The following is a 139,440-nucleotide window of genomic DNA, read 5'->3' as shown; positions in this document are numbered from 1 at the left end:
TCTGGAAATGTAATAAGGTTTTTTTCAAATGGTGACATAATGAGGTACAAATAATTTATTCTTGTATCTTATATTGTATGAGCGGATCAGTTGTTACATTATTTTCATATAAAGAATGACAATTTAAAAATATACATGGATGCAGCAGTAAGAATCTTAAGATGAAGCTTGAATAATGGGATTTAAAAAGACATATCTCATTTGACTAGAAAACTGTCTTTGTTACATAATTTAAACATCCATACCATACCCCATTCTGGTAAGACAGTGAATCCCAGAACATAAATGAATAACTAAACACTTAACCTCTCTCCTCTCCTTATCTTTTATTTCATCTCCCTCATTTAGATATCTTGTATACAAACATGGGAGCCATGATCGAAAACAATATGAAGATGAAGATATTCAGTGTCTTTCTAGAAGCGAGTCAGACTAGTACTTCATTATTGGGACTGCAAATTTTACAGGATATTGCATATCCTGTAAAGCAGTTGAAATGCTTAAGTGCATATCAGGATCTCTTATTCCTAAGCAGAGGTGGAATTAAAGCAAGAGATGGCTGCTTTCTCTCGGAATTAAAGTGGATTTAATTCAAAATAATGAACTTACTGTAGAATAAATAAATTTTTAAATACTTCAAATGCCAAATTTTCTACATGTCAATTCCACTTTAAGTTATCCATGGATATTTATAAGTCCATGGAATTTAGTATTATCTCCATCTCTTAAAATTTATTTCATTTAATTAAAATATAATGATATATATTATTTCTTTTATTGGATCAGAAATTTATAAATGTACTCTTTTGAAGGCAAATATATGAGCATTAACTCTCATGAGATCGATCAATTCCGGTTTTATGAAATATTGTGCAATATTATTTACTGAGCTGGTCATCTACATATCACTTTCTAACCGGCTGGACAAAGGATTACTATCTATTGATGCAATATTATTGGCATGCAACATTATTTCCCCATCTGATGTTTCTTTACAATAAAATATTTTTAAATAATGAACACAATTGATCCCATGATGGACTGTTGCGGAATAAAGAGTAAAACATCTGTAACACTTGAGCATATAATTATTTCTAGCCAAATTTTGTTTATTACTTCAATGCATATGACTTAAATATAATCTTCATGTTCTGCTATATAACTATTGATCGAAAAGAAGCAATCACTATGGATTCTTAACTTGTATAAGTAATTCAAAAGTGTATGTTTATAAAGAAGATAAAATGTATAGTTAACGATTCCTCTGTGTGAAGAGGAGGTATAATCTTCTGTATAGTATTTGCTACAGACATTTTAACTAAACTGTTTTGTCTAAATTTAAGCTAAAGGAATTTGATCTTTTTATATCTTCCAAAATGAAACTGAATGAGTACAAATAATTTTTTCTTAAATTTTAGAGAAATATAAAATTGTATCAGTACGTAATTTTCTGCCAAAAGATGATTAGCTATTTTAAAAAGCAGAATTATTTTAGAAATTCTGAAGTGTTAAGATGTAACAACCTCAGAAATAAAATTTAGATGTGAGGTCTCATATATGCAATATAAAACTATTGACTCTGTGTTTACTGGTATATAAATATATATATATATATATATATATATATATTAGAATGAATGTCATTATTTTATTATGACCAGTTAAATTTGAGACCATCTTAATCTGAAGATCTTCCCTTGCAGTATTTTTAGACATTTCACCTACTGTTAAGATTAAATTCTTATAAATACTAAATGAACAACAATTATTTTTCAGGAAGTGAAGTAAAAACAATAATAATAAGGAAAACACCTTTCTCCATTGGTTTGACACATGATACTACCAAACTGATCTCTAAGAATTAACAGTTGATTGACTACCTCAGATGATACAACAATTTTAGTAATCAGGACCTTACTGTAATCCAGAAAGAATAATAATAATAAGCATATTATATTGAATAAAATATTCAATAAATAAATATATATATATTTATATATATTTATATATATTTATATAAACAATGAATAGGTTATCGTGAAGTATTATAATACTATACACATACACAATACTAATTAATATTGGTTACATTTCTATAAAAATAATACATAATTTTATATATATATATATATATATATATATATATATATATATATATATATCTGGAATTAGATTATAATCATGTTTAGAATATAGAGATAACATGTTAAATAAATAAACAATCACAATTATTAAATTACAGTAATTTGGTGCTTATAATAAAAATATATATAATTTATTTTGATTTCTTGTATTATTTTTAATTACTAGCAAACACATACATACATATTTATATATTATATTAATATAATTAGGGCAGGAATAATATAGTGTTCTTTAATTTTTTTCTTAGGAGGAGGTTGATTAAGATTGCTTGTTTTTGTAATTTAAATTACAAATTTAATTATAATAAATGTACAGATATATAAACCAATATATTGTATTATTATTATTATTATTATTACTACTATGATAATACTTTATATATGATTAAATCTAAATTTTATTAATTAATTTATTCTGTATTTAATAGTAGTTTTTTATTTAAACGATAAATAGCTATATGTTAAAACAATGAACAGATAAAATTAAATTACAAAAAAATAATAGTTCTTAACATAAAATAATGACTGATTTTATTGTCAACCATTCTATAAGTAACAGAAGTGAAGAAATATCCAAGTTTTCTAAGAGATTGAAAAAATAACGCTTTGCAATCTTTGCAATTAAGAATATAAAATAATCAACTGCAGATATGCAGTGGAGATCATTCATTAGTAAATCATAAATTTGTTAATTTTTTCATCAATAACAGCCTTACACCTAATTACAATAATTTTTATTTTAGTAATTTTTTTTTTATGATATGGTCGTCAAACATTTTATAATTAAAAAAAAATTCTAACCTGACTGGGATTCAAATCTAAAACCATTTGGATGAAAAGTATAAGTACTACAATCCTTCTGCTGAGAGCGGATACATTTTTAATAAATATCAATCATCACAGGAAGACAATAAAAATCTCTGACCACATTCAAACCCTCTGTAGGTTATCATCTCTACTCAACCTTTTCCCTCTCATTACCTTTTCTTCCTCATTGAGACACCTTATGTATCTAAACGAAGAAGAAAAGGCTCCAATTGGCAATCATGGCTCCATATTCATTGCCTTTCTAGTAGCGAGTCAGACTAATACTTTGTTATCGGGGCTTATAACGGGTAGTAAATTTGCATGTACATCTATCCAGCAAATAAAATGCTTAAATGCATATCAGGATCTCTTATTCCTAAAAAATTAAATTAAATTTTTTTTTTTTGATACTTGTACCATCTCTTGTTGACTTGGTATTTAATCGTTAAGTCAATCTATATCTGCAATCACCTAATTTACTTTTGATTGGAGAGGAAAAGGAATTCTTCAGAGGAGAAAAAAAATTTCAATTAAAAACCGGTTTAAATTTTTGTAAAACATTTTATATCACAAGTATTGGTGTCATACGGTAAGTATGACGTATCATAAGTAATCGTCAACATTTAAATTTTATTTAAATTCTATTTGTCTACAATCATTGATAGGTTGATAAGTAAATAATGAAAGAACAACAGTCATTAATTTTAGATCTATAAAGACCGGTTAGTTTATGATCTAAAAACAAATTTTAAATTTTTTTTAGCTAATGTATCCCAAAAGGAAGTAGAGAATCATATACAATTTATTGTTGCTCTGTAATAAATTTGTCTATCAATTTATTATCATTAAAACTATAATATTAGTTACAGCAAAATATTTGAAATTTATTTTTGTAAACCAGGGCCGTACTGACGGCAGTGGGGGGCTCTCACCCGCTAATAAACCTCCCCTTCTACCATGCAGGGGCCGGATCTAAGCCATATGGTATGTACAGGCCCTGCATGACCACCCAGGCACTCCACTATCCGAATCCGTGTGACCGGAAGGCGTCCCCAGGGGGCGATCGACGAGCGACGACTCCGAGGAGGCCCCGCCGCCCACCGCCAGAACCTGGCCTCCCTTGATCACCCGTCATCGAACTCCAAGCCTCCATAGATTCGCATCAACTCAGTCTGCCGTCGCCTCTCTTCAATGGCCTTCTCTCGTATCATTGATGCGATCGTAGTCGAGACACACTCCCACTTGTTGCCATTGCTGAGCATTACCTCGATTATATTGTTGGCCCCCTCCACACCCTGACCCTCGAGCACTACACGGAAGTTGCGCCATCTAGGGCAAAAAAATACTACATGCTCTGCTGTATCCAGTCCGCCGCAATCGTGACAGCGACTTTTATGGCATCTGTCCATCCTGTACAGGTAGTCTCGAAAACATCCATGTCCAGACAGGAACTGGGTGAATTTGTAGCCTATATTGCTTTCGCTCCACCCAGTTCCTGACGTCTCGTATGAGCCCATACGAGACCTTCCTTTGTCTGAATTTCGCCATCTGTCACGCCAAGCCATGTAGATACCGTCAATCGCCTCCTTTCTGTCCCCTCCATTCACTATTGCAGCTCTCATTTGCGCTTGTAAGTCTACGGGCGGTACTCCAGCTATAACCGAAGCCGCCTCGGCGCTGATCGTTTGATACCCTGCGATGTCACGTATGTTCAGCCTACGTTGTTGCATAACCAAACGCCTCACGTTCCTTGCCCTCGACAACGCACCTAGCCATACAGGAACAATATATAACACCACAGAAGAGTACACACTGGCCAACAGTTTCCTCTTACCCGTCTGAGGACCGCCCTTATTTCTCATCATATTGCTCAGCGCCTTCACCACATTTTTGTCCTTTCTCGCCACCTCCTCAACATGTATAGTAAAGGATCGGTTCTTGTCCAGCTACACGCCTAAATACTTCGCGGCTGGACTAGGATGGACTATCGTGTGTCCCACTCTAAAACGCAATGGATGCAGTCTGCGTCTTCCAGCCATAACAACCACTTTCACTTTGTCTTCAGCGAGCCGTAGACCATAAGCTATTAGGCACCTCTTAACCACATCAGCCGCTTCTTCACCGGCCACCATCAGTTCTTCTTCCGTTTTGCGCACAATTACAAGTGCCAAATCATCAGCAAACGCCACCGGGGTGACGCCTGCCGGATAGCGCTGCCTTATAACATTATCGAAAGCAATGGTCTACAAGGCCGGACCCAACACCGAACCCTGAGGGACGCCCCTCTCCACTGGAAATTTCGCTTCACCACCTTCCGACCTGCCCACCACGAATCTGTCCTTAAAATATTCGTACAACACCCTTCGCAGGTATGCCGGAATTCGTCTTACTTCTAGTTCACGAAATATAACTTCCCATGGCAGCTCATTAAACGCATTGCGTATATCTAACAGCATGACCGCTCCTATCTCTCTCGACCTCCGTGTGCCCTCTGTAGCTGATCGAATAACATTCATCACTCGACCGATTCCATGAATCGCTGAGCGTCCAGGCCGGAAACAAAATTGGTCCTCATGAAGTCCCCCTGCCACCTCTACGCCGTCGTTGAGTCTTCGAAGAACAAGTCTTTCAAACAACTTCGCAAAGCAATTCAATAAACAAAGTGGTCGAAACGAAACCTGTGCCCCCGTAGGACCAGTAGTCTTCCTTAGCATCACTAACCTTGCACCTCTCCACCGTTTAGGTATCCATTCCATCTCCAATATCATATTCATTGCACGCAATACCACACCAGCCACCGTCTCAGCCACAATTTTTACGACCTCCGGGGGGATTCCATCCGGCCCAGGACTCTTGCCGCCTTTAATCAACTGAGTTGCCTCACTCAGGTCTTGCAGCGAGAATGGAACCATTGATTCCACCACAGTTTCCTCCCGTTGAAAGTCCACTCCTTTCGGAAACAGTTCATCAACGCCTTTCGTCAGCTCATCGTCGGTGAGGTGTGGCAGCCGTCTTCCAAACTTTTTTGTGACGATACGATAAGCATCACCCCACGGATCAATTTCCACAGCATCACACAACTGCTGCTACTTACATTTTTTGGACGCAGCAATTGCTCCACGAAAGTTCCGTCTAGCAAGCCGTAACCTTCCGAGCTCCTCTTCGATGTTCTCACCCCGCCTCTGCGTTCACTTGAGGCAGCATCTTTAAGCTATTACAATGGTATTAATACAGTTTTTTAATATACTTTTTTGCTTTCCTTGCTATAGCAATATATGATCTATAGCTATAATGGGAAAGTATACAGATCGGTACAAAAAAAAATTTTTAAATTGGTATTTTTTCAATTAGACCACAACGTTATCAAATTATATTTCATCAAACTGGATAAATTTATCACTTCTAAGTATGGAATAAAAATTTAGGACTTACTAGTTATCATGATCAAATGTAGTTTGAAATTAGAAACAACTTATTTAAACAATTCATAGAGAATGTAATATTTTAATGCACTAAAACAAAGACAAAAGAAAAGTCAAAAAGGAAAAGAATATTGAAAGATATGATAGGATAAAAACAGTTCACAAAGATGAAGTTTTAAAATTAGTTGGAAAAGAGAATCTTGTTAAAATAGCTGGTTTGGGAAGCTAGATCGTAAAAATATTTGGGATCAGCAAATTTACTGCTACAAGCAACTATGAGGGTAAAAATTTTAATTGAACAGTAAGACTGCAATAAATATTTCTAATCAAAATAATGATGTAATGATTGATGATTTATTTTTACAAAATAATAATAATAATCATTTTAGATGTAAGCAAGTCGTAATAGATGTAGACAAAAAAAATAATTTCAGATATTTGCTGGTCACAATAGATGTAAACAAAAAAAAAATTAATATAACAATCACTTTTCCCTAAAAACATTTTATAAACAGTACAAAAAATGTAAGAAATTTCACTAATAGGATATTTCTAATTATATTTAAGAATTACACCATAATATTAGGTAATATTGTACCAGTAAAGAGAGAGACACTGATGTGACTTGTTGTTTACTCTAAAGTAACTGAAAGTCATCACAATATGAAACGATAACCAAAAACAACCAGAATCTGTACAAGGCTAATAATCTAGGTATAGTAGTGAATTTTGTTGCTAGGTGTAGCATGTTTACAGAATAATCTGGCAGTCTGCTAAGTTGCATTGCTCTGTATTGTTTGTAAATTGTTCCACGTCAGCCTTTTTTGTGCTTAAATGTGTTCTGTGATTTTTATGATAGGTGATCATAAAGAGCACAGATTCTGTATTAAATTTGTGATTTTTATGATAGGTGATCATAGATCAAGAGCACAGATTCTGTGTTAAGTTTTGTTTCCTCTTAGAAAAAATGCCTGTTAAAACAGTATTAATGCTTTAAAATGAGGGGAAATGTCACTTGAAGACCGACCAAGAACTGACTGACTTTCTGCAGTTAGAAATGAAAATTCTTCAAAATGTTTGCAATCCGATTTACAATGATCAATATCAGAATATGGAAGGGAATTGTGATTTTATTTGTAAATCTTGAAGATTTTTCCAACAAATTTTTACAGATGATTTGAACATGAAATGTGTTAGTGCAAAATGTATGCCTCAGTTGCTCACAGATTAAAAAGCCAGTTATGTTATTGTTTGCGATTATTTGAAGGACCGACTTTGAAGTGATCCACAGTTTCTTTCTAAAGTTGTAGCAGGTGATGAGTATTGGTGCTAAGTTATGACTCCTGTTAATGAAACAACCAAGCTGGTAAAAATCACAGAGTTCACTGTGACCAAAAAAAAGCATAACAAATTCAGTCATATGTGAAGCAAATCTTGATTTGCTTTTATGATGTGAATGTGATTATTCAGAAAATTTGTTTCCCCTAGACAGAGAGTGATCACCATTCCTAACTTCATGTGCTTCTACGAAGATTGTACGAGTGTGCAGTGAAAACGTCTGCGATATGGAAGAGTAGTTATTGGTTTTTACAATCAACCATGCAACAACACCCTCATTTGCACTGTCAAACAGTTTTTATCAAAAAACAAGATAACAAACCCTGCTTGCACCTTTCCTGCTTGTTCGATGCAAATTTTTCTTGTTCCTGCATATGAAAAAAGAACTCAAAGGAAAGAGGTTTTGTACTGTGAAAGAAATCAAAGATAAATCACAGCAGGCCGTGAACAACGTTCCTCTGAGAAATTCTAGAAATGTTTCCAACAGCAGGAATCGGGACACTGAGCATTCAGTTACAAAGAGAGTACTTTAAAGGGGATTAAAGTTTCAGTGGAAAAAAGTTATTAAAACAATTTCCTATAAAATGTTATCAACAAAGTTTTTAATAAAATTAGAAGCAACAACTATACTTATCGTGTGTGTTGTACCATTAGACATGACACTTCACTTCAATCCTATGTCATGATGGTGTATCCCATGACTATAATAAATAAATTTAGTTAATCTATTTTCAGCACTTACCTGAAATCAAGTATCCATTCGCTGACAACAATCAATTGTGAAAAATAACCAGTTAAGAACGTACAACAAATATCACTGATTTTCTAATAATAAAATACTTCAGTTAATTACTAAATAATATTGAAGCGTTTAACATTTAAAAAATAAATAAATTTTTTAATACAAATAATCATAGTTATATAACTGACTAAATTTTTCTGATTTAAGTTATATTAATAAATCTTTATTTCTAAACATGTTAATAAAAAAAAAACTTCTGTTAATTTTTTACAGACTTGAAATAAGGAAAAGGAATACAGTAAAGTCATATAAAGACTAATACTTATTAACTCCTGTCTAGATTACAGGAACTTATTACTTCTTAATGTTTAACTATATTCTTTGCCTGGTACAATCCTATAAAATGGGTATCGATATACATAATTGAAAATGAACGAATTAATGAGGCGCTTCTAAGCATCTTAGAAAATGAAGCTGCTTGCCGGACTAGATAATATTGTGAAAAACTATTAAATGATTGAAAATTCCCAAAATTCCCAGCGAAGGGGGTGTTCAAATTAGAGGGTCAGAAAAAAAGGTAAGATCTGCCACTGGACAGTCCTAATCCACAATATTTACTAATCTGATTGTCCAATTGCAGTGAAATAAAATCTGCACACTTCTCTCATTTAATTTGCCTACACTATACTAATATGAATTGTCTTGATGCTGAAATTTTAGAGGAGGCAAACTGATTGATGTTCAGTTTAAAATTATAATAAAAATAAAACATCCGACTAAATTTCTAACTAATGGATACTGAATCCAAGAATTTTAATTAAAAATAATGCTTAATTTAGATGATATACACCAGAGACATGGCCAGAATAGCTAATGAACTAATTACCAATTAGCATAACATAACAACAGATAGGTTGTAATGGCTGACAACATTATGCTTATGCAATCAACAAAAGAAAACCATAATATAAAAAATAAAAAAAATAAAAATTATCAATGAATTATTAGAAAATAAAATTTAATAAAATAAATAGAGCTTTTGAAATATTTGACTTATTCCATTTATTTATAAAATTTAAGTTAAATTATTCAACTTATGTTATTTGTAATTCAAATAAAACATAATTTGATGCTCGTAACTTTTATGTAATAAAAGAATGATTTTATTTTTGCACCGTAAATTTTACATATACCTACATAACATTATACCGTAATGATGATATTTATACTAAAAATAATTCTGTCTTAAAGAAACTTACCATCACTGCAAATTCTTCTCAAAATAAAAAAAAATAATCATCAAAACTAGAACAAGAGTTCATACTACCATGCAAGATTCATTTCTTGTCTAGTGCATTTAAGAATGAACAATCATAAGAAAAAGAGTTAATTGAATTAAGAACTTCCTTTTTCTCTCAAGAATTAAAAATATACATGAAAATGCAAATATACATGAAATTATATGCAATATTTCAAACGATAATCTACAGTTAATACTGTATAGCAATACTTTCTATGATGTCCTGCAGTGTTGAATAGGTAAAAAAAATCTATGTTCTATGGTCCCATTAATAGGTACATACAATATACTGCAGTTTATAATAATTTTACACAATTCAAGTGTAAAAGACTTATGAATATTAATAATACAAAACATATATTGCGTAAGAAATGTATTATGTATTACAGTTTACGATTTAGTAACATAATTATTATTTAATGATTATTTTACTCACATTTATGACAAATATAATATTGTATATAACATAAAATAAATTTTGTGATTAATTTATAAGAATAATGTGAAAGACAACATTTTTTCACTTATTAATAAATATATGTTATACTAAATGTAACTTAAAGATAGTATTTATATTATCCATATAGAAAATATGTATCATATACACACACACACAAACATATAATGGTCTCACTCTATATATACTAACGATACAAGTTCTATACAAAAAAGTTTAAAAAAGTCTAACTCAAATTTTTTTAAAATTTTTAAAAAATAGTTTAATAACAAGAGTAAAGGACGTGAAGAATAGAGGAAGTAGAAAAATAGAGAGAGAAAGAGAAGAAAGCTGTGAAATTTAGGCAAATTAGTGAATGCAAGGAAACCTTTTAAATATCTGTACTTTCTTCAAAAAAAAATATATACATTAGAGAGTTGATTAGTTATCGATCAATTATTCTATGAACAATTAAAACAGTTTGGCCATAAAACGTTTTTAACATTTATTAATTAATTGCACAAATGTCAAGAATTAATTTTTTCTGGATCAACAAAAATTAAGATCGGTAAAAATTACCATAACAGAAAAGAGTAACTTGAAACTACAAATTAAAGTTAAAAATATAAATGTTAAAGAAGCAATTAGTACACAGATTTCAGAATTTCTTAAAATGGAACTAGTCGTTCCACGATTAAATCTTAGGTCTTATTTAATTAACTTGTTTAGATCGACGAATCAAGGTGTAGTTTAGTAAAGAGTACTGTAACTGCAGATGATTAATCATCTACTTCAAAAAATGTTTACATCATCTCACTATAAATTACTGGGTTGGTTAAGCAGAAAAATTTAATAATTAATCATTTTAAAAAATAAATAATTATTACTGGCAAACACTTAACACGGGATAAATATGTTGATGGCTTACAAGGTCAAATTGGATTTGACTTATACGCATACTATAAAGGATAACAGTTACTACAAAAGGAAATTTTAATGATACTCAAATCCATTCTATTAATTATAATATTTATACATTTGTAAACAAAGTAATTACATAATTAACAATCAAGCCATCAGGTATTTTGTACTCGATTACCAGTATTTTATTATACAAGATAAAATAAACTAGCCGATGTTTGCCGAGTGCTAGATCTTAATTATTACTCAGAAAGAACTCTTAAACAAACTTTAAAAAAAATATTACGTGAAAAAATTATTTTAAATTTTATTTACTTTAATTCATCACCTCAGAAATTTTCTACTGATGAAAATTAATCCATAGCCTATAAATCACAAAGAATTATCCCAATATGACAGAGGCAGAAACCTCTATTTGAAATTTCAAAAAAGATTCTATGAAACTTAACAATTTTAATCGCTTTAAGTTTCATTACTGTTAAAATACTTCCTGAGCATGTAAAGTAAAAGAAGTTCAACTAAAGGGTAAGGCAAACTAAGTATTTTGTTATTCCATTTTTTTTTTATAGTGCATTCTGAATGAGTAAATGTTGAGAATGAATAAATATTTGTAAAGAGAAGGTGTGATCCACTGGCAATCATTTAAATTAAGAAGTTTCTGTAATTTCAATCAAGTAAATTGTTATTTTCTAGTTAAAATAGGTTAATTTTTAAATTATATCTTTCATATATAATACTGTTGCTCAAATTGTAGAACAGACAAGTTGATATGAATACAGACAAAGCTATTAAAGTAAAAAAACGTTTACATTAATTTTTATATAGAATATAAAGATAAATGAAAATAGAATTGCAACTTACCAAATATTTATAGCTGTAACTTTAAAATACAATTATTACTTGCTGTAAAAAATTACTATAATCGTCTACCCAAAAATATTGTGGAAAAATAAAATTTTCTGTTTAGTAGCTGAAATCTCAAGAAAAATTCACTCAATTTAAAAAAATAAAGCTCTCCAACCTATACTTCTAATTCGATCTATTTGGAATTATCCAAATAGATGTACTACTAAATTTGCTGAAATTAAAAAAAAACATTGGTGAAAGAATCATCTAGTTCCACCAAAGCAGTTCTCAAGTTATAATCGAATGTAAAATACAAATGAGCATTTGTAAGACATTCTGAGTTAAAGAGTACTTATATTCTTAATTTTCTCATGTCTACATATTATCAAGTTTGGCTAGTTACTTGAAAAAAAAAAATTCAATAAACATTACTATACTGAAAAAAAAAAAATTTTTTAACAATCAACTCCCTTGTGTAATAAATCTATGTAATAAAAATAGTTTTACAACTACAAATATGAATATCAATAAATTGCTTTTTCATTTCATAACATAGTTATTTTATTACATATAATATAATTATAGATATATATATATATATATCATGACCACAAAATTAATATAAAATGTATAAATTGATAACTGTAACACTAGTTTTCAGCTACTATTACTAATATAAAACAATAAATAGTATAGTTGTAATAATAATGAATCTTTGGTGTTTTTCTTTTTAAAATGTTATTTATTTAACCCTTTCAGCTGATCTCTCCTGTAAAATGGGCCATCAGTTTTATCATATATTTAATTACACCATTATACAGTTTCTATTAGTATTTTTGTCTTTTATCAGGGTCGTATTTAAAAATACTGATAAATGTATTTTATTCTGCTTGTAGGAAAAGAACTGCTTTACTTTCAAAGTAATACATTTGTTTAAATTCATTAAATATAAAAAAGTGTTTTTTATTTTTATTTTTACTTCCTTGTAAGAAGTACAAGGAAGCATTGTAATTGTGAAAAATTACAGTTTTCAGACTTCAATGCAAATATCCATTTTGACCATCCCTAAATCCATTTTGACTAGTTTCAGCATGATGTCTGTACATATGTACATTTCTCGCATAACTCTAAAATGATTAACCGGTAGAATGTTGAAATATCGGATTAGGACTGTTTTAACACCTAGTTGTGGACTGTCCTTTTGATTGTAATCGACTGCACCAACAGTGTCTAAAAAGCCCAAAATCCAAACAATTTGAATTTTGGACTTTTTCTTAACTGCAGTAAGTAATAAGCCCTTGAGAGCTTTTCAATGATATATCATAAGTGGTACTTATTTTCATTCGTTCCAGAGTTTTAGCCAAATAAAAATTTAATTAATGAAATATTTGGATCTTCAACGGGAAGGAAGGCACATCGGTTTGAATCCGACTTCATTTCCATTTTTTAACTTTTTTAATTTAGATATATTGATTTATTAATAATTATTAACCTCCTATTGTAAAAAAAAATTACAATAATTAATAATTCAATAACAATAAAGAAAAAGAAAAAGTAAAAATCAGAAGTTATTAGTGAAATAAAATTTTATGTACTTTTAAAAATGTGTATATGTAAATTTAATAGGCGTAAAAGGAAGTCATGTAGTGTTCACATCAGATTTTTTTTTAATATGATCATTGAAAAAATAATTTAGAAAATTGCTATTCACAGTAAACTGTGTAATGAATCTAATATAATATTCATATTTATACTTAATTATAAAAAAATAATTCTGTATTTAAAAATTTGAAATTTATAGAATACATAATTTTGTTAAAAGTTTTTATAGCTGGTTTAGAACTCTGAAGGAGTGAAGGCAAAGTACTGTTAGTGTTTATCACAACTAAAAATTGATTTGTTTTTACAATAAAAAATTTTAATTTTTTGAAAATATATGAAAACTTCATATTTTACATTATCGTCATATTAAAAGCTTAAAATTTCAGTTTAAAATAATCAAATGAGTAAAAAATTCTTGAAAAGATAAATTTTAATCCATTGATATTTAATAGATCTCGAAACTAACTCATACATTACATGAATTGTATTTTAGGAGAGATAAGAAAACTGACTGTACTTGATAAGCAGTTAAAAGATTGTATTTATTTATATAGTCGCAAAAACAGTGTATTTGGACAGACTTCTCCCATCAGATTGTAATAATGGTATGCTGTAATAATGCTGCAAGTTCTTCATCGGCATGAACCTTGCAGAGCTGAAGAAATTTCAAGGCCTTCCTCTAGATTCCGCATGCTACCCTTCAGGATATTAAGGCATTATTAAACAAAATAGGGTCAGTACATTACAGATTATTCACAGACAGGCTTGTTAAGAATTAGAATAAGAGTAAGAATTTAAAATCTTGTTAAGATGATGGCAGTTAAAAGTGTTAGTTTTCTTACTGACCACTAGTGTGTTCTGTCTCTATGGTCAGTGGCTTTGTCCACTGATTATGGCAAAATGTCACATTGATTTATTAGTACATAGCAATTCATTAACATGTTCAATTATTACAACTGTACTGAGTTTTATATTCAAATCAAATTCAATCTCGTCTGTAAGTGTACATTTGTAATTTATCTAAATGCTTTCAACAGCTATCATCAAACATTATAATGCATTCATTCAAGTTAATAAACAAGCTTACAGTTTGCTTACAATTCAACAATTATTTACTACATCAAACACCATTAACAACTGCAATACTTAATGATTCAAGGAAGGTTGTTATCAGGAAATTGATTATGTTTCAAAGCTTAACACAATCACTGCAGCGCTTACAATTCTGCTGGTAATTTGGATCCTTCTTGCTTGCTATTCCCACAATTCTGTGGATCTGAATATATTTCATTTTTTGATGGTGGAATGTTCTTACATTCCACCATCAATAAGTTACTGTTGTGCCTTTTTTAAAATTAAAATATAACATTTAGTAGAGTTCAACATTTATTAGAGTGCAATTCATTAATGGTTTATGCGCATGGTTCTTTCATATACCAATCTTTGAATTATAGTGATGAAGATATTTCTACCAACTTCTAACAACTTATGATGTGATATCACTTAATAAAGTTTATCATACAATTTTATGTACTGTGTGGGTGCTAGAACCTACTGCAACGGGCAATATACACCCACTGATTGTGGGCATGCATGTTTCAGTAATATCAAGTTTAAAAAAAAAAGTATAGTTTATATAAATACACACACACACACACACACACACACACACACACACACACCTGTGTTGTCTTATTATCTGAATTATTGTGTTGTCTTATTATCTTGTGTTTATCTGAATTAGAAACTACTAAAATATATCACCACATTACTAAAATAAAAATATACATGTACTAAAATTGTTATAGCAGTGAACATGTTACAGAGTAACCTGAAAATGAATTTGTTTTCCCACAGTTTTCCTACACCGAATATGTTTTTTCCTACATCAATCTCTGGAATTGTGTACTACATTAAAACACCCAAACCCAGAACTATAAACTGCCCAGCCACATTTTTTGCCAGATATTTAATTTCTTAACTAGGATATAGTACATTATAGAAATTTTAAAGATAACAATAAATTAATATAGATTTTAAATAAAATAGTTTTTATTTTAAAAATGATTGAAAAAATTAATCACTGAAAGGGTTAAGTAATTTATAATTAATTATTTAAGGATTAATACATATGTTTAAACATCTATCTTATTCTGTATGATACACAATACTTTTTAATCAGTCAATCAATCAATGAGTCGATCAATCGAAGTAAATTAAATCCTATCTGTAAATACAAAAATAAATAAATAAATAAATCACCCACAAATAACAGTATAAAATATACAGTGAAATCTCAGTAACTTGTTCATAATTATTAATTATTAAATAATGTAATTAAAGATTTTCTGCTAATTAAAACACTGTTTATTCCCATTATTTTAATAGATCAAATTGTGCCTTTAGTCTAATTGATAATTAAAAATTGATTAATTAAAATATTACAAAATACTTCTAATAATTTTAAATACTATCTTCTTTTTATAAAACCTGCTTACAGTCAGTCAGTTTTATATTTATGTAATTTTCACTTGAATATTATAAATTTTAGAATTTGTTTTCTACGCTAATAAATGTAAATAGATATGCATTAAATTATGTTGTTTTTTAAACTACTATTCCCCTTGGTGAGATTCCATCAGATTATTGAAGATATATTCTCTAGCGGTTCTTATAACACACTTAATTTTAAGAAATAAAACATAAGGAGCAAAGAAATATTGAAAAACTAATTGAATAATTTAAATCTATAATAAATAGTTTTTATTTAAATGAATCCTACTGTTATTTCAATAAATAAATAATACAACACGAAAGAATTAATTTTATTTTTAATTTTCCTATTAATAAAATATATACATGCTTTAAACATTTCATTAAATATAAAAGTATATATTAGAAACAAACAAAACTCCAGCTATATAGAATCAATGTATTTTACATTTTTAAACAATTAAATTAGAAAATCCTTAAATATCAGAGAAAATTTGTGACATAAATATGTATAGATCTTTCTATTTTTTTTTTTTATTGTAAAAATTTAAATGTACCAAATCTGGTGTTTATTTAACACATTAAACATTTATATAAGACGTTGTATATTTTTTGTTAAGAAAAGATATCAAACGAAATATTTTTTAAAAATTATAAAATTTTGAAATAAATGACTGAACCAAATCTTGTAAATCAAACATTTTTAATATCTCAAAACACTTTCATTTGGTCTAGTGACTGTCTTATGTGATCACTCAAAACAGAAGTTATTAGGCACAAATTAACTTTAACCTGATGCCCGGTTCGGGATAACGTAGTACTCTCTTTTTAATAATAAATATGGATATACTAACATGTAATCAGAATTTTATTCAGAGATATTTATAAATCGTGATAAGTAACAATAAAAAGAAAAAAGAAAACAGTAATTAAAATTAACAATTATGTATGTATAATTTACCATTTAATAGTCACAATAATTTAAATCCCTAAGTTTATAAGTTTAAGATTTAAAAAATTGTGATTGCAACATTTAAAGTTTCTCATGCTTTATAAATAAACAATTGCTAACTAAACATAAACTAATATGTTTTTATGATATAAACCCAGTTATGTAACAATAACATTGTCATCTTTACCCCGCTTTTCTTTCCATAAACTGTCTATTTTTTCTTTCTGTGTATATATACACATTATATATTATAATATATATGTATATATATAGAATCATAATATATATATATTATAATCATTATTCTGGATAACAACTGTGACTATATAGTTGTGTGTATGTATGCTTATATCTAGATTATTAACGTTTCAAAGTAACAATGCCTGTTTGAAAGGGAACAGAATAAAAGAGCACTTCAATATTTCTCAGAATTTTTTTTATTCCATATTAAATGTACTTTTTACACCAGTATAAGACGTTTGTAAGAATCTAATTTTATCTGATACTGCTATTTTATTTAATTTTTAAAATCGTGCATATTTTTTAAGCATAAAATAGTATAAATCATTCATTATTACCTGCATCAAAATAAAAATCTCATAAACCTACTATAATTTTTTTCAGATTTGTTGGGTAAAAACTAGATGCTAAATATGCGTGTTCTGAATTTTTTATAACTACGTCTTTCATCGATACAGAGATTTCAGAAGATAATTATATCTTAAAGTAATTAATTAATTATATTTCTAATTAAGATTTTAATTTCAAATAAAAAAGTTTTTTTTATTGCTTTCTTCCAGATTGTGTAATTTAGTACACAGCAAATTGAAAGTAATCGATCTAACCCGATTTGAAGGCAAGATGAAACATTTCTAAATAAATAATAATTAAATTGCAATTCCATAATAAATTTAATATTTTTATAAATTATATTATTACAGATTGAAAGATACTTTGAGAAAATTTAAGCTCACATACAACTAAAATTTCATAATTTGAATTTCTTGTATTCAGTTATTTTAGAATTCAATTATGTTTAAAATTAATGAGATTTCACTCTATATAATTATTCTTAAATTTATTGATTAATATTAAAAGAAAGAAAAGAAAATTAGAAGATGGAAACAAAATTGATTAATAAATAAAATAAATAAGAAATGCCATCACAGACTACGATCTCCTTGGCTCTAACTTTTGTGACAGAGCTGTCAAAGTTCGCTGATTGTCAATTGTTCGAAGGCATGTTACATATGATCTTATCTCTGCTTCATTTTTTGGTGATGGTGGTTCTAAAACTGTTAATAAAAGAAAAATATTAAACATTAAAAAATATATATATATGTAATATATGTAATATAATTAAATATATTATCAAAATCAGCAGATACAGTCAATAAATGGTAAGGACGCTTACTCAACTGAAGCGGTTTTAAAGTTAAATTTCTTCATCTTCAACAGTTAAAAATTACAAGATTGCAGATAAAATATCAGCATATAATGCTTTGTCATTGATGTCCTCCTTCATACACCATGGTATAAAAATGAGTGATAATACTTCTTAAACTATTGGTTATGATAACAGTACTACCAGTTTAAATTAAAAAAACCATCGTAATCGTTTGTTTATGCATTAATTTATAATTACTTTTAAATTTTTAAATATAATATTTTTATAGTATATCTATTTAATTTATAGTAATTGTAAATCGATGAATAAACAAACTGAATAAGACGGTACTTTACTAAAATTTTTAGTTCTTTTATCATAACCAATAGTTTAAGAAGTTTTTATACCATGTTACATGAAGGAATATTTATTTTAATGACAAAACATGATATGCTAATATTTTAAGTGCAATCTTGTATTTTTAACTGCTGAAGTAATTTAATTTCAAAAGTGCTCTAGTTGGGTAAGTGTTTTTACGATTTATTGATTATATGTGGTGGTTTTGATACATTATTTGATGCAGTGAATGGTAACATGTTTAAAAAAAATGTACATACATATATTCAAAACACAACTCTTCCACCAAACACAGAAACAGTAGAACCTAAAAAAAACTAATACCATTGCATTTATTGACTTTTGTGGGATCCTGCATCATCATCAGTTCATAATTTTATAATTACATCAACAAATAACAAAAAAAAAATAAAAACTTAAAAATTTAGAAAACTTAAACACTCTGTCAACCACAGAATTTGTAATACAACTCCACTGCCATTACTAGAATGATGTAAATTAAAAATTTTTAAATTATATGTTTTTAATGCATCAAAGGTTTCATTTAAAAGAAAATGGTAGGACTGAATCAGGCAAACACTTTTGGGCTGATTTATCTCTTTAATAAAAAAACATGGTGTGTTGGTTTGTTTTTTTTGCTGTATGTGCACATATTTTTATTTTAGCTGCTATTAGCACAGAGTGGACCATGTGATGTGCCGTGTGTGCAGTCGACTCTCTCTCACTCCTTGTACTCTGTATTTTGAATAAAGCGCTTCATGTGTTAAAAAATCACAACTCAAGAAACAGCTACATTTTACAGGCTGGAAGCAGTCCATTGTCAATTAAAGTTTATTTAATTTAATCTAACTGTAGATTATTTTTATTTATATTTTATATTAGTATTTTTATTTACTTATTATTATTTAATTTGTTAGGTAATTATTATTTATTTATTTATAATTTATTATTAAATTTAAATCAAAGATTAAAAAAATTCTTATTAATATTTAAATTAATTATTTATATGATTATTATTGAAACTGATTAATAAAAGAAAGGAATTATTAGTTAATATATAGCAGTAAAAAAAAGGATTCTTTATTTAACAAACTATTTAAAAGTACATTACAATTGACTGTGATAAAGAAAGAATAAAAGAGCACAGGGAGTGGGAGAGAGTCGGCTGTGTGCAGCCGCCCATGCAGTCTACTCTCCACCAATAGCAACAGAATTAGGAGCAGCAGCTGGTCTAGTAACTAACACAACCTCACATGAACACTCACAGACTAAACGAAGAATATGGCGTCCCCAAGTCAACTCCCTGTTATCAATACTTCGTTATACAAGTTTTTGTTGTTGTTAGTAGGCTAAATTCATGAATGTTATTTAGTAACAACTGGCAAAAACATTTAATAAAATCATATGTAATGAAATATAAACCATGTGTCACTTCCGGGTGCCACGACTGTAATGGTTGTATCTGATGCAAGCCAAAGTCATTCTCAAAAATGATATACCTGTTGCCAAGAATAGCAAGGATCCTGTGCACTACTTACAAAGGAGAGTGAGGAATGAAACAGTTTTCCATTGCCTTCAAATATTAACTTGAGTAATCTCACTGAAGTGTAACCCTACATGTGATTTTTACTCTGCTTACCACAGTGACTTATGTGTAATGAACCCTCATTAATCTCGTAGAAAAAGCTTACTGGTGCCTCTTTATTTCAGGTGGTTTTCATGCATCATATCCATCAGAAAGAGTGGATGTTTAACATAAAATAACCAGTAATAAAACCCTTTCCATTGTGAAAAAATGGAAACTTAGCCGGATAAATACAATGATAAAAATCTTAAGAATGTATTAAAAGAACTACCTTAATTTATACAGAGGTAAATTAAGTAAAAAAATTATGTATCATGACAGCTAAATATGAAATATGAGGTTAGCTTATGAGTAGTAAAAGTAAAAATATTCTTGGAATGTATTTCATTATTATTGTTTAATTCAAAATAGGAATTGTTTCTAATGATTTTTAAGAAGGTAATTAATTGAAATAAAACTGTTTAAATTATAACTTGATTTTTTCACTGTGTTAAAAATCAGAGAACTCTTAAAAATTACTGTTTCACAAAAAAATGTTGTTAGTTATTTTGTAAAAATATGTTCTTCCATTTTTGTGTGGTGTCAAAGCAATGTTCCATTTTCCTTCAAATTTTCAACTTTAATCACTTTTCATTTTTCACTTGAAATTATTTTAATGATTCCTCAACTGCTGAGAGAAATTGATCAAACTTTTAAAAATAATTATTTAGTTAGATGATACCATTTCTTTCATTAATTCCATGTTCATCATGACATTCTCCTTCTGTAAATTCTGGCACGCTTCACTGAAAACTTTACATTTAAAACTTTTTTTAAATTTTCTCTGCTTGTTGTACAGCATCAGTTGTGTCACATTACTGACATTACCATTAACATTTTCCTTGAAGCAGTACAATAAAAAAGAGTTAGATTAAGTTATAATAAACTTCACTGTGATCAGTTTTTTAAAAGAGAATAATGGACCTATTACACAGTTATGGAGATTAAAAAAACATATATGGGCAAGCACTCACTTGCTCAAAAAGAACATTTTTCCTTTCATTTCCTTAAGATCTTCTATGGTTAACAGCAGCAGTAGTCATGATTTTTGTGGTCTGAGTTCTTTCCACCTCCTAGTCTAACAAAATTTGCATATCACACTTGGTACTGTTTATTTTTTATTTGGAAATGTAGATAAGTAAATTTCAAAATATTTAAAAGATTTATGTATAAAATAGTTTTAACAATAAATATGCAGTCAATCCTATCAAATAACATGGTTGACAAAAAAAAAAAAAAAATTGGTACTGAATGAGACCAGTTATTTCAGCTGATATTATTAACATTATTGGGTATTATAAATAGAATAACATAAAATTTACCTGAGTGTAAATTAGACTAGACACTTTCATTATTAGATTTCCAGGTTTTTAAAACACTGGTTACTGCCTAAAAAAAATTCTAATCCTATTTGTTAGCCAGTCCTTGTTCTGAGATTCATTTTGTCTATTTCCTAATCGGAAAGTTTTATTAATAGTAAACATTTAATTTCAGATATTCTTTGAATAAGAGGGTTTTAAGCATATCTGATAAAAAATAATCTGGAGTACAAACATGTTGAGAGTTGAGACGGTGGTAGTATAGCTTGTGTTCAGTAAGCAAAAATATCATATGATTATTATTGCAAAAGTTAGATGATGAGAGGTCTGAATTATGGTTACCATAATTTCAACTCCTAATGCCATGATTTTAACTTTTTGACTGCTCCACATTTTGTTTGCACCAAAGAAGAGTATTAATTCAGTTCTAAGGTCAGAAAGAATATCAAATATTAGAATTCATTGAAGAAACGTTTAGTTCATTATGGAAACAGTATTTTGTTGTGTCTGCGAAAAATTAAAAATTGGTTTCACTAATATTATGGATGAAAAAGACTGACACTGATAATTATAAATCATGGTTATGTTAGAGATATAGGTTGCAGAACTATAATGATTAATGTTTGGTTTGCCTAAAAATTCATCCACAACAGCCTTGGCTTTAATAAAGCTTGTGCAAGATTGGCTACAAAACTTTGTACAAACAATTTTGATATATGCAGAAAGCATTTTATCACTAAACTTAGAGAGGTTAAAGGCTTTTATTCACTTCAGACCAACTGAAGAATGGAATGTACATATGGATTTGTGTTCACTGAAAAATATAATATTTTTTTAATCCCTAAAGGACCATGCAACGATGGAATAAGTTAAAAAGCAATGTTGAAAAATAATAGTACTATAAACACTAGTTTCATTTATCTGAAGATTATAACTACATTATGAATAATTTCTGAGTTATACTTGCAAAAGTTTTTTTTTTACAGAAGGTCGACTTAATTAATTTTTTGCTAAAAATACCAGTTTATTATATTCATAGTACATTCAGATAAATCTCTAAGTCTTACGGTACAAATTGATTTGATCTTACAAATAAGAGTATTAATAAAGTGATAAAATTATAGATAATTGTATCATCTTACCCATGTGTCTACTACGGCAGTATCTAAGCGAGCGCATAGTTTGTGCAATCATATGCATTTTTTCAAAATTTATAAGTCCGTCTGTTGTAGTTTTGTTACCTTCATGTGTGAAAGTCATATCTGCAATCAAATATTACATTAATAGAATAATAATAACAATTTTATTAAATGCCAATCTGTTCTTATTATGTGGAAGCATCTAAATTGAAACTCTTATCATACTCATCAGTTTTTTGCGCTATATAAATTCATATATCATCACATCTAAAAAAAATGGGCATCAGCCTTCAGTAAATTAAATAGATAAACTAAATAAAGTGTACAATATATACACTTATTATTATTATTATTATTACTATATAAACTACTGAAATGAAGATTGCAGTGATATATCTCAGCTGCTTTATGACTGTACAGTTACTCCTTCATGGAAATAAAATTACAAAATATTTGTGTGGGGTAGCACATTGCTGTGGCCCTTAGCCACTAATTAATGTCAGCAGCATGTAGTGAAACTATAATTAGCATTATTTAGCTTTAATGATGTACAGAAAGTATTCTATTAATCATGGCTTTGGTTAGCGGTATTTTGTACTAACTTCACACGTTTCAATTTCAAATATAGAATACTAAAGAATTTTTGTGAGTATTATGAATAAACTACAAGTTTTTGATTTATTAATCTAATTTAAAAAAATTCTCTGTGGGTTATTAGATGATTTTATTTTGTATTTTTAGAGGGTTAGAAAACCTTGTTTCTGGCAATAGTCAGCACTCACTAAGGAACAATATTGTGTAGCCAAAGAATAGCACATGGTATAGAGTGCTGTTCCACAAGCCCTCTACAAAATTCGAAACAGAGAAGGAAAGATAAAGAATAAGGAAAAGATATGGGTAGATAGAAAGTACAATCTAATATGAGCAAGTGAAAGTATTCAACTGAACTCTAAACCATTTGACTAGATCCCCCCCCCCCCCCCATTAACCTCACCAATGATGGTTTTATTAATTATTGGTATAAAGTATATTATAGAAGTTTTCTGTAGAAAACTATTCTGAATAGGTGTTTCTTGTTTGCTGTCCTGAAAAATAAAATTAAAAACTCTTTCACAAAGTAATAAGTTTGAATATTCAAGATCTATCATCGCATGGATACAAACATTACATTTATACATAACATGTATAGTGGTAACTTTTAAGAAAAATTTTTTTTTTTCAGTTGATATTTCAAAAGGAAATCTGACTAAAGATAAACCTAAGTATTTTAAATAAATAATATGTAAACTTTCATGTAATATGCAGCTGGCCATTAACCCACCAGGGATCTCACCTGGAGATTTCCTCTGTGATTTATTTTAATGTCTATACAAATAGAAAAAAAAACTGCCCTTATCCGTAGACTTAGTATCTTTTCCTCTATCTTTAATTTAAAAATTTGTTATATAGTGCTTTTTCTGGTGTGCGAGTTATCATTAGTGCATTTATTCATCATTTGATGATTATATATTCTGTTTTTCCAATCTAACATGAGAATCTCTCTTGACACAAAATTAGTTCCTTTTTCTTATATAAAAGTCCTTTATGTTTTGCTTTAAAAAAACAATAGTTCATGATTTTTGTGTTATTATCTGAACTTAAATCTCGTAGCTTATACTAATAATTAATTTTTACATCTGATTGAATACAAATAATATTTTGTTGTATTTTAATAACTGCATAAATAAAAAACATAAAATTACTATTTTTACTATCCATTTTGAATGCATTTATTTTTATTTCCTTGTATGAAGTAAAGGAAGTATTGTGATTGCAAAAAATTTCGGTTTTCAACAGAAATATTCATTTTGACCATTCCTGAATCCATTAGGACATTAAGGTTTCGGTGTGATATCTGTATATACGTATGTATCTTGCATAACTCAAAAACAATTAGCTGTAGGATGTTGAAATTTTGGATTTAGAACTGTTGTAACATCTAATTGTGCACCTCCCATTTTGATTGCAATTGACTTGACCAAAAATGCCCAAAAAAAGCCCAAAGTCCAAAAACTTTGGATTTTGAACTTTTTCTTAACTGCAGAAATAAGCCCTAATTGAGAGCTTTTCAATGATATATCATAAGTGGTACTTATTTTCATTGGTTTCAGAGTTATAGTCAAATAACATTTTAATTAATGAGGTATTTATCTTACAAGAGGAAGGCACATCAGTTCAAATTTGACTTCATTTCCTTTTATTTTTTAAAGTCTTTTTTTGTAGTTTAAATATATTGGTTTATTAACCATTATTAATTAACCTGCGATAGTAAAAAAAAATTATAATAAAAAATAATTCAATAAAAAATAAAATGAAAAAAATCAGAAGTAGTTAGTCAAATAACATTTTATGTACTTTTACAAATGTGTATATGTAATTTTTTAATAGGCATACAAGGAAGTAATGTGGGTCCACATCAAAGTTTTTAGTTTCCATAAGCACATTCATATTAATTTACTTTTCATACTGTGGGTGATTATATGAATTTTAATTCCAGAACGTAAGTTTAATTTCTTGGGAATTTTATATATATACTATTATCCTTTTAATACATTTCTTACAATAATCTATTTCTCTGAAACGATTGAATGTGAAAGTGACTGAAATAATACTTATTGTTAAAAAGGAAAGAAGAGAAAAATGGTTGATTTGAGATTGGTTCGAGTGGTGAATTCAGATGCAGTTCTTTATTTAATAAGAGGTTCAACAGAAAGTTTATAACTGATGATGTGTGTACAATGATATCAGTGAATGATGTTTTAATGATCATGGTATGAATTCATAGATATCTAGAGAAGAATCTGATCCTAAATATGATGGAGTTTTTAATACTTTGAATGTCAGATGCTTTTATAAATCTACGTCTCAAACTGGCAACCCTTTATTTTAATTCTTTTCTATAAATGCCAGCTGATTTTATCATATTTCAAATAACTGTATTTTATTTAATAACTAAGACAGGAAATGTGATATTTAAATTTAAATTTTGGAGTGTCATTTTTAATTTTACACATAGTTTGAAGTGATCGAATAAACTTAATGTTTTACAAAAATAATGAACATCACAATCATTTTTTCTTATAAAAAAGAATTAAAATTTGGATATATTTTTTTTAAATATTTATTTTAAATAAGTAATATTTTTATATAAAAATTATGTAAAAAATACTTAAATATAATGATTTTGATTAGCAAAGTTTTTGAATTTTATTAAATGACAAGTTTTCATGGATGATAAAATTGATTTTGTTTATAACAAATTCAAGCTGTACTCTTTTGCTCTGCAGCGCCTTAATAAAACGCTAAGCTTATCATCATTAAAAATATTTATTATGCCTACATATATTCTCATATAACATGTAATGTCATTTCTTGGGCTGTCTCAAAAAATCTGAAAGAGCTTATAGGGTACAAAAATTGGATATCAGATTATTAACTGGTCTCCTAAAGTATGAATTGTGTAGACCTATATCTAAAAAATTAAATATGTTAACTTGTCCTTGTGTTCATCTGTATGAATGGAAAATATTTGCTAAAAATAATAACTTATTCTTAAAAAAAAAGAATATCTATATTTATCAAACCAGTCAACAGAAGTGTTTTCGTATAACTCAATGCAGTACTTTGGCTTATGATAAAAGGCCTTAATATGTTTTGGTTACTATTTTTAACAAATTGCCAAAACATTAGAAAAATCTTCCCATAAAGACATTTAGAGTATAATTAAAAAAATTTCCTTACAGGAACAATACTATTCTTAGAGCTTACCTAACAGCATGAGTGGACTAAGCGTGGTGCCAAACACCTCCGGCTAATGTGTCCCAACCGCTCACTTGTCATATATTTACTAAAATGGGTAGGCGCACCCTGTCAACTACTAAAAATATATATGACATCCATAAATTAAAATTTACTTTGTCAAGACAGCAATTCACTACCACGCCTAGGTCGCTGAATGCCAACAAGTACCTGTCCACCACATTAAAGCACTTGGAGCACTAATTGGCTGGTGTTCAGCAATATATCTCAAGGTTAGCTTCCCACAGCAGTGCGTTAGGAATCTTTCAAGGGAAAAACTCCTAATGCACTTAACGACATCAGTTGTTTACTTCCTTTACTTAAGGAAGTAAACGACTGATGTCAGTTGAACATAGCAACTGCTTCAAGGAACTATCACATGGTCCGACAATGCGGCTGTTGCCACATCGAGCCCGCTTATGAGTGTCCAATTTTCCCCTTGACCTCTAAGTTCCAGAGTGGCCCAGTCTCTGGCCCCAACAAGAAAAGAGCAGTCAAACATCAGGTGTTCATTTGACTGGACCTTCTCACAGATGCATGGCTCATCAGCTGCCAGCGGAACCGAAACAGATATTGGTTCAAATTAACATGATTTGTGAGCACCTGGGCACACGTTGCCCTTAAAAATTAACTCGAGGAATACCATCCCCCCAACATCCTGTATAAACTTGTACACGGATCTTCCCTTAGTCGTGGTCTCCTATTCCAGCTGTTATGCTTCCATCGTGAGGCTCTGCAGCCTCTTCCGCAGGCGGGAGATGGGCAACTGAACGAAATTTAGATCTGGTGCATTGAAATCACCTCTCCGTTCCGGTACTAGCCTGGCCCGAAACTGGATCCCAAATACCTCGGCAGTCTCCACATGGCTGCCCGAACTTTCACTACTAAATCGATGGGGAGAGCTTTTCCGAATACGGTGGTAGCCTCGAAGGAGTGTTTTAAAAACACCAGTGCATAGATTAAAGCTCTGCACTGAGCACTCCTTAAATTTTGAAAAAGTGCTCTCTTTATATCTAACCTATGCGTCCAAACGAGCGCCGCATAGAGATCATGCTTTCGAAGAAACCTCAGTACACCATATACATTTGACGGCCAGAAAAACCATAGCCCTTCTGAGCAATCCTCCTAAGCTTGTGCTTCACCGAGACGGCGTCCGCCGCTACTTGCCTAATGTGGTTGCTAAACAGCAACTTCTCATCAAAAAAAACACATAGGTACTTATGAACTCGAACTCGGCTGATTACACAGCCTTTATACTTAATGTGGGGGTTTCGACTGTACGATAATTTGTCTGCACCCATGAGAAGCATAAACTTCGTCTTGAGGACAGAAATCTTTAAATTTCGAATGTCCATCCAGCCCTCCGCGGTCGACAAGTCATTGGCGAAAGCCTGGGCCGTGACCCCTTCTGGGAATGTCAATCCCAGAAACCCGTCAAATACCAGTTTCCACAGCAGGGGACCGAGAATGGAACCCTGCGGGCTTCCCCTAGTGACGGATTTTTCACAGCTAAGTGCGCATCTTTAAACAGAGCCGTACGATTAGACAAATACTCACGTACTTCGGTCTGCAGGGCTACAGGAACATTGCGGCGTTCCAGCTCATACAGGGCAGAACTCCAACACAAGGAAGGTAATGTTGCCTCTATGTCTCTAAAAATTGCCAAAACATATTTACAGTCGGCGCTTTCCACCTCGGCAAGTGCATTTAAGATGCAATACTCAGTGCCAACCCTTTTCGTGAAGACATACTGGCCTCGATTTAGAAAACTGTTCACCTCAATGCTTTACCAGAGCCGTTCCACAAACAGCTTTTCAACCAACTTGCCGATTACCGGCAAGAGGGTGGTGGACCGATAATTGCCGACATCACTAAAATACATTCCAGGTTTTAAGAGCACCCTCAGAATGAATAACATTCACCTCGTGGAAGCCTAACACCCTACCTCCGACCACGTACGGCTCCTGACCGAAGAGGACCTCGAGGTTGTACTCCTCAAGGAGTCTCAAGACTTCACTGGTGGCCGCCCGGGCATGATGCAGATTCAACTGCCTCAGGCGCAAGCGTTTAACATGGTGGAGTCTGTCCTCAAAGGCCTCGCCCAATTCAGGCGTCGCCATAAGCTATGGTTTTTACAGCTCTCGCCCGTGCAATATCATAAGCCCTGCACTGCCTACCCCCGACCCGGTGTTCAGCATCTCTGCCATTCACCAAGGTACAGGCGGCGCACTTGGCAGGGCAATTGGATGTCCTGTGCACCGGAAGAGCACAGTGACCACACATCTCTGACTGCGCTCTGCAGAGGAGAGAAGTGTGACCAAAGCCCTGACACTTGTAGCACCGGGCGACCTCTATATTATCGACGACCCTATATGAGGTCTACACGAAAAACAAACTTCCACCAGCCACCAAGACCTGCCGGATCTTCGGCGAGGTCTCCAACACCCAGTGCCTCTTTGGGGCTTCCTTCCTCCCCATCTGCCTTACCACCTTGGTTTCCCAAGAAAATACTGGACGGACATATTCAATGTAGGATTTTGCCCGTGCACGGCTCTGAGGATTTCGAGCTCCTCCACTCTTGTCGCACTTGGCATATCGTATTCCAATATGTGCGGCCTTCTTTCGGCCTGCAACTGAGCCTTCAGCTCGTTCCTTGTCAGATTGTCGGCCTCCAGCAGCTGCTTTGCCTGCCGCTCACTTACGACTTTCAAGATGACACCGTGGTCTCTTGTTTTAGTCACCCGGAAGACTTGGATCTTTTCCCTCTGCGGGTCTAGGACTTACATCAGGGTTAGTTCCGTCGCTAACGACAAAGCCCCAGGATCAGGTTTTAACGGAACGACCTTAACGGTAGCCCGCTTAAATTTAGCTGCCGACGCCTGAACTCCCAGCGGTGGACTAATCCGCTTAGGCACAGGTGCGGCAGCCACTGCGGCGAAGGAGACAGGCTTTTTAACCTTCTCCACCACCCGTTTTATAGACTTGTAGAATTCACTCAGAGCATCACCCGTCACCGGCTTGAAGCCCCTGACTCCCTCCACAACCTGATCCACCTTGCCGGACAGTCCTGGAACGACTGAGTCCAAGGCAAGTTGGGCACCTTGGAGTCCCTCACATTTTGATGCCAGACCCGAGACCAACAATGTACATTGACTCAAATAGGAGTCGACAAGCTGCCGAATCTCCAAGGACACTCTCGACTCCTTTTTTGAGGAGATGTTGGTCCACTTCGACCGCATCTCCTCGATCCGCCCTAAACCTTCGGTCCCGGCATTCACCTGCTTCTCAGCATGCTTATTTCCAAAGACCTCCCGCCTAGGGTCAATCACTGCACCGTCATCCTCCACTTCCCTTGACTTCGTTGGGAGCCGCTCTTCGGGCTTGGCTCGTCCCTCCTTGCCGCGCACTTCTTGTACGGTTCCGGTCGCAGTCTTTCTCGCACAACTCATGACAGAGGTTCCGGCAGGACTTTCTGTGCAATCCGCCTCACGAGGCTCCAGCACTTTTGCTATGGAAACCTCCGAGACCTCCTTTGCGAAGGACCGGGGTTTTTGCGGAGTTGCCGATTGACCTTCTCGGCTGGAAGGGGTCAACAGACACCAAGTCCTTGGCAAAACCAACCGAAGTTCTCCAATCAATCTCCCCCGGATTGCTCCATCGCAGCTTAAGCAAATAACACTGACTGGGACGCCAAGAACTACGTCCACAGCCTGAAAGAAACTAACACCTAACTCAAGGCAAGGTGAGCGTTTAACAATTTTTTTTCGAGCAATGTCACCTCATCTCATGTCAGACCACCGGCAAGGTCGGAGCGAAATCGCTTGCCGAACCTGTCAGAGGATCCAGAAAGTTTATTGGCCTCACGAACTACGAACTGGGGACACCGACACACAAATAAAACGTTCTTATTTAGCCGACGGTGGCCCTCCTACAACACACTACGTCGCTGTTCCATTAAACATTTCGCAGCAACGCAGGTTGACTAACTGCCACCGCTCGTTGTACAGCCCCGATGGCGTGTATGTAGAACACTCTCCTTGCAGAAAATCGCTACCGGTAATGCAAGTTGCAAGTTTAAAGTACGGGGCCAGGGGCCTAGAAGCGATCACTGTGGTCATAGATTTAACTATATTGCTACTTGACAAACAGCTGATTTTGGCAAATTAATTTCAGCTGAAAATATTTGATTAATTTTTTGGAGATGCAGTTCATCAATGACAATTAATTGTATGATTTCAATGACTGTGTCTGCATTCAATACCTCTTTTGTGTACTTGTCATTAATAGAAAATGTGTCTCTAAATTTAGTCACTAATCTCAGTAATGATGTCTTGTTAGGAACAGAAATATCTCGATAATTAAAACAAAGATTTCTTGCCCTGGAGCTACTGATCGCAAACTTAAGTACAACTCGATAATAAGAACATTTCCTTTTGTGAAAACACCGTAACATTGCTTACTAACAATACTATGAACATTCTGATCGCTTTGTTATGACTACTGGTTGTGATGTACTGCATCAACATGATAGTCAGATCTTTAGTCGGATCCTTTTCTTAGAGTAACGGATCTGTTTAACAATATGTTCTTTGTAATACAGATAGTGGCACCTCCAAAAGCTGTTGTTTGACCAGCAGGGCTGGACCGGAATAAGAATTTATAGAAAAATGTAAGGGTGCAGATGATGAAAATTATTACGCTTCAACAATTAAAGGAATGAGGCGGATACTAATTCAGCAGGCCAGGGACCAGTGGAGAGGGTCGGTAGTTCTCCAAGGCCGTGTTAGGTGCAGTCGTGATAACAAGCAATAACAGTGAGTAGCTTTGCAAGCCCAAGTTCAATGTGGTTCCGGTGATGGCCATATCAGTAAGCATTTGGTAACAACGAGTGAGGAGTATGTCATGAATATACCAGTGTGGACTGTGAGCGAATACAAAAAGTTGTTTGGCGAGTTATTGGTAAGCAGTAGTGAAAGTGACAGTATTATATTCATTCATAAAGTATAGAAAGAGTAAGTGTTTATAAACAGTAAAAGTAATAATAGTTGAAAAAACTGAATTGTATGAACTTCAGAGTTTTATAGTTTTATAGTTATCTTGTTGTTAATCCAATATTAGGTTCCAGCGTCATTATAACCCATTTCTAATAAATTGGACTGAATTGTGGTTTTTATATTTTAACTGTCATCAAAGAAATCATGTATTTTTATTTAAATAACTATTTTGTGGGATATATTATTATTATATTATTATTATTTATCTTGTTTATATGTCTTTAGGGTAATAAATTGTTTTAGTAAGAAAGTTTTACGTTTGTTAATCTCTCAATATCCTTGTCAAATCGCGAACACGTGTCAATATTAAAAACAAAACAAGATTACACAAGTTACATCTCAAAAAATTAAAAACAAATTCTGTAATAAAATGAATTGTTACATACCTTTTAATAAAAGAGGCATAAATGGTATAATCGGTGAATGAAGTTTACTAACATATTGTCTATATGCTCTATGATTTTTGCTTGGATCGATTAATGCTTCTAACTCTGTAAATAATTTTCGTGATTTTGATGGTAATTTTTCCCAAGTCAAACTTAATCTTGATACAGCCACATTACTTAAACCCATAACTATGGCGAAGAAAGCATTCAAATTTTGATATTCCTTACAGCTTAAATATAAAATAAGAAAAAGGTTATTACAACATATAACATATTTTATTATTAAAAATAATGAAACGTGAATAAATATGACTAAGACATTGCTTTAAATGATAAGTTAAATAATTTGTATATTTATAAAATTAGTTATAAGGCAGTTTTTTTTACATGGATTTGAATGCCAGACTGTGGATACCAGTGTTCTTTGGTGGTTGGGGTTTCAATTAACCACAAGTCTCAGCAGTGGTTGGCCTGAGTCAGTTCAAGCCTACACATTTACCAGTACATTTACACTTAGACACCAGATTATGCACGGCTGCATTGCATTGACATCATGTTATTGTGCTGATACTCTGTAACCTGGTGTACGTATATAAATAAACTAAATTTTTAATAATCAGCAGTCTTATACTTAAGTCGAATCATTTTCAACAACAAACATTTAGAACTTTTCCGCAAATAGTTTTTTTATTTTTTCATGAAAATTTCATCTAAAGGTATAATTTGTGGATTTTTGAAATTGACAAGATGTTAGTTTTTTTAAGATGTAGTTGAAAGTTCATTTACTGACAAGTGTAGCAATATTTTAAGGTAATACTATTACACATTTGTCTGTAATTGATTATAATTTAGAAAGTTGCCCATTGTTGGGTCGAACACTACTGGAAAATTCATTGAGGAAATGGCGTCCATTGAGGAAATCCAATCTGAGTGATTAATTAAGAATGTTATCTCTTTCGCGACTATCTTTCAGGATCATCTATAAATATTAGCGCAGTCTAAGTATTGGATCCATCCATTCTGATTATGTTTTGTATTTTGTTGCTGATTGTTTTGTATTTAAATCTTTATAATATTTTCACCCTTCTCGTTGACAGTTTGGGTAAGGGTTTATGAACTAGGCAATAAGCCCGGCACAAGGGCTAAATTGAAAGAGCAAACAGCTGCACTGTATGACCGATTACTGATCCTTGTCTGAACACTGATCTTAGTTTCTAGCATCACAGGTATTTGTTAGCTCTAGTGTCATACAAATAACTTTAAAAAAATCTACTTTGTCAGCCAATTGAAGTTTGGTTGGTGAGAATATAAATGACCTTATCACTCAATCACTCAGGGCAGACAGGAATATATATTTTTTTTGGGGTGAAAAATGCTTTTGCGTTATCATTGCCCGGAACAAACAAACAACATATAAAACTAAAATATTAAAAACAAAAAAGAGAAGAAAAACTTATGACTAGCTAAACTATCACTTAAAACTATTTTCAATCATCTGCTGCCTGTCATAAGAGAGCCACTTGGCAGGCTGTTCTCGAGGTGCCTAAGCTGGGGTTGCTTTCTGACTTGTTGGAAGGTGGTTTTGGAGAGGGTGCACTTAAAATCAGGAAAGCACCCGAGTGAGGTCAGCAGTTATCGACCCATCAGCCTCTTGTTGGTAAGCGGCAAGTTGCTTAAAAGGCTGGCTGTGGAACGACTCTAGAAAAGCATCGATATGAACTCACTTCTAAATTAAGGCCAGTATCGCTTCATGAAAGGGGTTGACACCAACGATTAGATCTTAAATGCTCTTGCCAAGCTGGGAGGCGCCGACTGAAAATATTTTTTGCAAATTTTTATTGACATAGACAACATTTCCTTCCTTGTGTTGGAGTTCTGTCCTCTATGAGTAGGAACGCCGCAATGTTCCCATGGCCCTGCAGGCCGTAGTACATGACTACTTGTCTGATCGTACGGCTCTGTTTAAAGATGTACACCTAGTTGTGGAAACGCCCGTCACCAGGGGAAGCCCGCAGGGTTCCGTTCTTTGTACGTTGCTGTGGAACCTGGTATTTGACGGATTTTTGGTACTGATATTCCTGGAAAGGGTCACGGCCCAGTCTTTCGCCGATGACTGTCTCCTGTTAGTTTGTCATAACTCATGACCGCAGGCGGCTTTGTCAACCGCAGAGGGCTGGATGGATATTCAAAATTTAAAGATTTCTGTGCCCAAGACGAAGTGTATGCTTCTCAACAGTGCAGACAAATTATCATACAGTCGTAACCTCCGTATTAAGTATAAAGGCTGTGTAATCAGCCGAGTTTGAGTTCATAAGTACCAAGGTGTTTTGTTTAATGAAAAGTTGTTTTTAGCAACCACATCAGGCAAGCGAAGGTCTCTGCGATGCACAAGCTTAGGAGGATTGCTCGAAAGAATTACGGGCTGTCGGGCCCGTAATTTGTGCATGGTGTCCTGAGGTGTCTTCGAAAGTATGACCTCTTACGCGGGGTCTGTTTGGGCTCATAGGTTGGAAAGAAATCAAGCACTTATTCAAAATTTAAGGAGTGCCCAGTGTAAGCCTTAATCGTATGCACTGGTGTATTTAAAACAATCTCCTTCGAGGCTACCACCGTATTGGGAAAGGCCCTTCCAATCGATTTAGTGGTGAAAGTTCGGGCGACCATGTGGAAATTGCGAAGAGGCAGGGGGACTGATATATTTAGGATGCAGTTTCGAGCCGGGCTTATACTGGAGCGGAATGGTGATCTCAATGCACCGGTTCTAAATTTCTAACAGTTGCCCATCTCCCGCCTGCGGAGGAGGATTTAAAGCCTCGCGATGGAACCATGGCAGCAAGAACGGCACGCTACGACTAAGGGAAGATCCTTGTATAAGTTTATACAGGATTTAGGAAGATGATGTGCCTCTCCTTCGTTTTTAAGGGCAACGGGAGCCTGAGTGCTCTCCAACCAAGTAAATTTAAACCAATATTTGTTTCGGTTCCGCCTGATGTTCGACTACCACGATGTTGGGGGAGCCAGAACCCAGGCCATCAGGAACTTAGAGGTCAAGGGGAAAATTGGCCACTCACAAGCGGCGAGTCAACATGGTTAGAGCCGCATTGTTGGACCATGATGGAGTTCCTTGATGCAGTTGCTTTGTTTAATCGACATCAGTAGTTTGCCTAAGGGAAAAGACTCCTACTGCGCTGCTGTGGGAAGCTAACCGAGACATATGGCTGTCTACCAGCCAGATTAAGGCTCCAACTGCTTTAATGGTAGACAGGTACTTGCTGGCATTAAGCGGCTTAGGTGTGGCAGCGAATTGCTTTCTTTGACGAAATAAATTTATTTATTGATAGTCATATATGTTTTAGTAGTTGATGGGGTGTGCCTACTCATTTTAGTGATATATGACAAGTGGGCGGTGGGATATGCAAGCAAGTGGTGTATGATACCATGCTTATTCCGCTCACACTTTTAGGTTTGCTCTAGGAGCTAGTAAGGACATTTGTCGCTAAACTGTTTCAAGGCTCAGTAACCGTTTGTGGCACAGACATTCAGTCTTATGCTTTAGGGCGACCGAATGGGGTGGTGGCGGGAGAAATGCCAAGCAAACCAATCACTTAAAACTAATATCACAGTAGGAAACTTAAAAATAAAATACACTTTATTTAAAAAGAAAGCAAACAAAACAAAAATATAAAAAATAAAATTTAAAATTTAAATGAAAATAAATAGAATTTACTGAAGTCCAAGAGGAGTGTAAAAAGGGTGCCCCTTTGTTGGAGAACAAATAATTTAAGAACTAAGAATAAAATAATAATAATAATAATAATAAAAATAAAATATTAAAACCAAAATACTAAATAAGTTAGCATTAGAATAAACAAATTTTTTTTTTTTGTCTTCAGTCATTTGACTGGTTTGATGCAGCTCTCCAAGATTCCCTATCTAGTGCTAGTCGTTTCATTTCAGTATACCCTCTACATCCTACATCCCCAACAATTTGTTTTACATATTCCAAACGTGGCCTGCCTACACAATTTTTCCCTTCTACCTGTCCTTCCAAAATTAAAGCGACTATTCCAGGATGCCTTAGTATGTGGCCTATAAGTCTGTCTCTTCTTTTAACTATATTTTTCCAAATGCTTCTTTCTTCATCTATTTGCCGCAATACCTCCTCATTTGTCACTTTATCCACCCATCTGATTTTTAACATTCTCCTATAGCACCACATTTCAAAAGCTTCTAACCTTTTCTTCTCAGATACTCCGATTGTCCAAGTTTCACTTCCATATAAAGCGACACTCCAAACATACACTTTCAAAAATCTTTTCCTGACATTTAAATTAATTTTTGATGTAAACAACTTATATTTCTTACTGAAGGCTCGTTTAGCTTGTGCTATTCGGCATTTTATATCGCTCCTGCTTCGTCCATCTTTAGTAATTCTACTTCCCAAATAACAAAATTCTTCTACCTCCATAATCTTTTCTCCTCCTATTTTCACATTCAGTGGTCCATCTTTGTTATTTCTACTACATTTCATTACTTTTGTTTTGTTCTTGTTTATTTTCATGCGATAGTTCTTGCGTAGGACTTCACCTATGCCGTTCATTGTTTCTTCTAAATCCTTTTTATTCTCGGCTAGAATTACTATATCATCAGCAAATCGTAGCATCTTTATCTTTTCACCTTGTACTGTTACTCCGAATCTAAATTGTTCTTTAACATCATTAACTGCTAGTTCCATGTAAAGATTAAAAAGTAACGGAGATAGAGAACATCCTTGTCGGACTCCCTTTCTTATTATGGCTTCTTTCTTATGTTCTTCAATTGCTACTGTTGCTGTTTGGTTCCTGTACATGTTAGCAATTGTTCTTCTATCTCTGTATTTGAACCCTAATTTTTTTAAAATGCTGAACATTTTATTCCAGTCTACGTTATCGAATGCCTTTTCTAGGTCTATAAACCTAAACTAAAAATTGGTTTGTTTTTCTTTAATCTTCCTTCTACTATTAATCTGAGGCCTAAAATTGCTTCCCTTGTCCCTATACTTTTCCTGAAACCAAATTGGTCTTCTCCTAACACTTCCTCCACTCTCCTCTCAATTCTTCTGTATAAAATTCTAGTTAAGATTTTTGATGCATGACTAGTTAAACTAATTGTTCTGTATTCTTCACATTTATCTGCCCCTGATTTCTTTGGTATCATTACTATAACACTTTTTTTGAAGTCTGACGGAAATTCCCCTTTTTCATAAATATTACACACCAGTTTGTATAATCTATCAATCGCCTCCTCCCCTGCACTGCGCAGTAATTCTACAAGTATTCCGTCTATTCCAGGAGCCTTTCTGCCATTTAAAACTTTTAATGCTCTCTTAAATTCAGATCTCAGTATTGTTTCTCCCATTTCATCCTCCTCAACTTCCTCTTCTTCCTCTATAAAACCATTTTCTAATTCATTTCCTGCGTATAACTCTTCAATATATTCCACCCATCTATCGACTTTACCTTTCGTATTATATATAGGTGTACCATCTTTGTTTAACACATTATTAGATTTTAATTTATGTTCCCCAAAATTTTCCTTAACTTTCCTGTATGCTCCGTCTATTTTACCAATGTTCATTTCTCTTTCCACTTCTGAACACTTTTCTTTAATCCACTCTTCTTTCGCCAGTTTGCACTTCCTGTTTATAGCATTTCTTAATTGCCGATAGTTCCTTTTACTTTCTTCATCACTAGCATTCTTATATTTTCTACGTTCATCCATCAGCTGCAATATATCGTCTGAAACCCAAGGTTTTCTACCAGTTCTCTTTATTCCGCCTAAGTTTGCTTCTGCTGATTTAAGAATTTCCTTTTTAACATTCTCCCATTCTTCTTCTACATTTTCTATCTTATCTTTTTTACTCAGACCTCTTGCGATGTCCTCCTCAAAAATCTTCTTTACCTCCTCTTCCTCAAGCTTCTCTAAATTCCACCGATTCATCTGACACCTTTTCTTCAGGTTTTTAAACCCCAATCTACATTTCATTATCACCAAATTATGGTTGCTATCAATGTCTGCTCCAGGGTAAGTTTTGCAGTCCACGAGTTGATTTCTAAATCTTTGCTTAACCATGATATAATCTATCTGATACCTTGCAGTATCGCCTGGCTTTTTCCAAGTGTATATTCTTCTATTATGATTTTTAAATTGGGTGTTGGCAATTACTAAATTATACTTCGTGCAAAACTCTATAAGTCGGTCCCCTCTTTCATTCCTTTTGCCCAGCCCGTATTCACCCACTATATTTCCTTCCTTGCCTTTTCCAATGCTTGCATTCCAATCTCCAACTATTATTAAATTTTCATCTCCTTTTACGTGTTTAATTGCTTCATCAATCTCTTCGTATACACATTCTACCTCATCATCATCATGGGCGCTTGTAGGCATATAGACGTTAACAATCGTTGTCGGTTTAGGTTTTGAATTTATCCTTATTACAATGACTCTATCGCTATGCGTCTTGAAATACTCCACTCTCCTCCCTATTTTCTTGTTCATCACGAAACCTACTCCTGCCTGCCCATTATTTGACGCTGAGTTAATTTCTCTAAAGTCACCCGACCAAAAGTCGCCTTCCTCTTCCCACCGAACCTCACTAATTCCTACTATATCCACGTTTACCCTATCCATTTCCCTTTTTAAATTCTCTAGCCTACCAACCTTTTTTAAGCTTCTAACATTCCACGCTCCGACTCGTAGAATGTTATTTTTTACTTTTCTGGTGACCCCTTCCTTAGTAGTCCCCACCCGGAGATCCGAACGGGGGACTATTTTACCTCCGGAATATTTTACCAAGGAAGGCGCCTCCATTATTGCTTTTGAAAATGCAGAGCCACATTTTCTTGGAAAAAAAAACAGCTGTAGTTTTCCATTGCTTTCAGCTGCGCAGTACTCAGAGGACTGAGTGATGTTGATATGGCCGTTTAAGTCATTGTGACTTACGCCCCTAACAACTACTGAAAGAGCTGCTGCCCTCTTTCAGGAATCATTCCTTAGTCTGGCTCTCAACAGATACCTCTCCGATATGGTTGCACCTTCGGTCCAGCTACTCTGTATCCCTGAGCACTCAAGCCCCCTCACCAACGGCAAGGTCTCATGATTCATAGAGGAGGAAAACAAATAGACAATAAACAAATAGACATGAATAACAAAGATTAAGTTTGGTATCACATGGCAAATAATACTAAATTTTATAAAACATTTATATACTCCGTAGGAATACCAATACCCAGTGTAAAAGATTTTTGTCATTGTCTAGAATGAGGCAAATGTTCCTTGGTAATTTAAATTTATAACATAAGGTTGCATAACATATGCAATCCACAAGGATATGGCACTCGGTCAAGCAGCACTCACATTATATGCATAGTGGTTTTCTGCTGACAACAAATGCCCATGAGTAGCTTTGGTAAGTCCTAACTGGAGTCGGCAGAGGACCACTTCCTCTTGGCGAATTTTTATACGTGAAATACCATGGCAATACAGTATCTTTGATGAGTTAAGTATATTATCTACTGCAGCAGTCCAGTCATCTTGCCACTTTGCTTGATGAGCATGTTTTACATAATTAATAAAGTCAAAAGTAGTAACAAGATTGATGAGGGACGGTTGATTTCATGTGTCTTTAGCAGCGGAATCTGCATGTTTAGTATCCTGAATTCCCAAGTGGCTAGGGATCCAGCAGAAACTCACTAGTGTGTTGCAATGGTTCCACTCAGCAATTTCACTATAGATTTTGTTGACGATAGGATGTCTAGAATATAAATCTTCTAAAGCTTGGAGTGCACTACCCAAATTGTTGCAGATAAGGATATGATGGTATTTTGGGTTAATGATATTCAAGGCCTTATTGATGGCGTACAGTTCACCAGTGAAGTCACTTGTAATACTAGGTAAACCAAACATATAGGTTCTGTCATTAACAACAAATGCGCATAAAATGGTATTATTCTGTTTTCATCCATCTGTGTATACTACTGTGTCTGGGTTTATTTTGGATAGAAATTGGTAATATTTGATGAAAGATGATAGGAGTTGTTGACTTTTTATTGTAAATGGGAAGGCCAAAATTAAAATTCATGAACTTGATTCTCCATGGTGGATATGAACAGGGATAAGTTGGATAATTAGGGATGTCAAAATTTAAAAGCTTTAGTAAACGCCGGGTATGAATATCCATAGGTGCTGCTATATATAAAGTGGATGCTCCTCATACCTTTGTAAATGAGGATTTGCAATTACTGCATTAAAAACTGGGTGATTCAGTTGTCCTTTAAGACAAGTAGAGTAAGATGCTAAAAGTTGGTCTCATCTATCCCAAAGCGATGGCTCACAGCAAGCAATAAATATGCATTAACAGGGCTGATAGATGAGAAGCATCAAGCTTCAAGGTAAGATAAAGTATTCTGCAATAGTCTCTCAGCTGTGGTTACTGAGCAGGATATTATATATATAGCAAAATCATCAACAATTAAAGAACAGGAAACAGGTGGCTGCATACATTTAGTAATACTGTTGATGGCTACAACAGACAAGGTGGCATTTAATACACCTCCTTGAGGAACTCCATTCTCTAAGATGACGGTACCTGACAAAGAATCTCCAACACAAACACAGAAAGTTTGGTCATTTAAGAAACCCCTAATAAAGGAAAGCATATTGCCCTTGATTCAGCATTCTTTATGAGTATTTAGAATACCATGTCATCATGCCGTGTTGTACACCTTCCTGATATCAAAGAAGACTGCGATGAGGCACTGGTGGAGCAGGAAAGCATTTTGAATAACTGTTTCCAGTAACATTATATGTCAATGGAAGATTGTTCTGGTCGAAAATTACACTGTTCTGTAAATAAAAGGCCATGTATCTCTAAGAATCATGTAAGCCTGTGATTCACCAAATCTCTCCATCACTTTGCATAAAATGCTTGTCAAGGAGATAGGATGTTAGTTTGAGGGGCATGCTTTGTCTTAGCCAGGTTTAAGTACTGGTACAACAATGGCTTTGGCCAGATGGGTGGGAAGACTTATGTGGTAACAAACCATTATAAATACGCAATAGGTGTTGTAGCCCTGAGTAGGGATGGTGTGAGAGCATTCTGAGATAAATGTTATCAGGTCCAGAGGAGGTGTCATATGAGTTTTTAGTGCAGTGACTCACTGAATGGAAAGGCAGCATTTAATTCATTGATGAAATCACCGATGTTTAATGATACAATTAACATTTTTATCTTATATTTCTGAAATTCATTGCTATATGATGAAGCGAGAGACACCAAACGGAAACAATCTGCCATGTTAGTTGTGATTGCACAAGATGACATAAGAGATTCTCCATCGTAAATAAGTCTGAGAATAGGCTTGTTTTGCGATCTGCAAACTGCATGAAGCTTCTTCCAAATAATGAATGTGAGAGTAGTGTGTGTGTATGATGGTGTTTATTTAATTTGTCCATGACTTTCTCATAGCTTCTAAGAATATCCGATGACATACCACATTAACCTTACGGCACAAATTCAGATGTTCATATGTTCACTTGTAGGTCTACGGTTAAGTTTATGCAGTGCCTGCTGTCGTTTCCTATTTGTGTTTTGGCATTCATCATTCCACCAAGGAACAGAGGGATGTCTAGGATTTCCAGATGTTTGTGGAATGTTTCTACTAGCATTCTTGAGTTCCAGGGAGGTAAAAGAAGTAAGTTGATCAAGGGTTTCTGCACTATCGTCATACTGTGATGGGAAGGCTTTATAATAACTGTTCCAATTTGCTACTGTTTCACTAGCTGCAACTACTGACTTCTTGTTCATCTTAGTTTGGTCCAAAATAGTGACTGTGAGTGAAGCAACTTGATCAGTTAACATCTGAACAAATATTTTTAACTCACTGCAAGATCCACACTGTCGAATACCTACATTCACAGGGGCTAGTCTAGCTGTAGCAGTGGGAAAAGAGATGACTGGATTAACCAGGTTACAAGAGTTTAGCATTTTTTATATTCTCTTCATGCAGTCAGAAAAGCTAGCTTCTGCTCAGTACAAATTTTTAGAATTGCCTTTTCTTCTTTAAAAGTGCGCAATCTTGGGAGCAAGTTGAATGTGATCCTCTTCAGTTCACACATTTTTCAGCCTCTTAGCAGTTAGTTGGTAGTGTCATTGTAACCTTCCTTAGCACATTGGGCACATATTTTAGTTTTTGGGCAAGATATTGTAGTGTGATCATACTTTGTCAGTGGAAACATCGCCATGGGTTGGGGATAAAAGTTTGTACTTGAACTGACAGCTATTTCAGAAACGTCCACTCTAGAAGGTCCTGGCAAAAAATTACTCCCCAGATAATATTTAGGGTTTTGTGGCCTAATACTTATGTTTATAAATACAGGTGAGGACAAGGGCAATCGACTCTGCTCATCAGTAACAGTCTCTATTAGTATCAATCCGTCTGTTAATTTCCTAATGTTTTTTGGGGAACCACTTGAACCCTTTATGACTTTATAGATCAGGAAAGGCAAGACCTTATGAAGGGAGCCATCAACCAGATTATTTTGAAAAAAAAAGATTATAACAAAAAACTTAGCTTATCCTCATAAATCTAGTGTTCTTATATTGTAGACTGGATTTGTCACCATTTAAATTATTATTTTTTTCAGAACTGTTATCCTCATCAGACAATGCTGAGCGAGGTGTTTTCTCAAGACTATTTTTGGGAAGAGCCAAAAGTCGCATGGTGCTAAATCTGGTGAGTATGGCAAATGTGGACAGACAGGAACACTTTTTTCGGCCAAAAACTCACGAATGAGAAGCAAGGTGTGACACGGCGTGTTGTCGTGGTGAAGAAGAAAGCCATTGGTACATTTTTCTGGTCGCTTTCTTCGTACGTCGTTTCGCAAACGTTGCAGTACACCCTTATAAAATTCAGAGTTTACAGCTGTTCCCCTTGGAATGAACTCTGATCGCACTATGCCCTCACTATCGAAAAAAACAACGAGCATGACCTTGATGTTGGATTTTGACTGACGTGCCTTTTTAGGGCGAAGAGATGAACTGGTTTTCCATTGGGAACTCTGCATTTTGGTCTCAGGGTCATAGCCATAGACCCAACTTTCATCTCCAGTTACAATTTTGGCCATGAAGTCCGGATTTGCATGAATACGACCCTTCAACTCCATGCAAATTGACACACGATTTTCCTTCTGTTCATCACTCAAAAGTCTGGGAACAAATTTTGCACTCACTCGTCTCATTTGCAATTCATTAGTTAAAATGCTTTGAACGGATCCGTACGAGATATTAAGGTCTTCCGATAGCTCTTGAATAGTCATTCGCCTGTTTGAACGAACCATTGTTTCCACTTTTTGCACATTTTTAACTGTTTATGATGTACTGGACGTCCCGCACGCTGCTCGTCTTCAACAGACTCATTTCTGTTTTTAAATCGGCCATACCACTTGTATACAGTCTTCAAAGTTACCACATTATCGCCGTACACCGATTCTAACATTTCGTGAGCTTCTTTGGCACATTTTTGCAACTTAAAACAAAACGTAATGTTAATACGTTGTTCAAAATCCATGTTGCGCGACAGACACGATAAACACAACCTCACTCTAGCGGCACTGGCAAGATCGAACGTGTTACAACTTGTCCCTGCCTGTCTCAGTTGATCACGCTATTGGACAAATTACAGCATATGCATGTAGCATCGGCAGTTGCCGCTATAAAAATTCATTCACCGTATTTTTTGAACACACCTCGTATATAAAGCACCTCAGATATATATTTTTTTTTAATTAATGATGCCTGCCAGTTCCTATGATCAATTGAATGAAGGTGTCACCTGTATGACTGAATATCACCTGCATTTCAGTGGGACTGGGATGGTAATACGCAACAACACATTTACTTAAGGTAAAGAAGACATGGGGAAACTACATCCCTCCTTACTTTCCTTTGTATTAATGTTATAGATGCTTGTTATTCTTCAGAATGGCAATGTATTTTCAGGAGTAAATAGTAAATTTGTCAAGTTGCTTACATTTGTTAGTATTCTTAAGTTGCTGTTGTACGTAATTATCTTATGTATAATGACATAAGTTATGCACTAAATCTTTGACTAAAAAAAATGACTAAATCTTTGTCCAGTGAATTTTAGAAAATTAAATACTCATGCTGTGTTAGGTTTCTTTTTAAAATAGGTTTAAAAAGAAACAATCAAGATGTGTTAAACTTAGCTAATCTAGGTGTCAACTAGGTGTGTTACAGATGTTTTAGAAAATCTGTAAACTTTATTTATGGACAGAAAATTATCTAATGGAAAATAATTTGGAGCAAGATTATCATTTATTTTTTACATGTTTTGTATTTATCATTGTAAGTAGTTTGATTTGTTTCATAGCATCAAAATAATAATTAGCTTTCTCATTTTCCAACATTATTTGTAATATATTCCCATTTTCTATCAAAAATTTTCCAAAATCACACCCTAAAATAAAATGCTAGAACTGAATGCAGCAAGTCACTAATGTGCATTAAAATAAACACAAAATCAATAAAAATACTGGTTATGAATTTATTCCAAGATTGCTTTCATATTATTTTAACACATCATTAACTGAAAATAAAAAATGTTTATAGGCTGTTTATAAAGTTAATAGTAAGGTGAATATTTTTCATTATTTGTTCAAGATATAATTATATTTTATACATAGATAGTATCAGGTATGGTAGGGGTTTTCTATTGCACAGAAAACAAAAAGGAACTGATCTAGAAATTACTTGGAAGAATCAAAGGAAACACAAAAAACCTTGTTAAGACGTGTTATAAATTACAATTATAATAATAAAAAAGTGGTTGCAGTCGAAACTTGTAATCCATATAAAATTAATTATTGTATAAACAATAGTGATGAAAGATCCAAAGATAATAAATAAATAATGTTAATACACAGTAAAACAATAATTTTAAAGGCTTTATAAATATTTGAAATGGATATTTAAATTTAAAAAATATATATATACTATGATCATTAAATTTAAAAACATATTTGAATACATATTTAATAAAGAAATAAATCTTTTATTCTGATTAGTACCTAACAATTCATTACACGCACTACATCAGGAATCAGTAGATATGCTACTTCATGGGTAAAAAAGGAACTGCTTCGGCATTTACTTGGGCCGATTAAGAGAAACAAATGCATGACAAAACTTTCATCACAGCAGAAATACAAAATACAAAATTAATAATAAAATAAGAAATACATGCAATTAAAGTTTGCATTAAATAATGTTCAGATAAATGCATTAACATACTAAAAAGTAAAAACTGCAACAAAATAACTCACATTTCAGGATATATTTATTACTTAAAAATTCATTGAGAGAATAATATTATTTCTATAAAAAAACAATCTTTTAAGAATATTTTAAATAAACTAGTGTGAAAATTTTTTAAATGGTTTGTGTAATTAATTAAAAATGGCCCTAGAAGCATAATAAGTCCTTTTCTTGCATTCAAAATAAGGAAAGGAATTGAGGTTATCTAATTAGTGCCTATTATTTAAAAATTCATTAACAAAAGAATATTGTTCCTGTAAAAAGAAATATTTTAATTTAATTTTATATATAGTAAACTGATCAGAGGATATTTTAGATCATTAGGTAATATTTAAAAGAAAAAAAAAGAAGACTAATGAATAACTAAGTCACCAACTTGTCAGTCAAAGAATTATGTTCTACAATGCGTAAGTAATTGTGATTTGTTGGAATCAAGTAAATATTATTATTATTTAGGAGTAAATGACTATATTTTATTAGAACTAGTGCTGAAAAAGTGAGAATTTTTAGTTTACCAAAAGTTGGTCCATATGAATCATATTTACCAACGCCAGACAAAAAAAATAAAACGTCTCACTGACAGCTAGCAATCAGTAGTCACTAATAAATGGTTCATCAGAGAGATGAACCATCATCAGAGAGATATTTTATTCAAGGATATGTGGTACTGCTATAATATTATTATGTTTTTTAATAACTTTTATAATAATACACTAGAGTGCAAAAATGCTCCTGAAATATAATTTAATTTTTAAGTGATTTTTTTTATCAATTTGGTGATTATGTACATCAAAACATCAGTGGTTGATTATTTGTAATAAAATTACTGTCCTTTTCATTGATTAATTAGAATATTTTTTTTTAAATCATAAAACATTACCCGAGAAAGGTTAGTAGTTTTTAAAATAACAATTATTCTGCGATGTATTAACTTAAAGACATGAACATTGTACGTATATGTGTATAAAAACAGATCTGTAACAATTCTAAAAATAACATATCTAAATAAATGAAATTGAAAATACTAAAAATTCAAATGATATTCAATACGGGTATCAAAATTGAAATCTTTTAGTGAAATTAATCAATATATTTTACTTACTATAAAGCCAACTTGATAAGTTTTCTCAGTACTTGTACACGTTTACTAAGACTCTGTGTTAAACATAATTCTGTAGCGACCCAGTATTGTATTTCATTAAAACGTCTTAAGAATACGTCCAAATTTGCAGTCATTTGATTAAATCTGTGTCTACCAAATGTGTGATACACCAATTCATACTGTAACAAATAAATTTAAAAAACTGACAAACTGTTTTTTAAAATAGTGATTATTTTTAAATAAAATTTACTGGAACAAAATAGTTTAAGTATCTATGTAACATAAAATAAATTATGACTTGAAACGATAAATGTACCTCATGTATTGTCCAGAATAGATCCCAGTCAAACTGAGTCATATGATATGCTAATTCTTTTGAACTAAAATTTTCAGCATCGAATTCAATACCTTCTGTTGGATTCTCTTGTTCAGCTATTAATGTCTGAAAAAAAAGAAAAAAGTCATTTTAAAAAAATTATTCAAAGTAACTAAATAAAATTTATCCATGACAAATAAGTTACTTAATCATTTGAGAGTTGTAATAAAATTATTAAGATATTTCAAAAGTGAATACAGATTCACTTAAAGAAAACATTTTATTAAATTCATTAGTTACTTCATATCTTCATTAATTTTCCTGAACATTGGATCAGAGCAGCAATAGCAAGCTGTATATTTTCAAATGTTTCTTTACTGGCACTGAACAAAATGGACAGCAGATAGGTGTACAGTGATCTTATAGACTGTTGATGACACCGAGCATGAGATCTATTGATACGATGACCGATTTATTTTCAACATTCAATCACACACAAAGTTTGATTAGCATCTATGTTCTAATTCATTCATTTATCTAAATTTTGGGTTATTTTAAGAAAAAATTAAATCAATCTCATTAATATATGATTTTGATTTTCTGGGCAAAACAACACGCTAAAGAATTTCTTTTATTTGGACTTTATCTTATACAGAATGGTACTTAAGTAGTTCTGTATATAACAGCAGCATACAATTACATTACAGCTATATATATATATATATATATATATATATCAGAAATATATATAATTTCTTAATTTTTCTTTTTATAATTTCTTAATTAATTTATATATAAATATTAAATTTATATCAGTATAATATATATATATATATATATATATATATATTATAACATATATTATATTAATATACATTAAGAATCATTAAAGAAAAAGGAATTGAAGGAAAACTTTAAAAATAGAGTAACAGTAGTACAAGGTGAGCAAATGACCATAATGAGTTTCACTGATGAATTTTTGGTTTAGTTGAAATGAAACACAATTTAACAGGAAATAATGCCTCCCATAGATCACATAGAGAGAAATTCAGTATAAAAAGAATTGGAATAAAACAAATAGTAATAAATTGTAACAGTAAGATAGATAATGAGGAATGAAATATTAATCTAGGGGAATATAATATAACCCACCGGGTTGGTCTAGTGGTGAACGCGTCTTCCCAAATCAGCTGATTTGGAAGTCGAGAGTTCCAGCGTTCAAGTCCATAGCTGGCGTAAAGCCAGCTATTTTTACACCGACTTGAATACTAGATCGTGGATTCTGGTGTTCTTTGGTGGTTGGGTTTCAATTAACCACACATCTCAGGTATGGTCGAACTGAGAATGTACAAGACTGCACTTCATTCACACTCATACATATCATCCTCATTCATCCTCTGACATGTATATTATCTAAACAGTAGTTACCGGAGACTAAACAGGAAAAAAGGAAAGGGGAATATAATATACCAAAAGTGCAGAATTTTGTTTGTAATACAAAAATTATGAAATCCTTAAGAAAAAAGATAGTAAGTAAAAAATATATAAAAACAGACTTGCAAATGTATGGAGCTTTCATTTTGAAAGGACATTTTCTAGTATGAGTGTAGTGTACAGAGTAAGTACTCTATGGTAATGAAATGTGGAAATTAAGAATAAGAAACAAAACAAATTCATGGATTTTGAAAAATGGTGTTACAGGAGAAATGTTTAAAATTAGGGTGATCAATAAAGTTTGATAAAATGAAAAGGTTTTAAGATAAATTGAAGAAGAGAGATATTTATGACAGAATCTTGTAAAAAGAAGGATGAAACTGTTGGACTACATAAGAAGGCTTCAGGATTACTTAAATAGTATAAACCAGTTTTTATATTGACTACTGTATAATTTATATTAAGGTGACATTTGTAAAATAAGTTTTACAAAAATAAGTTTCTTATTAAGATAAAAGATATCTTAACCTGAACAAGCTTTTACTTTAAATCAAGTTTCTTCTAAAATTAGCACCGAAGCACTCAATGTTGTTAGATATGGTGATGGTTTCTGGGTTAGGTATTAAAAGAATTTTGTTGTTTATGATATATATCTGTATGTTCAAAGAGTATGGAAATTAAGAATAAGAAACAAAACAAATTCATGGATTTTGAAAAATGGTGTTACAGGAGAAATGTTTAAAATTAGGGTGATCAATAAAGTTTGATAAAATGAAAAGGTTTTAGGATAAATTGAAGAAGAGAGATATTTATGACAGAATCTTGTAAAAAGAAGGATGAAACTGTTGGACTACATAAGAAGGCTTCAGGATTACTTAAATAGTATAAACCAGTTTTTATATTGACTACTGTATAATTTATATTAAGGTGACATTTGTAAAATAAGTTTTACAAAAATAAGTTTCTTATTAAGATAAAAGATATCTTAACCTGAACAAGCTTTTACTTTAAATCAAGTTTCTTCTAAAATTAGCACCGAAGCACTCAATGTTGTTAGATATGGTGATGGTTTCTGGGTTAGGTATTAAAAGAATTTTGTTGTTTATGATATATATCTGTATGTTCAAAGAGTATGCATGATTCATATTGTGTTATTTGTTTGGAATATTGATTTTGTGTGTACGTGTGGATTTTTAGTCTCTCAAGATTTTTTTATTTGTGTTCTTTATTGTTAATATGAAAGTTTTTTTTGGTAGATGATGTCCGAGTATGAATGACTTTTAGATCTGAAATAAAGAAAGTTTGTAAGTTTTTGTCTGATTTGTGTACTTTATTTTATTCATAATTGTGCATAAGATGTTGTCGCCTGCTTTTTATTTTAGTCAATTTTTCCAGTGCGATTAATTATGTATTATGGATTTGTTGTAGTTGTTTGCCAATTAACTGATGTAATTCCTAGTCATAATTCGCCTATTAACTAAATATATTCTCCTGTAATTCATCTGGTAATCTTTTTTGTGAAAATGGAATGTTACATAGTCTGTTAAGAAGGTTTTAAATGCTGCAAGTTTTTGTTTGTTCTACAGAATGTTTAGAATAGTTGAATTATGTGTGTCAATTTTGGTAGTTTTTCTGTAGTTTTTAAATATATGTTTTTGTTGATATCTGTTTGTGATTGTAAGGTTGCTTTGTTGTATTCGATGGTGAGGCTTCTATATCTGAAAAAGTTGTTGGTACATGCATGAATGGTTTGCATAGTCATCCAGTGTTCCTATCGCAAAGGAACCTTTTACCTCCGTTGTGCCAAAAGATTATTTTGTATGAGTGTTTATCATAATTTGTATTTGTTTTTAATGCTTTATAAAAGCATTTAAACTAATATGCCAGTGGAAGATGTACCCGTAGGTAATCCATTACCTTAAGTATAAAATATGTTGTTAGAAATGAAGTAATTTTGTATTTAATTAATCAAAATTTCACCTGATTGACAAAACAAAACATTAGGTTTGGAAAACTAATAGCTGAATTAATTGACACCCACGATGTAATTATGATACCAGGCTTCAAAAACTTTTAAATGACAACAAGAGGTGAAAACGATAATGAAAAGAAAGATTGGAATATATAAAAGAGATTAAAATTGAGGATGTAGATATAAAAATATTTAAAAAATAGAAGATTGACAAAAGCAGAAATGATTGGAAAATAGATCAAATCAGTCAACTGACTGATGATAAAACCAATATTATAAAAAAAAAGATTTCTTAATCTCACGTTAAAATTCTAATAAAGGTAGTTGCTTTTATTTGGATTTGAGTACTAGATTGTGGATACTGGTGTTCTTTAGTGGTTGGGTTTCAATTAACCACACGTCTTAGGAATAGTTGACCTGAGTTTGTTCAAGACTACTGTTTACTGGTATATCCTTTTCTTTAACTGTCTTCTGGAACCACCATAAGGTACTTCAGAGGATGAATGAGTATGATATGTATGAATGTAAATGAAGGGTAGTCTTGTACAGTCTCAGGTCGACCATTCCTAAGATATGTGGTTAATTAATAAACCCAACCACCAAAGAACAGTGGTATCCACGATTTGGTATTAAAATCTGTATAGAAGTAACTGCTTTCATTAGGATTTGAACCTTAGATTAAGTTTGAAATCAGCTGATTTGCGATGATGTGTTCACCACTAGACCAACCCGGTGGGGGTTTGTTTATTGGTGTAATTACATTGCAATAATAAGTCACTAACGGCTTTTTTTTTGTTGATGCAACAATAAATAAAAATATTAAAAAAACAAAAACTTAAACAATATTAACAAAATTCTATGAAATTTAATTAACAAATTAATAAATTCTTATTAAAGTTGGTATGATTTTCTTTGCAATTTAATTCATTAAGTAATTAATCAAAATGCTCATTCATTAAAACAAACCAATGCATCGAGGTGATCACGAGGAGATACAAATAGTCTTCCATTTATACTTAATGCAGTAGGGATACCAACTTCTGAATCACGAAATGTAATACGTTCACCAGTAGATTTTAATTCGACTAATACTAGTTCTTCACGTGGGTATTTTAAACCGAGTTTATCAGCAGCATTTATTTTAATTGTTTCAGCAGTTGCTGATACAGGAAATCTTAACGTGCAATATGTATGATCAGCACAATAAACTCTAAATATAACTGCAACAAAAAAACAGAAATACAAATAAATGTAAATGATCAATGGTAAAAAATAATATTATTATACTGATAAGTTACTAAATTGATTATTAATTAAACAAATATGAGTTTCTAGCATCTTTGTTTAATTTGTACTTAAATAATGTGTATATATATTCAAATAAATTACAATTATTAAAGTGAATTAGTGATTTAAAAATTGTTATTTTTCTTTGCCAATTTTCATATACTTATCTCTCTATTATTGCACATGATTATCATTTTTACTTCCTTGTATGAAGTAAAAGAAGTATTGTAATCCATTTTGACATCCATTTTGACCATCCCTTAATCCATTCTGACTAGTTTCAGCATGTCTGTATGTACGTACGTATGTATCTTTCATAACTCAAAAACATTAGCCATAGTATGTTGAAATTTTGGATTTAGGACTGTTGTAACATCTAGTTATGCACCTCCCTTTTTGATTACAATTGGACCAAAAGTGTCCAAAAAAGCCCAAAATTAAAAAAAAATAATTGGATTTTGGGCTTTTCCTTAACTGCAGTAATAAGTCATCATTGAGTGTTTTTCAACAATATATCATAAGCAGTATTTATTTTCACTGGTTCCAGAGTTATAGCCAAATGAAACTTTAATTAATGAAATATTTGGATCTTACAAGGGGAAGGCACATAGGTTCAAATCAAACTTCATCTACTTTTTTTTAAATTTAAATATATTGATTTATTAATATTATTAACCTCTAATCTAATTGTAAAAAATCTTGTAAGATAAATAATAATTCAATAATAAAAAAATATATATATATATATATATAAACATATCAGAAGTTATTAATGAAATAAATTTTTATATACTTTTCATTTAAAAAAAAAGGGTGTATGTAATTTAATAGACATACAAGGAAGTCATGCGGTGTCCACATAAGATTTTTATTCATTATTGTGGATTACAATGACTTTTCTTCATTAACATATTTTGTAATATTCCTCCAATAAAAGTTTTCCACATTTGTAACAGTTAATTTTTCATCCACATGATAGCACAGCTATACAAATCCTGATGTGCAGTATATTATACAATTATATCCTTATCAGCATCAGATATTCATAAATTTGTTTAAACCCATAGGAGAGATGGTGGAATCGTTTTGTTTGTAACTAAAACTTGCAAAAGAAAGTGTATAAACAAACTTTTATAATTCTAAAAAATTCATCATTAAAAATTTAGTCGTACATAATTAATGATTTTTGACAAATTTTTCTTTTACTGTTTGAAGAAAAACAAATGTAGATAAAAAAATATACCATCATCGGCTGGTCGGATGACAGTTCTAGGTCTACCATTGGGTGGTGCAGCAAACAAACTAATCGGCTGTCCACAAGGAGGTAATTTCCATTTTTGTCCAGCAGTTGCATTTTTGTCTTCTTGATGTCTACGTAATCTTGATGTAACATGATGCATTAAATTTGCTTCTTCGTATAGACTATTCCATTCCAGGCAATCTGATTCAACTTCACTTGCCAGTTCCTTAAAAATAATGAACAAATATTTTATATATATATATAGTGTAACAGGAGACCAGGGTAATGGATTTCTTCCAATTACGAGAAAAGAAAGAGAAAATATAATGAAAAGAAGAATCTAGAAGGAACTGAAAGGAATTCTTTTCTCTTAGAATAACAGACCTATTAACAATTTATTTTTTATAATACAGACAATGGGTCTTCCAAAAGCTCCTATTTGACCAGAAGGGTTACCAGACCAGAATAAGAACTTATAGAAAAAATTAAAATGAGTGCATCAGTGCATGGACACACAATGGAAGCGGAGCTTCTAATGCAATTATATGGATTGTTAATGGTGAAAAATAACATACATGCACTATACACAAATGATAAAATTTTTAATTAATAAAGAAATATGAACTAACTATGAAATATACATTATAAAAAATATCTATTCACATAAAACATAGAAATTTTAAACTTAACATTGAATTTTAATCATTATTATAAGTTGGAATACTTGTTTTCTGTACTATATGGTCAGCTACATTCCATCACAAGCGGTAGGCATAGTAGGGAATCAGCTGGCATGTGACACTCATTTTTTCTCAGTTGACTCCCCATCCCGAAGCCTGCGTTAAGATTCTTCGCTTCAGAAACTTATGGACTCGCTCTAACAATTAAAATTATTATGCTTCAACAATAAAATGGAAGAATCGGGTACTGGTTCTGCAGGCCAAGAAGTATAAATACGACCGGGGACCAGCAGTCAGGGAGTAGTTTGGCAAGGTCGTGTTCGTGTTCAGCGCATTCGTGATAATATCGACATTAGTAAGCATATGGTAACGAGTGAAAAGTACGTCATGAGAATTCCAATAAGGATAGTAGATGAATACAAGAAATTGTTCGGTGAGTTATTTGTAAATAGTAGTGAGAGTGTCAGCATTATTCATTCATAAAGTGTAGGGAAGTTCTTTTATAACAGTAAAAGTAAATAATATTTGCAGAAAGTAAATGGTATGAACTTTAGACTTTCCTAGTGTTATTTTGTTTTGTTAATGCAGTATTAGTTTCTAATTTCGTATTGTCATTATTATTATTTATTTTCAAGGTTTTTGGAGTTATAAATTGTATTTTTAAGAAATCAGTAGTTTGTTAGTCTTTCAGTATCCCGGTCGAACACGTGACAATATAAAGGGAAGGTTATATGTAGGAGGTCTGTAAATAAAGTAATGAGACTGGTTCAGAAAATGTTTTATTTACAATCCATGGATTTACAATACATGGATTTTATCACCTTTGAAATAGTTCCCTTGGGAAGCCACGCAACGCTTCAAATGGTTTTCCCATTCTTCATAACAGTATTTGATCTCAGAAACTGGAATATCCTTCAGATGGTCGATACATTTTTTTAAATGTTTTCTACTGTTCCAAAATGGTGTCCTTTGAGGTGTTTTTTTAAAGTTGGGTGCAGGAAAAAGTCGCAGGGACTCAAGTCAGGTGAATAAGGTGGTTGAAGAACTACAGGAATGTTTTTTTTTGCCAAAAACTCATTAATTGAGAGTGCAATGTAACAAGGTGCATTGTCATAATGCAGCATCTGGTTCTCTTTGATGACTGGTCTCATGGCAACTCTTTTCCGCAGTCTTTCAAGAATTTTTCGGTAAACATATTGATTTACAGTCTGTCCTGTAGGCAAAAACTCCTTATGGACGGGCAATGCCATTACTATCGAAGAAACAAATTAGCACGGTTTTGATTTGCTCATTTTTACTTTTTTGACATTAACGGTCTTCAAGAGTGTGGATCGCCTACAACTGTTTCCCGGCCATATGAAAATGCTTTAAACCACCTAAAAACTTGGGCTGTAACAGGCGTCATCTCCATACCCTCTTTTCAGTTTTGAAAACGTTTCAGTAGCATTCTCACTGAGTTTTAACACAAAACTTGATTGCACAACATTGTTCATAATCAGTATCACTCATTTTTGTAACGCACAACAAAAAATCGTTTCACGAAAAATTTGTTTACGTCTCACGTGGCAACAACAGACTAAAAATATTAATATCTAATATAAATCAGCTGCTCATATAACCAACCATATGTTTACTAGTAACTTTACAGTGTTGCCACTTAGGCTGCCAAAAAAAATTGGTCTCTACTTTATTTGCAGACCTTGTACATATATTAATTGTATATCCTCTTTAAACTTAAAATATTGGTTAATAATGGACATAATTTATAAAAACTAATGAGAACTCTTCTAGGAAAAGTGGAAGATTGATATAGTGGAACTATGGCTGTGATTTGTATAAATGCAATGTATAAATGTAATTCTAGAACTATACTAATTTTTAGGGATTTTTTCATATGTCAATAAATTTATTTTTCTACATCTGTTGTTTCACTTACTAGAAAATTACTTAATTATTTACTTAGTATGACCATTTAAACCTATAGAGTTTTTTGGGCTCACCAATAAGCATTTTTCACCTCAGACTTATGCCAAGACTTAGTCTTATGTTATTATTTCCCCTGCTCCAATTTTCTTAAAAATCTTTTTGAATTTGATTCAGCCATCTTAATTTTGGACTTCCTATTGGCAGTTTCTTACAACCACCGTATTCAATACTGTCACCATACTGTCACGTATAACCATACTGTCATTCTTTTCAATATATTTCCAAACATCCTCAATAATCTGATTTTAACTACTTTGTTACTAGCAGTATACTCGTAAATCTTCAATATTTAATTGTGTGGAGATTATTTCCAGTATGCATTATTAATTACATAACGAATAGGAAAAACTGAATGGAAGATATCAAAGACTGTTGCAGGATATAACTATAACATTTATATTGTAAAATTTTATTGATGAGTTTCAGTATTTCATCCACACTTTATGATCTGATATACTATTATGGCTTATATTTTACCGAAGGTGATCAAACTAGGAGGGGTGTTCAGAAAGTTCTCGGCGTAACAAAGAAAAAGGAAGATTTTTCAGAAATCTAATTTTTTATTTCTTAATGTATTTACCTTGAAATTCAATACAATTAGACTGACTCTCTGGCATTTTTGATATCCTCACTATGATAAGATTTCTGCAACCCTGCAAAATAAGCGGTGTTCTCTACTTTGATCTCATCATTTGAAGTGTATCTTTGTTCAGCGAGTCACTTTTAAGTTTGGGAAGAGGAAGTAATCTCTGCTCCCAGAGATTACTTCCTCGGTGCATATGAAAGCATTTTGAAGGGTAGGTTGTTAGAATTTTGTAGCAATAATGCGAGACATTAGTGCAATGCATTATCATGTGAAAAATCACTATTTTACTTCTAAGATATGGATTAGCATGAACAGCACCGTTCAATCAGTCCACCAGTGAAGCCAATTTCTCCCCGGTGATAGATTTGCTTTTATCCAAACAGTCTATGAGCACGACACTACAAGAATCCCAAAATATTGTGATGGTCGTGATTTTTTTTGTAGATGGAAATGTTTTCACTTTCCTTCACCATAGAAAACGAAGCAAACGAATCCTTTACAGTTGAATCTAAGTTTTTTGTGCGTCAGGGTTAGACCTTTTACAAAAAATAATTTATAACAGCTTGAACTTTGATTTTATCCATTTTTTCAGAAAATTACAAAATTTGTTTGCTTTATTCATCGCTACAAACAAGCGACTAATCACACGCGTCTGAATCTTCGTAAAATGCCATTTAAACCATCATACTTGACCACTATTATAGTCATTCGCTCTTACTGCGCCATTCCTGTGACAAGCTGAGAATTTTCTGAACGACCTTTATTGAATTATAATTAAATAATAATTATAATTATAATTAAATAATTATAATTATTATAAAATTATAATAACGTCGATACAAAACATAACTTGGTCAGACATTTAAAATATTCTTACATGAAGAATGATACTGAAACATTTGGCATGTTCTGTTACTTCTCATCTAATGACAGGAATGAATTGATTTTGTAAGTTGAATTAATACTTGAACATCGCTAAAAGAATCATACAGATCGATTCGACAGTTTAGTTTTATTTTTAAGGAAATATCGGTACCAATAAAATATATGAAACATGCACATTCATGGATATTCTTATTTGTGTATGTAATCAGATTGCGACAAAAAGTAATGTTGAGCAATTTTTTTACTATACTGATTAGCTATATTTAAACTTTGATACGACACAGCTGTAGTATTTAAAAGATTGATTTTACATAGGAATACTACATATGTAAATCTTTTGAAATTTGTATGATAATTTATGATCTAAAATAGAAAAAATAAAAACATTATAATAAATACTGACCTCTAAGAAATTCTGAGTGTGTGCATCGTCGAATACAGGATGCCTTACAGTTAGAACCCATCTATACACAAACTGTATAACTCTCCTTTTCGATGATAAAATATATTCTTGATCATGTTTGGTACGTTCAACATGGTAGGTAACAAGTGTTAAGAAATTTTATCCATTAAACATTTGTGTAGAAACAATATTATTTATTAACTGTATTTTAAAGAACACATATCTATTATTATACATAAATGACACACACACACGCGCACTCTTCTTTTAGTCATCCACCATTAGAAAATTCAGTGATATCAGTTACCAAGCAAGTATTATAATATACTTAGGGGTAAGCGACTTAAAACTGAGCTAAGCTGGGTTGAATTACAATTATTTAAGTGTCACCTTAGACCCACCAGGTTGGTCTAGAGGTGAACGCGTCTTCGCAAATCAGCTGATTTGGTAGTCGAGAGTTCCAACTTCAAATCCTAGTAAAGTCAGTTACTTTTATATTTGAATACTATATCATGGATACTGGTGTTCTTTGGTGGTTGGGTTTCAATTAACCACACACCTCTGAAATGGTCGACCTGAGACTGTGCAAGACTACACTTCACTTACTCTCATACATATCATCCTCATTCATCATCTGAAGTAATACCTGACAGTGAATCCCGGAGGTTAAACAGAAAAAAAAAGTGTCACCTTAACAAAAGCAGCCGATAGTGGCTGTTACTACTAGCAGCACTACTGCTTGAGTAATATTACTATTCTCGTCTACTGTTATCAGTTACAAACTTTTCATATTTCAGTACAGTATAGTTTCGTTCTTTGTAATTGTGTTTTTCTAAAATACTTTATTCGAGCGAAAAAGGATTACTTTGGCGGTAGCTTACGTGCGTTTTGAAGTTGAGTTAATCTGTGTACGGTTTGCTGTTTCTGTGTATGTTTACTGTTTTAACATCGCACATTTAACGACACACCAGAATAATGTTTTTACAGAATAATGAACTTTTTGTGGTAAGGTAGGAAGTAGAATTGAATGCCAGATCTATCTTGGCGTCTGTGTTGGAATTGGCTTGCCACAGTAACAGCTCAGTCTTCCAAAGTTGAAGTTGGCCGCTTTCGTGAGTCATCCTGCTACTTCGACGGTGATTCTAGGGATGTCTGAGCCTAGTTGATTGAGGACCCCGGTTGGCTCCATAGCCAGGACCCTTAGTCATTTCTCTGCTGCGACTTCCTTATTGGGCAGTCCCTGTGGAAATGACGCTCCGGGCAGTAATGACACCACGGAGCCAAGTTGCTTCTACGTCGAGTTGCCTTGTCATTTATTCTAGCCATGGAAGTATCCAGTTGAAGGTCACCTACTCTATCCAGCGAGCTCCGCTCAGAACTAACGCGGATTTTGTGAGTACTCTTCAACATTGTACCTTGAATCTCCTGTTTCTGCTTCAATGATGATGGGCAGATGCAGCAGGTCATCAATATCATGGATAGTTGCCGCTCGCAGCGATAGTCGAATTTGGGGTGTGAGCTGCTCCAGCATTATTGGTAGGATGGGAACTCCACCACCGGGAGCTAGTCGGTGAATGAGTTTCCTCTTTTGGAAAAGGAAAAGCTCTGCCGACTCATTAGCTACTTGCGTTTTTCCGTAAAGTTGAAACCAGAGCTTGGCAGTAGTCTGCGAGCGAGTTCACCGACCGAAATCGGTCGGTGAACTCGGACCAATCGAGTTGTAGGTCTTTGTAATGCCTGGTCCAGGTCAGAGCCTCTCCTTTCAGCTTCCCTTCGGCATACTCGGCTCATTGCTCATCAGGGACTCTCTGTTCTTGTAGCTGAGTTTGTAGACGAAAGAGGAACAGTTCTGGGTCCTCATGTGGTAGGCCGCTGAAGGTTGCCGTTATCACCGGCGGAAATGCTGCACGATTCCCGCAACCAGGTAGTCAATGTTTTTGGGCGATTTGTGTGTTGGTATGTCGGCTAACATGTAATCGGCGAGGCGTGGCTATGTCCAGTCTTCTCGTCCAGACGATCTTCGCCCCACGTTTGCCGAATGGCTTCGACGGCACGTGGTATCCTTGTAGTAGCCCTGAGAAGCGCTGTTGTTGTCGTCGAATGGCTTCGACGGTAGCCCTGAAAAGGGCCGTTTTTGTCGTTAGCTCTGAGAACAGCTGTTGTGTCCGAAAGATGGTCTCCGGCGAAGTCGACTTGGCTGTAGTCGGGCTGTTGCGGCTAGTCCATTGAAATCAGACCGGGCTTCCCCTCAGCGGCAGTTGGGTGCTCACTACAGCGTGGCAGTGGTGGCCCCCAGAGTCCCGCAGTGTCGGGTCGGCGTCGGTTGTCTTTCGCCGAGGGGGTTCTCCCCGAGCGGATCGCACGCTGGACCTGCTCTTGCTGTTGAGTCCGCCAGCCAGGGCGATTGAAGCCCGGCGAGTTGGAGCAGGAAGGTAGCGTCCGCGTTCAGCGGTTCCCTCAGTGGGCCGGCTAGGCCTGCTGCTCCGGCAAGGATGTTGGCATCCGTGGAGGTCCCACGTTGAGGGAACTTCTTCTTGGTCTTCTCCAGGTGGTGGTCGACGATGAATTAAAAATTCACTCTCGAGCACGCGCTTTTATTGGAGCCTGAGAGTGGTCGGGCCGCTGTGGTGGGAGAACTGCGTGGTCATCTGCGCGGCGGGAGTGACGCTTCTACCAGTGCGTACGTATACTGTGCTCCAACTAACATCTGAGCTGCTACCGTTGTCGTCCTCCGATTTTAAATTAGGCATATATGTGGTATCTCCAACAATATTATTGTTATTCATTTAAAATATTATGCTGACTTCAAAGAATAAAATTAGAAGATTGAATTGATAGGCTTAGTGGAAAAATTACTTTTTCCTTTTCATTACAATTCTTTTAAAATATTTATTCTAGATTTTTTTTGTAGACTGTAAAATTTAAAAAAATTATTTGAAGAATCTTAATTAATTTGTTCTATCTTTAACTAATGTAAGGCATCTGTGGTCACCGTTTTCGTTTAAATAGTCGGAATTTAATTTTTTGATACTATTTTGGTTGTCTTGCAAAGACCTTCAAACCACTATTGTTTACGCCGTTTAGCGTAAAGTTTCCGTTATTTTCAATGAATTCCAAGCTAGAGATGGGTCCTGTTGTTTTGTTACAGGAATGTTAAATTTCACTTTGTTTCGTATTTTTGGGCTTGTCATTTATACCTGTTTTATTATTTGTTCTCGTGTTCGACACTCCCTCCGTCATCCATAGTGACCGCGTCCATTCTTCTTATCGAATTATTTTTGACTACCCTTTTCATACACCCGTTATTCCCTCGTTCCCAAACTACTACATGTACACATCTCTTGTCTTTTACACACACTCTCTCCTGTCTACTACCTGGATCTGGTTTCCCCCTTTTTTCTTTCGCCATCTTTTCGGCAGAGTAGATCCAACATTTCTCCAGTGCAGTCGCCTATGGCCATATTCTCCTACAAACTTGGCGATAATATTCTCATCCAAGCAGAATCTCCAAACTCGTCACTACACATCTGAGATTCTACGCATTATTCTACCACTAAACCACATCACACCTCTGTACTCCTGATACACCAGTGCGGACTACGCCCAGGATTACTGTATGTATTCATGTATCTGCATTCACGAGTTCGTCTCTTGGTATTATTTGTGTGCAACAGGCAAGTTTATTACGTTAAACAGTGATTTTATCATTGAAATTTGTGGAACATTCAGTTCATCATACCTTATGCCTTACGATTTCAAGTTTAGTTAAAAGAAAACCATTTATTCACTTAAATGCATTCATGATAGGTGGCTTACCTATTTTACATGTTTAATTATTACGATTTGTTATTGTAATTAACTCTATAATTTATTTCTGCAACTTGTTGATCGCCGAGATTAATTCTTTGCTACTTATGCACTGTATTCATCATACTTCTCGTAAATTAACCTAAAGCAAATTACTCCTGATGTGCTGGCATGTTTTAGGACTTTGTGATTTTTGTATTTTCAAGAATGCTTATCTATCAAAATAAACTCCATTTATATTATTACTTATTTTAATGTGATTATATTATAATTAATGTTTTCTAAGCAAATGAAATCTGTTCATTGCTAATCTTCATAGTACAGTATATGTTAGTAGTGCAACTGTTTTCCAGTTCCACTTTCTATTGATGTTGTGTTAAGTATCTAATTTGAAATTAAGGTGTTTTATGTTCTCTTATTTTCAGGCTCTGTTACATTGTGTATTTAAAAAATGTTTATTCATGTATTTTTGCATTTAACATCATTATTCATTTGTATTATTAAGTTATGTTAATTTCATAATTTCCTTTTATGTTTTAAGGTTATGATTATAACATAAGTTCATTTGTTACACTTTCAATAAAGTCCAATTTCTTTTGGCAAATACTAGCCGTGTGTTTTTTGTTAACTTTACCCAACAACTATCACATGAGTGTATCCTGTTTAAAATTTTTTGAGCTACTTATGGTCCCTGTACTCCTGAAGGAGGAATGCTCTAAACTCTAAATTGTAGCTTACTGTGTTAGCCTCTCTTATCAGAGAAGATTTCCCAAGAGAGAATCAGGATACTTCAAATAACAATGAAATTAAAGGAGAGCATACAAACGTATTTCTAGCTATCTGAAACAAACATATTTTTGGCCACATTTTTTATCGGGCAATCAGAATGTAGTTTTAATTGTATAATTTTTCTTGTATCACCAAGCTCTTTAAAATGATATATCGACTGACCATTGGTTTCATTTGAAAATTTTTGAGTTGGCCCCATCACATGCCACCGAAAAATGAAAAAGAGTGAGATAGATCACCGAAGTAGCCCTTGATACAAGGAAGAATGCTGCAAATCACATCCAATTATCTCAATTATAAAATAAAGTTAAGAAGTCAGCCATCTGGTATATCACAAAGATTCTTGTTCCTTACACAATGTTTTAATGTCTGTAGATAATATGTAAAACAAGAGCAAGTATGTGCGCTATATGGCAGTAAAGAATTTTTTAACCACTACTTTCTTTCTATCAGCCTAATATGATTCAGCAATAAAACGGGACCGCTGGGGAGTCATCATCTATCGATTAAAAAAAATTAGTAAAGTTGGTGCATTCAGTAAAACGTTACAGTTACATTTGGTACGAACTAGAAACTCCTCCTTTTTGAAATTAATTAAAATTCATAAATTTTAAATACATAATATAGTTAAGAGTCACTCAGTTACTTAATACAGTCGGTTAAAAAAATTAACTAAATGAATTAATTATAGGCTAAGATCGAATGAATATTCAGTTTTTAAAATTCTATAGTTTTATCTAAACAATGATTAAAAAATAAATGTATTTTATTGTTTTTAAAAAATATATCTAAACCAGCAAAAATATCATTATTGTGGACAATGACTTTGTCTTTTTATCATACTCCTTCATGACACACTACTTTATGAAGGCTCAAAGGGCCTTCCTTCTTCAGCTGAAAATTATTTTCTAATTTTAATCTTATCTGTTTATTAAAGAAAATAACTGAGATGATATTAATATCTTATTTATAGTGTATTTTATTCACAAATTTTCATTCTTAGGATAATTGTTTTCAGTTTTTACTTCGTAGAGTCGACTTTAATTTTATTATATAAATCGATCTGAGTTTTATTTGATACTTGATATTAGTTGACTTGAAAACTAGACTGTTTAAGAAAAAAACAATTTTTTTTTAACATTTTTTATTCTAAAGATTTTCATTGTCAATTATTCTAACATATCGCTTATAAATTATTACAAAACAAGTAAAATAATTAAAGAATAAAAATTCAACTGCAACTTCTTGGAAAAGTATAAGTTTCAAATTCCATTGTATACTGATTAGTATGGTGTAGGAAACATAAAGAAAAAATTATACTATATTTTAAAATAAATAAATCTTTTAAGGAAGAAACACATGAAAGATATTAAATATAATTAAAAACATAAATTCGCATGGCTTAAATACTAAAAGATGCTTAAATAGTGACCAAAATTTTAAAGTTACTGTAAATTGGGTTAAGGAATTATTTGAAAAAAACAAGCCTCCCTTAAACAAACAGGAAAAGATTCACAAACTCTAAATAATACTAGCCAAAATTTAAATATATAGTTTTGTTTGCACAGAAGGAAAGTAACTGGCTCTTGTCTAATTTTTTACTTATTCATATAGTAAGAGTAAGGTTCTGGATCAACTGACAATGAGTTTCCATCGTTATAATCTAATTGATATAAAAAGGATATTGTTTATTTAGTTCAGTGACAAGCTGTCTTGTCGGCATATAAACGATGTGCGTTAAAAAGAAATCATCTAAACATGGATCATTTATTGGTTCTCGTCCACTACTAGCTGAACCAATCATCACTCTTGTTTCTAACAAATGCTCCAACATTTTCTGAGGTGTACCGGCTACAACCAAAAATCTACACAGCCTGTAATATCACAAACATAAAAGAAACATCTATATTAAAAACAAATCAAATTACTTAAACAATGAATATGTCTAGATTGGTCGATAAGGATTGTTTGTTTGCAAATATGTAAATACATTATTGCAAATCTCAATAAATTTCAGATTCATTTAATTCTTTTATAACTTTAAGGGTTTCATGATTAAGGTTAGTCAGTACGGAAGTTATACACAATTCAACGATTAAATAATTATAAAAATTTTATATTTGCTGAGACGCAAAAGGAGTCTAGTCTGCTGACTAGATTTCTTGGTTGCTCGCGTTGCTATACCGGCAACCTGTTGAGCTATTATCCTTGATCAGTTATTTGGTAACATTGCACTGCTCTCTCACTGTTGATTATAGTACTAGGAAAGATGTTGTGCCATGTAAATAATAGGAAACCACAGTCATCTTATCGCTGTGGAACAGAGAACAAACTTCAAATTCCATTTTAAACTCGGGAAAAGTGCATTTTAGACCATGCAATTGATGAAGCGAATGTCCGTACATTCGCATTTTTAAAAGCAGTAATAAATGGAATGATAAGGAAACAACTGAAGATGAAGGCAGGGCTACAAGTACAACTTTGTTCATAACAAGGAGGTAAACTTTGACAAAGCGATTCAAGAAGATTATTATAAGACTGAGAATGAAATTGCAAAATATTAGCGAAAGATGTTATGTGCAGTATTCCTTTGAGTCGGATAATTAAACTCATGACTGTGCACATTATTCTAGAGACATCCTACTAATATAACTATTAGTAGGAAGTCTCTAATATAACTATTAGTACACATAATTATTAGTATAAATAAAAGATTCTTTATTTGATTGCAATAGAGAATGAAAGTTGGTGATAATAACACATGTTCAAAGTGTCTGAACAGTAGTAGCTGAGATTACCAAGAGGTAACAAAAATTCATCTTCAAAAATTAAAATCAAGAAAATATTTATTTGTTTATACAATATAAAGAAATTATTCACTTTACAGGAAAAATTATCACTAGAAATCTTTATCTGTGTACACACACACACACACACACACAAAGCATAAGAAAATTTATAAAATAGATTCATCATTTACTCACTTAGGTTGTGATAAATTGTTACCAGTAATTCTTTCTAATACAAGAACATCTTTACCGTGTTCTTTAAAGGTAACTGTATTTGCTTCAACATCCCTCATTATTCTATTAAAATTATCTTTATCAACTCTTAAAAAATGACAAATATCTTCCCTTAGTATTATTGTTGCTGCCCTGAAAAAAAAAACCAAAACAATAGTAGCAATATTAATATTTTCAAATATTTTAATTAAAAATATTATATATATATAACACTTATATAATATTTTCTAAACATTAATTTATAAAAATATAATGTAAATGTAAAATTATTTACAACATACTTTTTGAAAACTGTTTTTGATAATATTTTTAAATATATAAAATTTACATCTTGACTGATTAATTTGTGTGATGTTCTGCAAAGTCTGAAGATTCAGCTTTGTTGAATTAAGGGAAATTATTTTCTGGATCCCTTATTTGTTTAGCGAGTGTACCTGTAGCTTGTTATATCCCGGGATTACCTAGCCAGATTATGTTAATTAGAATCCCACAAAAGTACGGTGGAGAAGAAATAAAGTGATGAGACAGTGTCATTGAAATGTAATTTGGCTTCAAACAGTATTTTTGTTATATGTTATGTGATAAACTTGTATGTTATGAGCTAAATATGAAATAGTTAACAATGCAGTAAATTTTTACATCCCTAAATTCACAATAAGTTTATGTTTTATTTATTTAATAAGAAATTTTAAAGTTTCAACTTAAAAATAGAATGAAGATGCCCACAGTCAAACTGACTACATTCAGTATGTAATTATTTAAAGAAACTCTAATCATAGAGAGTTTCCAAATGAGTGAAACTGGGTATTTTTACTTACCACACAATTTTTGAGGAAGACAAAGCTCCCCTTTAGTAACAGTGTACCTGTTCTTCAGCGGCTCTTGAATTCCACCTGATACATAATTTTTATTGTGACATACCTTGCAGTCAGTACAAAATCATTGATCAATAAGGTGCAGCTTCCATCCTGCATAAAAAAGTCCTGATCTTCTGAGGTATTGTTGGGACTTGTAAGCCACATGTAGGAACCTTGAATCATCTGCTGGGTGGGAATTTTGCATCAAGTTATAGTTTCTCTGCATCTATCCGCAGAGAACTGTCTTTTTTCCAATCTCTCTTTTCTTTACTCTTCATCACTTACTTTCTTTTTTTTTTTTATTTAGTGGATGTAATTTTGACCCCGCTAGGTTTATTCTATAGCCAGTATATCCTTAGTATGATAATCTAGTATAAGACACGCTTACAGATCAACCGGTGCCCAGTCAATTTAGAGTACAATCACTGTATAAAAGCTTAATTACTGGAATGCTTATCAGATTAAAGTAGATCACCTAATTTCTCTTAAGAAAGAAAATGGAAATATTTTGTAAGGCCAAATAATATGTGAAAGCTAAAATACAAAAACGTTCAAATAATTTAAGTTTGTAAAAATGAGAATGTGTTATAAGAAAATAACTTAAACAATTACAGAAACTTGAGTAAAAATCAATCGTAATACACTGAATACTAAACAATCTTGGTAAACAGGCATAATTTAAATGAAATTTGGAAGATTTTTAAATATGCAAATAAATAGGATATTTTTTTGAGAATGTATAGGACTTATGGAATCCCAAAATGTTGATATTTACACAATGAATGTCAAAGAAATATTAATACTTTTAATTTGTACAAGAGAACTGAAAAATAATGTGACCTAATTAATGATAGAATATAGAATAATAAATGAACTATATACCTTGGAGCGTCATTTATTAATGCGAGTTTTCCAAAATCTTCACCTTCTGATATAATATCAACATTCCCTTTACTGTGAGTAACGACATCAACAGATCCTTTAAGTATTATGTACCATGAACGACCTTCATCTCCTTGTTGAAACACTTAAAAAAAAATAAACAAATAAATTAAAATCATATACTGTTAATTTATATCAAAAGGCTTTGTTGTGTTCAAAGAGCGAGTTAAGATTTAAATTATTTTTTTTAGAATGTGTTTATGTAATTCTTTGCATTTGTAAATTTTGAGCTTGTCTTTCATCATTTGTATATTAAATTTCATAACTTTGATGTTTACCTACATCTGGCAAATTTCACTGAGATGATAACTGCGACCTTTAGGCAAAGTGAACTGCTTTTATATATTTTTGCAATGTTTTGAAAAAGTATATCCTGTTTGTCAACATAAAATTTATTACACTCTGAGCAGTCAAGTTTGTACACCCTTGATGAATCAATTTTGCTGGATTGCATGAATTTTTTAGTGACAATGTATATTTATTTCATTTTTGTTCTGTACATCATGCTACAGTTTGATGTAAAAAAGACTGTATTTTTTTACTTTTAAATTCAGAAGAATTCATACTACAATAGTTTATTAAGTTGGCAAGAGACAGTTCATTTCACAGGACGTATGTGACTGGAGATCAGCTAACTTAACATCATTTTTACAGTATTTTATGTTATTTTTACTGATTCCCATATGTACTGTATCTTGTTTACATGTTTTTATTTATTTTTTCATAAAATAACTTCAGGTTCTCTCTCCAATTTCAGTTGTAGTATTTTTTTGGGGATGAGAAGTGAATTTTATAGTATGTGAAAAATGCCAAAGCTGATTAAGATAAAAATATACACATGCCTTGATTCATAAAGTTTCTTTTTATGGCCAAAAGAAAATAACTCGGTCAATTTTTTTGTTATTATAATGATGAATTAATTTATTAATTCATCACAGAAGAACTGAAGTTGTACGAGGAAATATGGAAATGAATTTTGTAACATACAAAAAATGAAATCGTCATTTAACTCTATTCTACCTTTATTATTTCAGATGTACAGTATAATTGCTAAAGTGTACTCTCTATAGTTTTATAAAATTATTGATTTTTAATAACAGTAATAACACATTTTTTATTTCTTAACATGTAATGTATGATATCAATCTGTTTTCTAAAGCTGAAACAAGCCTAAAGTCAGAATTTTTCTATCACTCTATGTTTTTTAAAAAACATCTTGTTGATATTATATGATACATGATTTTACATATATGTTTTTTTATTTTATACGATTACTTTACATGTGTTCAGTGTATATCTTTTATTCTATTAATCGGTTGTTAAAACCATGAAAGAATGACTTAATATGTAACACAAACAACTCGTATCATGTCGACATACTCCTCATATAATATGCAGCAACTTGACTATTGTAATCAGCTCAAGAGGATGGCTAAAAGGTACAAGAAAGGTCTTGCCGATTGGAGTTCCTATGGTTTGGCATGAACCGAACAAAAGATCACTTAACAAGTTGTTACTTATATTTAATTAATGTGATTGAAGTTTCTAAAAGGTCTACATACTGTACTTTATACTTCATTACCATCTGAACTCAGAGGTGTATCCATTCTGGTTCCCGAGGTTTCTTGAAAACTTGTTTCATGAAAACAGTGATGATGAAGTGGACATTATAGAAGAAAACAATCATGATTCAAACTTTAAATTACAATCTAGTGAACAATGTCTTATATTACGAGGTGATCTAAATGACTCTATGAGAGATTTAAAGCTATGAAAAAATCAAGCTGAACTTTTACGATCAAGATTGTAAGATTGGTATTTGTTTAAAAAAATATAAAAATCTCAGGCTATTGAAGCCAACAAAAAACTTTTTCTCAGTGCTTTGTCGAAGAAAATTATTTAGTTTACTGTACAAATATTGATGAGCTTATGCTGCAATTAGGGGGAGTTCATGAACCTCAGGAGTGATGCCTTTTTGTTAATTCCTCCAAGTATGTCTTAAAAGCAGTTTCACTTCACAACAGCAATAAATATCATTCTCTTCAATCTGTTATGGAATTAATATAAAAGAAATATATGATATTATAAAAAATATTGAAAAAGTAAATTATTCATGTAAAAAGCATAATCGGAATGTATGTGAAAATTTAAAATTAACAGCTCTTTTGTTAGGTGTGCAGTTAGGGTATACAAAATGCAGTTGTTTTATTTGTAAATGAGACAGCCAAGATAGAGATAAGTATTATGTCATAAAACAATGGAAAAAACTTAATTCCTCATGTAAAAAAAGCTTTATTCATGAGCCTCTAGTCGAACCAGATAAAATATTTTTACTGCCCCTTCATATCAAACCAGGATTAATAAAAAAATTTTGTTAAAGTTATGAAGAAGGGCATTCAAGATTTCATGTACATAAGGGAGAAATTCCCAAAAATAAGTGAAGCAAAAATTAAAGAAGAAATTTTTGTCATCACACAAATAAGAAACCAGGCAGAAATGAAATATTTAACTCTTGTGTTAACTAACTTAGAGCTGACTGCTCAGACCCACATTTAAAGACAGTTGTGAAAATTTTCTGGAGGTTTGTAAATCACAAATTTACCAGAATATTGTAGATAAACTGATAGATTCATACAGAGTTATGGGATTTAATGTCTCTTAAAGTCCACTTCCTGCATTTACTTCCCGCCAAACCTCAGGGCAGTAAGTGATGAAGACTGTGAGTGTTGAGTGATGAAGATCGTAGTGTTTCCACCATGATATTTCAGTGTTGGAAAACCATTACAAAGAGAAATGTTGGACTTAATTCAAGCTGTACCTGAAGCTATCTAAAAAAGAAGAGCTGTAAAGAGGTAAATAAAATATCCAAACTAAAAATCGTAAACTATAACTCAAGCTGATAACTGCAATTACTGAAATTTGTATGCTGTATAATTTAAAAAAATTATGCTATATAATTTAAAACTTATCCACTAATTGACTATGTTTTTGTTTTTTTACCAAAAAAGAAGAAATACAAAAAAAATAATAAAAAAATAACTTACAAATACTTCCTGCTTTATTATTATGGGCTTCAAACACAACAACACTAGCCAATTCTCTTTTAACAGAATTTGAAAAATGAGCTAAAGGTTTTAACTGCATTAATTCTTCATAAATTGTTTCTAATTCTTCTGCTGTTCTATCGTGACTCCTAAAATAAAAAAATAAAAATATAACAAAGATTTTATTAAAAAAATTACTACAGTAATCGAGTTAACATTAAATACAACAAATATGCAAATTACAATATCTTTTCTCCCTGCTGTAATAAATTCAATTCAGATACTAAATTTTTCTTTTGCAAAATTTTCAATTATGATTACCTTTTGATCGGTAGGTTCTAAGTCATTCTATTTGCATATCAAATATACAGTACTTTAATGTTCAGTGTATCCAAAGTATTATTTGTTTAGCGTTAATTTTTGTTATTATAATTTTTTCTATACTTGATAAGAATAAGTATATATTTAACTTCCAGCTATTCAATTAATTATTTCAACTGTATTTTTAATGTATTTTTATAACAATTAACGTACTACTGTATGATTAGGTTTTGGAATACTTACAATATCTTGATCGCTGTCGATGTGAAATTTATATTTTTAGGTCAGCACAACAAAAAGAGATTTAAACTTTTATAAAATAATAAATTTATGAGTATACCCATCCAGTAAGTGAAGATAAATAGTCGATTTAATGTAGTTTATTTAGCTAATTATGGGAATCAGGATGATTCCCATTTAAAATTACAAATTTTTCTCCCATCACTTTACTCCTACTTCTTATGACAGCAGTGAAAACTTCTCTATTGATTTTGTTCAAGTTCTTTTTTCAATTTGTTTTCTGTAAAACTTGACATGTAATCATGAATCTGTGAAGCGCTCAAATATAACAAATTTTATGGAATGATATCTGGATTATAAAATGGACGTAACAGAACTTAGCAGTTTAATTTTTCACTGGTTTTGAGTTGAAATCATGCAGTAATGCAGAAAAATCTTATCGCAAAGTTGTATTCTTTTTCTAAAAAATGCATCTTTTTTAAATATCACAAGTTTAAATTGATTTCAATAATATTGATACTGATTATTGATATAAGATGTAAGCTGTCCTTCCAAAAACTCATAGAGAATTAGAAATTTACCATTTCAAAACATAATTATCATTACTTTACTGGTGGCCAGGTTTTGCATATTTTCCTGACTGTAGTATACATATAGCTCAGTCATAATTGCAGATCGAGGGTTCCATTATCGGTCAACATTATTCTCAAAAATTCATTCCTTCTATTAAACGGCCTTAAAACGGTTAGGAGGAATATACATGAAGTACATAGTATGCATGCAAATAGTACATTTATCATCTGACTTGCATTTTATTCTATTTTCTGTCTCAATTTGTGCGTTTGTAATTGTAAAACTGGATTTTGCATTCTGTTTGTAAAATTTTCATGTCTGAAAATATCTTTTTACGCATTTTCAGTTTTTATTAAGCAATTTTCAAAGGTCCAATTCTGATTTTTTTTTATTTCTTTCATATGTTCACTGGATTCATAGATGAAATTTGATTTGCTAATTCTTGAAATACAAATTTAACTTCAAATTACCTATTTTTTTTTTTGCTATAAAATGTAATATTTTAATATTATTCAAATACACACACGCTTCCTACATCTTATTACTTACGGTTTTCTTAATATCATTCGTAATAAAGCATCAGGTGACCGATGTATTAATTCACAAATACTTTCTTCAAGGTGTTCTTCTGCTTCTGCAATATCTTGAGCTGTCGGCACAGATGTTGAACCTTCTCTATCTTGCCAGAAATTATATAACAGGCATTTATCTTTAAATGGGTGATCCATTGTCGCTAAAAAAAAAAAAACAGATAAAAATTTATACAAATTTATTTTTATATTGTTTAAAATGGTTTAAAAGATACACATTCATCTACAATATATAAATGTAGTTTTTTTTTGGTAATAGAAAATCTTCTACGAAAGTTTTTAATAAGGTAAGTAATAAATATGTCAATTCTACATGGTATATGGAAGTAGTTGATTTTTTAAAATTATTGTTGTGACCTTGGATGTATGATAAAACATAGTTTTATATTTTTAATTACATTTGAAACTGGATTCTGTGGGATCCCAAAAAATTTAATTTTCCTAAAGTTCTCATAAACATTTGGTTTTGGTTGTGGTTTCTTTGAAATTTTTTTCTTTACATTTAATTACAATGACTATTCATTCAGCAAATACAATTTTATCATTAACCATCACATCATAAACCATATTGATGTGCTAATTCTCATCATGTAATTCTTCTGCTCTATTTTAGACAGTTTTAATTTATCAATATTCTTTAATGAATTAGGCAACTTTTACACAGATTTGATTCTTTATAAAATAGAAAATTAAAATTTTTAATTTAATTAATTACCTTGATATGATAATTAATCATATTTTTAGTATATATATATATATTTCATGATTGTTTATTAAATCTGAAATCATTAATGTTGGTAATAGCTCAAGAGGAATTCTAAAAATCAGATTACTATAGAGAATGAAAACTTGTAATATTTTTAAAAATTCAGTTGTTTAAGTATGTCACTTATATAGTATGTGTTCAAAAGGTGCTTGTTACTCTTCTTAAACATCTGTTTTGTAGATGTTTAACAGCAAACTGGCGATTTGAATAATATTAATATTACTAGTGCCAGAAATGAACAACAGTAGTATAATATTGGGTTCACAAATGTAACCATATACCTAAACAGAACTATCTGGATCTCAATCGACAAAATACTATTTAAATTGTCTAACAGCTGATTTCCTTTCACACCTGATTCATCATTGATGACGATTTTTTCCCCATAACTAAAGAGGTTTTTATTTAATTTTTTGTGTGCGACAGTGGTTTTTAACATTTGAAGCTACATTTTTCTGGTAGAATGGTTTTGTTGGGGTGGTGAATACACAGAATATCTAAAGGAAATGTTTCATCATAGGTTTCCAGACACTGATGATGCATATTGTGATGCTGTGTAAAGCTTGATTGATAAGTTCTGAAAAACTGGATCTGTCAAAAACCGGCCTGATTTCAGAAGATGATCTGTCCTGACAGAAGAAAACTTGGATGATATTTCTAATTGCAAGCTCAAAATCCAAAAAAGATCTATCAGAAAATTAGCACAAGCAAAAACCTCGAAGAGTAGTACATACAGAGCACTGACTGAACATTTAAAGCTGCACCTGTACGCAATAAGTTCACTGCATCGGTTATGCAATACTGATTTTCCTAAATGTGTTTAATAATACCAGCGGTTTTTTGATTTTATAAATGAGTAAGGAGAAGACATTCTTGATGCAACATTTAAAAAAAAAAACATGTTTTTTTTATCAGGCTATGTCATCAGCGAGAACAGTCAGATGTGGTCTGACAGTAATCCTCACTCCAGCTTTTAACAACCATTACATGATGAAAAACTTGAAATTTGGTGCGCTACATTATGCAAGCAGATAATCGTTCAGTTTTCCAGAACACAGTAAACTTAGAACATTGCTGTAATGAAATCATTTATTTTTTCATCACCCGACTAACTGAGGAAGAAATTGTTGGAGTGTAGAATTTGCTGTGTGAAATTTTTCAGGACAGGCTCATTTCAAAGTACATCAGGCCACCAGATCTTAAGTCCACAGATTTTTATTTATGGGGAGCAATGAAAGCATCTATTTACAAGAATGAACCTAATATTCCAGGTAAACTAAACAATAAAATAACTCAATTTTATCCCTCCATTGGTGCTTAAGCATGTATTTTCAAACATTTTGAAACACGTTTAGGAAAATGGTGGTCATATTAAGCATCTTCTGTAAATAAAAATTAATCGCAGTAAGAATAATTCCTGTTTCTATTACTTCTATTTGAATATAACAAATAAAATGTTTCTAAACATTGTGCATAGTTTCATTTAGGATGCCTGGTATATTTGAAGAGCAGTCTATCTTTGGCTCAAATTCATTGCAAATCTTAAAAAAAAATTTTTTTTAGTCTTTTATTAACTTTGTAAATGCACTTATAATATATTCAAACATAAGATTATTATCGATAATAATTCTTAAATGTTAAAATAATTCCCATTTCTTATAAGACTTAATGCTTCATTTTCACTTCCAGTGTTAAATTTTTTATTTCTTGTCTACATCTCTTTTTCCATATAACTAAATATTTAGTTTCATTATTGGTTTTATTCCTTGAGAAAATATAATGAAATTATTCATATCATTGGTCATTATTCATATTAAACATTTCTTGGTTATTAGTTAACTAATAAAATACAACATATCATCAAGAAAAAAATGTAATTTATAGTGCTCGATTATAGAGATTAGAAATAGGAGTGAGCGCAAGATACTTTCCTGTAGCGCTTTGATTCATTTCTAATATTTTCAGAGGTGCATCTAATTTTCAGAAGTTATCAAACTTTATATGTGGTAAAAAGTGATCTAAAATAACTTCTGAACAGATTCAATACCAGACCTGTTTTTTCTCATATGTAAAGTTTTTCTAATAGTATCTCATTTTGATAGCCTCAAATGCTGTAGTCATATCAAGGAGAATCGGTATTATTATTTCATGTTTATCTGAAATCAACTCTCTATAACTGGATTGAAATCAGTAAAAAACATTTCTTTTTTTTACTAACAAAATCAATAAACTGTGAGTAGACTATATATTTCAAAACGTTTCCACTGAATGGCTGTATAATATTAGGCCTCAGCCGATAGTTGAAACCTCTGCAACAGGTGTTACGTATAATATTTTTATTTTGCCCTACACTTCAAATGCTAGATTATTATTTATAATGTTAAGTACAAATTTATCAAAAGATTCATAATTTTCCTTATATAATATTCCTTAGATTAATATTATCAAACCTTTATAAACTTTGCAGCGAACAGAGAATATATTTTTTTTAAATTTACACTGATGTATGTTTAAATTCACAGATTGGCTTATTTCCTACTAAACTATTACGATTATAATAATAGTCCATGTGAATACACGCATTTAAACCGATCGATCACTTGTATAATATTTCGGATAATACTTTCATAGAATTTGTTGAGTTTATCTGTTTGTTACACGAGTTATTGATTACTGCACCGTTTTTTAAAACATATCAGGTGATCTATCACCTCAGTATCAACTAATTAAATGTTTTCTGCAGTTTCTAACAATCGTTTTGACAATTCCAAATTACAACTTAATTTTTAACTTTTCTGGTCAGTCTAATAACCGATTCTAATTAGTTTATCTGAAATTTTGGCGTTACGGGTCGTTTAAAGTTTTAGTTTAAGTAAATTGTAGTACGCATCTAATTTCTTATTTTATTTAAGGAAAACCTTAAGTTTTCTTGGAAATAAGAAAGCTATAATTTCAAACAAAAATTTTTCAAACGAATTGATACAACGATTAACAAAAGTGAATCTCAAAAAATTAATCCGTGATACGTGTAGAAATTGAAAAAATGCAAATAAATACCGTTTCATTATTATTAATTACTCGATAATATATTCCTTCTATTTCTATATATGAGAATTAGCGAGCGATCCGTATTTTATGAAAGGTGTACAGTAATCCTGCCGAATCTGGTTTGGCCTGAACCGAGGAAGGAAGAAAAAAGTTATGAAATTATAAGGAAGGACAAAAGAAAACTGTAACAAAGAGAAAAATAATGAGTATAAAAAAAGCGATAAGATACTAAAAAACAGATTAAATTGATAACGTTAAAATACACATTAAAATACTCATTACCGTGCGATATGACTCCTTCTTCGAGTAACGCTTGCCACATACCGATCGCCTGTTGTCTGCTTTCAATCTGAGGTGCTAAATTTAATAACCAATCGATCAATTCGCTGCCGCTGGCGCATCTTCTTACGATCATTCTACCTCCGGACGATTTCCTATCTCTTAAAACACCGGACATGTCGTTCAACAGTAACGTTCGTAAAACCCATCCTGCTCTTGCCATCGCTACACTCGGACTCTAAAAAATTCATACATGCAAAAATTATTATATTTACTGGTCAAGTTAAACGGTTACCCGTTAATTTATGTAACTTATAAGGTAACAAGAACGGTAATATATATAGCGTAAAAAACATTGGACATTTTTCTATCGTAATTTTCTGCAATAAAAAAGGGTGTCGGATTTTCACCGACCTAGACGAGCGTTACGTAGAGGCGAGGGATTTTATTTCACTTTATTATTTACGATACGTTAATGAAAATACAACGCGTCAAGATGCCACGACATATAAAAAATTTACTGGATCACTTCATAAGCAAATTTCAAAAATGTTACTCTAGTATTAAATTCTGGATAAATTATATTAAATTAAAGCGTAATATAAAAATACGAAAGACTACCGGAGAGAAATGCGAATTCGTTCGATTATTATTAAAGTTTTCTTACGTCCTGACACCGCTTGTAAACTTCATCGGGTCACACATTGTCTAATAGAAATATCTTGATGCTTAAAAACAATTCATCCGATTAAATAACATCTTCACTCTTTCAACAGAAGGACTGTAGAGTGAACAACATTACTCTTACGGGTATCCGGTATATTTCCTGACACCGTTCTATCGTAGAAAACCGATGGCGAACGTAGAGTTTTGCTCTGTGGTTTGAATATAATCGGACACAGCTACTTCTTTCCCAAATATTATTTCTATTTTTCCAACGTATTTATACCGATCGGTTACTTTCATAGTACTACTACGAGATGAACCCGTCTAAAAATAAAATCTACCTTAAATAGTAATATTTGGATGCTAAACGCAGTAATTTTAGGAGTCGCTCTCAAATACGGCGGGTATCTTCAGTAATAAAAAACGTCTTTTGCAAGCCTTAATAGAGATAGTAATGAATGAAGAGGTTTTCGGCCGCCTTCTTGGCCGAACAAAAATACATTCTGTATCGTTGCATTTCAATCCATCGATCCCACCAAATCGCAGTTGATGTTTAGCCCTACTAGCGACAATTCATTCGGTTTAACGCAGGAACTGGCTGTACAGTGAACGTTATTACTCTCAGAGAAAATAAATCGGTACAAAGCACTCAGATGCTTCGTACATATCGCAGTCGTAAGAAAAGCTCGGAGACTTTAAGACGTCTGAGTAAAAACACGGTGTAAGACTGCACTTTACGACTTTAAAGGCGTATATTCTTTTCTGTAGTAAACGATATATTACCCACAACGCTTAGATTAAGCAGGGGAATTAAACATCAGTAATAAATTATAATTACCTCGGTAATCGGGTCGGCAGGATTTGGTATATCAGGACTTTGTGTCCTTTTACCGCTGCCACCGCTACCGCCACCGGTGTTGTTAGAGATGAGTGGTGGCGGGGGAGATTGTCCTCCTCCCCCTCCTCCTCCTACTCCGCTTTTATTACTGTTAGGTGGTGAGGGAGGGGATTGGCACTTGTTGGTCGGTGGAGATGCAGGTGCGGCTGGATGGCATTTTGTTGTGGTACTTCCACCCGTTGTTGTTGTAGTTGTTGTTATGACCGTCCCCAGCCCTAAAACAGAGTAAAAAAAAATTATAAACATATTATTATTAACAAGAATGAAGTATCCGCCTACGCGATATAGCAAGCCAAACTCCATTCGTCATTTAATGTTCGTTCCGATATCTCATAAAGTTTACTCACAGACCTCACCCGACTATTAACATCGTCCCGTAAATGAAACCGCATTTCATCTGAAAAAATTACATCCGAAATTTTCTCTCCTTTTTCTGTTATAAAATACAAAATCCACCGGTAATATTCAATACGTCTGGGAGAATCAGCATCGCGTATAATCGATGCGGTGAAGTTTTTGCTAAGGGTGTAGTTTTAAATGTTTAGTCGTTGCTCTGGCTGTACTAATCCTTGACATTTCTGCACGTTGTGCCGATTTTTCCATATATTATTTTGAATTTTGAGCGATGCGATCGGAAATACCGCCCGATTATTTCTCTCAGATAGATGACGTTCCGGACTCAGACTTTTTTTTGGCAGATTTTTGCCGATCAAGTTCCGTACGACATTACGATACGGACGTCGATCGAAGACTATATACCTTTGTCGAAACAATTCCTTTAAGTATTCTTAAAGGAACACGTAAAGAAAAAATACGAGCTTCAAGCGATAAAACTAATTTTACACACCGAAAAAGAAATAGAAAAAAGCTTCTACGGTCGAGGAAATGAAATGTTGCCGACGATAAAACACGAAACTCAGCCGTTAGTCACGCTGCTGACGATATTAAAGAACAAATTTAAATCGCACTTTATCGTCTGAGATCCAGATTTTTGTTTAGGTGCACGGTTACATTTACAACAACATATACAAGTTTTATAGAGGTGAATCCGAAATCGACCATCGATCAGACATGCAACGCTTCACTGTATTGATGACAGTGAATACACCTTATGTTTTGTCAAAAAGAAAACTCGTCACGTAATTTATCTTACGGTTAAATCCTGTTTATGGTAAAATTACATAATATTAACGTTTTCACAGATTTACTTTCCGAGGAGGCGTATATGATTTCGATCGTCCATTATTTCGTATGAATTTGTCATTGTATGAAAAGAAGTTATACATCCTTTTGTTTTATTTTGATAACGATTAGTTTCCCCGTATTTTATCTTCTATGTGCATTCCTTTTATATACGCCGGTTATTTATCTAAACAATTAATTATCTCGATGAAACCAACATTTCTTAACTTCCTTTATGTTGCGACTATTTTCAGTCGTTATGCTTTTCGTTAAAGAAACTCTTCCTCTTATTACATGCTAATTAAAGGCGCTATTAATCACAATACAGTAATTTTTTACATTCAGGTGGAATGAATTTTCATTTTCTATTACTACTAAGACTGGTTTTTAAATGACACAAACTCTTTATTTATTTTGAATATTTTTACTTTACCGGCTGTAGCTTTATAGTTGATGCTGCTGCTGCAGCGTTGCTATAAAGGGAACGTACAACGATCGGTCAAAATTTTTGGTACAAGGTTTTTTCAAATTTCGACGTTTCAAGACCGCTTGGGTCCAAAAAATATTATAGAAATTAACTGAAGATTTTACGTAACTATTTCCCTGATGCGTCGGCCTGTATTTTGTTTAATTTGTCTAGACCGGTCGATGTGTATTCTATGAAAACGGCAAAAAAGAATTCTCTTCAGAAAAATTGACGGAATCAAATTTTAAACGAAGTTAAAAAAGGGGGAATAGCTGCCGTTTTGGATTTTTCAAAGTTAATTATTTCGTAGATGACGTCGTCGATAAAAACGGCAGACAAAGTGAAAATACGGGGTGGATAGCACAGATGGGGCATCGGCCCGCGTGAACCTTTTTTGTTGATTATGGTGTCCCGAATCGACCCCGTAAGTTCGGCCAAGACTTCCTGGGACACTATGAATACAAGCCTGTATGCTTATTTATTTGTATAGTAACAACAGGCTTACGCCCTCTTACACTTATTAGATGATGAATGAATTTTGTAGAATGTGAAAAATACCAGACCTATCCGGGATTCGAACCTGGGACCTCCGGATAAAAGGCCGAAACGCTAACGCTCCGCTACGGAGATCGGCATCATTTTATTGATGTCTTTATATTTATAAGGTATAGCTTTCTGTTTTTGTGAAACTATCTAATAAAAAACACATAATTCATTTTATATTTATTTCTTTTATATTATAACAAATTTTATTTAACGTAACTTTACGTAAGATAATTAAATATAAATTTTAAAAGTTAATTTTATAAAAATTAAACTTAATCTCGGATAAAAATTAAATATTAAAAGGGTAATGTTATCGTCAAACAAGATATCGTTAAAAGAAAAATTATTAATTTATCTCTAACGACACTTTTTAAGAATTCTATCTTAATGGAATAATTTTGCTTAAGCTCGAGGGAGACTAAAATACAAAAAAAAAATCCTTCGAATGAAGGAATATCAGGATAAAAGAACGGAAAATAATAATACGATGATAATTTATTCTCGTTAATAGAATTTCAAAGACATTTTATTATAATAATGCAAAATTAACATTAAGTAATAGAAAAAGAAAACGTACCTAATATTTAATAAAAATAATCGATCTCTCTTTTCCTAATCCTTTTATTAAAAAAATAAATAAACAATAAACATTTACAGGAAATGAAAAAATGAAAATCAAACTATTGCTGTAAAATATGACATGAGCTTCAGCGCTCTCTAATGAAGTTTTGCGAACGAATTTTCCCCTAATAAAAATTTAATGAAAACGAACCTAAAATAATCATTTAAATCGCTAGATAAACAAACAAACATACATGCAGATATTCTGATATATATATTTTCTTTATTTATATATTATATATATAAATAAATAATAAAAATTGAAACAAACTTCGTAAATGGGTTTTTTTTTTTTGAATTTTGAATACAACTAATATAAGGTATATTTTACAACACTTCCCAGATAATAATAATAATGAAAAGAATAAAATAAAAAAAATACTAGTTACGATTGAATTTAATCACGAAAAGTATAAAAAGGGGAAACAGAATAATGATTATTCCGTTATAACACTCATAAATTTTAAAAACTAGAACTTAATCGTTACACGGTCGAAATTTTATTTTTGTAGTTTTATACGCCGGGTAAAATTTAAGTAAAAGATTTGCGTAAAATCGAATGAAAATTCAAAAATACTTTCTGAAAAGAAATGTTTTTTTCGCAATCTTCTTTTGAGTATTTGGTATCTTGAAAAATACAAAATTATTCAACGAATAGTAATATAAAATTTATGGAACAATGGGAGAGGGGAGTGAGAGAGAGAAGAGATAGAGTATGAATGAGAGAGAATAATTGATTCAATAACTGTCTAAGAGAGATAGAGGAATAAAGGAAAACATGTGTGCCAGTGTGTGTGTGTGGTTTCATGAATTTTGTATCCAGCTGCATTACATAGATTGCAGCTGCCTTATTCATACGTATATTGTTTTATCAGCGCCTGTTTATCATTGTTACCGGGTTCAATTTATAATGATCCGCTTGAAGTTTTAAATAGAAAGGTTTTTAAGGAAAAGGTTTTTTAAAATTCTACATGAGCGGTCGACTAGTGAACTGCAAGAAAAAATCACACAGGTTTACCAAAAACAGGATGAGAACCAGTCCCCGGTTGAAAAAAGGTAATTTTAAAGAAAAACTTTTTGAAACTTTTTTCTTTCTTCGAAGCCTTTCATAAAAAAATACATCCCCGAAAATTTAAATTTAAAAATAGTTTCAATAAGACGGGAGGAGATTTAATTTTAGGTAGATTTCTTAAGAAAGCTACCTGTTGTAATGGGTACCACGATTCCCATGACTTCCGGAAAATTTCGACATATCTTCGCATTTCACATCCCCCAAACCCCTAAAACCACCATCAGCTCAAAAGTTTATATATATATTTCACTTTCTTGTGAACACGATAACTGGCGTAATTACGCGCCAATCACTATCAAATTGTCCGTTAAAAATAACCGTCCCAAAATCTCGGTCGAGTTCGTTAACGGCCAAAATCGGACCTCGGACCATAGGGACGGAAATGGTGGGGCGGAGGGGCTTTTACGAAAAAACGTAAAAGTTATACATAGATGTTAGATGTAAAAGTTATACATCAGTATAACTTTCTTATTAAGTGAAATATCGAATTCGTTGAAAGTTTCTACTATTCTTTTGATAAGGGCCTAAAACTTATTTAAGTAAAGTTTTATGATATCATCTACCGTTGGCCAAGGGGATGGAAAAAATTGCGTTTCGAGGACAAAAAAAAAATCATACCTCCCATAATAGGCACGGTTTAAAGTGGTCGTTAATCTCTAAAAATTACCTAAAACTTTTGTCTGAAACAATTTTTGATATTACCAACCCTTACGGCAAGGGATGACCAAAATATTGCTGGAATTGTAAGAAGATGGGGCTTGTCGTACGCTAAACATGTGAAACTTCTTTTCACATGCAACCGTTGTCGAATTGAATAAATTTGATGTTTTTCTTAACCTTATGGCGGAAATCTTTTTATCACCTATTTAGCACCGGTGAAATTGAAATCTACCTCCGCCTTCAGGTGTGCCGAAAGGAATTTAAAAAATAAAAAATAAAACAAAGATTTTATCTATATATAATTAAAACATCAGTGGAGTAAATTGTTGTAATATTATTCAACGATTATTTCGTTTAAATTATTCTGTAATATTTAGTGAAAATCAGGTTTTACCGTTCACGGATTACACCGTATAAATATTATAATAAAGACTAACTCAAATAGCGACCTTTATTTAAGTTTTATTTAAAATCATAGATAAAATGAGAATAAAAAATTGATTTTCAATTGTAACTTAAATTAAATATATATATAATTTCAAATTAAATATAACTGAAAAGTTATACGTTTCATATATAAATACAGAGATTGGCCAAACTTCAGTGACCGGTTCAGAACATCAAAATAAACAAAAACATTCGTACGGGCAAACGCTATCTCGCTTCATTTTACTTCATTCCGCCGTTTTTGTTTTTTCAATAAAAAGTTACATCTTATGTACGGATTGAGATACTAAATTAAAATTTACTGAACGTGTACACGAGAGCATCTTTTCCAAAATAAGTTTACAAATTTCAAAATGGCCGCCATTTAAATCATTATTAGCTTAATATTAGTTTTATCGAATTATATTTTATTATATTAAACGTCAAGTCTTTGTTTATGAACAAAATTAGACCTCATTTTTTTAAAATCGGTTGATCAAAAGCTGAGATATGGCTGAAAGTGAATCGACAAAATTATGCGTTCTGATAATTTTGTGCTGTTTTCACTTCCTTAACTGTTTGAATTAAAAATAATTAATCGTAATTTCTGTTAATAGTAATAATAGAAAGGCACAAAATTGTTAAGATCGCTTAATTTTTGCTATCATTTTAACAATTTCAGCCATATCTCAACTGTTTATCGGTGAATTTAAACAAATGACGTTTGTTTATATAAGGCCTAATATTTTTATTTGGTAAAATATAATTAGATAAAACTAATATTTACGGTGTTATTAATCGTTTAACAAATTATATTAGCAATTATAAATTATATCGTCATTTTGGTATTTTGAAAGTTAAAATGTTCAATCTTATTTGTTTTGTAAAAGATATTGTCGGGTAACCGTTCATCAAATTTCATTTAAACATTTCATTCCGTTCTTAAGATATTAATTTTTATTGAAAAAAAAATACAAAATGTAGGAGAGAAAAAATGAAGCGAGACAAAGCATTTGTACATGTGAATTTGTTTGTTTATTTTGATGTCCCGAATCAGTTCCTTTAATATGGCCAACGGCCTTTAAACAAGTAAATGAAAAGAAAAGAAAAATATTACGGATCACTATAAAAAAAAAAATGTTTTTTGAATGTTTTGTTGTTATTGAATTTATTTCATCCCGAGATTTGATAAATGAAAAAACAAAATAAAATTTGGTTTCCTTTCTAAATTTAACATTTGCTGAAATAGGGTAGATATAAATTTTTTTTTCAGAATGTGATTTCATTGGAGATTGAAAATATTAATACGAGAAAGATGACAAGTTTCGTTGCTTCTTTATAGCTTAACAAAAAATAAAATTATCTGAATAAAATTTTATCTTAAAAAATCCTCAAAATTCAGTAAATTTTCTGTAAAAGAATTATTCAAATCGATCTTTAAACCGATATCTTTACAGACGGATATCATTACAAGGACACGGATATTCTCATCGATGAATGAAAAACAAATAAAAATTACTTACCGAACATTTTAAATACGTTATTATTTATGAATCTTCCACTCTCCAAAAACAACCCTAATATTAAAATCACTGTACTTTACAAAAAATAACGACAAACGTTGTAACAGTTTTCGACATACGCACGGAACGGTGAGGGTAGGCTATCTTAAAGATTTGAATTTTTATGAAAAAAGTCACATACTGTGTGTGTATCGACGATTAAACAGACTGAAGGAAAAGCAGTACAAAATAAAGCTATGAGTAATCTAAGTGATGAAAACAGAATGGTATATTTTAATTTTACTAAGGGGGAAAGTATGATTCATCAGTGCGGGGAAAACTTTGGGGATGTGTGTGTATATATATACACACACACAGTATACATTCCCATTACGCACCACGCAATCAGAAGATATGACTGTTTACTTTTCTTCCTCATCCCTCATACTTCATAGTACAATATTAATCGATAACATAGAAAGCAGAATAAAAAAAAATAAGTAAAAAGATAAAGTAAATTAAAGTAAAAGTTAACAAACCTTTTTTTTATAATTTTACATTAAAAGAAACCACAACGATGTAAACGGTGAACGTAAGGTAAAATAGAAAAAATATAAATGTTAATAATTAAATAACGCAAAACACATCTCGTAAAGTACTTTTTTAGACTCCGGGACCACCATTAGGTATTGCTTCAGAGGATGTGATGAAATGACAATTTTGTAGCGTGTGAAAATGTCAAATCTGACCGGGATTCAAACCCGGGACTTCCGGATGAAAGGCCGAGAAACTGTCGCTCGCACCAAGGAGGCCGACAAATAATAAAGTATTTATGATTCTGTATAATAAAATAATCCGTAAAATAAATCTTTTATTCCGGTCGATGTAGAATAAAATTATGCAGAACGTAAAAAAGAACTACTAAATAATTCGCCACATATTTACATGAAAATTACACGCACCAAAAATCTGGTCGATATCTTCATTTGTTACCGAAAAATTAAAAATAATAGCCGGGTTTAAAAAAATCAAAATCCATTTTAACCCTTTAAACTTGGAATTTCAAAAAATCGTTTCTTAGCGTGCACTTACACCGTAAGAAGAACACGCGTATAAATTTTCAACGACTGATCTTCATTAGCTTTTGCCGGGGGTTTTGATGAATCACTCGGTCAGAACAAGGCGCTTTATAAGTACATGATACGCCCAACGGGCCGGTTTAGCGGTTAACTTGTCGCAGATCAGTTGTTTAACAGCTGATTTTCCAAGTCGAAGGTACTGAGGTTCAAATCCTAGTAAAAGTTAGTCATTTTTATACGGATTCTAAACTAGATTGCGGATACCGGTGTATTTTGCCGGTCGGGGTTCAATTAACCACACGTCTCAGGAACGGTCGGCCTGAATCTATATTAGACTTCATTTCATTTCCAAGTTATACGTATCATCATCATCTCGGGTCACGGTAAGAGTTGTTTATTGTTCACTAATTGAATAAATTTTAAAGTAGAAATTAGGGGGGAAATACGTAATATACGTAAGCATAAAACTATTTAATAATGATGACCAGCTTAGCGCTAAAACAGAAATTATTATGGGCGTTTCAATGCATTAGTCATACATATTTGTAGCATTTTCTTGATGTAAATCCAGAAAAGTGCTTGTTTCAATTTATTTATTTTGTATCAAATTTTATTCGTTTTGAATATTCAAAGTGACTTTAAATTTTTGCATTGTCTTCATTTTTTTTTTAGTATTTTCTTCTAACTTTTCTTACTTCGGAGGGTAGGTAAACTAAGGTTTCATTTGAGATTTTCTATTGTACTTCTGTTTCCTTCTTTGTCGTCGGAACACGGGAATAAGGGATGTCTACAAAGTGCAATGGAAAGGCGTCGTTAAAAAAAAAATATCGTTATTCTATTTTATACATTTTTATTTGAAGGTGCGGTTTTAATAAGTAATAACGATTTTTTTTTTATTATAAGTAAAAAAAAGTAATAAATAAAGGTTTGGCTTATATTCGAAAGAATACAGTAATTAATGTATTTTTTTTTGTCTCCTACATTTTGCCAGTTGTTTTGACATAAGAAATAAATTTATAGAGCGGAGGTTTTTTCCCAAAACCCCTCTTTTACGGCTACAGTATAATACTATTAGATTAGGTTTAAAATGGAGCTGATCGATCCGACATAATTCGACGTAAAGATTTATATACTCCTATCTTACCGTTTAATCCCAATTTTACATCTTTAAGAAAAAAGGAAAAAATCTGATGCGGAGACCACATGACTTCCTTGTATGCCTATTAAATTACACGTATAATTTTTTTAAAGAAAAAGTAAATAAAATTTTATTTCTTCAATAACTTCTGATATTTTTTCATATTTATTATTATCGAATAATTATTTATCGTAATAAGATATGCCGTTGAAAAGCTCTCAATGAGGGCTTAATATTGCAGTTAAGAAAAATTCCAAAATCCAAATTGTTTTGGATTTATCGTTTAACGGCTATTAATTGATGTTTAACGGATGGTTCGGATTAACGGCTAATCGTTTTTGAGTTATGCGAGATGCATTATGTACGTACAGACATCACGCCGAAACTGGTCAAAATGGATTCAGGGATGGTCAAAATGGATATTTCCGTTGAAATCTGAAACCGACATTTTTCGGGATCACAATGCTTCCTTTACTTTGTACAAGTAAAAAGAGAGACCGACCTAAAAGATTAAAACCCACCTGAGAGAAAGAATGTGCTAAAATTCAAGTCGTTTTAAATTTAGAACATCAGCCTCGGTTGTATTGAAGTAATCTTAATTCGGGGTATTCTTGAAAAAAATAAAAATAAAACCGTTTTACTTTTCAATCTGATATCTTTATAATTTATAATTATTCGTAAAAATATCAATTTTTTTCTTATTGTATTTTTTTCTCTAACATTCAGTACTTTTGTAGAGATCTTTGCTTCATCAGAACGTCTAGTGGAAATTAAATTAAAAAAATAGTTACTACATTAAAATACAGATACAGATGTGTGTGTGTGCGTGTGTTTACCATATCAGCTACCGATATAAAATGAAATAGTATTGTTATTTCTATTTACAGATATTTTAACTATTGTTTTCGATTCTGTAATTTCAATATACATTTTAAGATAGCTAAAGCTATCTTAAAATTTGAATGGATTATTAAAATAAACCATTCAAATTTTACTCGTTCCTTAACTATATTTACATTGCTACGACTGTAACAGCAAATTTCACGTCAGGACCTGGACCGGAGGAACTGAGGGATCGATGTCGGATGTATCAGACACAGCAGAATTCGACATCGAGGCCTTCAGGAAAATGGTAAAGAGTAATAAGAAAGGATGGCCTAAAGGAAAACCTAGGCGATAAAAGTTAAAAGAGTAAGATCAAATATCTTAATTGAGATTTTTAGAAATAAATATAATTTTAATGTTTAATTACTATAGATATTTGAGATTGAATATAAGTGTTTTTCGTGTAATGTTAAATGGCAAGGGCTCTTTATATCTTTCTCATGTTTTCGTTTAATAGATTTTATTGATGCGTATATCAATCTAGATTACTGACAAGTTTTGTTTTGAGAGTTTTTGACTAAATTTCGTAAGAAATGGCTAGAAATATTTTTAAAATGACAAGGGCCTTTACATCCTTGTTATGTTGTGTTTTTATGGGGTTTTCATTAACCATCGACAAGTCTTTTTTAGATGCTTTTTTATTTTGACCAGTCGTTCACTTTATCACCTGAGTTTTTGTTTTTGGGGAAAGGAAAATACATTTTGTATTTTGACTATGTCGCTAGAGTTTTCGTACCGGAAGGATATAGAATCTTTTTTCTTTTTCTTTTTTGTTGTGAAAGGGGCTAATGACCGTAGTAGTCGATGCTCCTAAAACTTCAACAAAAAAAAAAAGATTATTTTTCTTATAAAAGTTAAAGATTTAACCGTAAACAAGTTCAGTTTTCTTAAGGAATAACCTCGCACTTAATTAAAATTATAGGGTGTGTCATTAAGTATTCAACAAATAAAGTAGATGATTAGGGGATCTAATAAATTTGAAATTCAAAAAATACTATAGAACCTAAAGGGACGTATAAATACATCAAAATTATCTGATTTTACAACAAAAAAAAAAGAAAGAAGATATTAGAACTGCATTAGTCGTAACAAAACACCTACGCGTGTGTGATAACTCGCGTATTTATTACTAGATTAATTAATTAAATATTTACCTTCATACTATGCATACGGGGCTTTATCTCGTCGCTAATTGATTACACATTACAGTAGGAAATTAGAAACGGTAATCGAATAAGAGATTTTATGAATACAAACACACATAATTACAATCGACAGGAGAATTATTTTCAGCGTAGAAGCTTATACATTTATACATATTAAAATGATTTTTGTAACCGGAATCGGTTAGTAATTCCTATTCGTATAAATAATATCGAATTAATTATTTCAAATCGGATTTCGTATTTAATACACAGAACGGTATAAATAATAACCTCTTTGGTGATTTACAATTAAAATTCGATTTGTATCTCTATGTTTACATTTAAAATTAATCTATTTCAATTATATAATTAATAAATATTTATTTAGGTTAGTGTTGTTTGCATATTTATTCTTTTATTTCTTTTGTTTATTTTATAATAATAAGTTTTCCATCGTGTCGAACAGTCAAAATTAGAAAAATTAGAGTCACCTTACGGTGTGCTATATCAAAATCTACGTAACGTTAGCTTCACTCCAAAAATAAAAATAAATATTCGATAAAGAAATTTTGAAAAGATAAAAAAGTAAATGTTTATATGTTGATATAACGCAAACATGTTTATATTTGTATTGAATACCGCGAGTACCGTGCAAAGGCTTGGGGTATAGAGTGTCCCCAAAGGTGTTGGTCAAACTTAAGAATTTAATTCGGAACATTAAAATAAATAAAAAAAATATTGTTGTGAACAAATAACCTATCTCGGTTTGTTATCTCTTTATTTACAATTTTGCATGTTTTCAGAAAAGATATGACTTACGAACGGATTGAGATATTTTAATGAAATCTGTGTACATAATAACGGACGGTACACGCTCGGTCTGTTTCCAGACGTAAGGGCGTTGGGAGTCGCCGCATGGATCTCCTTGAACCGGCATGTGACTCGGTTCCTTTCTAGGCATGGCGCATTTCGGAACAAGCTGGCTCAATTTGGCTCGACTGACTCGGGTCAGTGTCCTGTTGTTTAGTATCGGATGATGCATATTATGTATTGTACGTCTGCACAAAATATGGATTTAGGCGTGTAGAGGTGGTCAGGGAGCTTGAGGGTATCGGTTCGAGTCTGGATCTCCGGCTAACTAAAAAGTTAGAAATGAGTGGCTCATTGTTGAAAGATTTTTAAGGTTTTGGCGCTCGAAAGGATTGCAGAGGGTGTTTAGTGTACAACGGTAGACTGGGCGGCTAGGGACCGCCCAGTCTATTTGGGTGATTTTCCGCCAGACTAGGCCAGAATTGTGCCCAGTAGTTGTACGGTATGTTCGCGGGTTGATTTATAGATAATTTTGGATGCTTTAATAAGGTAGGTCAAAATTGCGATGTCGCGAACAATTCTTGAGGGTATGAGATTAATATTTTGTTACAGCTCAATTTGTAAATTTTTATTCTCTATCGGTTTTTTGAATCGGTTTAGGTGAGTTTGAAAAATATATTTTGTTAGGCGATGGGTTTCAACACCGATGGAAATGTCTTTCGAGGCATTTGAATCTGTGGCATCCTGATAAGAGGCCATATTGATGACCGAAATGTCTAATCAGATGTTGAGGGTCTAGAAGATGATATCTGGTAATGCCCATCAGGGCTAGGAACGGAGGAGGTAGTGTGTCAAACGGGATCCTCAGAAGGCGAGTGTCTTCCCCTATGGGGTCAGGATGTATATAATGGAAATTTTACAACCATGCGTGAGGAGTTTTTGAGGCTAAAATGTTGTATCCTGCACCTGTCTGGGATCATCGAATGAGGTATAAGTGTTATAGGAATATTTTGTTGAGAGCCCAGCGTCTCCTATTATTGTCAGTGATTGTTGGCAATTGAACTGCCTCTCGCGCGGCAGTCCTTGTTATTACAAATGATAAGCCTATTGATATCCTTTCCACCGATCGTCGATTACGTTACGATGACAAAAAGATAAGCCGACTCGCTTTCTGGCGCGAGCGAGAAATAGAGGACTAAGGATTCCATTTGTGGCAGATCAGGGGGAATGAATCGTCTGATGCCCGTTACACGCACGGTATTTTCTTGGATATAAAAGGCTTACAAGTTGTTAGATGGGTTTTCCCAAGCGGCATATTATACAGTTTCTTTCTGAACACGGTTCTTTTAGGGATAAATAGGCTAGGTGTTGCTCGACTGGCTCAGGTCTATTACGGAATGCAGAGTCGTTGACAATGTACACCGTGTCATGCATGTCTGTCCAAAGTATGAAGCTGAACGTACTAAAATAATTAGAAATCTTACAAGAATTGATTCTGATTGATTTGCAAGTGAAATCTGATTTGCAAGCAAAACCCAAAAGGAGTAGAATATAATTCCTTAGGTGTTTGGCCCTGCAGAAGGCGGCTGAAGGGGTTTGTTGTTCTAATAGAGAGTAGCAACCGGGTGGTTAAGGGCCCTCTTGGGCGCTCACTTTGCCAAGATAGGCGTTTTGGCATCGAGACCCGGTTAGTTTATACGTTCGAATTAAGTACAGTATTTTTTTTTACTGTGTTAAAACTGTGTACAGAAGGCTGAAGGCACTGACCTCGCTTCCGAAAACAGACTCAGACCTGTAGGTAAGGCAATTAAATTTATGTTAGGGAACCCGATGTGTTATGTCAATGTTACGGAGCCGAGGCACGGGAGGGTGAAGGCATGACCTCGGTCCCGAAAGCGGACCAGACAGGTGGTTTAGTTCAATTAATTTAAAATCAGTCGGATCTCATTGGAATGACTGGTGTAATTGTTACTTTGATAATTTATTTAATTAAGCAGTCTATTCGGAAGCAGTGGTAGAATAAAATTTTCACTGTTGCGACTATCAACAATTTTACGAGGTATGAGAATAAGACCTTTGATATTATCAGACTCAGATTTATTTAAAGTTTTTGTCACTACATTCTAGCTTTTTTCTTTCACGAATAATTAATTATTATTATTCTGTATTAGAGCTAGACGCGTGGATCGCGCTTCCGCGGACTCGGTTAAACAGTTTGAGGGCAACGAAGTAAAACAGAAGAGCAAAGATGTCCAAAGAAGCCCACAGAGAAGGCCAATGCTGAGTTAAAACACAGCGATGAAAATATTTAACGAGGCGTTTCAATCGGTGGCATCACGGTAGAGCTGATGACCGAGATATGTAATCGGTATCTGATGGACGATAAAAAGACTTCCGGTAAAGCCCATCAGGGCTAGGGACGAAGGAGGAGGTGTGGCGACCGGAATCGGTCACAAGGTGAGTGTCTTCCCTTAAGATATATATAATGAAACCAGTCCTAATTATGGCTATTATTCTTGAAAATGGATTACCATTTTCTAGAGCGATTTGCGTCTTGTAACAGATCGCCTACAACCGTTTAATTTTTATATTTGTAAATTAACTACAGTATGAAACCCGATTGTAAAGTTACATTTTCTTCGTTTTTTAAGCTTCGTAGGGAATTAAAAATTCCAAATCTGATCGGAATTTGAACGTAGAACCTTCTGAATGAAAGCTACCTAACACAAACATACGAGTCTAAATATGATTACATGATAGCATTTATTATTGTTATCATTATTACTATTATTACAATTTTTTTTTAATATATCTTTTCATTTTAAAAATATCATCTTCATGTTTTCCTTAATAAAAATCTGGCATGGAATATTTTGATTATTTATAATAGCTGTTTTTTTCTTTTTAGCAGAAATGTTTTTTGTATTTTGTTGTGAAAATATATATATATATAATTTTTTTTTGTTGGTTAAGTATTTCCTATTCGGTAATAGAAAAATAAAATTCAGGTAGAGCAGTTGAGTTAAATTCAAAAAAAAATTGATAGGTAGAGCAATAAAAAAATTCAGGAAAATAGTAAATGCACAATAAAATTTCAGCTGAGAAAATCACATTTTTATGATTCAATAATTATTTTTTTAAAGTAAATTAAAATTATTTCTGGAAAAATATTTGTCGGTGAAAAAAAAAGAAGACAATAATAACAATAATAATTTAATGTTTATGAAGTAGAAAATACGAGTATATGATGAAGTTAATAGCAAAAATAAGATCTTTTGCATAAAAATGAAAAATCTATTAAATAATATAAGATACTGACGTGAAATCTACATTTTGATATACTCGGACTCGGTCCGTCGTTATAAATTTATGAAAATCTAATATAAGCTATGAATTTATTTTTTCCTTAATTTATAAGTAATATAATTTATAAAAAATGTTTTAAGATGTTTTACATTTATTAATAAAGAAACAGTATCCGATGACCAAGTAAAGTTTTTACGTTGCTCGTATTCGGAAAGATATTCAAGGAAAACAAATTTTCATCGGTGGAGAGATTTGCGAGTGTTTCAACAAGCTTTAAGTTTTGCTAGAGTAAAGAGTCAAAGAATTTCAATAGTAAAAAGGCTAATTTCCATTTTCGACATAAACGCGTAACGAAATAACAATAAAATCGTTATCGAATGAAACATAACTGTTATTAAATAAAGTAATTTTTTCAAAGCGTATTTTGTTCGATTGCATAATCGAAAAACAATTTTACTTTTCTCACAAGTCGGTGGTTTCAACACACCTAGCATAACTGAAATTGAAAAATATGAAGAAAAAAAAATTCCTACCGCTGAACCCAAAATTTTGTATAATGTCTCTGCAAATCATCGAAATTTAACGAGGCTAGGTGAGCGTGGAATGAATCGTAATGATAATTTACTAATCGACAAAAAGTCAGGCTTTTATTTGTTTCATACGTATTATGAGTAAAAAAAAAAACAATTCTTATCGGTGATTAATAATACATCATACAGATCGCATCAAGAATCGAATTTAATTCTCATTAAACCTAATTCACTCTCTCCGAATTCAAATTCCCTCTGCCGGTAAAAAAGAAGCTACCCTTAACGTTTGCCAAGATGGATCAAGGAAACCTTGGTAAAACTGATTAGAGCAGCATACAATTAATTATAAAATTAAAAGTTCATGTTAATTATTTAAAATACGTACACGTTAACTAACGATTATATATCTCACTGCTATACAAAGAAACATCTTTTTCGTTTGCACCCGATAACCATGAAAACTTCTGAACCAATCATTACGCAATTTTAACTGTGACTTTCTTACGGTCACCGGAATGATTACCGCAGTTCAAATCTCACTACTATAATAATAATAATAATATTATTATTATTATTATCCTATCGTCTAGACCAGGAAGGAGCCGACAAAGCAGCTTCAAATAATTGGCTTGTGCAAGGAAAGTTACATTCCGAGACGGAGGGGTTTATATGTAGCATGCAGGATCAGTAGCAACAAGAAATCTTAAGAGATTTATTCTTAAGGAAAATATCAACAACAAATGTAGGTTATGTATGCAACAAAGTGAAACAATAGACCGTATAATCACTGGTTGTCCGATTCTAGCTCCGACGGAGTACACCAGGAGGCACAATAACGTGGCAAAAATTGTACACATAAAACTCTGCAGTAGATAAAAGTTAGAGTTTCAAAAAGGGCACTATTATACTAATAAGCCAGCCTCCTATTTGGAGAACAACGCAAAAAGTTTCTGGAACCAGGGAATTGTAACGGCAAAACCCATCGACTGTAATAAGCCAGATACAGAAGTAGTTGATAAAATGGAAAAAGTAACTTACCTAATAGACGTGCCATCCCAAGTAACAACATCAATACTAAACGCAATGAGAAGCTGCAGAAATATACAGATCTTGCTTTTGAAATTAAAGAAATTTGGAATCAAAAAAAGTTTATATAATCCCGATAATTATATCTGCGGACGGAATAATACCGTCTACTTTGCACAACAGTCTTGAAAAACCGAAGATCCAGTGGAAGACCCGCGCGCTAATGCAAAGGATCGTGATAATTGACGCCTGTCATGTTGCCCGAAGGCACTTAGTCAACAATAGCAAGCCTAATCTCGTTGGTATAAATTACTCTGAGTTTAGGGAATGTTACCGGCAAATATAAAACCTGTGAAATTGTGTGATAATAATAATAATAGTAATAATAAATAATGCTATAAATAAAACCTTGAAATTCTTTTGCTAAATTAACGTCGTTGATTGTCACGACTATATCGATCGTTGAAGTCACTACCGACTTCTTAAGAAGTGATTATGTTACTAAATTTAATGTGTCTGTTTAGAGAAGATAAATTTGTACTACTATCGTAGTAGAGGTAAAAATAAATTAGAACGATAATAAAATTAAAGAAAATGACGACGATTTTTACAAATTTTAAAACGTTTTGATGGTTTGAGGAATATTGAATTTCAATATCGATATCGACTTCTTCAGAAAGTTATTACGTTCCTTTACTGAATTTAACGTTATTGTCCAGTCTGGTGGCTACCTTTTTTTTGGTCCCCATTATGTATTTGCTTCAAACGATGAGATGACATGACAATTTTTGTACCGTATGAAAACTCCACAATACCTAACAAATCCTCCTCTAAAATGCCACGCTGTGCTTACCGACATCACGCTGTGCTTGCTGACATCACGACCGAAATGTTGTAGGATGAAAAGTAAGCGACCGTAATGTCCATATCTGTGGCTCAGAAAATCCCCGTGAACTCTTAAAATCCGTAAGAGACTCCCTAAAACTGAACGTTTACGGGGCAGGTCGGTTTTGCTAAAGCGAGAGTGTCAAGAGTCACTTATTCGGATATGCCGAGTATACGGCTCTGTTTGCGGTGGCCTCCAAGGTCACCCGATCTAACCTATGATTTTTTCCATTGCGATTCTATGAAGGATTTTGTGACTCCGCTACTACCGATCTACCCGATTTGAGGCTCAGGATCGAAGCGGTTGTCGCTTCCGTTATTCCAGACATGCCGGTTAAAATACGGGACGAACTATCCTGTCGGTCGGATGTGTTCCGCGCGAGGAAAGATGCTTACGGTAAACACACTTGTAGGGAAAACTATAAGAGTTACTCGTTCATTTTATTTGTAATTAATTACTGTAAGGAAAAATTGAGAGATATTAAGCGGTAACATTAAAACCCCGATATCCATTTTTAACCTGTACGTTTATGTTTTTACGATTAAAAATCATTAACAAAATACGTATAGTAAATAAATTTCGAACGGAAAATGTAGTATCAAGTTTAAAATTGTTAATCGTAGAAGAATATTAAAAATTAATTAAGTCGATGAGTTTGTTATAAATAAGTTTAAGAAAAATCGAAAAAAGAGAAACTTCTTTAGAAAATAAACAACCAAGTTAATAGAACAGGATTACATTTCAGCATTTAACTGAAATTAGTTATAGAAGGAATGTAAAAGTTTATATCTATAACGAAAGACAAATATTAAAACTGTAATAATTTTATATACAGTTTACTTTACTTCATTATATAATGAAGTAAACGGATCAATTTTTCTTTTTTTTATGAATATTTTTCATATCTTTAATATCTTAACTCCGAGGGAGCTAGAGGCTCGGATCTACTGCATAAAACGTTCCTCGAAATAACATAAATGTATCCTGAAAATTTAAAAGCGATCGGTCGGTCGGTTCTCGCGCGATGCTGTTGCAAACCGCAAACAAACAGAGATACGGAACCTCTCGAACGTTTATAAGAACGTACAAAAATATATTTGATCGAAAACTGAAGGAGATAGGTTGAAACCGGTCAAATAATAGTATTATGTCATGTATTTTTAATTTCAACTACATTTTTTAACTCATTAAGGACTAAAACTAAGCTTTTTTACGTTTTCCTACCGTTAATTTTTTTCTTTTAGAGTTTTATAGCGATGATTATTACGTTTAATCCTCTAGTGGCAACAGCTGTAGACGACTACCTTAGCCGAGAATTCCATTCGTGTAATAAATATATACTCGTATATAATCATAGGTTATCGTCTCGGTAAAATAAAATTATTCGTTTATGTATTTTAAGAATATAATATACATCGAAAACTTTTTAAATTAGTTTACGATTTTAATAATTCGTAACAATCCCTTAAAGTGTTGCAGGGTTTTTCTAATATCCGTTTCACAAAGAAGCGCGGCGAAGCGGATACAACCGTGTTATTTTTTACATTTATCGTTAAGCATTAATTTTGTTTATCTTTGTAAATAATAACGGTAACTTGTAACAGATTCTATTAATGTAACAGATTTTTAAGTTTATTTCTTTTAATTATTGAATATTAAACTTGTTTTTTTCCAGCGATTATAAAGAGATTAAGTTACGATTTAAGAATATCTTTTACCTTTTGTTAAAAGTCAAATACTTTTTTTTGTTTCTTTAAACGATAGTTTGTGTTGTCCTAAGTAGATAATGAAATGCCCGGTAATACAGGTACGATTATAGATAAGAATTTATTAATTTAGTTAATTTCATTGTAATAGAAGTTTATATTTCCTTTTTGTATTACATGTAGTTATTTATGTTATATACCTTTTTTTACTACATTTTTGCCCCACCCCACGCGGTCGAATGACCGATGAGTATTGTGTACGATATTAAAATTTGTTTCGTGTATTGTATGCGATGTAATTTAGAGTCGCTTTTATTACTATTTATTATTAACTGAAAACACCAAACCTCTTTATCCGGTTTCACCCTCCTCAAAACAACTTCAAAAAAAGTTTCCATAACGTTTCGTAATCAGTGTCGAATTTTTAGTATCGGTTCTACATATTCGAAATATCGACGGGTATTAGAGAATATCTGCTTCGGTACTTTAGAAACGTTTTGACGAAGTAATGCCGATGACAGACGGAGAATAAAGAAAAGCGTTTAAAGAAATACAGAACTTTTACCGTTTATAAAAGAGAAAAATAAAGCGGGTAGAACGCCGGTTAAGAAGAAAACTTGCACTGATGGAGGTTTTTGAACGCGTGACGGAAGGAAGGAGAAGGTTTCAACCGATTGAGATCGGACTTGAAGAGAAGTACAGGCAAACGAAATCCGATCGATCGGTTATGTGCGAGACCTGCCGGAGAGTAGAACCCTGATCGTCATAAAAAAAATCAAATACCCGATTTTCCATCAGATGTCGTTAGAAAAACTTTTATAGTTCCTTCTTCGGTTTCTATCGCTATCGTATCGAAAAATTTTAGCGTTTTAATTTAGCCACCGGTTTAAATGGTAAATAGAGGTAGTTTTTATTGAACGTTAGAGTTATTATATGTTGTGAATTTAGAATTTCCGTCGGTAGGTTCAGTAGATTTACGGAGATTAATACTGATTATCGGTAATAGAGATGACTAAAAGAAATCTGTAAACTTGAAATAAATACTCGTTACGACATTTTGAAGTAGTCTTAAGATTTAACGATCGTGATATATAGGTAATTCCATTAGTAATAATAAGGCAGTTGTTGACATCGCGGAGTTCCGTAGATCGTTACGGATTAGGTCATACGCTCGGTATAATTAAACCGAATTTCAGCTTCTTTTTTACGGAAATAAAGATGATATAAATATGAATCCCTTTATGAATCGTGAAACCTTGCTGATGCTGTGGGGCCTTGAGTGCTCAGTGATACAGAGTACCTGGACAGAATGTGCAACCGTACCGGAGAGATATCCGTTGAGAGCCAGACTAAGGAATGATTCCTGAAAGAGGGCAGCAGCACTTTCGGCAGTAGTTAAGGGCGCAGGTCAGGACAAATTAAACGGCCACATCAACATCACTCGATCTTCTGAGTACTGTGCAGCTGAAAGCATACAGCTGTTTTTTTTTTTCAAAGAAAATGTAACTCTCTACATTTTCATGTAACACAGATGGAGGCGCCTTCCTTGGTGAAATATTCCGGAAGTAAACTAGTCCACCGTTCGGATCTCCAGTCGAAAACTAATAAGGAAGGGGGTCATCAGAAAATTAAAAAAATAAAATTCTACGAGTCGAAGCGTGGAATGTTAGAAGTCTAAAAACGGTCGGAATTTAAAGAGGGAACTGGATAGATTAAATGTAGATGCAGTAGGAATTAGCGAGGTTCGGTGGGAGGAGGAAAACTACTTTTGGTCAGGTGATTTTAGAATAATTAACTCAGCTTCAAATAAAAGGCAGGCAGGAGGTTTCATAATGAACAAGAATTGCGGGAAAAGAGTAGAGTATTTTAAAATGCATAGCTATAGAATCATTGTAATAATGATAAAAGCAAAACCTAAGCCGACGATTGTTAACATCCACATTCCTAAAAGTGTCCATGATGATGAGGTAGAGTGTGTATACGAAGAAATTGACGAAGCAATTAAACACATAAAAAGGTATGAAAATTTAATAATAGTTGGAAATTGGAATGCAAGCATTGGAAAAGGCAAGGAAGGAAATATAGTGGGTGAATACGGGCTGGGCAAAAGGAATGAAAGAGGCGACCGTCTTATAGAGTTTTGCACGAAGTATAATTTACTAATTGCCAACACTCAATTTAAAAATCATAATAGAAGAATATACACATAGAAAAAGCCAGATGATACTGCAAAGTATCAGATAGATTATATCGTTGTTCAGCAAAGATTTACAAATCAACTCGTCGACTGAAAAACTTACCCTGGAGTATACACTGATAGCAACCATAATTTACTGATAATGAAATGTTGATTGCGGTTTAAAAACCTGAAAAAAGGTGTCAGATGAATCGGTGGAGTTTAGAGAAGCTTGAGGAAGAGGAGGTAAACAAAATTTTTGAAGACATTGCAAAGGTTTGAGTAAAAAAGATAATGTACAAGAATGGAAGAATGTTAAAAAGGAAATTCTTAAATCAGCAGAAGCAAACTTAGGGGGAACAAAGAGAACTGATAGAAAATGGATTTCAGAGGATATATTGCAGTTGATGGATGAACGTAGAAAATATTAGAATTCTAGTGATGAAGAAAGTAAAATGAACTATCGACAGTTAAGAAATGCTATAAACAGGAAGTGCAAATTAGCGAAAGAATAAAGAAAAAGTGTTCAAAGTGGAAGCAGAAATGATCATTAGTAAAACAGATGGAGCATACTGGAAATTTAAGGAAAATTTTGAGGTACATAAACTAAAATTTAATGTGTTAAAAAAAATGATACATAGATTTGTAATACGAAAGGAAAGACAGATAGGTGGGTGAAGTATATTGAAGAGTTATACGGAGGATATGAATTAGTAAATGGTGTTATAGAGGAAGAAGAGGAAGTCGAAGAGAATGAAAGGGCAGAAACAATACTGAGATCTGAATTTAAGAGAGCATTAAAAAATTTAAATGGCAGAAAGGCTCCTGGGATAGACGGAATACTTGCACAATTACTGCGCAATGTAGGTGGGGAAGCGATAGATAGATTATACAAACTGGTGTGTAATATTTACGAAAAATAGGAAGTTCCATCAGACTTCAAAAAGAGTGTTATCGTCATTATACCAAAGAAAGCAGGAGCAGATAAATGTGAAGTATACAGAACAATTAGTTTAACTAGCCACGCATCAAAAAACTTAACTAGAATTCTGTGCAGAAGAATAGAAAGGAGAGTGGAAAAAGTGTTAGGAGAATACCAATTTGGTTTCAGGGAAGGTATAGGGACAAGGAAAGCAATTTTAGCACTCAGATTAACAGTAGAAAGAAGATTAAAGAAAAATAAATCAACATATTTGGCATTTATAGACTAGAAAAGGCATTCGATAACGTAGACTGGAATAAAATGTTTAGAATTCTAAAACAAAATTAAGGTTCAAATACAGAGGTAGAAGAACAATTGCTAACATTTACAGGAACCAAACAGCAATAGTAATAGTTGAAGAACATAAGAAAGAAGCAGTAATAAAAAAGGGAGTCTGTTCTCTATGCCTATTACTTTTTAATTTTTAATAGAACTAGCAGTAATGACATTAAAGGACAATTTAGTTCCGGAGAAACAGTACAAGGTGAAAAGATAAAGATACTACGATTTGCTGATGATATAGTAATTCCAGCCGAGAGTAAAAAAAGATTTAGAAGAAACAATGAACGACAAGGATGAAGTCCTTCGCAAGAATTACCGCATGAAAATAAACAAGACCAAAACCAAAGAGAGAATGTAGAAATAATTATTCTAAGATTTTACTAAGAATTATACTAATATTTTAGTAGAAATAATGTAGGTGGACCACTGCATATAAAAATAGGAAGAGATAAGATTACGGAGGTAGAAGAATTTTATTATTTGGGAAGTAGAATTACTATATATAGACGAAGCAGGAGCGATATAAAATGCCAAACAGCACAGGCGAAACGAGCTTTCAGTCAGAAATATAATTGGTTTACATAAAAAATTAATTTAAAAGTCTGGAAAAAATTGTTGAGAGTATTTGTTTGGAGCGTAGCTTTATACGGATGTGATCGGAGTACCTGAGAAGAAAAGATTAAGGTTTTGAAATGCGGTGCTATAGGAGAATGTTAAAAATTAGACGGGTGGTTAAAGTGACAAATGAAGAGGTGTTGCGGCAAATCGATGAAGAAAGAAGCATTTGGAAAAATATAGCTAAAAGAAGACAGATCTATAGGCCACATATTATGGCATCCTGGAATAGTCGCTATAATATTGGAGGGACAGGTTGAAGGAAAAAATTGATTCCAACTACTGCCGTGCAGGCAGACAACGTTTGGAATATGTAAAACATCTTTTTAGGAATGTAGGGAGTATACCGAAATGAAACGGCAGTAGATAGGGAATTTTGGAGAGCTGCATCAAACCAGTCAAATGACTGAAGACAATATATATATATATATATATATATATATATATATATATATATAAAGGAAGACCTAATTTTAACTAAAAGAATAAAGATTATTAAGATATTTTTAAAAATTTTTCATGAGAAATTTAACAGAAAATAGATAAGAAGACAATCGGTATGAACATTTTTATAGTTTTTCAAAGTATTGTTTCGTAAGGAATTCATGATTAAAGTCGACAACAGACGGGAAATTGCGGTTCAGCAGCGAGACGGCTGCTGAACCGCTTTGCGCCGGTGATCGGATCCGCAAACCGCTTACAACAATTCACCTGAAGACTGTAATATACTTCTTTTTATCATGTCCGACAGTTCCGCACGTCTATTCGCTATAGAAATAGAATAAGTTGTCAAGCTGTGGCCCGGCTAGTACAAAAAAGGGCATATTCATCACTCGACAAGGCGTTCCGAATAGCCGACCTTTTACGAATTTCCGCTATAAATTTCCAACGTAAACACTACTTTAAATTTCCCTATCGGGCGTGATAAAATACAGACTGAAAAGTCATAAATAATATTAAAAAATAATAATATATTTACAATTCGTTAAATACAAGTGCAAATATAAAAAAACAGCACGACGTCGTAAAACAAACAATTAATTTATTAAAAAATTAGATCGTCGAAAACAAGGATTTGGATTTCGCTGTGACGCGATCGATTCTCGACCTCTCATCAAACCGTTGTCGTTAACCTCGCTTATTAAGTTACGATATGACGGTTATAGATACAAGCCGCATACCGCAGAGCCGAATAACAAGCCGCGATCTCGTGCGTCTGTAATCAATTTCACTTAATGTAAAGTGCGTCCTTTCGGTTTTCTGCGGCCCGCACACAATTTCTCGTTACCTGTTTTCTTATTATATTACGGTTCGGCTTAATTTTGCGGTTAAGTAATCGCTACTGAAATGCTCTGTAATATATATCTATTAATCTTTTCTGTTTGTTCTTCCTTTTTTGTGTAGAAGAAAAATTTAGATTAACGTAGGTTTGAATGTTAGTAATAATAACACGGTTGACGTTGCCTTACGAAATATTTTCACTGTCTTCAGCAGCGCCCATGGCATTTTTTCTTTTTCCCTACCGACGAATTGTAACTAAAGTTGTGTATAAAAACTAGCAATTTTAAATCAAAAAAATAAATTTTTATATCTATCTATTGATGCTTGAGAAAACAATAAATAAAAGATATCTCGATAAAAATAATATTCACAAATTAGTTTTTAATGATTAAAAACAATAAACGGTAGCTACTTTGGAATTTTAACAAGGTAAAACTTTCAATCGTATTTAATTTGTAGTTGTCAGTCAGGTACACTAAACGAATTAAAATATCTCGATCCGTTCTTAAGATATAAAAAATATTTTTTGCAATAAAAACACAAAATGGCGGATAGACGGAAACTGAAGCGAGATACAGGTTGATATTCTGAATCGATATCTTAAGTTTGGCTAACACCTGCCGGAGGAGATAATTATGAAATAATGCTATTCGATAACGATACATTATGTGACATGTTGCCTGATAATATACGTACAAAACAAATAATCAGAACTATCTGTTCAAATTAGATGATGACGCATGAATAGAAATGCGTTTTGTAATTATATAGGAATATATAAATATTTTTTTAGATATGTAGAAAACTGAAAATGCTTCTGAAGACTTCACAAAAACAGGTAAAAATTAATATATATATATATATATATATATATATATATATATATATATATATGTATATATGTGTGTGTGTGTGTGTGCCCGCGCGTAAATAATAATGTGAGTTTTTGTTAATTAAAAGTTTTTATTCGTAACTAAAATGCATTTATATGAAACTCTCAAAAGATTACAAACAATTTTTTTATTTATTAAACCTTTGCGGTTTGACTTTTAAATATTATAAACCCCAAAAATAACTAAATTTTGTTCGGTCTTCGTTTTATCCGTTTTGTTATATTCGTGTTAAGTAGAGCAGTAAAAAAAAATCCCGTTACGCGGATTACCTCCTGTATACCCTATATATAGATATCGATATATCGATACGCATTAAAGATTTACCTAACATCCATTAGTATACTTTTTTGAATTTCGTTTTACGCTGTATCGTCGATCTGTTTATTTCTTTTTTTAAATATATTTTATTATTTGTTAAACATTTATGTATTCTGCTTACTGATTTTTTTACTTCCTTGTACGAAGTAAAGTAAGTATCGAGATCGCGAAAAATTTCGGTTTTGGATTTCAACGGAAATATCCATTTTGACCATCCCTGAATCCATTTTCACTAGTTTCGCCGTGACGTCTGTTTACTTATACGTACGTACGGATGTATCTCGCATAACTCAAAAACTATTAGCCGTAGGACGTTGAAATTTTGTATTTAGGACTGTTGTAAGATTTAGTTGTGTACCTCCCCTTTTGATTGCAATGGACTGAACCAAAAGTGTCCAAAAAAGCCCAAAATCCAAACAAAATTTGAATTTTGGACGTTTTCTTATCTGCAGTAATAAGCCCTCATCGAGAGCTTTTCAACAATATATCATAAGTTGTACTTATTTTCATCGGTTCCAGAGTTATAGTCAAATAAAATTTTAATTAATGAAATATTTGTATCTTACAAAGGGAAAGCGCATCGGTTTGAATCAAACTTCATTTCCTTTTTTTAAACTTTTTCTTTTAATTTAAATATATTGATTTATTAATAATTAATTATTAACCTTCGATTGTAAAATTTTTTTAAGATAAATAATAATTCAATATAACAATTAAAAAAAAAAGAAAAAATATCAGAAGTTATTAATGAAATAGAATTTTATGTACCTTTTATTTAAAAAAAAGTGCGTATGTAATATAATAGGCGAACAAGGAAGCCATGTGGTGTCCACATCAGATTTTTTGTTATACCCCTTTGTAGGCTCTTTCAAATTTTAAAGGATTCATTTAAACATCTACGATGCGCATTTGTGCTCTTTTGAAATAAATAATCGTTACTAAACTTCTTTTCTGTATACAGAATTATTAAAAAAAATCCGTTTTATATCTAAAGCAAAAGGAAAAAGATATTATCGTGTACCTTTTATGTATTTTCACGTCGTGTTCAACCGAACGAATAATTATTATTTTTCATACTAGTCGATAACAAATGGAAACGTGTTTTTAAAATACATTAAATACGTTTATTAATATTTTTCAATCGGAATAAAATGTTAATTAAGCATTTAAAAAATGTTGGGTATAAGTAAAGAGAAAAATAATCGCTAACATTTACAGGAACCAAACCGCAACAGTAATAATCGAAGAGCATAAGAAAGAAGCAGCCGGCCTCCCTGGCGCGAGTGATAGCGTCTTGGCCTTTATCCACAAGTCCCGGGTTCGAATCCCGGTCAGACATGGCATTTTCACGCGCTACAAAAATCGTCGTTCATCTCATTCTCTGAAGTAATACGTAACGGTGGTCCCGGAGGTTAAAAAAAGAAAAGAAAAAAAGGGAGTCGGACAAGGATGTTCCCCTATTCCCGTTACTTTTTAATGTTTACATAGAAGCAGTTAATGAGGTTAAAGAACAGTTTAGATGCGGAGTAACAGCGCAAGGCGAAAAGATAAAGACGCTACGATTTGCTGATTGTATAGTAATTCTAGCCGAGAGTAAAAAAGAATTAGGTGAAACAATGAACAGCACGGATGAAATCCTACACGAGAACTACCGCATGAAAATAAACAAGAACAAAACAAAAGTAATGAAATGCGGTAGAAATAAAGTAGATGACCACTGAATGTAAAAATAAGACGAGAAAAGCTATGGAGCTACAAGAATTTTGTTCGGTCAGTAATGAAAGAACCGCTCCCATCATCGGTGAAGGTAACCCGATCTCTGATCTCCTAAGGAACTATAGTCGGAAGGGATGGGCTCCTAATAATATAAGATTTAAATAAGTGTGCCTTACAGCTCCTTTAGATAGAATTATTTTGTCTCGTTTTTCGATCCCTCAAAAAAAATTCGTTTGTTTGTTTCTTTGAGGTGGGGGGGGGGTGTGTGTTATTAAATGAGGTTTAGCTTTGATTCCCATTACGGACGCTGAGATTCTTAATATTTGAATAGCGAGATAGGGAATACACCTAAGGACCTACCACAGTCTCTTGTTTTCTTGCAGTATTTAGATCTGATATATTTATCAGATAAATTTAAGGCTTTCTAATTCATCTTAGCGCATACATATACAAACTTAATTAATTATGAAAATATCCAGGTGTGTTCCTGCCTTAAATGATGCTCGTAAATATTCTATTAATATTAGACATTCTTTGTAGGGTATTATAGGATTTTATAGGCGTGATTACCTAATCGACTGTTCCGTATTATTATTATTTTTATTATTACTATAAATTACAAGTAAAATGTAAACATGTAATCTGTAGTCGAATTTAATTCATATCAAAACGTAATGGAATGCTAATGAATTCTTAGTGAAAATGGTAGATGGTTAGGGAAAGATGAGTGGAGGTAGAAAGATAGGACGAGGTGATAAAGGAGCATTACTAGGATGAAAGAGAGAGAAAAGGTAATAGAATAGTTTATTTAACATGCTGTAATTAACAGAGAGTAAACAAAGAGAGCATACGTAGGAGTTATTACCAGGGAAGTACGAGCTTGAGCATACACTCTATTTGTCGTAGTGTACTCGTTTACACAAAACATGACGGGTTTCACTGTACGATATACCTAGACTTACAATTTGAAAAACATAACCTATTTAACTGGTAACAATAGAAACGAGTAGGAGATAATTTTCCAATTTAAACAAGCCATATTTTCTTACGTTATCGATATTAATATCGTTTGTTATATACTGTAAAAGAGAAACTGAGCGCTTGAATAGAACTTAAAATTTAACCCTTTCTTCATCGGTAAAGTTAAAAATTACTAACCGGTTTCAGAGGTCATTTGTTATCTTTATTTATTTATTTTGTAATTTTCTTATTAAAGGTAAAAAAGATAATGAAATTGAAGTTTCTTTCTTTATTTATTTATTTAAACTATTAAAACTATACATCCGATCATGTTTTATGATATTAGAGAGAAATAAACCGTTAATCCAACGACAGAGCAGCACTGGTTTCGTTTACGTTTCACTAGAGAGAGCGAGAGAGTGAATAAGAGTGATACTGTTAAAGAGTAGGACAATCGCTTTTTCTGAATGTATATGATTTTTAATCATTATTATATATAACAGACTGTAAAAACTTTTTGCAACAAATAAAATTTCAATTTGTCTCATACGGTCGATTTGTACTTTATATAGAGATATATTTTTTATTTATATGCGTTTTTGTGGGGGATTGGGAGAGTAGTGGCTGTCTCAAATCGAATGAATAAATGGTTTTGTAAAATTTCATTTGTTTGCGTTGAAAAGAATGAAGAAATGAAATGAAGGAAAGAATTCATACGGCTTTCAACAGTCTAAAACAGGTCTTGGGAGCACATCGGCCGGCAAGGATATGCCGGTCAAACATATATCCAGACAAACGGAGATAAACTTCGAGAATGTAATTTGAATAATTCTTGACCTATACGGTAAAATCCAAATGCAAGATATCACTTGTCGTGTAAGTTATCTAAAATCCTAACAGTAAACTAATAAAATTTCTTTATCTAGACAAATTTCTAATTCATTTATAAATTTGTTTATCGACGGTATTAGACCGAGGTTAATATTTATTTTCTTTGAGGAAGTGAAAACGAGCAAAAAGTAGTCAGGCCGCATGATTTTTGCGATTCAATTTAACAATTTAGGCCGTAACGCAATTTTTCATCAACCGATTTCAACAATAAATCGCTTGAAGTATATGATTATATCGGGTGTCCAAAACCATCCGTTTTAAAACGACAAAGACTGGATTTTTTCGAAAGACTGGTCTCCGAATTAAGTAAATCGGATATGCTCTATCGATTGGTGGTAATATCAACTTCCGATTCCCACGGGAAGTTTATATTTTTAATGAATACGCATATTCTACCACGGATTTGGATTCTACGTTGGAAAATATAAGTTTTGTTAGAAACATTTTTTATCAAAATTCGGTTTCTGACCTCTAAATGATCTTTGAAGTTGACCTCATGCCAAAAATGAACATCCTGTCTTGGCAACACACTTACGGTAGAAACCGGAAGTTAAAAATATCGCTATTCCAAAGAATGATTTCTGTTTAAGGTTAGACAACATTGCTGTTATCAAAAAAATTCTTTTTTAAAAACGAAAAAGTTGAAGTTTCTGAAAAGTTAAAGTTGAAAAACTTTCATAGTGTCTTGGCACGACGTGACGTTCAAAGGTCATCTAGAGGTCAAAATTGAATTTTTGGTCAGAATATGCATGTTCTTTATAAATAAAAAAAATAATAATAATGAACTTCCGGTGGGAATTGGAAGTTGATATTATCACCAATCGATAGAGCATACCTAGTCTACTCAATGTGGAGCCATGAGTTTTTCGAAAAACCAATTTTTGTCGTTTTAAAAGAGGTGGTAGGGTGATTTTGGACATCAGATATACTTGAGCGGTTTTAGAAAGTATTGTGACAAAATAAGGGTGTCGTTTTTTTCACAATAAAAGGCTTAATATATAACAAAAATATAATTCGATAAAATTAATATTATTTATGGAGATTAATACTTAATATTTCTGTTAACAAATGTCTTTCTGTACAACGGTGCTTAGACAAAATCAGAAGATCCTGTAATAGAATTCGTTTCTATAAAATATCTGCGGTAATACAACCGAACGGATATGTAACAGCGCCACGGTCGCAAAATTAGGGCCCGATCAGGCGCGTTCCGCTAGATCTAAAGACCCAAAAGACGTCCCGCAAACCAACAAAATTTGGAGAGAGATCGTGCGTATAACGCCTACCATCTGTCTCATTCCGCCTGGCCTGCCACAAGGCCTTACCATGTTGTTTAATTTCTCAAACTTTATCCGAAATCAACTCACCGGACTTGTTAGCAACAAACCGCTGCTGCTTCTCAGACGCAATCAAATCTATAGATTTCACGCCTGCAATCACCAAGACTACCTTCCGTGAAATAGTACGATAACTGCCCGTTACCGTTAACAATACTAGACGTTGAGCCCTTAATAGTATGTTCCGATAACTTTTGTATTTTAGCCTATCCGCCCAAACAGGCGCCGCGAATAACATAATAGCCTCGCACATGCCTTTATACAGGAACACGATCTACAAACGCGATCCCGAACTGCGTCCATTTTAAAATGAAACTAAAATATATCTATAACCGTCATAAAAAAACTACATATCCATTAGGTAAATAGAAAGTCAGCAGCATGAGACTGATGTCCAGGCTCTGCATGGACATAAGTAGGAATATAAAACATCTCCCAATATCCTTGGGTTCCGTTCTTTGATCGTCTTGTTGATCGATTCTAGTTGCCGCTTTTATTTAGTCATTATAATCCTCATCGATTTGCACATCCGGCTTCTCAGCTTCTTCTTTTAAAGAGAAAATACTTTTTACATTCTTCCACGAAACCGTATAATCTCTAATCTATAATTAAATAATAACAGTTTTTTTTTATCTTTCTTTATATTCGCTATAATACTTTAGCTTTGTACGGTTGGTAATCCACGCAACGAATTTTTATTCCTAAGTATCTCGCAATATATACAATATAACAATAAGTGATAATAACTCAAAAAGAGTTTTTATAAAAAAGAAACTTACAATGTACTGTACGAATAATAGTAATGACTCAGTAACAGTGATTATTTAAAACTGAATATGATTTTTACAATATATAAAGAAGTTCTTAAAATAGAATTTCAAGTAGGTGGTAAAGCGAGTAAAAAATTGACTAAATGGTTTCGGCTAAATCTTAAATGTATTTAATTTACTCTACTTGCTGTGACGTAATAAACCGGTAAGAAAAATATGTATTTTCTTTTCCGGCTATAGCTAGCTCAGAAACGAAGATAAAAATAGAATAGCTAAATAATATTCCACCAAATCGGGCCGAATTAATGAAGTTAGTAATTACTCCGATAAATAAAATTTTATCCTAAAACAGAGGGGCTGAATGCCTAGTCAAAATTGGGCATATCCAGTTTTCCCCGAAAATTGACGAATTGACCCCTAAGCATCCAAGAAACCCGAAAAATGGCATCGAAATTTCCGCGAAAGATGCGCGTACGTGTACGTATATGTATGTATGTAAGTTGGCATGTAAATGCCTCGTATCTCCAGAATTACTTGACCGATTTTTACCAAACTTGGCTACAATATTTCTATGGCAGGGGCATTGATGCTATTAAATTTTCAATTTAAAAGGTCAGTGGATGGGAATACAGGGGAAAACAAAATGGTCTCAGATTTTGCAAAATTAAGGTTATATATTTTTTTAATAATTGTGTGAATATTAATAAAGTAAATATCTTTGGTAAAAAAAGTGTTTATCTACATCTCACCCATCCGTAAAATGATTTTAATTTTGAAGAGTTATAGAAGGCGGTACAAAGGGTGATTTCCGTTAAATCTTCTTTTTTAAATTTTTTTATGAACAATTATAAAAAACCATCTTTTGTGTAAAAATATTTTTCTAAACTGCACCCCGACTCCAAAAAATAGTAGTAATTTTGAAACGTTATAGAAAGCAGTACAGTGGGTCTTTTTCGTTGCACATTTTTCTATTAGCATCTCGCTGGATCCATAAATTTGTTTCCCATAAAAGGGGTCTTAATTCAGCCAGCCCTCCTTACACACCCGACATACACTTAGTGGCCTGACTGCTGCTGTAGTTGCCTGCTATGTTGTGACGTCACAGGTGAGAGGTAGAATTAAATAAATATGTAACGCATTTAAAGTTAAAAATTTATTTGAAGTGATTGCTAGTACCGCCACACTCGCACGAATGAAATATGGTATGCGCGCGCGCTTTCGTTAGACTCCCTGAATTAAATAAACGAAAAAAATGTTATATTTAAATAAAATGATAGATATTTTAAATTAAGTTGCGCGCGCGCTTGTGTAAGCCGTGCATCAGAAAAAAGCCGCGTGACGGGAAAATCCTATAACTGTGTTCTCACTGTGTTGTCAGCCTGACAATCCAGTGGGATCTAGTAATTTTAATGTAGTATTAACGTTTTTATACAAAGTGGATCCCATGGAAGCCGCATACAAAATTTCAAATTTTTATGGATATTATTAAAAATTCACGTGACGTAATTATCCAGTGAAGAGGTCAAATGAGACCAATATTTTTTTAATAAAAATTTTGATTTTTTTTTTTTAGCAATTACAATTTATACTCTAAATACAGAATATTTTTTTTTACGACAAAAACATAATTTGGTCAAGGAAGTCGACTTGAACCGCACAGTTATTTGCTAAAAATGTTGATTTTTGTTTTCCTGAACATTTGCATGTTTTTTCGAAGTTATGGTAAAATCTACCCGATCAGCTAAGCCAATAAAACCATTATTTTCACCATTATTAATAATAATATTAGCGATTAGACTAACCCGCCGGGTTAGTCTAGCGGTTAAACTCGTCGTCGTAAAACGAGCTGATTTTCGAAGTCAAGACTTCTAAGGTTCCAGTCGTAAAGGCAGTCGCTTTTATAGTGATTTTGATAAGACTAAAATTTGGATAGCGATATTATTCGACGATCGGGTTTCAATTAACTGCATCGGAAAGGCGATGGCAAACCACTCGTAAAACCTGCCAGGAAAATTCCGTTTGGAATCGCAAAACAAGGTCGAACACGACTAACCGCTAAATTTGATTTGTTTTTCTCTAAATAAAATATATTATAATAATTAATAACTTGTATTTACAATTTGTCATTATATTTAAATATTCACCAATTTTTATTCTCATTTAATAAAATTGTTAACTTAATGGCACAAAATACCGTTTGACTTTTACATTAATTAAAGCCGAATAAGAATAATATTTACAATTTTTATTTAAAATTAAATAAGTTTTACATAAAAATTTAATTTTCATTGTATTATTTTCATTTTAAAATTTTATTGAACATTAGAGACAGCGCCGTGAAGGTTTTACAATCCTTTACCTACCGGTATTTTAGGTAGATTTAATAAGAAAGCTAGTTGATATATACTTTTATATATACCTGTATAAACAGTGTTACTTTAATGGTGGGCTGGCTATACTTTATTGGATTGTACTTTAAAACTAAACAAAAAATATCCTTAGGAAAAATGGCGATTTCTCCTTCGTTCTCCCCCAGTCCACCATTTTGTTATTTTTATATAAAAATTTTATCTTATATTTTTAAGGGGCAAAGGATGATCAAAATGTTGCTCGAATTGTAAGAAGATGGAGGTTGTATGCTAGATATGTGAAATTTTTTTTCACATGCAACCATATTGAGTAAATCTGAAGATTTTCTAACTTTAAGGAGGAAATGTTTTTTATCCCCTACTTAGCACCGGTGAAATCTACCTCCGCCTTCCGGCGTGCCGAAAGAGATTTTTTTTAATTGAAATTATTTATTAATTATAATTTGCCGTGATTTCTTTGTAAATTACCTAAGTTATTGCTACAAATGAGTCGTAAACACGTTAAGCGATAATTTCTGTTATCGCTTAAAATGTTTTGCGTGAGCCGAAACCAAACTCGTCCTGTCGCAAGTTTTACTCTACCGTTCTCGGCGTATACGGTATAATAGTTAGTTATTTTAATCCTTAATCTACTATCCCGTGCGAACAATTTAAATTTTTAATACTTTTCGACCGCATTTTGAATGTTATCAAAACCGCCGAGAATAACACGGGATAACGGACAAGTTGAAATCATCAGACGGCCTCAAAACCAACGGAAAGTATTTTGAAATTATTAAAAACGTATCTACCAAATTTTATTCCGTTTATATAGTAAAAGTACGGGTAAATTTGGGGACCTTTTCCTGCGTTTTAGACAATTATTAAATAAAAATGAAAACTAGTATAATTTTTATAAAGCACTTTTTCCGAGATACAAGATCTCATGAACATCTCTTTTATCAGCTTCGTCGATCAAAAGGGACGGATCTTCAAAAATAAGTAGAGTTAAATACTCGCCTGATCATCTTATCAGCAAAATCGCACATTTACTAATTTTGTAGGTAGGTAAAATTGATTTCCTAGATGTTAAAGACAAATAAAATTTAATATAAATAAGTACGTTTAGAAATTTGTTACGGCTTTTACTTTAATTCTTTTTTTATTTTTACGTTCAAGGAATCGAGAATCACAAAAGTTAGGGAAATGGAATTAGTCATATTTTAGCCTACACCGTTACTTATTTCGCTTTATTTATAGTACAAACCAAACTATCAAGTGTTTCTTCGGATACCAAACTTTATTTATAATTCGAAAGGAAATACGCGATCAAAATTTCCAAAAAGTGTATCCTGCAAGAAAATCTTTTCAAATCTTTAATTCGTGTATTTATCCAATTTTAACCAGTATATTATCTCTCCTTCGTGAAAATCATTAAAACTCGTTAAAAGTTGACAGAAGTAATCTCTTTTTAAATTAAAAAAAAAAATTCTGTGAATTACAATTCCTTTTCATTAAATTCTCATCGCTTGAATTTTTTTTTTTAATGGATTTCTGGATGTAAATAAAAATTATTTTAATAAAAACAAAAACGTCGAAGCGGATTTAATTTTTTTGCTATATTATTATTATTTTTTTTAAGTGCGTGGAGAGAGAATAAATATAAATCTATTTCACTGAAGTAGAGGCAGTCCACTGTTAAACATTTAATTTCAACCTCTTAAATATAACAGTGGACCTATTAAAAAATAATATTATTATAGTAGTATACTATACTACTAGTATTTTTATAGTAGTATTTTTTAATACTATTAAAAAAAAACTGAGAATCTCTTCTCGGCCTCTGGCCCGGTACTGTAAACTTGCAATCTGGATTACCGGTAGCAATTTTCTACAAGGACAGTGTTCTACGTACACTTCGTCGGGACTGAATTAATTTCTGGGATAAATTAATTTCTTTTTTTCAATAAAAATTTATATCTTAAGAATGGATTGAGATTTGGGGCACGTGTATCCGACAACATCTTCTAAACAAATAGATGTGAAAATTTCACTAAAAAATTGGAGCCGTTTACATTTTTTAATCGTTAATTGCTTCTTAAATATTATTTCAATTAAATTAAGTTTTATTAGATTAACTAATACGCCTTTTATCGTGAATAAAAGTAATGACTTTTATTCAACAAATAATTTTTCAAATCGTCTGATAAACAGCTGAGATACGGTTGATATTGCTAATACGGATCGCAAAGATTATGCGAACTAACATTATTGTGAAAGTTTTGATTTATTAATAATATAAATTATTATTAATTATTTTTAATTCACTAAGCGAAGGAAGTGTGACTAAATACGACTAAAACACTTTCGGATACTCTGTGCAGCAATCGTAACAAAAAATTATGTCCCTCCTTTATTTACGAAAGTCAAGCTAAAATAAAACTCTCCAACGATCGCTGTTATTTCGAAAATTATCGAATCGACCTTTATAAATGAAATTCAAAAATAAAATTCAGGAACGGAAGTTATATTTTACGAAACGTATTTTAGAAAACGACTGAAAAATTACGTTATTACATACATGTTCTTTATTAACGCGTACTAGTCGATCGTTAATAGAACTATCTTATGCGGTTAGATTCTGTCACATCTTTTTATCGGTAATAAAAATTTGTGACGGAATCATTCGAATCGGCTAAACGGTTTGTGGCGTTTTTAAGAAAATATTTGAAAAAAATAAATACCTTATGACATTTTGATATATAAGTAGAGTGCCGCGTCAAATAAAAGCGATTTTCATAAAAGTTATAAGCGATTTCACACTATTAACTCGCGAACACTAACAATTCTTTTAAAAAAAAGCCTTCTATATCTGACCTACTGTGGAACTGAGGAAGCGGTTTTCTTCACGTGGCCTAAAATACTGTCACGGTAACCTGTACGTCGAGCCAACAGAAATAAAACCTTCAACTGGACAAGTAATTCATTCGTTTTCTCTGTACTCCATAGGGACTGACTAAATAATAGAAATCATTACTTTAAGAGATAGCGGCTCCAATTAAAGTCTCTGTTATCTCGATCGCTTTAAACGCATTAACAGCCGTAAAAAAACCCGAATAGGAGGCTTAAAATAACAGATTAATGTACTTTTATTTAGAAGTAATGAGTAACGTCTTATGTACATATCGATAAGTTGACTAATATTGTCGCATATGCATGTTATCGGTCTGACACAAGGTTATCTGACACAGGTCCGACTGTGTGCAATTCTTTCAAATGCAACTTATTTACGGGGTAACACACTATTTACGATAAAAAAAATTATACGTCCCAAATAACAATTCTGATTTCGCTATAGCTTACAAATAACTAATAAAAAATACAAAATTAACAAGGAATTACGAAATCAATAATTAATTCTATACTTCCTTAATAATTAAAGGTTATTTTACAAAGGAAACTAGCTTATACGTTTAACAATGAATAATATAAACTCATCCCTTGTTCATAGCGAAGAGGTTATCGCACTTAAGATCAAACAGTAAGATTATCGTCACACTTGCGTCGCAAAAGTGCAGAATATACTTGTGACGCACTCTTTGAATGTTATCACGGCAAAATGTTATCGCATGTTATGTTTGAATGTTATCGCAACTCTGGCTCGGAACGGAACGGAACCCAAACGCATCGGAAGATACTTCAACCACCTACTTATCGCAGAACTTGGACATCTGTGTCTTGCTGCTGGGTCTTTCTAATTAAATGACGTATAGATTATTCCGTTTTAAAACGGATGGAGTTTGGAATCGAGTTCGGTTCCTTTTTAGACCGTTAGTCTTTTGAAATCTTTTTTACTGGGATTATTCTTCAAGGGAATCGTCTCCTTCAGTCGTTATAAAGGCCTTTCGGTGTTAGTGCTTCTGGTCGAGAAGGAATGCCCCTGATGGTGGGTGTAATTGATTCCTTTCGGGGACATTTGCTCACGGCGATCGAAGGCGTTTACCTTTCTTAAATAATGACGACTGAAGAAAGGGGAACTTAAGTTTAGGAGAGTTTTCTTCTCTGGTGTTTTGGGTTGCGCTTTTTCTGCTTACATTTCTTGTTTTGGTTTTCCTGTTTTTTCTTCTTCGTCTTTTTATATCTACCCGATTCGTGGTGTTTGTCGGTTGTAAATAATTACAACCGAAGAATTGCAAAACCTAAAAAAAGCACACAGCGGAGATTGCAGGTCTCTTCTTCCTTCCTGCCGGACGACTGCTGCATTTCTCAGTCTTCCGTTTCTATTTTCGGGCGTACTTCTTTATTACGAAATGAGAAATCAATTGCGAAGGTTTGATGCTCTCTCACTCGCTGATCGCACTTCAGTATTTATACCCCGAGCTAGGGCCAGAGATATAACTGTCCTGACCTAAATAAATACACTTGACCGGGATTCGAACCCAGAACAATCGCTACGGTAGATCGACAGTATTGATCAGAGTAGGGGATTTCGTACATCATACGATGTTGATTTCATACAATTTTACCGAATCGAACGGAATTCGTAATAACTTGTGATAACTCGTAATAACTCATTATAATAAACATATCTCACTTATTTAATTTAATGATCGTATCTAAATAATAAAATACGCGTGGATTAAAAAGAATAATTAATAAGAATATTTTATATATAATATAAAAAGATTATAACCTCCTTGCATACCGTCGACTAACCTAATGATGAATCACACTTTTATACTTTTTTCCATTATTTCGTAATTTTTTTTTGAGCGCAATATTTTACCGTAGTTTAAATTCGCTGATGTAAACAGTTAGGTACACAAATAACGAAAAGAGAGCCGTGCTATTGTATTTGTAAGAAGAATAAGTAGAGTGGACAGAAGGGACTTCCAGAATAAGAGGTTTTTTCTGTTGTAAAGTAGAAAAAAAAATAAAGAAAGAAAGAAAAAAGAAGAGTGGTATAAGAAGTCACGAACAAGAGTGTACTCGAGAAAAAATAGAGTACACTGAAAAAGAATGAACGTAAGAGTAATAGTTAAAGTGTGAGAACATTTTTTATCGTAGCATTGTATCAGCATTAAGTACAGTCGGGTAAAATTACAAGGAAATTCACTCAAACGATATTTTTCACAAATTTCCCTCGATTTTATTAATGAAGTAATTCTGTGTAATATTTTCTATTTAAATTCCTATATATACATATATTAAAATAATTGTAATTTTTTATATTATAAAAAAATATATATTACCGTGCGGATATTAAAGCTTTTTCTTTGTATAGAATTAAATATCTACAATCTGTTCCCTCGGAACAATGAATTGACGTATTGAATATATGCTTTACTCCTTACTCCTCTATACTCTGTTTCATTCTGGCTGGTACTTTGTAACAGCTGCTGATAGATAATAACAGAATGAATTTTTTGTAACATGTGAAAATGCCATGCCTGACCGGTACTCGATACTGACCAAAACTTTCTCAAAAGGCGAGATGCTGTCTCTCTGCCACACGTTGGAGTATTTGTACGAAATAGCTGACCAAAAGTAAATAAACTTGCCAGAAGCCAAAAGATCGGAAATATTGACATATTCCAAAAGCTAAAATCCTATTGCATCACGCAGTTTCAGATGCACGATTCAGCTTTGGAAATTGCTAATTGATTTTTAATTCAGTCATGACAAAGCATCACAAGTTTTAGAATACTTTGCAAATTAAAAATTACAAAATTAAATATTTATTACTAAATAAGAAATTAGACGGTTTTTTAACCTACTTTTAAATTTGAAAAGGTTTTTGAAAACTTGTCAGGGCTTGTCGGCTTATGATTTTTGTATTGAACAGATCCTTATCTTATCAGTAACTTATTTCAGAAAACATATTTTCTTTCGCGTTAGTTTTTAAGCGGAGGTGTGATGGGTCTCAACAGACACAATTCAAAGAAAAATTTCAAGAGAACGGTGAGAGTGATAGTAATATTTTTCAAAAATTCTTTTGTGCCATCGCAACTTTCATGTAAATCTAATCGTTGCGTTATAATTACAATAAAACATCTACTGATACCGATTTCGTAGACGGGAAAGTTTGTAATGCAGCCACTGGCTGAACGAACAGTTGGGTGTTACATTTCTAGAGACATCGAAAGATTTCAATAAATTGGATGTAGTTCAAGAAGAAAATCCTGATTATCTGTCGATTTTAACACGCAACAATTCGATTTTTTGAATTATCGCTGCATTTAGCGTATACAATTCACGTCAAAAAGCGGCAGGCTAAAACTCAAGAAGAAAGGGAAACGGTAAAAAAAGAAAATACAAATCAACTTCAAAGAGGAAATGGGTCTTCCGGTAGACATTTCCGATAACAAGTCATGGCGATTTTTTTGGAACGAGAAATGGCTACTCGTATAAGAGTAGATGCGCGTTTAATAAAAAGCTGCAAAATTATTTTGGAGGCTATGTCAAGCGGCCGCCAAATGATCCCGAGAAGTTTCAAATTTTTGCTTGAACCACAGCAAAATTATACGTTAAACTGTCACGGTGGCACACCATGACCCCGATCGTATATAAAATTAGATTCACGGTTAAACTATAATTAGAAATGTTATGTTACCGATCGGACAGCTACCGGAAGAGGCAGCTGAAGCGAGAAACCAACACTTTTGGCGATGCAGATTAAAGTTCCCGAGAAAGTTTTCAAGGGAAAAGTGTTATAGGAACATTTTAATAAGCTGTTTTTCAGTTCAGACCCCTTTTTGAGATGCACAAGAAAAATACCGAAGAAAAGAAGCGACCCGTTCGGCAAAGAAGCAATAGAACTTCTACTGCCAGGAACACCAAACCTCGTTCATTCGGGAAAGATTACAGCAGTAAATGATGATGATCATAAGGATGAGAATGGCGAAGGGGTTGAATGAAGATAAGCAAAGGATGAAGAGGAGAGTGAGACTGTTACTAAGGATTCTGAATAGGGCACTAATCTTTTGAAGCACATATATGTTAGTCTATAAACTTTTTGCATCGCATACTTTTAGTAAGTAAAGCCTTCATTTATAACCAAATGTTTTGTAAACTATTCTGTATTTTTATTTACTTGTTTTTATGTTGTTTACTGTAGTTAATTTTATGTAGGAATAATAATTATATAAATGTCTTTATGATGTATGTGTAGTATTTAAGTAAATGAAATAAATAATTTATTAGTAGTAAAATAAAACTATTTATAATTAAATATAATTGTGTTTTCATGAAATATTTTCTTGAATATATATAGATCTACTCAAAAGCGAATAGTTATGCTACTCCAGACATAAAAAAAGGAATTATCCTGACATTTAATTCCGGCCCTAGGGCCTAGAAATAATTACTAAATTAAAAAATGCTAACGCCCAATAATAGTTACTGTGATGGATGATGATAAATATTTTAGCTAGTCAAAAACAGTCGAGCCGATCGGCACCCCCGGATGAAAGGTAGGTCCAGATAAATGGAACTGAAAAGTCCTATTGGGGTTTTTGCTGTAATCGAACAGAAATAGCTACTGAATAGAAACGTCCTTATAATAGAACACGATGCTGTTGCTGAATTTGTATTAATACTCGTAATTCAAAATCGTACACGGCACTGATTTAAAAAACGTTCTTGTAAAGAATTTCAAATCTAACTTAATAACATAAATTCATTCTTCATTTGTCCTATTAAACTTGTTATGCTACGCTTATTATTCGTGAGAATGAATTTGCCGTTATCGAGTATGATTTGTGAATCGTCACAGGTCAAATGTCATTGCGGTAACCGACCCGACTTGCTCACGATAATGAAAATCTATTCTAAAAAATAACAAGCATACCTTACTAAACTTACTACAAAAATAACGAATGCCAATCGAATACCCGTCTCCCGTTTCCTTCTTAAATGAGGTAAATATATACTTCTTGAAATCGACATATCAAATCCCTTAAAATGCTCTTAGAATTCGGTTCTAAAGCTGACTTCGATCTGATCATCACATGTGGTATAATGAACGTAATTATTTACAAGAAAAACCGATCTTGGTCTGTGACTCTTCAATTTTAGGTGCTTTATACCAGTTACAGATATTTAGATAGACCTAGTTAAGAAATATTTTGTTTTTTTGTTTTAATAAGAATTTTGTAATCCTTCGCTTTCTTTTCGACCGACTTCCTCACTGTTTCTACACGATGTCTGTAATCGATATATTCAGCCATATTAGACGCGTAGTTCAAATGTGGCAGCCGAATTATTAGAACGTATTTTATTAAGAATGACGATCTATTCTCTTTGATAAAGACGAATGAAGAATTTGCGTTAAATTTTATTTAAAAATGGAATAAAGCGTAGTGAAGTGGTAAAGATATTAGAAGGCTATTGGCGAAGACGGTATGTTAACACTAAGTTTATGAACGGGTTGCACTTTATTATTAATTAGTGATTATTTAATCATAAGGACACCATACGGATGCCTGTGTCTCCGTAATTTCTACACATGGAACTTGTTATTTTTCTTGTTCCCAACGATTTAGAAAACATTAAAAGGACAAAAGTCTGTAATCTTAGATGAAATAAAGAAAAAAACCACTTAAATGACCGTGGAGGGCTGGATGGACACTCAAAATTTAAAGACTTTCTGTTCCCAAGACGAGGTTTGCACCCTTCTCAAGGGTGCAGATAAATTATCGTACAGTCAAACACCCAAATTAAGTATAAAGGCTGTGTAATCAGCTGAGTGAGAGTTCATAAGTACCTAGGTGTTTTGTTTGATAAGAAGTTGTTATTTAGCAACCTCATTAGGCGTGTAGCGGCAGACGCCGTCTCAGTGATGCACAAACTTAGGAGGATTGCTAGGAAGGACATGCGTGTTTGGCCGTCAAATGTACATGGTGTACCGACGTGCTTTCGAAAGCATGATCTCTTACGCGGCACCCGATTGGGCGCATAGTTTGGATATGAATAGAGCACTTAATCAAAATTTAAGGAGTGCTCGGCGCAGAGACTTAATTGTATGCACTGATGTCTTTAAAACAACCTGTTACGAGACTACCACCATATTGAGAAAGGCTCTCCCAATCGATTTAGTGGTGAAAATTCGAGCAGCCATGTGGAGATTGCAAAGAGGCCGGGAGGCCGAGGTATGCGGTTTCGGGCCGGGCCTGTACCGAAACGGAACGGTGATCACAATGCACCGGATCTAAATTTCGTTCACTTGCCCATTTCTCGCCTTCGGAAGAGGCTGCAGAGCTTCGCGATGGGAGCATGGCAGCTGGAATAGGACACCACGACTAAGGGAAGATCCCTGTACAAGTTTATACGGGATGTCGGGGGATGCTATGCCTCGAGTTCGTGTTAAAGGGCAACGGGTGCCTAGGTGGTCACCAACCCTTTTTAATTTGAACCAATATCTCTTTCGGTTCCGTCTGGCAGCTGATGAGCTGTGCGTCTGCGGGGAGGTCCAGACAAATGAATACCTAATGTTTGACTACCTGCTCTTGGGATGGCCAGAGACCGGGCCACCCTGGAACTTAGAGGTAAAGGGGAAAATTGGCCACTCATAAGCGGCGAGTCAATGTGGCGAGAGCCGCATTTTCGGACTGTGTGGGAGTTCCTTGATGCGGTTGCTACGTTCAACCGACATCAGTAGTTTACTTAAGGGAAAGACTCCTAACGCACTGCTGTGGGAAACTAACCTTGAATTATATGGCTGATCACCAGCCAATTAGAGCTCCAAGCGGTTTAATATGGTGGACAGGTACTTGCTGGCATTCAGCAACCTAGGCTTGGCAGCGAATTGCTGTCTAGACAAAGTAACTTTTAATTTATGGATTTCATATGTGTTTTTAGTAGTTGATGGGGTGCGCCTACTCATTTTAGTTAATATATGACAAGTGGGCGGTTGGGACACGTAATCCGGTGATGTATGGCACCGCACTTAGTCCGCTCACGCTGTTAGGTAAGGTCTAGGAGCTATTTGGACTGATCGATAAACGGTTTCGAGGCTCAGTAGCCGTTTGTGGCACTGACATTCGGTCTTATGCTTTAGCGCGACCGAATGGGGTGGTGGTGGGAGATACGCCAAGCAAACCAATCTTGGTAAAAAAAAAGAAAAGAATTTAAGGTTATACTGAAAAATGCTTTCACACTTGGTTTGAGGATAGGAATAGAGTGTTGTATCTCTTTTCTGTGAATTACTCTGAAGGAGACAGTAGATTCTTTTTTATAAAAATTAAAATTGTTCTTGTTCATTTTTGATCACACGTTGTATACAGCGCATGTCTGGTATCAAATAATCTTTTATTTTGTTGTAAACTTTTAATTATAATAGGTTACATTTTTATAGAAACCTTAAGTAAATTATATTTCACAATTCACATTAAAAAGGGATCCCCATTGAAACGCCTTGAAAATTATATACTACCACTATATAGAACCTAAGATGGTACAACTTAGAACGAATTCAAGGTAGTTTTGAAGAACCGCACGATCAGTAGTACAAAGAAAAGAATAACGATAAAAAATCGATGAAACATTTCGCAAAGAACAAATAGAGCAATAAAGAAAAAAAAAATGAAAGTGAAAACAGAAACGGAGTGGAAGGCAACGAACTGACTAACGCACAACACTCAGAGGGTGCGATTACACTACAATTACTAAGGTCCAGAACATACAGCCGCTTTAGTCTTCTAACATCCTCACTGTTGTCTACGGCCGAGTGGTTAACGCGTTCATTTAGTCTAAGTTCATATTTCAAATTGAAACGTTGTATTTCTTCCTTGACGTGCCGTTGAACCAAATATTCGGTGGCTTGCACTGTTTTTAGCAAACCCGAGATGCCTCAGCCGTACAGCTCGCTTGTTTGTCCTGAATCTGCTGTACGATTTCAACATTTTTTCTAACTTGCCGTGCTCCGTATTCGGACGCCGTATGTCCATATCAGTTTCAAAACTTTTGAGTAAAAAAGCAGTTTATTAGAGAATGATAACTCACACCTCCGCTCGGCAACCGGTATGTTTCCTGGAACATCAAGGTAAGTCGCTTTCTGTTCTCCTTCGCGTGAATCTTCCGGTCAAACGACGATCCAGGTTAAAACCCGGATACATTACGCTTTCGGTATGCCGGATAAAATGCCATCGAGGTATCAAATAAGTTAACAGACTATTTCACTTCCTTCTTTCCACAATTGATTCATTACACGGACCGCCTCGATTCAGTTAGAGAATATTTTAAACCGATTATAAGATTATTATTGTTAAATTTAGCTTAAAAAAATTGTAATTTCATATTTTATTTGGAAGAAATGTGTTTTTTATTTTGAGAGGTTCGTTATTCGTAAACGTTATCCTAAATGAACAGACACGATTCGAATTACACACGCTATTCGATTACGTTCTAAATTGGACTTGATCGTAATAAAAAAAATCAGATGTAACATCAGTCGACGTAAAGGTGGAACGGCAGCGTCAGTTATAGAAGATAACTCAATTTATTTCAAAATGTTTTCTTTTGTAAAATTTGGTATAATTTTTTGTTTTCAAACTTTGCATTTTAAATAATTATTTTAATATTAACTACCAAATCTGATAAAAGAAATATTCATCGAATATTTAAAAATAGCACGTAAACTTAATGCATCTTCAACTTTTTCAATATTTTACCGCTTTTGAGTCGTATATTAATTAATTATTTCGGTAGAAAAATAGCTAGATAACGTTTGGAAAATTAATAAAATAAAAAATTTATATACAGAGTGTTTCTAAAATGGTGGGCTGACTATACTTTTTCGGATTCTACTTTTAAAATTAAAGAAAAATATCCTTAGGAAAATTGCGATTTCTCCTTCGGTCTCCCCCTGTCCGCCATTTTGTTATTTTTATATAAAAATTTATACCTCAAGTTCGGATAGAGGAATCATATTAATATTTGATAAACGTCTTGGTAATAAAGTTTTAAAATTATAAAAAAATCTAGAATTTAATACCTTCGCAAATTACAAAACGGCAGACAAGTTTATTTTTCAATCCGTTATATCTCCGTAAATATCAAACTTTATGATATTTACTTTATGATATTAAACCTTTTATTTTGAACAAAAACACTGTTTTTCTTTTAAAATTGATTAACAAATAGCCGAGTTATGGCAGAAAATTGATGTTGTAATTTGTCTTGTCTGTTTTCATGTCAATTTTACGTTCAGTTAGATTAAATATTTATTGTTTCTATTTACTGTTAATTAGTTACTAATTTGCTCACAATAATAGACCTAGTAATTCAAAATATTAAACAACTACCTGTGATAATCTTAATTATTGTAGAACATTAGGTGTAGTTAAAGAGTTAACAATTGTTAAAAGTTATTAGAGATGTTCAAAGTGACTACTATTAGAAATTACACACTTCTCCAGTCTTTCTGAGAGATTGCCTTAACCGTTCAAAAATTCTGGGAGTATTCCTAATTTCTTGAAATTCATTTTGGATCCTTTGTTGAAGATCCTCAATATCGAGTTGAATAAACAATAATATGTTTCAAACGGCCCGACAGGTAGACGTCAAGAGGATTTAAGTCAGGTGATCGGGCAGGCCAGGGCACTGGCCCCCGCGGCCTATCCATTTTTCATGGAAAGTTTCATGCAGGAAATCTGATACAGACTGACTGAAATGTGCTGGAGCTCCATAGTGGTGAAACCACATATTTCCTCTTAATTGTAGAGGTAGGTCTTCCAAAATATGTGGAAGATTTTAATTTAAACGAGCAAGTTAATTTTCTCCATTTAAACGATTTGGTAGAACGACAGGACCCAAAAGATAATCATTAAAAATAACTGCCCGTATGTTCAGGGAAAATCTTTGTTGATGGCTACTTTGGAAGGTACCGTGAGGATTCTTGTCGCTCCAGATACACCGGTTGTGATAGTTTTGAACACCATTCCTGTTAAGGAAGCTTCATTTTTACATTGTTAACGTGATCGACAGTAATTAGTCGCTGTGCAAAATTATTCAAAAGTGAAAAATTAATACCGATTGTTTATTTATTATTTAATATTAAATCTTGTTGTGAGAAAATTATGACTTAATTTGATACTAATTTGCAATACTAGAATTAACAATAAATAAAAACAATTAATATTTAATTGAACGAACGTAAAGTTGACGTGAAAACAGACATAATATTACAACATCAATTTTCTGCCGTAACTCGGATATTTATTAATCGATTTTAAAAGATAAATTATGTTTCTATTCAAAATAAAAGGCTTAATATTTTAGCAGTAACATAAATTTGGATAAAACTAATATTTACGGAGATATAACGGATTGAAAAATAAACATGACTACCATTGTAATTTGCGAAGGTATTTAATCCTGATTTTTTTCTAATTTTAAAACTTTATTACCAAGACGTTTATCAAATATTAATGTGATTTGTCTATCCGAACTCGAGGTATAAATTTTTATACAAAAATAACAAAATTTTCGACAGGGGGGAAAACGAAAGAGAAACCGCCATTTTTCCTAAGGATATTTTTTGTTTAGTTTTACAAGTACAATCCAATAAAGTATAGCCAGTCCACCATTAAATTAACACTGTATATTTAATACCGTTAAAATATTAGAATGAGAATATTTAATGGATACCGAGGGATGAAATTAAAGTGAAATAAACTAAGTAGCTTTATGAAGTAAATTATTTAATTTACTTGTAAACGTTAGTTAACTTTTTTCTTTTCGTTTTACTTTGTTCCTAATTATAATTAAAACTTATTCGGTAAATTTTACTTTATAAATTAAATTTACAATATAAGTTATAACTTGCATATATTTAACTTTAAGTACTTTAACTTTATTCGTCGTTTCTCTTTTTTTATTTACTTTTGACTAATTATAATAATTTTTTTATACATGCAAGTAAACTTTTATCGACTTTAAAAAAATTTCATTTAATATTTGTTACTGGATTATTTTACATGTTTAACGTTTCAAATAATTTTGGAATAAAAACTTTTTAATGAATATTTAAACAAAAGATAGTATACGTACGACGATTTTGTCTGATAAAAAAATAACAAAAAAAACAAAATGAAATGAAATTTGGTATAATATTTTTAAAGTTTGAAATAATTTTGTAGCGTCGACAAATGAATTGCTTTCTGTTATATAAATAAAGTACTTATCGTAATCATTGTATAAAGATAGACTTATTTACGTTGTTGAAAAATTTTTTTATAAAAAAAACTTTTCTCAGAAAGTTTTCATTAAGTCGATGAATATATTTTTTTTTCTCAGAGGAAAAATTATTTTTTTTCCTATGACAACTTTATTTATATTCAATTTATTTTTATTACACTTTTGCGTTAATTTTTTTTCATTTTAATCTTATTTATTACTAATATAAAATATTTTTATACGGAACTTATTCAATACTTCAAAATAAACAAAAACAAATTTTCATATGAACAAATGCTCTACCTCGTACGTGCTTCACACCCATAAAATGGATTTGCGGGTGTAAATTATAAAAAAAAAAATTGTGGTAGTTTTAATTTTTTGCTCTATTATTATTTTGTTTTTTAATATTACGGTCCAGAGAGAGAGAGAGAATAAAAAATATAATTTAAACTCTGCCGTACTTTTAATCAACTTTGAAATTCTTACGTTTGTACTTAGTTTCTGTGAACTTTATTATACAATTTTACTTAGAATCAAATCCTCTACAAGTTTTCATTAAAATATTTACGTGTTTACTAACCGTTACAAAGTACTCCAAATATAAAATAGTGTTTTTCAACCAACGATTTTTTGTTTTTTAACCCAAATCTCTCTAAAATTACAGTTAATCGGTATAACGTAGGTGTATCTTATATACCTCTATTATATCTTTATTAATTATATGGTTTACAATATAGCCTACATAGAAGTACAAAAAATACTTTACATAATCTATAAATTTATGTACACGAATGAGGTAGCCGCCTAATATGTTGCGCTCTGTTGTGTGTCGCGTAAAACAAATTATACTTATAAATCAAATTCAGGTATTTTGCTACAGTTACCGAATAACGTCATAACGAATATACATTCAAATTGATCTGATGATATATACTAAATAATTCACAACGTAACGGTTTTAAATATATACATGTTTGTGTGTACGCAGGCGCGAGTGGGAGTGTGTATGTTTGTACTGTTTCTGAGAGTAAATAAGATTTTACTGTCCGTTATTACATCCAACGTTTTTCTTTTAATCAAGTTTTTGAAAATAATTCCTTTTAAATAATGAAATACAACGGTGACGTAAGCTACTTTTGGGCATCCGTACTTACATTTTTTTTATGAACGTATGCCAAAAAACACCCATTTAACGTAATATAATACAAAATTAAAAAAAAAAAATGGTAACCCTTAAGTTTATTTTTAACGGTAACCATAAAAAAATAAAATTTAACTAATAACCCTCTAACTAAAAACGATCTATTTATCTGTACGAGACCGCAATACCTAAGGACTCCAGTGGACGGCGATCGAAAATTAAAAAAAAGGACAAGTCTAACCAAATTGGAGACTATTGATTTTTAAGAACTAAGTTTCAAAAATAGCGTAAAAATACACACTAAGCAGCAGTTTCATGCTGAAAATACGATCGTTTTAAGACAGGAGTATTTCCTAGGTTTCAACATTTTTTTTCTAACTTTTCACTATTGAACAGTTATTTCACAGGTATTATTAGACTATTTTAATATATATATATATATATATATATATATAAATCTGACATCACAGTTTTAGGAATTTAACGTCACGCAGTTAAAGCCTCGTTCGGGGAAAGTTCTACGACTGTGGTCGTTTCTGATGCACGGCTTACATACACAACTTCATTCAAAATATTTATTATTTTATTTAAATATAGTATTTTTTTGATTATTTAAATCGATGATTCTAACTGAAGCGCGCGCGCATACCGTATTTAATTCGCATTATTTTATTCAGATATTGTTATTTTTAATCGTTAACAAATGCGCTTAAGAAAAATTTGACCATAATTAGGCGAAATCTCGAGATTCTGAGGGTGACCTTGCTCTACAGTATCACCCGTTTGACCTTTTAAGTTGAAAATTTAACGGCATCAGTGCCCCGTATACAGAAGTAATTTGACCGACATCGGTCAAAATCACTCCATTAGTTCTGGTCGTATAACGTGATTTATGTTTGTGACACCGAACACACACGCTTACATAGGAACATTAACATCCGGAAAATTTCCATCCGTTTTTTGGGTTCCTTTGTTGTGAAAACGTCAAGATCCGGTGAAAACCGCGTATACCCGAATCGGACCGATCGCAGTACTTTCCCTTCTACAGCTATAACTGCTACAGCGCTATCTAGACGGGAAAGTAATATTTATATATTATTTATTTATATTTATATCTTTTTTAGCCCTTTTGAATAACCACCCTTCATCCAATCGTGCCAAATTATTGAAACAAATATTACTTCGATAGGTAGTAATTTTTTTTAATCCCAAAAAATAAGAGGGATACACGAAACCCGTCCTTAAAATATGAGCTTTTTAAACTTTAATTTTCGAGATTGAAAATGAACCTGTATCTAGTACTAATGTAGACATGTGAACGTTTTTAATAAGGTGGTCCTACGAGACCCACCGAGAAAAGACTTTTTCAAATCGTTTTATAATTTCTAATATTTTATCTGTTTTTGAAATTGTCTGTTATTAAAAATGTTATACGGAGTATCAGTCAAGGAAATGTGTCAAACGTGACCCTACATATGTATTTATTATACTTTTACGTGAAATTTAAAAATATCAAATGGATTTTATAACAAATTTTATGCCAGCTGATCTCCAGCGAAGCGGTAGCATTTCGGCTTTTAATCCGGAGGCTCCGGTTTTGAATCCCAATCAAGCATAGCATATTTCATTCGATAAAAATTTCAATTCCCCAACTCCACGTGGTGATAATTACTTCCATATCTTCTGTGGTGAATTAATTTATAAAAAAAGGAAAAACAATAAAATAAAATAATAACGATTTAAAATCTATAAACAAACAATAGTAAGTTTTGGTTTTAGGAGATATTCTTAGAAATATAATAATATATTTTTTTTAAACAGTCGGGAAATAAATTATAAATTACGGTTAAATAAAAATGCCAAAAAACCAATAATAATAAACTTACCTAAAGAGTAAGTTGAATCTTTAATATTAGTAATATCATTGTTAATATCGCACGACTCTTTAGAATTTCCACATAACGATCTAAAAAATTGTTTTATTTGCTTATGAAAAATATCTTTTAACCACAAAAAATCCATTTTTTAAAGTAGAAAAATAACGATAAAAAATAACACAACAGATAAACCAACAAAGTAACAAAATCTTAACGGCACGATCTATATTGATCACAGCACAACCAAAATTGAAATTTAAAGCTTAGACTTAAAAAAAATTGTAATAAATTCGGTAAATTATTGTTAATACTAAGCGCTAACGCCTTTTTAAGTCCACTACGCATGCGCAAAACTTTAATTAAACACACGCACACACGCACGCTCATCATTTACAAACTGTTGTTTTCTTAAACATTTAATTTATTAGTAATTAGACAAGTGTTATTTGTCATCGATAACACGGCATAATGACTATGAAATAAATTATTGTTTGATAAGAGTTATCTATTGTTCTTATAGGTGTTTTGATAATAATGTTAATACAACACAGGAAGAAATTTTATATGTATTAATATTTAAAGTTCAACGAAAACTTAAATACAACACGTGCGTGCGCGCCCACAAACTAATATTTAAAAATATTTCACTGGTGTTTTTATAACAGAGTAATAGAATTTTAATTAAAAAAAAAATGGATAAAAACGAAAATGCGCCTTCTAAAAACCCAACAAAAATTTAAAAAAATGTTTGTGTTCTGAATTAAATATTTTTTAAAATTTTGATAACTTTTTTTTAATTTGGCAGTATTAGTAATTTATTGATATTTTTACTTAGTTTTCTTTTGAATTAGGTATAGTCTTAAAAAAATTAAAAATATGTTATATTTAGTTTACGATGCATGAGGTTTTTTAAGCCTGTATTAAAATTATTTAAAAAATTGTTTTATTTTAAAATTTTATAAAACTATTAAATAATCACACGTCGCTCGTGTCGTTAAGAAACGCAGACACGAAACTTGTATTCGATAATAATATCGTTACTTAAAATAACGAGATTACTTACTAACGAACATCTGCTATGGTGAATGGAAGTATATAAAGTACGAGGGTAAGTCAATTATTATCCGCAATGTAGTTATAAATTTTATTGCGATACAAATAGGAAACTTCCATGTACATCATTTTTCAACGTAGTCTCCTTGCGTTCAACGCACTTGGTCCATGGTTGCACAAGCTTCCTGATGCCCTCATAAAAGAAGGTTTTCGGTTGAACTGCGAACCAGGAATGCACCGCTTCTTTCACTGTTTCGTCCGAGGTAAATCGACGGTCCCTTAATGCCTGTTACAGTGGAACCAAACAAGCGGTTGTCAGAAGGCACAATGTCAGGACTACTCGGAGGATGAGCCGGTACTTCAAAGTTGAGTTTCTGGAGCGTTTCAGCAGTGTGGGCAGCGGCATTGTGCAACAACACAACGCCTTTCGACAGCAGTCCTCGGCGTTTGCTTCGAACTGCAGGCTTCAGCTTGGCAGTAAGCATCTCATCGCACCCCTTTCCTCATAATGTTCCAGCCGGGCCTTGTGAGTCCCAGAAAACCGTAAGTATCAGTTTTCCTGCGAACGGTTGGGTCTTGAACTCTTTTTTGCAGGGCGAATTTGGATGTTTCCATTCCGTACTCTGCCGTGTACTCTCCGGTTCGTAATGATGGATTCATGTTTCGTCACCGGTGATGATTTTGTCTAAGAAGATGTACCGTTCGTTACCATAGCGATCCAAATCTTTTTGGCAGATGTCCAAGCGCGTTTGTTTATGCGACTGTGCGAGTTGTTTTGGGACCCGTCTTGCACAGACTTTATGAAACCCAATTCTGTTGTGGATGATTTCATAGGCAGAACCGTGACTAATTTTCAGTCGATGTGCCACTTCATCGATAGTTACTCGTCTGTCTAAGAAAACCGTGTCACGTGCACGCTCAATGTTTTCCTCATTTGTGGCGGCAAACGGTCGTCCGGCTCCTTCGTCGTGCGTAACACTTGTGGAACCGTTTTTAAATTTTTCAACTCGTTGGTAGACACTCCGTTGCGGCAACACACTGTTCCCGTACTGTACCGAAAGTCTTCCATGAATTTCGGCCCCTGATACACCTTTCAACAAAAAAAAAAAAAACGGATCGCTGAACGTCGTTCTTCTTTGGTGTAAACAGAAAGCGGAACAGTCATGGTTAACGCAGGGCAGCGATAATGGAACTAACCTAGCAGCATTAAACCTGCACAGACATAACAAAAATTAAACCACGCATGCGTCATCTATTTAACATGGCAGTACTACCGACATAAACAAAAATATAAATAAATTGCGGATAATAATTGACTTACCTTCGTATATATTAATTTTTACTGAGTTTTTCGATATAAATAAAAATAGAGATGCAGAGAAAGGATTAATTAAGATTGATATCGAGTGTTAGCTGCGGTTCTCTAGAATTCAGGAGTACGAGTTATTTTTAACCTAAGTTTTCCAAATAATTTTCTTTAATTTTTTGCAAGAGAATACAGGACCGTTACAAATGAAAAAAAAGTTTTCGACGATTCAAAAAAAATTTTTCAAATAAGAAAATTACTAGTTACGCGGTTTTATTGGAAATTTCTTAAATTTTGTACCTATAAGTGTTCTATGCGTGCACCGTGAGTGATACGACAAAGTAGTCCGATTCATCCCAAAAATGTGGAATTGCACACCTCTTATAATGGAAATATTGCCAACAGCGTTTAAGATTACGCTCTTTTAATTGATCTACAAGTATATCGACAGAAAAAGAGTAAAAAACCTGATGTTTTATAAAACTCCACTGTAGGTAGCCGCAAAGTGTTAAATCTGGACTTTTTGGTGACCGATGGATTAACGCCACGTTTTCGTCAGTTGCACGGCCGATCTAGGAAGTCGTTCGTCCGGATAATTTCGAACCTCTACTTCCCGGTTGAGGCAAAGCTCTATCGCGTACAATATTGAAGCTCTCCGCGACTTTCTCGAAGTTAGGCGATTAGAATATTCAGTTAACACTTCGAGATAAATCTGTTCACTTACTGTGCGTTTGTGAAAAAAGAACGTTCCGTACACCTTTTCGCAACAAATAATTGAAAATGTACGTATGTAATATATAAATTAAACGGTTTCCTCTAAGGTTTTCCGTTCCCGTACTCGTAGGTCTATCGGTGTTTCTACAAATAAGGCACTCGATACCAAAACTTAGACGATTAAAGAAACGACTTTCATTTTCAACATGTTTCTGCAAGTTACCAGGTCCTTACGGAAATCTTTACGAAAGACTTTATAACAGTCATAGTTTAAACTCTTTATTAACTAAAATTAATAAACCGTCATTTTCAGCCGTCTACTCAAAATTGTTCACGGGGTAGGTCGTGGAAAATTGCCGATCTAGTCAATTTACCTGAACTACGTCGGTACGGTGCATGAATACGATCGACTCGTTCTGATGTGGAAGATTTTTCGGAACCTTTCTTTTTATAAAGACACCCTGAGCTTCTTCCGGCGGTAGATGGAAACCGTTTACCCACCGGGTTGCTCTAGTGGTGAACGCGTCTTCCCAAATCAGCTGGTTTTGAAGTCGAGAGTTCCATCGTTCAAGTCCTAGTAAAGCCAGTTATTTTTACACGGATTTGAATACTAGATCGTGGATACCGGTGTTCTTTGGTGGTCCGGTTTAAATTAACCACACATCTCAGGAACGGTCCAACTGAGAATGTACAAGACTACACTTCATTTCACTCATACATATCATCCTCATTCATCCTCTGAAGTATTATCTGAACGGTAGTTACCGGAGGCTAACTACCGGAAAAACAGGAAAAAGAAAGAAAAGATGGAGACCGTTTACAGGTACCTTGTTCTGAAACGTAGCCGAGCGATAATAATTGAGTTTTCTTCGAGTAATTCGAACAAACAGCAGTCGGTCTTTTTGCCAGACCGACTGCGCTACATAATAATAAATGTTGACGTCAATAACATTCACTGTAAAATCTATTTGTTGCTGTTTTTACACGTAAAAATTAATAGTTTTTATAAACCGTCAAATGTGTTTATTTCATTTGTAATTATCTGGTACATTATATGTATGCTACAACAATAAAATGTTATGTAAAAACAAAGTTACAATTAATCACCAAACGAATTTACACAAAAAAAAAAAAAAAAAAAAAAAAAAAATAGTAAGAGCATTTAGTTGTAATTAAGATTTGAATATGTACTTTTTTAAAAATGTAAAAAATACGTGTCGTATAAAACCTTTGTGAATGAACATCTTCCAAAAAAATATTATTTTAAAATTAAAAATTTATCGACATGGATGTGATAGCTAGAAATCACGTTACCAAATTGTAATTTCCTATTTTAACTTAACCGGGAGATACGATCAATAACTGACATCTACCTTCACCATCTCTTTTGAAATATTTATTAAATCAAGAATTTAGCATCTATAAATCGTATTTTACGGTAATGTAATTAACTAAGAATCGCGGTAGAATTAATCAAACCGGCTCGGATTGAAGTTTGTTTGTTTTAAATATTTGTGGGAGTGGATGGTTTTCACAATAACTTTCATCAATAATATTACTTGGAGGGAAGAACAAATAGATCGGTAAGAAACCATTTTTCCGTCTAAAATATTTATCGAGTTATTACATATAAACAGCGACTGAATTTCGTTACGCTCCCTACGCCTTTATAAAAATTCATCAAATTGAAGTTAGAAAACCCTAAAACATTTTTTAAATGACAATAGGGCTAGTAAGACCAACGCATCAATTTAGATAAAGTATTTGAAACTTTTTATCTCGATAAAAAGTTTCAAATGTGACAACCGTACTACTTGAATGTCTTCCCATCCCTTGGCGGTTAATAGAGAAATATATAAAGTCATCCTACTGTATATCAAACTTCTAAATCAACCCTTCCTTAGATATTAAGTGAAATACAGACAAATCTACACACAACCCACCATACAAACAAATACACGCACACACAACACACACACGTGTTGGTGCGTGCACGCGCACTCACGCTTTTATAAGTGGGTTTTTCCTTATCTTGACGTTTTGTAGTCCCCTGAGTCAGAATATATATCTTGATGAACTATTTTTGTTAGTATAGTAATACTTTACTTTTATTATATCCTATAGTAGTCGGGGATATAAAAATACATACAGGACAAATTGAGAACCTTCTTTTTTGGAATTGTTTAAAAAACTAAAAAATAAAAGTCTTTAAAATCATTTACGATTAACTTGTCGGTTGTAGCCTATTTTTAATTCAAAATTGACGTCTGATGAAGAATTAAAAAAAAAAAGTAATATGTTTTTGAACTCTGATCGTTACTTTATTTTTAAGATTTAACTTTACAATAAATTCATTTTCAATATTTAAATAAATATTGTCCAAGCCTTACAAGATTTTTACTCTAGACATCCGCCGGTCACGGAAATCTATAATGCAGTCTCTGAGTTGAACCATCGCAACACACAAGTGAGAATCTGTTAGACTCCTAGCCACGTAGGAATTCCAGGTAACGAAAGTGCGGATTCCGCTGCTAAAGAGGCTTGTAATCGACCTCGTTTAACCACTCGTGTTGCTACTTCGGACTTTATTAATTACGTAAAACAGTCTCTTCGAGCAAAATGGCAAGGTGGTCGGACGGCCACCGTTGATAACAAACTCCGGCACATTAAAGATTCCATATTGCCTTGGGACTCCTCATAAAGAAAAATTCGTCGTGAGGAAACGGTCCTCTGTCGATTGCTGTTAGGCCATACAAGAGTCACACACAAGTACCTGATGTCAGCAGGTCACGCACTACTATGCACACGATGCAATTGCCGCATGACCGTGCACTACATTCTTGTGAATCGCATTCGTTAGACGGCTTTGCGTCTTAAATTTAAATTGCCCAGAAATATCCGTCAATTTTTGGGCAATGACAATGAAGTTTTATACCGGATGTTTCTGTTTTTGCATCGTGCTGGTCTTATATCTAAAATGTGATATTGTGGTTTATAGTTTTGTTTTTGGTAAAATTTATAGTGTCTGCTTTATTTTTAATTTTAATTTTTCTGTGTTTGTTTTTTTTATTCTCTTATCCGAGAAGGGGCCCTTTACACCCCTCTCGGATATTGTGAAATTCTATATTTATATTAATTTTATATTGTGCTTTTTGTTTTTATTTTTATTTATTTATTATTTTTTTTAAATAAATTTTATCCTATTTTAAAATTTTGACTGTGATATTAGTTATAAGTCCTTTGTAATTAGTTAAGCGTTTAGTGATATTAGTCTTAAGTTTTATTTCATTTTTAATATTTTATTTTTACATTAGGTATATTTTTTTGTTAGTTATAGTTTTTAAATTAGTTATAGTTCTTAGTCATTTTGTTATCCGAGAAGGGAACCTTTACACCCCCTATCGGAGTTTATAAAGTTTTATTTCTAATTGAATTTTATACATTTTTATTTGATTATATTACGCTTATTGTAATTCTGTATGAAAGCTTTTTATTCCGGGCGATGATAACACGAAAGCTTTTTCGCTCAAAAAAAAAAAAACTAAAGGCTCAGAAAAAGATCGCTCGTAGATAAATACACCCGTTCGAATTAAACAAAAGAAGTAGAAATTTATGACTCGATAAAAATATGAAAAACAATCGCAGAGAATCAACATACTGGATTGCTACTGAAAATGAGGTAAGAGGTAAGACTGACTAAAATGCTGAAATATATATTATACTTTTACTTCAAGTTTTCCAGTAAATTTTCTTTAAGTTACACGTAAAAGTACCTTTAATTACAGAAAGACGTCCGACTATAAAATACTTCACTAAAACAGTTTAATACAAAATCTTACGCGTTATATTTTAGAAAGCACAAACGCCGTAACATAAATGCGTAGTAGTTTTACCTGGGATGTCTGAAGTAGTGATACCGTACTGCAAATAAGTGCAGCGGAAGTGTTGTAAAACGATCACCGGTCCAGTAATCCGTCCCCAACCTGCGCATCAACTGCGCTTTCTACATAACCTTTGACAGAAAATAATGATTACGAAAAAGAAAAAAAAATTCTTAACTCGTCAAATATTTTTGTTCGTGAAATCTTCACCGAGTTATTCGAGAGAAACCTTCTACGCCGCGGACGTTGAAATCTGTTAATCTGAAGAATTATAAATTAAAAAAGCATAGAAAATACAGCAAATAATGATGAAAAAGAAAAAAATTACCTATAAAACATGAGAAATGATTCGAGTACTTCTTTCGACATTTGGCAAAAAATAAATTAATTTTTGTCATAGGGTCGTACAATATTACGTACACCTTACTTGATCGTTTAATTATTAAACGTTTTGAATCGGATAGGTTTCCTCAAGTAAAAAACATCGATTGTAATTCCTGTACTGATAAAGAAGATCCCAGGAAGATTTTGAACTACAGACGGTCATCCGTTGTTCCTATTCTCTCCAAATTAATTGCATATTAGGTGAAAGAAAGACAAATAAATTAGCTTAGAGAAACTCGTTTTTTCAGTCGACATCAGTTCGGCTTTCAAAAGAAAAAGAATATTGAGACGCCTCTAAATAAGTTATTCGAAAATATTTAGGCTAATATTCCATTCTCAGAAGAAAAAACGATTCAAGGAAACCTTGAATCGATCGGTAATCTGTTCAGTAATAATAAATCTAATTAAATAAATTTTTAAGCAAGCAAGAAAAGATTAAATATAAAATACCGTAATTCCTTGCGACAAAACTATTATAAGTTCGCGTGTACATTTACCAGTAAGGTAAATTATACAAACACTAATCTCTGAGGTAGATTTAAACCGAAAGCCTCGTATACTTACAGTAAGTTACGGAAAGAGCTGCTATCGCGCTTATGAATAACGATACTGTAAACGACATCTCCTAATCCGTGGCTGCTCCGTTACAGAATAATGTGTCGGGTGAAACTACTTTTGCTTATACAGAACTAGCGCAGAAGAAGATATAAAAAGACAGTGAATTATGACCCTTTGTGCGGAATCTTTAAAACTTTAATATATTACCTATAAAAAAAATCTATATGTTGACTGTGCTTTAACAAAGGTAAGCTATATAAAATAATGTATAAAATACAAGAAATCCGAATGAACGTTTACTGCATATCCAAGCGGTACATTCAAATATATTCAGAAAATCATTTTTACGAGCCCGGTCAATAATATTAAAGAAATCGCTGAAGAAATAATTTATACCAGAAAAGTAGAGGTCGATAGATTAGAATGAATGCTTAAACAAAGTCACAACCCGCCAAAAACAGATAACTATAAATAAGACTTCAAATTAAATAAGTATATACTTTAATAAATATATACACTTTTTGTTTCTATTTAGTCTAAGTATTACGTTTATGAGTATTAAGTAATCTTATCTCTAAGTAACTTCATTCTTAGCGCTAGACCAGCGTTTCCTAAACTGGGGGTCGCGGTGATATGAAAGGGTAGTCGCGAAATTAACCTAAAATTTTACACGTAAACAATAGTAAAATCATTTTACGAGAAAAATATTCATTTATTATAAACATTTTACTTACATTTATAAGTACACACGAAAATAAAATAAATTACACAAAAGCAAATTGTTTACAAGCGATAAAAGACGATTCCTTCATTTAGTTTTTAAAGCGAACCGCAGACAAAAAACCCTTTTCACAGAAGTAACACGCGGGGAAAGGGATTAATATTTTCAACACTTCTCTGACAATTTCTATATGCACTTCGAGAAAGCCAAAACGTATCTAAATATTCAGCTGTGAACTGTAGTCGTAAATTTTATCGGCAGACATTTCGATGAGCAGGTGAATCTTAACCGGTAACTTAACACCTGCAATAGCGTTTTCACTGAATGGATTCAGTACCCGTCTCGTCGAGAAATCATTTTAGCTCACGCAAATGCAGCTTCACGCAACCCGAACTACGGTGAATAATAGTTTTGTCATCATCCGATTTTCCTTAATATAATCGAAAGAGAGTGAAAACATAAAGCGAATAATCAAGATAGGAGTGACACTTGATAGAACGCTTTCATTTAAGGAGCACCTAATGAAAACTGCAGAGAAATTGAAAGCGAGAAACAACATTATACATAAGCTCTGCGGATCAACGCGGGGAGCGTCGGCTTCCATTTTGCACACATCGGCTCTGAACCCGGTCTTCTCGGCTGCAGAATATTGTGCACCAGTGTGGCTTAACAGTCCTTATCTTTATAGAATTGATGCTCAACTTAATGACACTACAAGAATGATCGCCGGGGTTATCAGGTGTACTCCTGTGGAACGGCTCCCAGTATTGTGCCACATACAACCCCCAAACCTGCGCCGTACGAACGCTCTTGTAAGAGAGTACAAGAAGATTACGGACAATCGAAACCTACCGATACATGATGCCAATCGTGGTCGGTTTCGATCTAGAAAGCCAGCTATCAAAACAGTAATTGCTGCCACAGAGGAAGGATTTAACCTAACTGACGCCTGGCGACAAGAATGGACCGCAAAGCAGAATAACCAAATCCGATGTATTACTCAAAAGCCGCCGGGTTTTGACTTGCCACGTAAGACGTGGTCAACCCTAAACAGAATACGAACTCAGCACAGTAGGCTCGCCTATTACCTGTTTAAACGGGGTAAAACACCGACGTCCCTTTGTAAGTGTGCTGAAAATCAAACTGTTAAACGCATCACCTATGTTTGCCCTAGGACAGCTTATGAAGTGACTCCTTAAGATTTCCTTATGGCGAATGGCGACTCCAGAATCAGTAGCTTATATTAATTTGTTAAATGTTTGTTTGTAATTTTTAACTGTAATTGGTGTTGCGTTTTGGTGCCACGCTCTAAATAAATAAATCCAGATATCAATCTTCTTAATGAAAGCGTGAACTTTGTCTGTCATTATTAGAATGTTTTTATCGCGTCCTTGTAAATTAACATTCAAGTCGTTTAAATGCAAAAATACACCGGCAACATATACTAGTTATTTTGAAAAAAAAATTGGGATTGGCGTTTGTTTGCACTGGAAAAATATTATTAATTCATTTCGTAATGTCAAAACCGGAATAACACTTTCCTCCGCGATAACAATCTGACTTCTGTATGGAGTAGAAAAGATTCCCCCCCCCCCCCCGCCATTTCATAGTACAGTTGCAAACAGCCTAATTTGTAACGGTTAATCTTTAACAGAATTAATCATTTTTACAGCTTTACAAATAATTTTTTTGAGATTTTCCGGCATATTTTTTTATGGCAAGAGCATGTCTGTGAAGAAGCAGTACATAATTACGCCCTCGGTATAAGACGCTGTTTTAATTTTTTTCAGAAATCCACTGTTCCTTCCTGTAATCGCCTTTGCTACCATCACTGGATGTAGATGTCTCACTTCGTTTCTTCGCAAATTATCCATTTTGCATCAGAAAATAATGGGAAAAAATCTGATGTAGACACCACGTGACTTCCCTGTACGTCTATTAAATGGCATATACGATTTTTTTAAAATGAAAAGTACATAAAATTTTATTTGATTAATAATTTCTGATATATTTTTATATATTTTTATTATTATTATTATTTATTGTATTATGTATCTACAATTCTCCAATTCATTAATAAAATGGACAGTTACACGATTGCTGAAATATTATTTTTTATTAACATCAAATATTTATACAATTATTAATTCAACAATTTACATCAAATATTATGATAGAGTAAAAGTAGTCCCTTTATTACTCGAATTACTAGATTAGAAAATGTTAAAACTAGAGAAAGAATAAAAAGGAAGAAAATGTTGCAAACGCAGAAAGAATAAACACATTAAGAGAAGATTATGAATACAAAGAGAAAGAAAATGTTAAAACCGAAGAAAGAATAAAACGATTAAGAGAAGATGATAAATATAAAAAGGAAGGAAACGTTAAGATCAAGGAACGAATAAAAAGATTATGACAGGGTGATGAATATAAAAAGAGAAAAAAATTGAAAACTGGAGAACGTGTACACAAATTAAGATAAGAATTATATAATCCCAAGAAGCGATTAAATCATCGGCAACAAATAAACGAAATGATGATCAACTCCGACTTAGGGAGAATATTTTCCGACAATATCAGAGGATAATGAACTAAAAAATAAAAATTTTTTGCAATTTATTAAAGATCGGGCATGTATGCCTCAGTGTATATGTTGTTCTTGTGAGCGTCTATTTTTCATTCACTCTGTAGTTAACTTTAATGTAGATAAAATTAAACAGAAATTCCAGAATAATTAAATAAAATTAAACAGAAATTAAACTATAAAATCCAAAAGTAATGCGATTCTGAATTATAATTTTCAGTTAATATTAAATAATCAGATGGTTTACCAACTCTATTTCATACATACATTTGTAAT

General features: G+C 32.5%; 1 protein-coding gene across 1 annotated transcript; it reads right to left on the bottom strand.

Moving 5' to 3' along the window:
• Window positions 1-18,012: 18,012 nt before the first annotated feature.
• Epac (Exchange protein directly activated by cAMP) lies at window positions 18,013-93,634 on the bottom strand. The gene is made up of 16 exons (XM_075381661.1): window positions 93,619-93,634; window positions 77,153-77,427; window positions 75,652-75,886; window positions 71,515-71,698; window positions 69,832-69,980; window positions 66,728-66,872; window positions 64,950-65,120; window positions 63,651-63,839; window positions 57,370-57,508; window positions 52,833-53,055; window positions 51,269-51,522; window positions 46,897-47,022; window positions 46,581-46,759; window positions 32,107-32,336; window positions 22,833-22,952; window positions 18,013-18,298 (listed from the first exon to the last, which is right to left on the bottom strand). The coding sequence occupies exons 1-16, from the start codon at window positions 93,632-93,634 to the stop codon at window positions 18,174-18,176; spliced, it is 2,760 nt and encodes a 919-aa protein (XP_075237776.1). The 3' UTR covers window positions 18,013-18,173.
• Window positions 93,635-139,440: the final 45,806 nt, after the last annotated feature.

Source organism: Lycorma delicatula, chromosome 13 (assembly GCF_047948215.1).
Source record: "Lycorma delicatula isolate Av1 chromosome 13, ASM4794821v1, whole genome shotgun sequence".
NCBI lineage: Eukaryota > Metazoa > Arthropoda > Insecta > Hemiptera > Fulgoridae > Lycorma > Lycorma delicatula.
This window is presented reverse-complemented; position numbering and strand designations above follow the sequence as displayed.

Bases quoted from the DNA above. Each gene is read 5' to 3' on its own strand.
- Epac (XM_075381661.1), bottom strand. The intron at 63,840-64,949 runs GTGAGTAAATGA...GTGATATTACAG, and splicing joins AACAATTTATCACAACCTAA to GCTGTGTAGATTTTTGGTTG. The intron at 47,023-51,268 runs GTTTGTTTTAAT...CTTTTTTTTCAG, and splicing joins GTGATCACCTCGATGCATTG to ACATTAATAGCTGAACAAGA.